Source organism: Myripristis murdjan, chromosome 8 (assembly GCF_902150065.1).
Source record: "Myripristis murdjan chromosome 8, fMyrMur1.1, whole genome shotgun sequence".
Classification (NCBI taxonomy): domain Eukaryota; kingdom Metazoa; phylum Chordata; class Actinopteri; order Holocentriformes; family Holocentridae; genus Myripristis; species Myripristis murdjan.
In genome coordinates, this window is record NC_043987.1 from 15,096,987 (window position 1) to 15,197,918 (window position 100,932).

The following is a 100,932-nucleotide window of genomic DNA, read 5'->3' on the forward strand; positions in this document are numbered from 1 at the left end:
AGTTCCTATAGATAGCATTTCTTGTTATCCTCATCCTCATCCTCAACCGCTTATCCGAAATCGGGTCGCAGACGAAGCAGTTTCAGCAGGGGACCCCAAACTTCCCTTTCCGTAGCAACATCAACCAGCTCTGACTGGGGGATACCGAGGCGCTCCCAGGCCAGTATGGAGATATAATCTCTCCACCTGGTCCTAGGCCTGCCCCGTGGCCTCCTCCCAGCTGGACGTGTCAGGAAAACCTCCTTTAGGAGGCACCCTGATGGCATCCTTACCAAATGCCCGAACCACTTCAACTGGCTCCTTTCCACACAAAGGAGCAGCGGCTATACTCCGAGTCTCTCACGGATGACTGAACTTCTCACCCTATCCCTAAGGGAGAGGCCAGCCACCCTCCTGAGAAAACCCATTTCGGCCGCTTGTATCCGCGACCTTGTTCTTTCGGTCATGACCAATCACTCATGACCACAGGAGAGGGTAGGAATGAAGATTGACCAGTAGATCAAGAGCTTTGCCTTCTGGCTCCGCTCTCCTTTCGTCACAACAATGCGAATGTTGTGAATGCAATACCAAACCATGACACCAAAGAAAAAGATAAAACCGATTCAATAAACGCACGGTAAAACATGGTTTGGTCAATATGAAAGCGTGAGAGATTCCTTAAACAGTGCAAACGCTGTTGACCCTTCTTGCACACAGCTTCACAATTGGCTTCAAAGTTCAATTTGTCATCAATGACTGTCCCCAAATATTTATAAGACTGCACCACCTCGATAGTCTGACCTTAATAAGAGTGTCTTCATGCATGTGGATGTTCCTCCTAAAGTCAATCACCACATCATTAGTTTTTGTTATGTTAATTTGGAGATAGGACTGCTCACACCAGTGCAAAAAATTCTCTAATACTGGACCATGGCTAGTTTCATGTTCCTGCAGTAGGCTGATAATGACAGAATCATCCGCATATTTAAACTCCTTCACTTGGGGTAAGAACTCATTCCCGACCTGCAGTGGGCATTCCACCAGTTTTCTGCTGAGAACCATGGCCTCAGATTTAGAGGTGCTGATTCTCATCCCAGCCACTTCACACTTGCCTGCGAACCGGTCCTGTAAGTGCTGAAGGTCACAGACCGATGATGCCATTAAGACCATATCATCTGCAAAAAGCAGCGACACGATCCTCAGCCCACCAAACTGCAACCCCTCTCCTCCATGACTACGCCTCGATATCCTGTCCATGAAATTCACGAACAGGATTGGTGACAAAGCGGAGCCCTGATGGAAGCCAACACCAACAGGAAACAGGTCCGACTTACAGCCGAGAATCCGGACACAGCTCTCGCTTTGAGCGTACAGGGATTGGATGGCCCTAAGAAGTGCCCCCCTCACCCCATACTCCCGCAGCACCTCCCACAGAATAACCCGGGGAACACGGTCATATGCCTTCTCCAGATCCACAAAACACATATAGACCAGATGAGCATACTCCCAGGCCCCTTCCAGGATACCTGCGAGAGAAAAGAGATGGTCTGTTGTTCCACGACCCAGACGAAAACCGCATTGCTCCTCTTCAATGTGAGGTTCGACTATCGGTCGAACCCTCCTCTCCAGCACCTTAGAGTAAACTTTCCCAGGGAGGCTGAGGAGTGTGATGCCTCTATAATTGGCACACACCCTCTGGTCCCCTTTTTTAAACAGGGGAACCACCACCCCGGTCCACAACTCCTTCGGCACTACCCCAGCCTTCCACACAATGTTGAAGAGGCATGTCATCTACGACAGCCCCTCAACACCCAGAGCCTTCAGCATTTCTGGACGGATCTCATCAATCCCCGGGGCCTTGCCACTGTGGAGTTGTTTAACTACCTCAGTGACTTCCTCCCTAGCGATTGACGCCAATCCTCCGTCATCCTCCAGCTCTGCCTCTACCCTAGAGGGTGGGTTAGTTGGGTTGAGGAGTTCCTCAAAGTGCTCCTTCCACCGCCCAACAACATCCTCAGTTGAGGTCAACTGCGTCCCATCCCTGCTGTATACAGCCTGGATGGTCCCCCGCTTGCCCCTCCTGAGGTGCCGGATGGTTTTCCAGAAGCACCTTAGTGCCGACCGAAAGTCCTTCTCCATATATTCTCCGAACCTCTCCCACATCCGCTGCTTTGCCTCCCCACCGCTGCGGCTGCTGCCCTTTTGGCCTGTCGGTACCTTGCAACTGCCTTGGGAGTCCCTCGGGACAACATATCCCGGAAGGCCTCCTTCTTTAGTCGGACGGCTTCCCTGACCATCGGTGTCCACCACAATGTTCGAGGGTTACCACCCCTTGAGGCACCCAAGACCTTCAGACCACAGCTCACAACTGCAGCTTCAGCAATGGAAGCTTTGAACATTGCCCACTCTGGTTCAATGTCCCCAGCCTCCACAGGGATGTGGGAAAAGCCCCACCGGAGGTGGCAGTTGAAGGTTTCTCTGACCGAGGCCTCCTCCAGACGTTCCCAATTCACCCTCACTATACGCTTGGGCTTACCAGGTCTGTCCAAAGGCTTCCCCTGCCATCGAACCCAACTCACCACCAGATGGTGATCAGTTGACAGCTCTGCCCCTCTCCTCACCCAAGTGTCCAGAAAATATGGCCACAGGTCAGATGATAGGATTACAAAATCGATCATAGACCTTTGGCCAAGGGTGCTCTGGTACCACATACGCTTATGAGCATCCCTATGTTCGAACACGGTGTTCATTATGGACAATCCATGACTAGCACAGAAGTCCAATAACAAACGACCACCAGAGAAGTGATGTTCCACGTCCCCAGAGCCAGCTTCTGCCACCTCCACTGCCACCTAACGAGCAGCGCACCCGACCCCAGCGGTTCTCCCTGCAGGTGGTGGGCCCACAGGGTGGAGAGGGTGCCATGTCGCTTCTTCGGGCTTCTTGTTAGCTTAGCGTAAATACTTGAAATGTATGGGAGTCATTAGCCTAGCTCCATCAAAGTGAAAAAATAAATCTTACAGCAACTCTAAAGCTGTCTGGTTTACACAAGACTTGAGTATAGATAGACAGGTATTCCAGATTGACTGACCTCAGTCTCCTGCTCCACCAGCATCTGCTTAAAGATGGGCAACACCCACTCCTCAAACAAAATGTAGTTGTCATTGGGCATCAGAAGGTTCCCTATCCTACACCCAGGATGATACACAAGACAAGGGAATGCTGTTTAAAAAAATGTGATGTGATGCTGATGGTCCCCCAGATCCCCAGATCTGAAGGGACTAATATGCTGATCAGTGTTAATGTGGAGGCCTGACCTGTTGTGGCCCTTTTCAAACAGGTCTTTGCCAGGCAGGGCAAAGTCTCCCATGTAGACAGGTGCTAAACACTTGATAAAATCCTCCTCTATACCTCCTGCCGTGGTCACCAGTACATCCACCTTCACAGGGAAAGGAAAGAGATTGCGATGATATTAGAGAATGGAATGGACTTTTATGCAGAGTAAAACGATATTTATGACCACACACCTCGGAGCTAAACATATGCAAAATGTTATGATATCATGGTAAGCAAATCTAACCGTAACCTTAACCCTAAACCAACATCTGCAAGAGTTTTTCTGAATATAGGGTTACCATCTAGACAGGATTGTTCTGGATCATGGGATCTACTTTCTCATTCAAACAGCTCTATTATGAAAATTCAGCAGTCAGCATTTAATAAAAAATTGACAATGGCTTGATTGAGTCATGTTTGTAACTTGTTCATATTTTACTTGAAACTATGTTTTCAAGAGTCGTTTTGTGAGCCTGACACACATGAATGAGGAGGTGAGACAACAGAAGATCTGTGACGCTAACCCTAACCCTAACACTCAGCTCAAGAACATATACAGCCAAATGTTTTACTAAACTTCCACATCACTTTAAAACTTCACATTTTCAAATCTAAAGTTAATCCAGGAGCGATGCTGCCTTTGAAATATAACCAGTCTCCAGTTATCACAGATCGTTTCAGTGTATTTTCCAACTGGAATCTATTCCTCCTCTACACAAAGAGGGCTGAGATATATACCATGCTGTGCTCTGCTAGGTAGCGGATACTCTCCCTGACTCCACAGCTGATCATGTTGGAGGTGTAACCCAGGTAGATGGTGCAGCCTTTGCGGCAGGGGCAGGTGGAAGGTGCTTCCTGATCACTGTCACTCACTGGCTCCAGACGCTTCTCTATCTGTGCAAGTGGAGGAAAGGTACAGAAAGATGTTACAAGACCAGACTGACCAACTCACTGGTAGAGATATTGAAAGCCGGGCAACCTTTATCTACAGAATATGGCCAAATTGTCATGACAAATTCATGCACTGAAATATGATTCAATAGCAGAGTCATTCGGCCTACTGTGCCTGCTAGATGAAATGTGACCCCAAGCTGTCTGCAGCATCTGCAGGGAAAACAAACTTGAAACATGGTGTGTCCCCCAACTTTCCCCGTTCGCCATCCATCTCACCATGCAGTTGATCTGCTCGATAGCCAAACCCACGTTGGTAGCCTGGAAGCCCATGCTGGTGTAGGACTGTAGCAGGGCTCGGTGATCCACCCCATTGTTGAAGTCATAGCCCCGTACCTGGAGTGTATTGTCTGGCATGGGCAAGCTCCTCTTATATAGCACCTTTTGCAATGGGTGGCAATGGTTTTCCATGTCTCTGAGGAATCTAAGAACACAAAGGTGTGCATTTGTATTTACACAGTGTTGTGTCACATAAAAAAGATCAGGTAGTGAAATCATTCAGCTGTGCATAAATCACAGGCTGCACTTAAGTGATAAGTTTGGACAAATGTGTCCAAGTTTAAAGATCCATTGGTGTTGCTTTCTCTTTGTGGTGCAAGGAGCCTGCGGATGGCTTCTTCTAACCCTCTAACATGTGAACTACCATATATTGCAGACCTGCTGATGAGGCTCTGAGGTGCTGTTAAAATACAAATGATTTGTTGGTTGGATTTAGGGAGGCTTACTTTGTCTCCATCATACGCCAACTCACTGTGTTACCTGCAGGAAACAGAGTTCTTCAGGAGAGCAGAGAGGAGAAAAAGCAGCAGTAGCTGTAGAGTCTCAGATAAAGTTTTTGGTGATAACTGGTCTAAGTCAGTCATAATATAAGCAGTCTCAACCCTTATGGATACACAAGGGTTGTGTTTGTCTGCCTCTCTAAGCAGTTTGAGTGATGAGGAGGAAACTTTGCTGCTGTCTGTCTGCTCTTTGGCTGCTCTTACTCCCTCAAGCTTTGAACAGGCCCAGGTGTATGGAGGAATATGTGCTGTGCTATCACAGAATATGTTTGTGAGGATTGGGAAGACACCATATTCACAAATCCAAATTCCAAAAGGCTAAACCACATTTTGCTTTCATGTGAATATAAATCACTGGCTGAGTTCCTTAAATGTGCATGTAATTATAATTATAACAACTGTGTCCACATACATGGTATTACGTTGATATATAATTTGTTTATGTAGTCTACTGTATGGTTTGTTTGTTTTATAACTAATTTTTACAGCACTGCCTACTAGCACCCTGCAACTCCATCAACACACAAAGGTGTTTTGTTTCAGCAGGTGAGTTCATACAACTAAAAATTAAAAAAAAAAAAAAAATGTTGAATCTAAGTATTAAACCTAAATCTAAATCTACATGTTAAATTATTATTAAACCAAAATAAGCTGATCAGCTGATCAGACTGTGTGACTGTTTTAAAATTAACATTTCGACTTTAACGCTGAACACTTAGATTTAGAAAACACCCTGTTCCCTGTCTGTCCTTGTGCACCAGCAGACTGTATAAGACAGCTGGTCGCAGCAACGAAACTGAATGGATGAAGACTGAAATGCTGCTCCATTAGGTTTTACAATTAAAGTTTTGGAGGCAAAGGTCAAAATGTTTGACTTATATGAGATGCAGATTGTAGCTTACGAATTATTGCTATAATCACTTTCTTTCTGTTTTCGTATAATTTATTTATTCTGCTCAGGATTGAGCAACTGCAACTGAACCCATTTCCCATTTGAATCAATAATTTCTGATTTCTGATTATTCTGAAAGGCTGTGTCAGGAACGTTTTAAGAATAGATTATATTATATTATAAATAGATGTTACATATGTTTTATATAGAATAAATTATATATATATATGACAACAACAAAACAAAAAAAGTCTAGCTAACATTGTAAAATTCCAATTTCAATTTCAATAGCCTCACTTGGCCCATAGTTTGGCTTTCCTCTCAGAACCAAAAAAAAAAGACTGTCAGTTATCTGCATGATAAAGAATGAATGAATGAAATGCAAGGCGTCAACTCTCTGCACTTTGTACTGAGTTTCATCTGGTCCCTTTCAGGTTTGACATTAACCTGGAGGATTAAACACTTTCTCTCCCATAACACGCCCCACGGACAAAAACAAGCCACCATGTGTCCTATTCGGTTTAAGTTGATAAATGTAAATTGCCATCATGTAACTTTACCTGTACAGTCTCTTCTCAAGTCCCCTGCGCCTGCAGCAGCTCACCTGTCAGGCTGCCTGCTGGTGTTCACTCAGCCTCCCGGACAGCCTGGGCCCCTGTTATCCCCCAGGTGTCCTCCCCCTGTGGGCGGGGCCTGTCCAGGTTGTGGCCCAAATTACACGCTGTATTTCATGTTGGCAAGACATGTGACCGGGGAGACCGCCTCTGGTTTTCACACTTTTTACTGCGGTGTATTTTTTTCAGCATCATCGCACCGTAAAATAATAAATTCACTGACTTGAAAGCTCCAATTCTTTAGGCGTAATTCAGTCAAACATAACAAAATATCAAGTGCACTCTGACACAGTGTGATTGTACTGATTGGTTATATATCTTTCAAATTTCAATCTTCCATAGCCGTAGTCAAAAAAAAGACTACACACATACACATACATGATGGTCCATATTCCCTCTACCAATTATTGCATGATTGGGAAAGCAACCTTGAACAAAATACTTTACTCAAAATGTGGTACAAATACTTTACACCAGGAGACGACTGGTGTGCAGCTGAGGATTTTGAAACGCAGTGATGACACACCAGTGTAAGTTCTGATTGTTACATCTCTGAAAGTATATATCACCATTTTGGTAACACTTTACAATACTGATGCACTGATATGCATTCAGTAATGCTTAATTAATGCACAGATCATGATGAGTTAATATATGAGTCATGTCCACTGCATCAGACACTAATAAAGAGTTTATCTTATTAACATGCACATAGGAACAGCTAATTATGTCTGCCATCATGGATAAAATCCCTATCAACATCTGCACTTATTAATACTGCAAACTCATGTGTTCATAACCACAGTGAGTCAAAGGCATGGCTTTCAACTTCCAGCTTTCTGCAACCAGACGAACTGGCACATCACTTTATTACCAGATGCCTTGTTGTTCCAGGACAGGAAAATTCCTGGTTGAAGCTTGCAGTCCAGGATTCAAAGCCGGGACACTGAGAGCATGCAGCCGGGTTTCAGTTTTAGTAAAAGCTGTAAATCATTCAGACCTCAAACATTCGTGTGGATGTGTGCCCTGCAAGTATCAACACCAATAACCATAACCTTATTTACTTTATGAGCTGATAGTGAGTTAATAGTCACGTGCCTCACAAACTAAAGTCATAACATGATGATCTATTCGCAAATCATTTGCTAATGAATCATTAAAAGAGATGCTGGTCATGATTTCAGGCCTCTAACTTGTGCATTGTTGGCTGTCCTGACTTTATTTGTTGCTACTAGCCGCTGTCTAAAAGTGAAATCATGATCAACTCTCAGTATCCCGTAGTTTCACAGTTATGGCTAAAAAAAAAAAAAAAAAAAAGGTCTAAAAAAAATCTAGATGTTACAAAACCTAAGCATGTGTTCCTATTGGTTCTTGGCCCATCTGGCCACAAAATGTCATGGAAATCTGTTCACGTTTCTCATCTACAAACGAGACATCATGCTTTTCTTGTTTGTTTTAGGTGCTTTACACAACAAACGCACATATATTCTCATGTGCATCACTTTATATTCCTCTTGAGGGGAGCTTTACAAGAAAGAATTCAGATATCAATAATCGTACATTAATACAACATTGAGATATGCTACGGATAGAGAAAATTTGCTATTGAAGGATAACTTAGGTACTTTTTAATCTTTTTTTTTTTTCTTTTAAAAAAAAGAAAAGAAAACTTTTTGTTTACTGGCCAAGTAGGTTATCACAATCTTCTGAGTATTGAGAAAGCTGGTTTCATCTTGAGATTCATCACATAATAAACAGCAATGGAGTATTTGGAGTTAATCACAGCCAGTCTGTTTAGCTTTGTTGTAATTACAGCATCAGAGGCATGTGCACAAAAAAAAATCTTGTTTTTGGTCCCAGAAAGCTCAGCCTGTTTGACATGAATATCTGCCTGCTGGGCTAAACAGAGAAGGAAACATCCTGCCAAACACCTTCTTCCCATGTAGTGGGGTCAGGTCATTTCTGACACTACAACACAACAGGTTTAGACTGTTTGTACGGGCTGAACAAGCTCTTTTAGTAGACATACTTTTGAGGCCATAAATTTCCCAAATGGTTACCGTGCAGCGCCAGCTTTTTCAGTAATGTACCAGTTCAAAAGATTTTGGTCCCTATCAGTCCACTATAGTCCCCACTGAAAAAATAGGGTTTACAGAAAAACACCAATGCTATCATTGCTATCAAGAGCTACAATGTGGATTTGTTGGGACAGGAATAAAATAAAAGTCTTCTTGAACATGTTCATTGGCATCTCTCGTGCATAGAAAACAGGCAGGCAGCAAAATCAAGCACACACTGCCTACTTGCCCAATGTTAAATCAGCATTCATGTTTTTGGAGAAGGGGGAACTGTACACACCAGTTTGCAACTAATGAACACGAAGGCAAGTTTTATGGATCAGACTACTAGACATTTTTGTCTTTCAGGATTGTCACCATGACAGACAAGGAAGTGATAGCGCTATAGTGACTGACTACATTATAAGTAGGCCTATGACCACCTGTCAATCATCCTTCATGTCCCTGCAAGAGCGAGCCGAGGTCGTCAGGGAGGAGGGTCAAGAAATTGTCAGTCATGGCTACCGAGGCACTGTGTGTGATGCTGGCAGTCTTGTGTTTTGAAAAGAAAAAGAAAAGAAAGAAAAAACAGCTGTGGACCTCCTCCTGGCTGTCACAAAGAGGACAGTGTGGGCTGCCAGTCCAGTCCAGCAGTGCTCTCCCTGCTATGAAGCAACGGAGTTTTCCGATGGAAGAAATCAGACTGTCTTTTCCAAAGAGAAATCAATGTTCCTGCCCAGGAGGTGAGGTCCGTGCAGGATATATACCATCCCATCCCATTAAGAGTATATACAATTAACTGAATTTATACTACACAAATACATCACCCTTTATGTCCCTCTTTTTCAATGCACTCATGTGTTCCATGTGTCATAATGGCGATATTTTGGAGGACAATCATTCACACGACTGCAAAGTTAACAGACTCTGCTCTGTAGTAAAACTTGTTTCCATGAAGATTCATAGTGTCTACACTTTATATAGATCATAAAGTTTCATCTGTATCAGACACGAAACGGGTTTCTTCTTACCTTACATGTTTCAGCGGTAAGCTTCCGCCTTCATCAGAGGTGTCACTAGGTGGTGTGTGACGTGTCTTTATCAGCCTCTAAGCGTAACATCAGCTGATAAAGACACGTCACACACCACCTAGTGACACCTCTGATGAAGGCGGAAGCTTACCGCCGAAACATGTAAGGTAAGAAGAAACCTGTTTCGTGTCTGATACAGATGAAACTTTATGATCTAAAACTTGTTTCCATCATTTTGTCAGCTGCCTGCTGCTTACATGATGCTATAAACTCACAGCTCCTCATAATCATTTTGACTAATCAGATCACTTCTTTCAATTTTGTGAGAACTGTGGAAACTAGAGTTTTCTTAAAAAACACACACACACAAACACACACTTGCTTCTTGTACACAATCAGATTTAATAGGCAACAAATTACAACAATGATTCTGTTCTGCTGCAAAGCGTTAATAGCTGCCATTGGCCTTTCTCTACTGGAGATAAAAACACAATGCTTCAGTCACTGGTACAGGAGAGGACACAGGCAGTTCCTCCCTGGTCCCTGTATAAACTGGTCAACGAGTTTGTAGTGCACGTCTCTGTACTTCTGTAGGGGCCAGCAGGTTTTATAAGGTGTGTCCATGTTGTGCAGAGCTCTTTGGAAATGTGCATCACTTCCATCAAACCACAGAGAAGCATACTGGCTCTGCTGCCCTCAGGTGGCTCTAGAAATTTACTCCATCATAAGAGAAGCCTGTCATACAAGCAGCTGTGGAGGACAGATAGAAACCCAGTTAATCCAACCCAGTACACACGCTTTGGTGTGTTGCCAGTACTGTAGTAGTTTTATTGTCTTTTAATCAATAAAAAAAATTATATTCTGATGTACAAGAGGAAGTCTCTACTGTTTGAAGATTTTATATCTGTGTGAAACAAGCACGCATAACATTAATGAAGGGGTTCATGTGATTTTGGAGAGACGTGTGTGCCAGCACTTGGTTATCATTTTAACTCTGTCCTGGATGTCCCTCGTGATGATCACAAGAAACCAGGTAACACTTGACAATAAGAGTACAACAATTAACGTTAGTTAATGCCGTAATAAACATTAAGTAACAGGTAATAAACATTAAGTAAGAGTTAACTAACCATTAACTAATGTGTCTAAGAATCATGTACTAAAGCTGTTCATGCTAAGGTATTGAATTATGATATTTAAGGGTTATTGTCAATATTAACATTAGTAAATGCCATAATAGTCAGTAACTAACAGTTAATTTACTATTACGGCACTAACTAACGTTAACTGTTGTACTGTTATTGTAAAGTGTTACCAAAAACCATTAAGGACTCTGATCACACTGCTGTTTTTGAGTTGTCCTGCAATATGAAACATTATGAAAAACATTTTCTCACATTGTTTTGTCTTAGCTTTCAAAAGTAATTTCTTTAGGATTATTTTAGATTAGCCTCTGTTTGTTTTTCTTTTGTACTCGGGCAATAAACAGACTACAAGAAAATAAATTAGATTTTGAAGAGAACTTCTGACTTTCTGGTTTTAGTCTAAGTGGAGTGAGTTTTGGGCTTTTCCTTATCAATTCATCAGAGGCTTGTGTAAACACCTTTTTGACCAGCTGGATTCCCATCATTTTTGTGAGTATGAAACCCTGGGCATCCATCAAGTTATCACCCTGATTCCAAGCACCACACCCTTCCCCATTCCTCACATTGTTCTCATTTAGTGTGCAGGTACAATTATAGTAGTTATATTATTAATTGTCCTGGCTGATTCAGCTAAAACACCAGAATGTAGAATCAGTTATAGTTCACTGAGTGGAACTGGACTGGAGCTTGTTTGGGGAACTCATTAAACACTAAACCACATTCATGAACACACTGAGACTGAGCGCTGTTACCTTTTTTGTGGTAAGATTTCTTTGGAGCATCACTCTGGGGTCCCTCGGCCCCACTGCAGTTCGCCTACCGCTCAAATAGGTCTGCAGATGATGCAGTGGCTCTCGCTTTTCGCTACGCCCCTAGAGCACCTGGACCAAACCCAACACCTGTGCACATGCTCTTTCTGAACAGCAGCTCGGCCTTCGATGCAGGGTGATGTACTGTTTGGTCCATGTCTGCGATGGATCCTCATGCTAGGAGCTCATCACCAGCCTGTCACTCTCTGAAGAGTAACAGGCCGGTGTGAGAGAGAGTGAAACTTCTTGTTTCAGTCTGGGTAAACTGGATAAACGGTATTTTGCCCAAAAGGTGGAGTACTCCTTTAAGAATCCAAAGTGTCACTCAAACTGCTTTGTGCATTCAAGACAACTAAAGAATCAATTCTTTTCAAATTTGTTGTGTAGGAACAGTGACTCAAGTTGACACTCAGGACACAGCCTTGTTGATATGGTGGAATACAGATTGTGCAAAGTACTACCTGGATATTCCACCAAGTATACAATATCCAACATAAAATTTACTTCACTTAATGTGCCAGGGCAAAGATAAAGCATGCTCATGAGGACAGGGAATGGTTTCCTCAGTGACATATTGGTGATTGTACAGTATGCACAATATTACATGGCCATTTCATTCTCCTTCTCAAAGAAATCACAACATTTTAGCTGATTCCCAGCTTGATAGAAAACTTTTTATTTTCCCCATTCACAAAAGTAAAATAGAAAGGGATACATTAGTTAACATCTCACCTGCACCACAGTTGAGCAAAAGAAATACTGGTACTACATCAAATTCAATTGCCAGACTGGTATCAGATTGAAACAAAATTATGAATGAGTTCTTCACATTCTTCCCTAATGTATGCACCAAGCTCCGTCTCTCCCTCTCAGTCCAACCACTTTACATTTAATTTGACAAAAATCAAATGGTCCGCTATAAAACAATGAAAACAAAAACTCTTTAAATAAAAAGAACATTGCAGGAAAAAAAACTTTTAAAGTTCAAAACATTTGTGCAGAGCATAAAAAAAATCTCAAACAAAAAAACGGAACATAAATTAAAAAAATAAATAAAACAAAAATAAACATCACGAGCAATAAAATAAAAAAGTAAAAAAAAAAAAAATACTTGTGGAAAATATTTCAGAATTGATTTACTTAAGCACTGAACTTATTGTATCACTACATTGCGAGGGGTGGTGAAGCCTAAACTTAATATCCAAACCTTTAACTCATTGTCAAGCATTTTTGCAGTGAATGGTTCCGCAGCTGGTTCTCCAAGCACATCTGTGCGACTCGCGATCTGAGAGTGGCCAGCTATCTGTCAACATTCGGCTACCAGTTAACCCCAGGAACTATACCATTAATATTCACCTTTTGGGGTGATGCAGCTTACAAAAGTGGTCAAGGATCCAAAGCACTGTTGCATCAACTTCACACTTGTCAGAATGTGCTACAAATCCATATTAAATGGATTTAAAAAAAAAAAAAAAAAAAAGCCACATCAATGCCTTCTCAGAGATGTGAGTAGGCAAAGCAGATTTTGGTATTTTCCGTTACTCCAAGCCTAACATCTCAGGAGCTCTGAGCAACCTATGGCTCGTCTGGTAGTTAAAATGAGATGGTAACTGGCAAGCAAATGTTGATACTCCAAGTGGCCACAGGGCTAAGCATAACGGGGCTATGCCTAGGACATTACCTTGGGCTAGAGCTGGTGCAAAATTAAGTCTAAGCAGCACTCGCATACACACCCTTACAGTAAAACACAGACAAGTAAACATCCAAACACACTTTCATGACAACATAACAGTCCACTGTGGACAATGACAAAAAGATAAAGCTGGATACAGAACACCACTCCCTCACATATGCTTAACCAGTGTCAGGGGACAACTATTAGGATTAAGAATCAGTGTATTCCCAGGCATATCCTGCACAGTATCAACGGGTGTAAATATGGCAAACGGCAGCAACAGGCACTGCTTTGATCGTAAGCTGGAAAGGTTCTCTATTTGTCCAGCAGCGAGCTGCATTGCCGTTGACAAAGCTCTTTAAAGGCAGATCCCACAAAGGGAATCTGTAAGATGATACTCAAAAAAACGAAGCAACACTCATTGAAAAGCATGCAATGTTGTTCATGACCATTAAAAAGGACCATCTAGGTGTTTTTGCTTGTTTTAGCCCATTTACTATGATGCATGTATACTTTACTACCAGCCATCTTCTACAGCCTGCTATACTTTAGATGTTTGCAGTATGAAAATCAGCTTGCAAAGACTTGGAACTTGCTACAGATAAGTAATCTATCACAGTGAACATCGTGCCCAGGTTTATTTTCGTCCAAGTTACTTTATGGTTGTGCAGTATTATGCAAAGGCTACATGTCTTTTGGTATGTTCACATGCTGCTGGGAAACTCAACAGCTGGAACGTCGGAGTCAGCTGCCAAATAATGCTGATTTGGTTTCTCCGCGTTTTTAAAATAACAAGATATGACGACTGTCTTCACTGTTCCAAGTTATCATATAGAATGTGAATGCACCAGTCCTCCCTGTTGGACACAGAAATGCCGTCCATGCAGAGATGCCCACACAAGAGAACATACAATTCTCCCAAGAAGCGGATATATGCACTAAATTCCATCTTTCATGACTTCTAAACCCAGGCATGAATGTTAACCGGAGCAGCAGAGAAATTCAAGGTAAGTCGATCACCTGAATGTTTGATGGTAAAAAAAAAAAAAAAAAATACAGGGAAACTGAAAATATTTTTAAAAAATCTAAAAGTTTGTTATGCATTGGGAAATGACCAGAGGTAACGTGAAGTATCCATACAGTGTAGTTAATGGGCCAGCACATAGAAAACACGGTCCCTTAAAAAGACACCTTGATAGCTGAAACAGTCAAGTTTTAATAGCCATCTCCACACCTCACAAAGCTGTCATTCTACAAACAGAAAGCATGGGACATTCCCTAGCACTGGATTGGCAGGTACACTGGGGCATGGATCCAAAATACTGAAATTCAGACGTCCCCCCCTCCCCTTGAATCCTATTAATCCATTTTAGGAGGAGCTACATTATAAAACTAACCCGATATACAGAGGCCTCTTACCTACTCATTTTACCATTGCTTAACAATATCATCATTACGCTTACTTTAGCAAGCCATTAACAGTCCTAAAATCACTTAATCGAAAAACACTATACCTCAAGATCGGTATATTATTATTACTGAGCGCCTTACGAGCGAGATTCTAAATTTCTTACAAAAAGGAAAGTGCATTTATATCGAAAAGAACCAATTCATATAACTTTAGGCTCTTACCGATGCCTTACCGCTCTCTTTACGTCCATTTCGTAAAGACTCTAAAACAACGAAGCAGCAGCAGCAAATGAATTCTCACCTCACCTACAGTATTTGAATTCTTGTTGTGGTGAGTGATTCTCCTAACAATCAGATATAAGCTGAACCCTGTATTAATCTACCTATAGTGGATCTTAACACACAACCTCCATTTTTTATCTATGGGGACAAATGGGGACTGATCGCACAATCTGTATTGAATGGGAGGGCAAAAGACCCAAGCATCTGACAGCTTCAAATTATGGCAGCCTCCTCCTGCCATCGTAGGTAATCAAGTTGTAAATAAATGAGCAACAGGACAGACATTCACTCAAACATGCGCCACTTAACAGGAGGTGATCATATGCCATGCAATAACTCTCTCATTCCCTTATTTCAGCAAGTAAAATGACAAATTGCAGATTCAGCATTACAAGGTAATGAGTCTTGAAAGAAAGGAGCAGGTACTGTGGTGGTAAAACTCGAGAAGGAACAACAGACCTAATGTGACTTTTTTTCCTGTGTACAGGACCACTCCGTCAGGGCAGAGAGCTGCCTTGTTTCAACAAGTCTATTTATGTGTGCCATTCTACTTACTATGTGCACTGCGGCATTGTTAACTGTGGCACCCTATGCTGGTTCAGATAATTTCTTTAAATGTACCTATCTGCCACCCCGCTCCCAGCTTTCATCTATCTCAATAGAATTATCAATCACAGGAGGGGGAGGCCAAAGCTAGCCCCTTTTGCCTACACCTAACCTAAGATCCCTGTGGTGTTGGCGAAAAGTCATTTTTTGAGTGTGTCGGATTTAGTGAGGCATTTAATCCAAGAGGTATATGTAATATCCCCAGTTTACCCTCCCAAACCCACCACCCTCCTCCCACCCACCCTCTCAGAGACACACAGGGCGCGGGGGAAAGGGGGCCAATCCACAGAGTGGAGGGTCAAGGCCAGTCGCGTCCCTTCCTCTCTTCTTTCTCCCCACGATCTGGGCAGTGCAATTACACAGATGGATGAGTTCCCCAGTAACCCTCCCCTAGATTAACCTGGGAAAGGAAACAAAGGAGGAAATGAAATCACACTCTATTAACTACTGGCAAATGCAGACTTGCTAATATTGACCAGGGATCAAGTGACGTGAAGGGGAAATTGTCTGAGATTTTAAGAGAGGGAGCTCTGGATTTGAAAACAAATCTGGGAACAAAATATAACATCGTTGATCAATAAGATGGGAGGTTCATCACTTCCAGAGGGTGGAATAATATTTTGTGAGTGATCGGTGCTGGTCATACCTAACAGGTCTGTGTCCTGTGTGGACCGTGGGGAGGTTGGGCTAAACCCCGTAGCAGGCCGATAGGCGCTCCTTCAACAGAGGAGGGAACTGCTCAGAGAACTGCTGCCAGTTCTCCTCTCCTACCTGGTCCTTGAAGCCGTGAAGGATCTTAGGAGAATAAACACACAAGAAAACTGTCATGGAGACAGAATGAGGTCTGCACAGTGATATTTCAAAACACAAATGGGTGAACTCGCAGGACTTGAGGAAGAAGTCTAGATCTCCATCCGTATAACTTGTACTAAATGAAGTACTAAATGAAATATAATCAGCCCCTTTCCTGACTGATCAACTTGGCTGATTAAAGCTGGAATTACTGATTAGACTGTCCTAAAAGTAAAAATTTACAACTGCTTTATATTTTCCAGATAGCACACCACACGGCTCAGACCCTGAAACATCGACATTGTGTGTTCTGATTTCGAATGTCTGATGAGTGATCATCACAGGGTGTGGAGGCCAAAGTAGCTGGCTGACTGGTAACATCTGGACTTCCTGACTGTGGCCTGATATGAACAGACATGCAGAAGTCTATAATTCAGAAAATTGTATCCCTTTACTGTAAAGAAGCCTTTAAATCCAGGAAAAAACAATTCTTATGCCATGTCACAGTATTACAATATCAACTAATAATATCTAGTATCATATCATGATGCATCACCCATTTGTGAAATAAACAGCTTGTGACATTTATTGAATCAACATGAAAAACAGAAATTTACACTTGAGCTGGTGGATCATGTCTGTCCAAGCTTTCAGCCTTGCCTGTTTTAACATTTGTAATTTAAGAATTCAGTTACACCATTTAGATACAATTCCAAACCCAATGAGGCTACTTCTTTGTGTTTTTTTAAAATCATATCCTGCTAAATGCTGCAAGCCACATCACTGTGTTTGACAGGGTAGGATCGTATTATAGAATTACCTTATAAAACATGTCTCTCAGATCATCCTTGGGGTTGACCCAGGAAGCAACAGCATCACAGAAGAAGATGAAGTCCTGAGCAGAGATTTGAGGAGACTTGTTACTTTACAGTACATTCCAGTGGGACCCTCTACATTTCTTGTCCCCAAAAAACTCAGAATTTGACAATATCCACACCATTTATTTAGATTTCAAATATCTGGTTCAGGACCATCATGGTAGAAATGGTGGGGAAAAATATATCTTTGACTGTAATTAAAAAAGGTCCTTGTTTAATTTAAAACAGTGGGTTGCAGTACCTGCACCACTCCTCCGGGGTTGACTCCGATCATCATGCAGATTCCCCGGAACGCTGAATCCTTTTCCTCATTATCTCGGATATTCCTCAATGATGTACACCTGGGGAGAGAGGTGACTAAGAACCATCAGAGCTATTCTGTGACCAAAAAAGCACAGAGGCTCAAGTGGAAGTTTCCTCCATCCATTGAACAATGGGCTGATAAACTTTATTAATAAACTGAGTCAATTAAATCTCAGAGGTCTAAAGTGCAACCATTTGGCCTGAAAAATGTAGAATGTATTTATATATAATAAATTTCAGTCTTTGAGGTGCTGTGTGTAGTTGAAATTGTGGAACCAATTTAAAAACATATGTGGTCTTGTTATATAGGAACCCCCTAGAAAAAAAAAAAGACTTAAGGAAGCTTGTGCCAAAACTATCTATGTTCATCTCCACTGCAAGAGGGAGGGCCTTTGGGATCTGGATCAGAAAAAAAACATGGGAACATAGTGTATCATTGTAAATCAATGAGCTGGGTGTTTCATCATATCCAGATGTTAACTGATTGGATGGGATTAGGCAAACAGAAATTTTTAGACCACATGCACACTGTGACTAACCATGGTCTGATGAACTGCTGCAGCTGTGGCGCCACCTCCTGGGGACAGACGTAACCCAGTCTGCCAATAGTAATGGCTGAAGATCATGAGGAGACAAGGGTTAGCCATGGCAATGTACTATACAACTTAGGCTGAATTTTATCTGCCTGCAACACAGATCAACAACCACAACATCTGCTAGGAATATTCACATTTCTTTAATAAACAATAATTGTTTTGGAGATACTGTAAGCACACACTGTGCGTGTACCTGTGTTTTCCAGCAGGGTTTTGGGGGTGTTGGGTCTGTTGATGATCTCCACCAGGTGGGGCAGAACCATGCTCACATAGGGCTGCATTTCTGCACCTAGAAACACCGAGCAGAAAGAGCATGCCGTCACCTGCCTGAGTACACAGTGACAACCCACAGTGTCACAATAACAGATTGTGATTCTGAAACAAACACTAAGTTCAAAACTCAAAATTAAAGTATGACTACAACTGAGGAAAAAAAGACAGCTTCCAGAAATAGGTACAATGCTTGACCTAAACAATATAAATTAATTCCATATTTCCCTCTGGGAAACCATTTGGACAACCAGAGTAAGAGTTCTAGATGTGAAGGACAGTTTGACACTGCCAGCGTGTTTTCAGCTAGAGTCAAATTTTGACTGCTGCCAAGAGCCAGACTGCTGCTCTGTCGAATTCAGTCTCCCTCCTGTTAACTACTCCATCGCTCTGCACAGATTTGCCCTCTGAGGGTGGAATCAAATTTCAGCTTGCAGAATTATTTTCTGAAGGCACCAAATTTAGCAAATTAAATACTGAATTCATCTTTTGCAACATAGCACTGATGTAGCACTGAAATTACAATTATGACAACACCATAACAAGCCACACTTGTAGATCACTTGTTATCGGTGATATTATCATATCATATCATGTCATTTTCAGGGTTCCCACTCAATTAAGGCAATCATTTTCTGGGATATTTTCAAGTCAACAGCTTCAAGACCAAAATATGTAGTCATATGTAGTGGCATTTGGGAGGCTGATATGATCACCATTACAGGGTGTAAGCAATGAAAGTTTTTAATGACTTGTGTGAAGGCTGTGTGGGTGGCTTTCCAACAGGATGCATAACATTTTGTTTTCCTGATGTTTTCTGTATTACTAGATAATATAAGTACCAGTGTTGTTCAGTATCAGTGGAAATCTTTCTGACAGTTGCCACTATAACTTGTTGTAAAGATTACTGCAACTGTGGCCATGTCCACACATCATTTCGCCCTTCCATCCACACTACACTGCACTTGCGTTTTCACACCGTTTCAGTTTTCCAAAAGCCCACCGTCCACATTGGCCCTATCACATGACGATGTTGCATTATAGTTATCAGTAAACTGCATTTTCTGTATCCACACAAAAATGCAAGCCCAGCATTGTCAAATTTGCCCCCTTTGAAGACCATTTTTGAAATACTCTGTCTTCATGAGTGGAAAAACACCTGCTTGGAGTGGATGGAAGATTAAAATGGACAAAAAAAAGAGGCATTTTCAAATTTACCCAGCTAAGTGTGGATGTGGCCTAGGGCTGAACGATTAATTGCATTTGCGATAATATCGCAATATGATAAAACTTGATTTCCTAACCGCAACTTGCGCGATTATAAGTTGGTCACAAGATGCGAGCTACAGCGAGTGGAGCTCTCAGCCGCACCAACTTTTCATCTTGCCCTTTAACCCGTTGCGCAATGGCCTCTGGCTCAACGGAGCAGAAACTAACACAAGTGAGACTTTAGTCTCGAAGACGAACAGCACGTTGGTGGTGTGGAATTGTTTTGGTTTCAAAAAAGATGTTGCGCAGCGGCAGGTGTTGTGCAGAACATGCCATCCTACCGTTGCTACTTCACGGGGTGACACTTTCAAACATTTCGGTCAGTGATCCCTGTCTTGAGGTATTTGGCTTGCCAGGCGCACTGGTGCTCGGCATTTTGGCCAGACAACTGTCATATATGGTTTTGTGGTATTTTTTTAAATGCTGGAACAAGTTCGTAGTGTTACCCCATGAAGTAGCAACGGTAGCACAGATAAAATAAAAATTCGCATATTAAATCGCAATCACAATATTGGGGGGGGAAAAAAAAAAATCGCAATTAGATTATTTTCCCAAATCGTTCAGCCCTAATGTGGCCTGTAAAAAAAAAAAAAACATCAATCAACACTGCCATTAGGGAAACAGATTAAGTGGAAGAAGTGTGAATCATTAATGATACAAATCATTTTCTCCCCTGTGACTGACTGTTAAGGTGTTTGGGATCTAGACAGTGGGGAAGTCTTCAGTTTTCTTCTGATATGACATCATTTTTTTCTAAAAGGTGGTGATTGGTTGGCTGGGCCCCCTAAGCTCACCTGGACAATCCCCTGCCTCCTGCTTCTCACTTCTGCCTGTAGGGATATCACACACACATACACTGTCACTGGGCTGACTGGATCACACACACAATGGCTGGCCTGGCATGCACAAACGCTCACACACTGTAAAAGTGTTAGTGGACTGGCTTTGAGTAACCTGCCATTTTCATGGCACAAGTGTCAGGTTAGACAAATTGACACATCATGCTCTGTCTATCAGATTTATACACTATAAACTACATCATTATTTTGGCTGATTGAAATTTATCAAACACTGCATGGCCCAAGTCCTATCTCCACACAACAATGCACATAATGGGACTGAAGCTACACTTAGTTGGTAGTTGCACTGTTCAAGTTTTTTCCCCCCAAGACAAAGAGTAAAAAAAAAAAAAAATCAAGAGCTACAAGTAAAAGGCAAGAGGGAAAAAAGGTCCTAGTTTCACTGACATGCAGATCTACTAGTATTTTTCAGAGTCACACACAAGCTGATGTCTGCAAGATCTGGATCAGAAAAGACATGGGAACAAAATGTATCACTATGTATCAATGAGCTGGGTGTTTCATCATTTCCAGATAGCAGCGTGATGTGCATGTGTTTTTAGCTTGAGTGAGACCAGCTTCCTCCTCACCCACTTACCCATCTGCATGGAGATCTCTCCTATGGCCCAGGTGGCATTGTTACACACCGAGATGAACTCTGGGTTCAGGTTGAGACCCAGGATGGGCATGAACTCAGCTGGAGGGAGAAGATACAAACACACTGCTTACTATACAGGCACACAGTGGCATCTTAACACCCTAACAGATAAACAGCTCCTTTTACAACCTCCTGCTTATACACACCCACGATAAAGAAATAGGATCTGAATGAGACAATATATAGGGAACAATAGCTATGACACTGATTCAATGCTGGATGTTCCCTGATGTTTATATAATAAAATAGACAAGGGATGAAATTCAATCCACTGATACCGAAACAGACTCACCGATACAGGGCTTAACATGAGGGAAGCAGGCCTTGGTTAGATCACCCAGCAGAGCAAAGGAACTTTGCCTCACCTCAGGCATACTATCCTGCAAGACAAATACAAAAGCAATTTGGTGTAATAATCACAAATGCTTATGCCAGGGCTTAAAAGTAAATATCTTCACACAAGTCTGACACCTTGAAAAATATATTCTGAGAAAGGAAACACCTGGAGGACACTGATCAGCTCTTAAATCTTTATTATGCAAGTCCTCTCCTTCAAGCTTTTGTCCTCCATCTGTGAGGCACCTGGTCATGCCACACCTTGGTGGATGATACACAGCAAACCCTTCAACCGGTTAAATATGTTTTGACTCTTAACTCATGTGGGAACAAACACGCTAACTAACAGTTAATCAGTTGTGTGTTTCATTGGATGACAGAAGGAATAGGACTCAAAGAGTCCTTCATAAAAGAAACACAAACACACAAGCCCTCAGTCCACTGTACCTGCATGCACTGGAAAAGCAGGGTCATGATGTTGGATCGAGCCACCAGCTGCTCCACATGGCCCCCCAAACCCTCAGCCAGTCCACTCAGTAGGTCCAGGGCCACAATCATAAAATCTTTGTCAGGGGCCTCATACTGGTCCGGGTGCTGGTTGTACATCTGCACATGCACAGAGAGGATAATAAACGTCATTTTGAACAAATACACGTCAAATGTATGAAGCACAGTCATTGTATTATAACATATTGGTATATGTAACATCATAAATGACTGTCACTTGTGTACAACTTGGCATCCAGCAATGTGAGTGTTCTTACCATAGCCTGAGCTAGTGTCTTCTGGACTAGGGTGACACAGCGCTGGTAGACAGGCTCACAATAAGGCAGGAACCCACTCTGCAGGGCTGTGGCGACTGACGACAGGCACTGGTTGATGTGTACACAAAGAGAAGTCTACTTAGACAGACAGCAAGATAAATTCGGTCTCTGATGATTTCATTCCACAAAATGAGCTCATCCCGACAAGGTAAATGCCATCACCGTATTTACATGCATTTTAGTAATCATTTTGTTCACATTGTGTGTGCAGTTTACCGGACTTTTAAAACGTCATGTACACAAGAAAGCCTATTTCCACAGTCAGTGTAAGGTTTTATGACAAACGGGCTGAGACTGCTAGATTTCTGCTGGAGAAATCCCATTATTGTACCATGTACACCCTTACTCAGATATCTGAATGAGTTTTTAGGAGTGTGCATGTGTAAGAAAAGAAAGAAGATAAGGAAACTTAAAACAATAAAACACACACTGTACAATGCACAGGAGTATAAAAAAAATTCTGTTCTACAAGTTCCCTGAAGAATGCTTAATAAATTAATGACATTACTAACATTATTAATAAAAAAAAAAAAAAGTCTGGCACCCCCTCAGGGACATCCCCACAAGATGCTGGCAGTGTGATGCATTGTTGGAGAGTGCATACTGAGGATATACTGAGGATTTTGAGAATCAGAATGAGGTAACACATGTAGACACGTTACCCAATTTCCTGCCATGCCTCGTTCCTGCCTCGTTAATCACAATATTCTGGTCTCTGAGGTGCATGTAAATGTAGTACATACGACATAATTTTGACAATGTTCAGGGCACACTGACTGAGTAGGTGTGAATGTTATACACCTTAGATGCATTGAAAAATCCACTGTCCATACCTCCAGCAATGGGAAGAGATCCTTGTCTTCATCCTTCAGCTCATTCCACTTGGCAATGAGTGGGGGCATCAACTTCTGAATGTACTCCTGGGGTGAGAAGACAAGCAAGTATCACACGAGTTGTTTTTCTACAGAATTAAATAAACAGAAAAAAATGTATGCTTCAGCACAGCCACTTCTATTCTTGTCTCCAACTATGCACAGGTCCCATCCTGTACTTGCATGCACTGAAATCTAATCTAGTGCACAGATTTGTTGCTGTCCTCTATATGGCTATGGGGTGGTATATGTGCAGGCACTCACAGGCTGGTTGAGGTGGTGCCCCACTGAGTCTGCCAGAGTTCCTATGGCATCATACAGGATGAGCAGATTCTTATGCTGGTACTTCCCAAAGGCAAAAACCAACGTGTCCAGGATGAAGCTCAAGTAGGGCACCAGCTCTGTACACGCCTCCTCCTCCAGGGTGGCAAACGCACTGAGAGAAAGAGGAGGAGAAGATGAGAAAATATCAACATGTGATGACTGATTCTACCAGCCTAGGAAAATTATCAGCAGGATGTGGATCAGAAAAAATATAAGGGAACAAAGTGTATCACTGTAAATCAATGAGCTGGGTGTTTCATCATATCCACATGACTGGAAGAGCAGGGAGAGAGCCTGAAAAACACAATTCATGAGAGACAAGGCTCCTGCATACAAAAGTACGCTGTCACTGCTCCCATTACATATATCTACCTGCAGGCAGCTTCCTGCACCCTCTTGTTGCTGTCCAGGATGCGTTTAAGAAGCTCGGTCATAAGAGGCTTGAGGTGGGAGTCGGGGGGCTGGGAGACCACCCAGTGTGCATAGCGACTCAGGGTCCAGCAGGCAATGGAGCGCACCAGGGCCTTCTTGTCACACAGACACTGGATGAGGTGGGGGATTAGCTCCGGCAGGTAGGGCACCATGCCCTGCATGCAGCCTGGGGAAAGGAAAGGAAAGAGCCAGTTAGGTGATTTTAGAGCAACACTCCTCTTGCTACTTTTCAAATGATGCAACTCTCACACTGGCTGACATGAGATTCAATCTATCAGAACAGCCCCCTCACCAGAGTGATTTGTTCATATGGGTGTGAAACCCAGACTGGGGGTAGTTCCACGTCGTTATGGACAAGAGCTGTGATGCAAATTCAGTATGTTGACAGCAGTGTTCCCCAGTTTGTTGCTTTGCATGGAGGAGGTTTGCCGATTTAACTATTAGTTAATGGCCTCTTCACTGCAATGTCAAAAACAAGCATCTGTGTATGTGTATCTGTTTTGGTGTTTCTGCTTTATTTGATAGTCACAGTCACAGCAGAGAGACAGGAAAGGTAGGGGGAGAGAGGGTTAGACATGCAGCAAAGGGCATGCGGTCGGATTCTAACCCAGGACGCTATGATCAGGACTCAGCCTTGGCACATGGTACGCGTGCTTAACTGGTGAGCCATCGAGGCGCCCCATGATGAACTTTTTTTTTTTAAGCGGCTACAAGGTTTTCATTCATGCAAAGAGTCGACAAAGGTACAGAGGACGTATCAAATTCAAGGTATCACAATTGATTGTGGAATTTAACATTTTCAAACAATACCCAGCTCAAATGTTTGTAAGAGCATGCATGCACAGGCTCTAATGAAACAACATCTGTAAATTTGCATCAATTAAGCTATATCCTCTAAATGTATTTTGAGGTCAGTGAAATATATAGAAGTGATCCTAGGTGACTTGTTGGGGCAGCACCACCCTGCTACAACATGTACACCGGACCAATCTCTGCACTGGAGTCATGTTTTGGGATGGGACACGCATTTCTCAGGTGGGGCTTGGGATGTGCTGAGGCTCTATTTAACTGCACAGTTGCTACAGAGGAATACCCACTGAGCAAACAGAAAAACCATCATTTCACAACTTTGATGCCAACTGAGAAGTGTTTGCATAAGCAGCGCTCTACATTTTTAGCATTTCACTTACTTAACAAAATTTGAGAGGACTCTCATGGATCTATTATAATTACCCTGGCGTTCCTGTAAACCCTGCTGCTATCACCATTACTGTTAATAGTCACCAAAAAAAGTCAAATTCACACCACAGAAGGAGCACCAATGCAAGATGTTTTAGTCTGAGCCGATGAGTCTGGTAGTGACAGAGCAAGAGGAAGCACAGCTCAAACTGAGGGTGGAAGATTTCAATGATCTCAACAACAAGTTTTATTTTGAGCAATGAAGACTGGTGTCATTTTCTAACTGTGAGGCAGTGTCCCCAACAGTCAGCTTGTAATGAGCTGGGAGTTTCAACAAATCTAGACCAGAATGCAAAAAAACAAGTTAAAAATAAAAGAAGAGAAAATGAGAGCTGTAGTCCTGCAAGGTCTTACCCTCAGCGATAGCTCCCAGGACCAGGATGCCAGACTCCTTGATAACCCAGTCAGGGTGGAAGAGCAGGCCTTTCAGCAGTGGCAGGAGGTGGGGCAGTAGCTCATCACGAAACACGTTGGCCAGGACATCCAATGCTGCCGCCGAACACTTTCCTAAATCAGAATGAAAGTCTTTTTACAATCATTCATCCAAACCCCGACCTGCCCCGCTCCTGCCACCCACCCTGACAAGAGAACACTAACTCTGTGGACAAACTGTGGACTTCATCCTCACATATTTACCTGAGACAGTGTGATAAAAAAAGAGTTAGGGGAACTAACAGAAACCTGTTCAACAAGTTAGATAAAAGCAACCGATGGTAAATGTATGATGGTATTCATTCCTTTATAACACTAAGTACAATCCATGAACAGAGGCCAGAATCATGGAAGATAACAAGAAAAAGAGAGATCCAGACTGATTCAGACCCATCATGTTGGTAAGAAAACAGGACATGCTTTAGTCTTCTAAGCCACCAGGACGTCCTTTTGCCAAATGCAGCACAGTGTGTCTCAGCAAAAGCCGTTTCCCACCACTTACGCAGATTCCAGTCAGACAGAGTGTCGTCATCATCATCGTCATCTTCTTCTATGTCCTCACCCTCCTCGCCCTCTCCACCCTCGTGTTGGAGGGTGACAGTGCGCGACTTATGGAACCGGGGCTTGATGTCCTGATCGCTGTCTGGCACTGCCTCGTCCTCCTCCACATCACCCTGGACAGACACACATACATTTTATGGTATGCCTTTCTTTGGGCATTACACCATCATTAAAGAGAGATTAATGATGGTAAATGTTATGTGAATTTGATGCAACAGGTTAAAAGTGACATGCAGGAATGCAGGGTTTGGCAACAGTTTCAACCGAGCTCAGGCAGAGAGCACAAACTACATGTCACAAATACTCCCACAGTTTGAGCTTTCAATAAATCAGTATTTTGTAGTTACACAACAAGAAATGTTTTCCTAGTGAAAATATTAAGACAAGTCATTCTGAGGGAGACAAGGAGACAAATGTTGGGTTCAGATAGTAAAAGTACAAGATGTTCCAGCCAGCGAGAAACAGGAAGGGAGAAGTGAAGAAGCACAGAGAGAGCTCACCTTCAGTAGTATGATGTCAATCTCTGAATACTTCATCCCATTTACCAGGATAGGAATCAGTCTAGATGGTGGGGAGAGAAGCAAAAGAATTCCTTGGTCAAACAGCAAACCAACCACTGTCTACATGCTAACACACTGAAGTATTGATCTGTATTACTCGGGAACAAAGTGTGTCAATGTGCTGGGTGTTTATGCTGTCTAGGGTAAACTCGTGTCTACCAAATCTATAATAACACAGGCTCCTATTCACTCTTTAAAAAGAACACTTTGCGCAAAAACTATATATTTTCTATCATTTAGTCACCTCCATTTAAATAAAAAAAAAAAACAACAAAAAAGTTTTCATAGACCTTTTCCACAACAGCCATTTTGAGATAAATAACAGAGTAAACACAAGTAAGTCTAACGACATTAATTAAGGTCCAACAGAGCCATGGTCCTGGTATTGTGCATACTGGCACACTGGAAACGCTCTAATATTTTTTCCAAACAGTCTGTGACTTCACTTGCAACTTGATACGTGACAGTGGCATCACATCTCGAGTGCCAGAAATGAAAAAACATAGAGCTGGTACAGCCGTAACCGCAGTGCAAAACACTGCTTTGTATATAAATCATCTTCATCGCTGATGTCTGCTGTGACAAAAAGGAATCTGGTAGCGCGACTTGATAAATAGATGGCAACAGGCCAAAGATGATGCATGTTGATTTTCTTTCTGCAGCCTTTTGTTTTGTTTCCACTATGAAAAACAGTTTATCAGTTACCACACATACAAACACCTATGTCGTTACCACAGCAGCAACCAAAACACATAGTTTAACACTGACTAAAGATCAAATCTGAGAGACAAATCAGATTAACCTGCAGTCTAAACAAAGCCAAAATGACTGCAAAAGGATCAGGTGAAAGATTTTTCAGGCTGTCTTTTTTTCTGTAACATATCTACTTTGTTGATAAGTTAATGTGTTACTTACTGCACCAGATGTCCGGACAGCACCTCCTTGCAAATGGGTTGCTCTGCCAGGGTCAACCAGAACTCGCAGGCCTCCAGAGCCACGTTCTCATCGGGGTCCTGAGTCCGCTGCAGCATGTACTGACAGAGACAAGAAAGGCACATGTCAGAGGCTAACACTGGGCAGGCTGATGTGACAATATCAGGGGTTCTGATATGGAAGAGGAGCAGGGAGAACCAGGAAGAGGATGTACGGGAGTAATCCGCTGAATGCTGAAAGTGCTACTCTCCTGAGCAGGGGTTTATCAAATCTGGATCAGAGACTTTAGGAACTACAGACATCATTGTGAATCAATGAGCTGGGTGTATCATCATGTCCAGATTAAAAAGGAAGGCGAGTTTAGGTGAAAAACTCAGAGAGGCTTACACAACCAAGTAACCTTAATTTAATTTATTTTTCCTAAACAACATAACACAGATGTGATATCCAACAGTACTGTATCCCTGTGACAGTAACACAGCTGACGGGGCATGTGTCTGCCTTTACCTGGATGATGCTGTGCATGTGGGGGATGAGGCGGTCAATGCGGACTTCCAGCAACATGACAAGAGCCCGGCACACGTTCTTCCTGACCTCGGAGTCGTCATCTGCTGCCAGCGCAAACAGACTCTGGGAGGAGAGAAAAGAATCAGGCAAAAGCAATTTGAGGGAATAAGACAAAAACTCAAGTTACCTCCACTTTTTCTCGTATGCCAATCAAACAACAGTACAATGACTGGTGGCTTGCTTTGCTTCAGGTTTGCTTCACAAACTCACCTCTATGAAGGTGTCAATGTTGTCCATCAGGGCCTGGGCTCTGCCAATGATGAACTGGTTCACACAAGCAATGGCATGGGACCTGCAGGGAGAGAGGTGGTCAGCCAAGCCAATGTATCATTCAGGTATTAGTCAAATAGTGTGGGGGATTAGATGTGAAAGAAAAGGGGGTGAGGTTAAAAGATGCTGTCACTCAGTTTAAGAATTCATACACAATATCTGGAGGTCTGCAAAGCTCATTTTTGTGCTACAAAATGTTTCAAAATTAAAGAAATCTAAATTTTTGTCCAAAAACTGGACAGAGTATGGCAGTGTTCTCTTATGCTGAAAGCAATCTATAAATGTATGTCTAGATGGAAAATTAAACATGCACTATGAAAAAATAAGTGACTTAATTCAAAGTTTGTAAAAAGTAAATAGCCTTCTCTAATATTGAGCTGAACAGTGACACAAGCAAATATTCATATATTAAATATGTTGTTTCATCCATTTTCAGGCTTTAGTTACAAGTCCTGATAAATGCAGGCATCTAAATGAATTTTAAGGCGTGGGATGGATTCTAATTCACAAAAAAGGCAGTTCCTCACATTTCAAGCATAATAAATAAAAAAAACATCTCTCTTCTAATGTAATGTGACACTGCATAGGTTGAACTCATGCTGAATCCGACTACAAATACTTACCATACCCGTTCAGCTGACTATTTCTCATTTCAAGTTCCACGAGTTCACTCCGAGTTTGGAAAAACTGCTTTTAGTTACTGTGCACCAACCTCTTGGAACATTTTGCAGAACACACTCCTGTTTGACTCTTCCATCCTTCCTGGCCATTTTAGGTCACTACTTGCAAACTACCTCGCTCCTGTATGCAATTGTTTTTAATGTTTTGTTTTATATATTTTAACACTGAATATATCTGATTGTGTATTTTTCATGTTGTATTGTGTATATACTTTTTTGCGGTGTATGTCGACCTCGACATCATTGTAAATGAGGGAAACCTCAATGATCTTCGAGGCTTTAAATAAAGGTTTGATTGATTGATTGATTGAACTCGAAGTGAGATTATTTGACTGTCCTTGAGACCATAAGAGTCTAATATGGACTCTTGAACTGAGTGCCTGCATGAGGGGTTAAGTGAGATCATGATATTCAGAGTATCTGGATCAGACAGTATGAATACAAACACCTTCACTGGCAGTCAGATGACATTATGCATCACATCCAGAGGCTAAGAAAAGACAATAAGCAGAGAACAAGCGCTTTCCCTTCCCCTGTACCTGATCTTGGGGCTGCAGTGCTTGAAGAACTGGAGGAACTTTGGGATCATGATGTTGAGTGGTCTGTTGAGAGCATCACTGTCCAGCAGCTCAGACGAGTCCTCACAGATCTTCTGCAGCGCTCCAAACGAGCCCTGAGACATGGACACACACAGAGAGGCTGTCAAATCACACGCAAACATAGAGACAGAGACAGAGGAGAGAGTGGGACTGGATCAGAAAACAACATGGGAACAAAATGTATCATTGTCAGTCAATGAGCTGGGTGTTTCATCATGTCCAGGTCATAGAGAGAGGGAGGTTCAGAGAGAGGGCAAAGACAGGGAAGGCTCCTACCACTCTGAAAGATCTGAGTGTTCAAAAAGTCATGTGACTTGTGGCAGTGCAGTATGCATGAACAACAATAACTCAATTATGTCACTAGTTTGTATTATAGCTCAGAACAAATTTAAATTTTAGTCAAACACCATAAAGTCCAAGAAAAATAAAAAAGAATCAGAAATGTGAGTGTCAACTTGCTTGTCAAATGTGTCAAAAACAGACGGTTTTATTGTTTTTATAAGTCAGCTGAACTGAATGCTTGACCAGCACAAGACTCTCATTCTGTTAGTCACACAACATCTGGTTCTCAAAAGGTGATGGCTACTGTCCAGTGCAGTCGGTCAGCGGTAAAGAGTTGTTTTAACTAGGACTGGGCGATACAGACAAAATCAAATATGACAATATTTTTGAATGAATATCGCAATATCAATATTATAGGGATTTGCGCTTTCACAAAATATTTACAGGAAATTTTTGCGAAACAATCATTGGTAATGTGGATGATGACGACCAAGCAGGTACAGTCACATGGTAAAACAGCTAAAACAGTCTAATACGATCAGCAAGCTGCATCCCTTTACTGTAATGCAGACTTTAAAACCACGAAAAGACAACACTTATGCCATATCACCATATTACAATACCAAGAACAGAAACAATGAGTCATGTTGCACTTATCCTTTAAATAATTTAATACAAAATATTTCTCCAAATGACCATTACCCACTGATTACTGGTATCAGCCGAAATGTTCAGCGCCACCTAATTTTGTGCTATTGTTTGCAACTTCACTTCACATTTTGCATCATATAAACATGTTGCATCAGAAAACACTAAATTGGAGTGCAGTGTCAAAATTCATAGCCACATGTAATTTTCAGGGATAACAAACAGCCCTATTCTTACAGCACACAAGAGGAGGGAGAGGAAGAAAAGGGGAAAAAAGGGGGTAGAGTGGGTCAGTTCAGACCTCGCAGGTGTTGTAGTCCTCTGAGTTGAGCAGGTTGCAGAGCTGGGGCAGCAGCTCGGGCCATGTCTGCAGCTCCCCCTTGGAGGCAATGGTTGTTATCAGGATTCCTGGGGGAGGAGGAAGGGTACAAATAGTACAAATAGATTCATATTAGGACTAATGCGACACTGAGCTGGAAGTGCTATGTTTGTGCTGTGTGTGTGTGTGTGTGGTGGGATCTCTGGATCAGACAGTATGAATACAAACACCTTCACGGACACTCAGCTGTTTTTATGCATCATCTCCAGAGGATAAAGGGGAGGGAGGGGCAGGAAATAGAAAAGACGTTGCGGTGGGTAGAAGGAAACTGGGCCACACCGACTAATCCCTTCCTGAGTATTAACACTACTGGACTTTGTAACATCCATTCACAAAACTTACAAACTCACCAATGGTGGCACGGATGAGGGGCGAGGGGTCGCCAATGTTGTTGAGACATTCCTGCTTGATAAAGTCGGCCACGGTCGGGGGAAAGTTCTGGTAGTGGGCCTTCACATTGTTCTTCAAGATCAGACCGCTCAGAGAACGAGTCGGCTCATCTGGACATGAGGGAGGGGAGGGCAAGGAAGGAAGAGAGACAGAAACAGATCAGAGAGGAGAAGGAAGCAGCTGATTAACATAAATATCAGCAGTTGAATGTGTGCGTATGTCCTCAGAAACATTGTAAAGCAAAAGTGAACAAAAGCAAAAAGGCAAATCAAGAGGGTTAAAATGAGAAGAATGTCAGCAATCTACTTTTTGAAATGTGGCTGACCAAACAGTGAATGACTGTCTAATGACAAGGGAGGCAATACTGGTATGTGGGTGTAAGGAATGTATACATGATTAAAACTGGTCACTCTAGTTTAAAAGAGGCTGTTTTGCTTTGTTAGTGACAATAAACACAAATGATGGCATTACATGCAATTTATCAGAACCAGGAAAGAAGAACCTGCAAATGCATGAACCAATGAAATTAAGATTTACATAAAAATGCATAGACCTCAAAAGCATTTTAATTTTACTTGTGGTTATGTTGTAATTTGGAAATCTAACTCTATAGGGCTGGGTGGAAAAAGCAATACACCAATATATCACAATCTATTCTTTTTAATTCAGTTTTTGGAGTCGGTACATCCTGATATCAATACTTGTAATAATTACATTATGTTATGTAACAGCAGATTAAGAAGGGAGTTAAAATGTATGCTGGGAATGGCTCCAGTCCCCTTGTGACCCTGATTAGGAATAATTGAGTATAGAAGTCAGATGGAGTGACATGATTTCAATAAATTTAAATGTCATCTGTAAGCTTCGCCCATTCTGCATCAAACTACTGTGAAAACAACACAAATTTACCCACCACCAATGACAGACTAGAGAGCAGTCAGCCACAGTCTGACACAACTGGGCCTTTTTCACTAGTGCGTGCATAAATTTCCACTCACTAAAGCATTATGGCGGCCTTTAGATCTGTTAGGAACATGTATCCCATACCTGTGCCTAGATCTAATGTATCAGGATTATATTGACGACTGCCATTAAAATATATCTACAAGACACACACTGAAACAGGATTTCTCTTTATCTTGCCAAAATGTGATTTTTTTAAATAGCACTAGTGATTTACATCCTCTAACACTGACAGTAAATACTATGTCTCACTTTGTATGGATTTTTTAAAACTACCCAATTTCAGTCCAATCACACAGGACATGTTAACATCAGGTATAAACAGGGCAAGAAAATTACCCAATTTCCCCTTGGGGATTAAGCATTTCTTGTTCTGAGACTAGTGTTTTTCAGTGTCTCTCCCACTTGCTGAAGACTCTGGTAAATATAAGGGTGGAAACATCACTGTGAACCAGTGTGCCTGGTGTGTCATATCTAGATGAAACGACATGTGCATAGGTGGTGACTCACCTTCAGTTTTCAGTCGTGTGAGGACAAATATGAGATAGTTGTTGAAGTCAGGGAATTGGTTGAGTTGTTCAAGTTTCTAGCATGGCAGTTAAGGTCCATTTCAGTCTGTGTATCCAAACTCAGCAGCTAAGTTTTAATCATTAATTTATACTAAACATCGTGTGAGACAAGTGCAGGATGTGACCAAAGAGTTCATAATGATGTTTTAGCTTGGAAAAAATCTACATGGAATTACTTTAACATCCTGAGGGCATTGGTATGCTGACATAATACTCTAAACAGGGGTGCCATCCACATATGTTGATGGTGTCGTGAGTCTAAATTGTGGACATGAAAATGCATATCATTTTGCACTGGGTGATACTCTAAAAAAGAAGACTATTGTAGATAGGGGTGAGCTAAATCACAGAGACACAATGTGCCCTTCTCAGTAATACTGAACACATCCACAATTGAAACTGTAGGAGGATACTTGTTGGACAGCTCTCTGTGTGGCTGTGTTGGGTGACTGTGAGTCCTTGAGGAGTTGGAGGACCTGCTGAAGTCCCTGCTCATCTGGCTGCCACTCCATCCTGAGGAAACACACACACACACACACACACAAATAAATTCACAGATTACAGACAAGTACATAATTTCTCATGCTTTCCTTACAAGTTAGCCCAACTCACAAGAATCAGTAAAGGAAAACTTTCCTGTAAGTGAGCTTTGGATCAGACAGTATGAATACAAACACCATCAGCAAAGTCAGATGTTTTTTTCTGCATCATCTCCAAAGTGAGGAATTGTTTTAAAAAAAAAAAAACAAAACAGCATGTAAAGGTCAACTATGTAAAATGTGTTTGTTGACACTTTCATCACCTACAATAACTCAAAGGCAACAACCAGATGTTTAAAAGATTTAAAGAGAAAACCATTAATGGTAACTTTCTCACCCATCACTTTCCTGTCTTTGCCAACTTGACTTAAAATCAAAGTAGTGTGTTTTAAGTCAGCGCATCATGAGATCCTACTCAAGTCCGTGGCAGGTCTACAGTTACAGCTAAAATAGGAAGTGCTGAACCTCGACCTGCTGTGTGCATGGAGCTAATTCACAAACTTGAGCAAAGAATACTAGTTCTTATTCCTAGGTGACCCATTATCTGATCATGCACCAAGTGATCAGAGGAAAAAACACTAACAAGAGGACAATGGCTATATGTTGGTTAATTTTAGTGGACAATACGAAGGTGAGCGGCGCACATGGTGCGGGCAGAAGGCAGGCCTGTGCTGCGTCGCGCCGGCTAGCACCAAGTCGACCTGGACAAAGACTTGGATACCTGCTAAAAACACCCACCAGCAGTTTGCCTCGGAGTGTCTGCATGCCAACACCTAAAATATAATTGGAAATCGGCTTGCAGCGCAGAAAACGAGGACATTGGATAACACAACAGGCAAAATCTCTCAGTGACCCGGCTTAACCGCTCTAATCCTCCCCTACCCCCACGACACCCGGCCACGACGCCGGTACGACACTTGTTTACCGCTGGAAATTTAATAATACTGTAAAGTAAACGTGGAGCCGGTTGTTGAGGTGTAACTTAGTGAAGTAACTGTGGGATCGCGATCAAAAGTGGCGGCTCAGACAGAAGTTATCAGGAAGGAGCTGGATATGTAACGTTCACGGGACAGCCTTGTGCAATTCTTGGCTAGCCGCCCATCAGCATGGCTATCCTCACATTACACCGAGATAACGTTAGTAGTCTTTCCCCACTCTCAAATCCAGGTTAGTTTGGCTCGCTGGTTGGATTGGAACCCGTTTACAATGGAGATACTGATTTAAAAAAAAGAAACCAGGCATGTGCAAATCACAGTTGAGCCATTTCTACGAAACATGCCCTTCTTGCGTAGGCCTGGTCGACAGGGCAGACCCCGCGGCTCACTGGTCAAAATGTGCCAAGCCAAAAGCACAAAAAGGTGATAATAACACCGAAACCTGCCGCAATTGAGTCGAAAACGACCAGATCCCATTAGAGAACTGCAACATCCGAGTCGTCGTCCACAATATTGTGGTTAGGGACACATTTGTGAGCTACGAGAAGCCACAAACTTGTACAACACGTTTTGCTAACAGGCGTTAGCCGCTAAGCCGTGTGGACGGCAGGCTGAAGTGGCCGTGCTGCTGCTACAGGCTAGGCTAAAGCTACACGGCTAGCGGCTAACGCATTCCAACGGCTAAAGTTCGCAGTAGAAAACTAGTTAGCTGACGAGGCCACCCGACCACTGCCAAGTTTGTCAAGCGTGTAACTTAAAAGAAAGCAAATGTGCGGTGATACGTTACGTACAATATTGATTTGTAGGTTGAAATATCAACACGGGGCCGCTCTTCTCTGGTGCTTCGTAGCGGATCCTCGCAAATCGTTCAAACCAAACGAACACGCCGACGGGAATTGGCCTATCTCGGCTTCCGTTAACTACGTAGTGTCGTACTGAGCTGTGTGAGGGGGAGATAGTCACACATGATTAGGCTGCAGCGAGCTGAGTGGGTCAAAGGGGTCATTTTTGATTTTGTGTGACTTATCCACAACACAAAACGTCCAAATTTTAAAACACAGGGCTGAACTTTGAATTTAAGACCAAATTAATTAAGGTAAGGTAATTAAGGTAATTTGGATATACCTACCAAAGGCATATCCTAGGTGTGCTTGAACAGCCCTTTAGTATTCTTGGCAGCTATTATGACCCAAAAACAAAAAGAAGAATTCACTTTACAGAAGAGAGATTAAATATAACAGCCTATGCTATGCCTATGCTAAAAAAAAAAAAAAAAAAAAAAAAAAAAAAAAACAGCAAAATACTTATCTAATGGTAGACGACGGGCACCACTCACCTGGTTATACTTTTCAAAATAAGACAATCTCAACAAAAAATGTTTTCAATATAAACCATAAGTACTATGATTCTGAGAAGCATAAATGAAAGTTTTGAGATACCTTTTGTTACACGTCAGCCTCCACATTGATGTACATGTACACACTTAGATCTACCACTGGCAGTGATAATGAAACATCTATGGTCAATGTGGAATATTACTGATATTCAGTCTATCTGCTGATAACATTTGAAACTCAAGAGATAAGTGGCTTGTAACATTAGCTGATTAATGCTTTCTAAGGGGCTTACTCCCAAGAGCATGAATGACCAGGCGTTATCCGTATCAGTGACAAATAATCCTGTCGCTGAACACTTGATGTCATCTGCTCTAATTAAGCGAGGAACACTGTGAGTACGTTCAGAAAATTATGATGCAGCCTACAGCAAAGTCAACAAATTGTCATTTTTGCCTAAATGTGAATTAACGTTTTCCTGTTTGAATGCTGCTTTTGATTGATTGAATGAATGTTAAAATGAAAAAAATAATCATAAATTTTTGTTGACTGAACCAAGGGAAAACACAAGGGATTGCCCATCTTTTTTACCTTTGACCTAATTTCAACCCTAGCACTCATTATGCTAAAAAGGCTACTAAAATGTGTCTTTTTCGATATAAAAAAATGTCAATAAAATGATATGACACACACGCATAAAAAAACACAACTCAAGAGAACATATTTTATCGACACAACTCAAGAGAACATATTTTATCGACACATTTTTAAAAAATATAAAGTATAGTTGAGATGAACATACACAGACAACAGGAGGAGTCATCATCAGCCTTCCATTACTTCCAAGGCGGTCGGCATGAAGTGCTTCTCATAACCTGAGATGAACTCATCTTCGTCCGATGAACTCAAGCAATCGTCCCTGCTCTGCTCCTCATCAGAGTCAATCATTTTGCTATAAGCCTCTCTTCCATATTGGTGCCTCCCCTCTGTATCCTCCTCTCTCTCATCTCCTCCTCTGTATGTCTGGGAGTGCTCCTCTCCCTCCAGCTGTCCATCAGAGTGGGAGGCTTCCTCCGGGCAGGGCTTCAACATCTCTGGCGGGATTTCCACAACCTCCAACTGAGAGATCTTGGGATGAGCCTCAAGAATAGGGGTCCAGATCCAAGCCAAGGAGCCGTTAAACTACAGGGACACAATGGTTATGGACATTAAATTGGGAAATTCAATATATATCAATATAAAACTGTGCTACTGTGGAGCAAAAAGAAGAATTGTGAATTTAGCTAGATTTTACTCTGTTGTAGAAATTATGCATGAGACAGCTTACCCATAATAATTTTAACAAGCTGCCTATTTAAAGTATATTATTTGATTCGTACATTGTAATGACAGCATTTTTTTTATTCCTTTACATTACATTAAATAATTCTGCACTGTCAAACCACAGACAATGTATGGAGGGAAATATTTCCTCCACATATAAAAATATGTGAGGCCTCCTGGGGGATGACATGGGATAGATAGATAGATAGATAGATAGATAGATAGATAGATAGATAGATAGATAGATAGATAACCACACACACACACCCTCTATTTGGAATCAAATACAGTGATCATTGTACTGTAAAACATTTAGCCCCATTAACATATTGTCGTGTACCTTGTTTAGGAAGTACTCAGCACTGCCACCAATGGCCAAAAGACTGTACTGCATTCATTTCTGTCTAACGTCAGAGATTGCCATTGGTTCATCTTTCTCTCTCTCTCTATAGGCTGTGATTATTCTTATATGTCATCCATTGTTTTTTATTCTGTCTAATCTATATGTTTTGAATCATGACTCCTATATGGTGGATTGACTTGTATCAAGGCATAAGCATTTTGTTCCATCCCTGATAATAAACCAGTGGCATTTTACACAGTAATCTCAGAAACTCACAACTAATTTCCTCATAGATTTCATTATGGTTATCTGTAAGGCTACATTAGTCAATATGTGATTGTAAATGGGACAAGATGTTGTCAGTGGAAAAGACTGCATTCACAATGGCAGAATAACAGCATTATTCAGGATCAACATTCAGGGAAAATCCTAATTCTGACATTACACACACAATGAATCCAGTGGAGACAAATGGCTCAAAGCGTTACTCAGTGTCTCACCTGGTGCTTCATGTGTCTGAAAATGTGACTGTTGCGTGGGTCTGGCACTTTCTCATTGAGGCACCAAGGCACCAGGGGACAGGCTTCACTCTCCGCCCTACAGGCAGACTCATTAGGGTCACAAAGATAAAGTGGCAGAGGCTCCACACTGGATAAGAATATCTTACAACAGTTTGAAAGAGATCAAGGTATTGACCCAAATATTGTACAGTATGGACTTAAGGTTTTTTCCAACAGTGTTCGTGTTCACATCAACATTTAATTAAACATCACTACTGATGTGGGAATCTTTCTTTCCTAAATGTAGTCAGTAAAAATGTTTTCTCACATTGTAAAAGTGCTTCTGCTGCTGTGAAAGAAGGGTTGACAAAGGACGATAAAGGCACCTGTGGTAGGAATAAGCTACGAACATGAAAAACTTTGTGACACATGATAGATTGATTGTCTGTAGATTGCAGAGAGTTAGGAGAGAAAAGCTTGAAAGACAAAACACAAGTGAAAAACATAACCTGCTAGAGTCTTGTGCAAGAGCGCTCTCTCACCTGAATGAATGAACAGCCACGCCCACCACGCACGCTATAACAACAAATATTACTGTTAGTAACGATGCCACGTAACCTGTGATAGAGAGAGAGGAAAAGAGGCAGATTTACCGTATGATCACGATCTCGTTAATGATTTCTCTAAACCATCATGCACCGTGAAATCCCTTACGTTGTCAGGCTTATCAAAATACACTCTTTATCATAAGCACTTAATATTAAAAAGGATTAGCAAATGGTAAAGACACGGCGCAGTACCAAAAGCCCACTGGACGGCTGTTTGGAACTTCAGAGTGGCGTTTGCTCCAGGCCCGGCCACAGTCACAGCCCTCAGCCACACCTCATACACCCGGCTTGGACTCAGATGCTTCAGCAGAAAAGTCAGATTTCCATGCCGAGGCAAGACACTCACATTGTACACTAGGAGAAAAAAAAGTAAGAGGTTGTGAGAACATTGGGGTTAAGTAATCTAAATATACATCAGCTGACACAGACGGACCAAAACACAGCTAACTATACTATTAATAACTGCTCTGTCCTGAACTGGCACATACAATTGATCTTCAAAAATGATATTTAGCCTATAATTACTAGTCACTGACAGATGTACATCTTTTTCCCTTTCTGTTAAATTTCTATCCTTTCTATTTTTATACATACATACATTCTGATTGACATCTTTGCTAAGTATGATACATTACTCATTTACCAAAAAGTGCCTGTAAAGCCTAAGACATTTTGTCATCTTCAATGTAAGAAAAGCCTTGTGTCTTAGGCCAATGAGAAAAACCTGACATTAGCTGAATATTTAGTCATAAAATGCTCTTTCTTACTAAATATTCTCTCTCCTAAATCTGTTGCAATTAACAACATTTCCTTTAACAATTATTCCACAGGTATTACTGTATATGTATATATTACTGTATATATATAGTACCTTGGCTGTCTATTCCTATTTGGTAGTACAAAATCACTCCTTTCCTCTGAAGCAGTGGAACTGGCTCCCAAAATAGGGTGACATGGGTAGCACCAAAGGTAGACACCTGAAATGAGCGCACTTTGGAAGGGACTGGAAAGTGAATAAAAAAAAAGGGTGACAAGTGAGAGTCAATTTAAACACCAAAAATAAACTAAATCCTTTGAGACGACTGCAAAAGAACAATGGATCCATGCAGAAATACATACCTCCTTGTTGGGAATATCCAATCACAGATGAAAGGTGACGGGGGTTATCGCCGTCGTGGGATAACGTAAACAGTGACACTTGGTAGGCGGTGTACTTCTCAAATTGGCCTGTAGATGGAGACACAGACAGGGGTTAGGGGGCAAAACTGCTGCTGTGCAGATTATAACCTGCACAGGAAAAAGTGCAACTCCTAAAAAGCAAAACTCACACAAAACATTCCTATGAAGCTGCAAAACCCAGTCACTTTTTGCGAACATGGAAAAGAGCATCACGGCTCTAAGCTGTAAACTTAAAAGTGATATTTTTTTGTGACTGTTCTTTAATACTTCCTGATGTTGCTGCATCAGGGGTTTTTCATTTTTACAGCTATTCCATAAAGGGTTAGCTTTACAACTGAAAAGGCACCACCCAAGTCAAACAAACCTTTTACAGTCGCTGTTGTCTGGCTGCTGTTCACTCTCACCCAATCAAATCCCTTGCCTGGAGGAAGTCCTGCCTGCTTGTATTGTACCACATATTCCTTCACATTGTCAGCGAGTTGAGGAGGTGGGTCCCAAGACACGTTGAGGCTCTCTGAATTCATCTCGAGACGAATAGCTTGCTCGTCATTCTCTATACCTTAGCAAGAGATAAATGGCCACGTTACTTCTGCCAAGCCACAAATCAAAGCAGCATCATTTTCCAGGGAGAGAAGAGTCAGTACACTTGATATTTCTCTATACCCTGCACAAATTCATAAAGTAATGAAATACAACAAATATTAAAGGTGCACTATGTAGTTCTGAGACAGAGTTTTTTAAATTATTCTAATAATTTAAATAAATAATTATTTTGGAGCACTGTAAATCAAACAGAAGCCTAGAGGATTATTTTTAATGTAGAAATGTGTGTGTAACCAAAGTTGCAGGCCCAGCTACTGTTAAGAAGAACAGTGAAGTGGTAATTTCGTAATAATGACTCCCAGGGACTCATGCAAGACCCATGTGAGAATAATTAGCTTACATATTTTCTAAACAATACAATGTTGTATTTTTAATATACTATAGATTCCTCCCACACAACTACATACTGCACCTTTAAAGTATTACTACTAAATGTCATGAGTAAATTCTCACCCTTCTCCCCAACTGGCACCACCCCTGTATGTTTAACAAAAACACTGCTGAATACATTTTCGTTGTTAATATATAATGCAAATCGAACCGATAAAGGCCATTTCCACTGCATGATACAAGCTCGACTTGACTCGGCTCTTCTCGCTTTTTTTGGTTTTACCTTCTGGCAAAAGTCGGGCTTAGTAACTGGTACCTAGCACTTTTTTTTTTGGTGCCACCTCCATCAAGGATCCAAGCCGATTCTAAGGTGACTTGAAAACACTGCAGATCAGTGAGAGACTTTGAACAACTCCGTTTCACCACCACCACCAACCGCAAAATACCAAAGAGACTCATGAAATTTGTATCGTAGTTGATGACCTTTCCATGAAAAAAAAAATTACAGTGAATCTCTTAGTTACGCTTATTTTGCTCATGTGAAGCAGCCATTTCGAGTCGGTCTTGCTGATTTTTTGAGAATAAAACAATTGTGTAGGAGGCTGATAGAGACGGGAGGAAAAACTAGTCAACACATCCACTAGCGACCGGCGAGGCTTCACCATGAGGCGGTACAATCTGCAGTGGAAAACAAAATCCAGAGAAGTAAAGAAAGTAGTGCTGAGTAGAGTCCAGTTGAGTCGAGCCGGTACAATGCAGCGGAAAAGGGCGATTAGGTCACCGATACCTGACGCTGGGATAGCTAGATGAGCAGGCGATGTGGCACAATGAGCGTTGTAGGCTGATACAGTCACTGCTGCTACACCCTTTAGAGAGGAGTTGAGGTGGCACTGCAGCTGACCACACACCAACTGGCCGCTTGGCTCAGCCGTGCTAATGTTCACCAGCTCTGATGAGGCATTGCTGTAAGACAGTTTGACTTCATATCCCAGAATGTGACCACGAGCCTGTTTTCTGGGCAGCTTCTACGTGAGACAAGGAGAGGCAGTGGGTAGAATTGGCTGTATCTGAGTAAAGTGGTGATATTCCAATCTGGGAAAAATAAAACTGGGTAATTACTGCATACCTTCCATATCAGGATACATGCATCGATTCCTGAGGACATTCCACAATCCCTCCATACATCAAGCTTCCCAACGGGGACTAGAATAGTGAGGAAAATGAGAGAGAAAAAGAAAAACAGTAAGGCAAAAGGAAACAGAACCAAGAGCAAGTTCATTATCTAGTAACAGCAATACACAGTATAAGAGACATTTATATGGGAGCTAGTTAATATTTAGATTTTTAAAATACTGTACATCTTTATAAAGATGTAGAAATTCCAGGATTACATTTATTTTTCTTTAAATAATATATCAGTAGGATCTCATGTTCAGTGTGTAGATCTTTTCTCCTATTTTTGAAACTTCTCCATGCCACTCCTGACTAAAACTTGGCTTGCTTTACTGTCTTTTTTCCCCTTACCCTCATTTTACAGCTCATAATTGGTTGGTATAACTTGACTGGTGTAACTTTTATTCTAAATGCTTTTTACTGTAATCTTATTTGCCTTGAACCAATGCTCCTAGGCCACTGGTTTTGTAGTTTTGACAGAGATATATGATCAAGCCTGTTCTCATTTAGTAGGGAGGAAAAGCTGCTGAGCACAGGAACAAACTGGTTTTTGCCCATACCCTTTTGTGTTTGATTTTTGCATGATTACATAAATGGTAAAAATGAGACCCTGGAGTGAGAAACATCTTTGTAATCAGGCAACATTTAGAGGCTTTTTTGGGCTCAACAGTCGAAAGCAGCTTGAAATATAGAGAAACTGCAATTACATAAAAATTGTAACCCATCCCCTCCAACCGCTTGCTAATAACAAACAAGGACTGTACCCAGCTCATAGTTTCCAGAGTCAACTCAGAATCAGCATTTCAATACAACAAATCAACGATTTGTTTCTCCAGCTTGCATCATATTTAGTACAACCTATGTTTTGGGAGAAGGCTGCCTTTAAGATAACAGATACAGGGGCTTGTAGTGTTAAAAGGTGGTAGTAAAGCACAGAAAGAGCCCCTCTACGATTAGGGTACACAGAAGTTATACACAGTGAGATGCGGACGCAGCAAACCGGTCAACAAGTTGCTCAAGTGGGGCGAAAATGTTATCTGCGTAGAAATCTTGGACAAAAGCAACACGATTATTGCACCATTTTCAAAAGCGTTGTCAGGTAGGGTAAGAGGGAACAGTGGATTGGCGTGGAGGTAGGGCTGGGTAATAAAATCAATTAAATCAAAAAACAGCTGAATGGAAAAATTGAGATTTTGGTTACGTATGTTAAAACATTATAAAAATAGCTGAGCACTTTGTCAAACAAGCCAAACAATTCACTGATTTACACACAACATGCACCTAAGATTCACATCAGTTAGTAGTTACAGGTAGTGAAAAATGAGAAAATCTAAATTGAAATCATAAATTGTGAGGTGAGTATTTATCTTTGTCGCCGAGCTCTACATGGATGGGGGCCACAGGAGATGTTGGGAACCTGTGATGTTGAAAAAACTGCCACTAATTTTAACACTGTTTAACACTGTTTAACACAGTAGAAATGATGTTCATGTTGCACCTGGGGAGGAGTGAGGCTCAGTGAACAACTATGAAGGTGCGGAGGAGAACAACTCAGTGGGAAACCAGGTCAGGATGTGGTCTGGGGATTCATGCTTGGTCCACAGTAATATCGAGCAGAGATTGTCCACCCAACAGTAAAACTGAAAATTGGGCATGGGGGCAGCCCTATACCAAACACACTGGCACCAGTATGTTTGGTGTAGGGTTGTATAGCAGGGCTGTACTGTATTACTGCCATCAGTGAGGACCCACCTGCCCCTGCAGTCTCCACTCTGTGAACCGCACTCCAGTCACTTATCAGGTGATCCTCACAGGCACAACGAACCTGGAACTCGTACACTGTGTAGGGCTCGGGACTCAAGAAAGTGTATACCCCATGAAATGTATCATTCTGTATAACACAAATAAAAAATAAAGAGATGCAACACATGAGGACACAACCAGTAACTGAAATTTAGGTCATCTGATATATGACAATAACAGGGAGGTATCAGCAATATAGTGTAATTTGCAATATTATCTTATCAAGTTTGTCATGCTCCAGGCAATTCTCCACTTCAGGCTTATTTATTTATTAATTAATTTAGAGCATGAATCTCGAGCGACAAAGCAGTTTGCACTACACTTTCCTTATTACAGAAAAGCTGAGGATCTCATTCCCTGTTTGAGGAGTTTCATTATTCATTATATGGAGGGCATGACAAAAATGACTGCTGGTAAAAATAGCTGTCTACTCAGATTAAAAGTCGTCATGTGCCACATTCCTTTGCATTTCCATGGCATTTATGAATGAATGAACAAATTAATTTATTGACTGATCGAATAGCTTGATTTTTCTAACATGCTGCAGAATTACATGACACCTCGGGGATACAAAATACTGCTTGTGGCAACCAACACTGAGACACATGGTCAGTGTTTTAGTGCCTTTAGATTACAATATGGAATAATTACACTGATATACATGTCAATATATCAACAGTGGCCTTCATGAATATTGGATATCAGGTAGCCAGCCAACCTACACTTTGATGGATGTGATGCAGCGTGTTCGATCATATATTTACAGTAAACTGATCAATATGACACTGGTCATGTATGGGAAATTGTTCAACTGACCTGATTGTAAGGCAACAGTGTGATCAGATTTCATACAATTATGCATGTATTACTATTATTATTGATATTAGTACTAGTAGTAGTTGTTGTATTACTAGAAGCAGTGGTGGTAGTAGAAGTCGTAGTCCAAGTAGTAGTTGTAGTGTTGGGATGCTAAAGTTTTAGCATTCCAGGGTCTAAATAATGCTTCAGATGCTTTTCTATCTTCTCAAGTATCATATTCTGTAGGAAACATGTGCCTCTTGTAGGTTTATTTATCCATACATTTATTTATTTATTTTAAATTTGGCATGAACATGGTGTCAGTTAATGGTCCTCAACACCCCATCTAATACCCCACCCAATACCGAAAACCCCATCCCATACCAATATTTTAGGTCCGTCTCTAAAATTTCGAAACCAAAGCCAAGATTCGTCTCCCACCTCAAGCTGGCTTTGGCCTTCCTCGGCCTGGTGTCGGACCTCACAGAACCCCTCAGAGGTCGCCAGCATTTCACACCGGGACTGCCAGTGAATCTCCAATGGCTCCTGCCCACCGTCTTCGACGATGGGGGTGGGCGAGTTCACTGCAAGGAGAGAGACAGATATTCGAATGAAAATGAGTTACAGAGAGAACATCATCCCAATGAAACTGGAGTTTGAGATAGTAGTAGTCGTGGTAGTAACAGCTAGGTTTGTACTGTACAGCTGTAATGTCAGTTTATTAAAGGTTATATGAAGGTTAAGTATAGCTGGTTCATGTACAAAAGGCCATGGGACCTTTCACTGCAGCATGTGTTGATGTGGCACATGCAGCACTAGCTTGGTAATATTGAGTTTCGTATTCACGTTTATGCCTTCCCGTGGAGTTTCGAGTGTGTGAGTGACTAGTTAAGTTAGGTTTTGTGTAGAGACCAACCATTAGATATCAACTTCCTTTCGGTGTCCATGTTTCCATGTTTGCAGTTCAGGTTTGAGTGTGTGCCCATATGATTGCATGGGTATTTGGTTTCTGTCGTCGGTGAGATAACCACAGGATTGTATACTGTTTGCACTGGCTTTTGGTTCACTGGCCATAAAGCCTGTTGGCTTCTGTGTCCATGAACAGCATACTGTTGTATGGAGCAGTTTAAACTCTTAAGAATATTTCTGTATTTGTGTCCAGTTTGTTAATCCTTATACTTATATAATGTAAGGCTATCACTGCTGTTAATGTGCTGAGGATGCTTGTCATTTATTTAGTTTTTTATTTCCTCTTATTTCAAACCACACTATATTGTTAGTAGTGGTCAGTTTTAAGTAGTGCAGTGTCCCTCACTGTGCTGTGCTGATCATCATCTCAAAGTAAAGAAACATTTCATTCAAACCACAGCCTCTTTACGCCCTGGCAGACACCACAGGACCAACACGCTCTTCTGACAAGCCCTATTGATACAGTCCACCCTAAGATTTCCTATATTAACTGTGAATGTGTGATATATATATAGGGGAATGTAGTGGGTGCAAATTGAGTAAGCTATGGTTGACACTGTTTGGGAAAGGGATGTCCAGGATTGACTCACTGATCTTTGCTGTGTTGAACACAGTTAGAGAAGAGTTGGCAGAGCCGTGCTGGTTCTTAGCCTGGACCCAGACATGAAGGTCAGTGAACCTGTAGAACAGGGGACGAGGGATAGACCCATTCACATTGGTCGCCTCGATCTGCTTTCTAGAGGAGAGGAGAGGAGAGGAGAGGAGAGGAGAGGAGAGGAGAGGAGAAGAAGAGAGAGAAGAGAAGAGAAGAGAAGAGAAGAGAAGAGAAGAGAAGAGAAGAGAAGAGAAGAGAAGAGAAGAGAAGAGAAGAGAAGAGAAGAGGGGTGGGGGGGGAGAAGAGAAGAGAAGAGAAGAGAAGAGAAGAGAAGAGAAGAGAAGAGAAGAGAAGAGAAGAGAAGAGAAGATTACTGTGGTCAGTTAAATAATAGCCCTACAAGAAACTATACGCACACTAAGCGTACTGTTTTTCCCTGGAGCCACACACAAGCAAGAAAACTACCAAAAATCACCCATAATTACTCATAATTATTGCGTTCATAACTGTTTCGTGACTTTTTTGATTAGTATCTGAATTTGTTTACTTGTTGCCCTCTGACTCCCAGTGCAGTGTGTAGGTGGTGGGGGTCTGAGGGTCAGGCCCTGGCTCCCATACACAGTTGATTGCTAGCCATCCATTGTGCTCATCATACGGGATATGGCATTGGGGGGGTGAGGGGGGAGGGGGAGGACCTGTAGAGATGAAGAGAGAGAGAGGGAGAATATGACAGACATTTGCCTATTTAGACTTTCAATAGTTTAAACAGGTAAGAAACAGTGTAAAATCAACTGCCTGCTCATAGAGTTTCAAAAAGCATATGACTCAGTCTGGCATGAAGAACGATTCTGCAGAATGAATCCACTCTTGGAAATAGAAGGGAAAGTAGATTATATTATAAGATTTGTGTAAACAAATAATAAAAATGGCTTTTTTCAGCCAAGACCATAGTATGTGGCAGGGCTGCAGTCTACATCCAGCACAGTTTGATATCAGCTGCCTGGGCTCACGTCAAAATAAAGCAATATTTAACTTATTTAACTTCTCCTTTTTGCAGATGATTTAGCTTTGAGAGCAGAGACAGATCTGCAAAACACGAGCACTGATGGTGACCACAGGAAGACACTAAGGGCTCTAGTTTCGCAGACCTGGCGAGGTGCGGGCGCAGCGCAGCTGCGCTGCGCCAACTGGGTGTGTCCAAGTGGATTTTGCAAGTTTGGCACGCCGTGCGCCTTGGCGCAACTACTGCGCCGTTCCTCCTACCGGCGCAAGGGAGGAGAGAAGGCGTGGTGTGGGTTTGACACAGCCGATTCACTTTAAACCAATCAAATGAGCCCCTGTCCTCGCCTTTAAAATGCGCTGCGCGAAGGCGTAGTGGTAGTCTACACATTTGACATGGATGAAGAGAGCAGCCGCATCACACACGCACTGAGGCCAGTCTTGGATGCTGCAATGTTGCTGGAGCTACCTGCCATCCATCTGTCCACCCATCCATCTAACCACCCATCCATCCATGCATCTATCCTTAAATTTGTCTTCCTGAGTCCCCTGTCTTTCCATTACCTACCTGCCTCGCATCTCTTTTTTCCAGCTCTGTCACCGTCTGTTAAAGTTATTGATTTTTACGAGCAAATATAAATTTTACTGTGAAGCCCCCATTTTTAATGAATGTTTTTACCTCAAAGGATAGTCCTCGCCATATTCATATAAATAGCCTACATGTTTGTTTTGCAACTTTCGACTCCATCACTTACTGATGCAACAACACACTAGAGATTAAAACAAAATCCGGTTCATGAAAGCTTTTACATTCGCTGTTCTAAATGCCCAGTGTCTGGCAAGGAACCGATGCATTTTACATTTTCGATATGTGTGGAATCAGGGTTTCCGTTAGAAAAAATTGGCACAGGACAACGTGACCGGCAGGTTTTCAATTTACCGGACAAATGTTTGAAATTCCGGTCAAATATTATCTGAATTTACTGAGCTTAAAATTATATGCAGGCTATATAAGAATGATATCGAGGCATGTCAATTTATAGCATTTATAGCATAATCTTTTTATTGAAAAGCAGGTTGTATCAAATAAAATTAGTGCCGTCAATTGACTCACGTGCGTAACGTCTAAAATAAATAAATAAATATTGCACAAGCCTGTGCTCTTTTAACATGAACGTTGCATACAATTGCAACTACAATTTGCAAACAAAAAAACTGGCTCATATCATTTTAATAACGCGGCGTGCTGCCAACTTGAAATCAAATAGATGCAATAAAAACTTAATTCATCAGCTGAATTAAAATCAAAAGTCTCAAGTGTCTCTCTGCAACTTGCAATGCGCATCAGTCTTGTGACCTTGTTCTCAGCGACTTCGCTGTGCTGTTTTGATCCGGTTCTGCAGAAAAAAACCCTCTCTCTCCCTCTGGTACACCGGAGACAGGGATCACGCAGTCTATTTTTTTTTTTTAATTATAAATAAAATTACGTGGAAATTGACTGTTTTAATAAAATTCAAATTGTGAATAATTTCACCGGACATTTAAAAATTACCGGACTTTGGCAGATTTTACCAGTCATAGTCCGGTGATTACCAGATAACAAAAACCCAGAGTGGAATATTTAAATATATATGGAAGAAAAACTGTGTAGTTAACAGGGGCAGCGCCAGACACCATGACTGGAAAAAACTCATCACGGTGCTGGATACATTGTTTGACTGACAGGTGATCAGGTTGGGTTTCCATTACGCTGCCAAACGGTGCCAATCTCCTTTGATCTGACATCAGATGTGACGGGACAGTCGATGTGGAGGTACGTTTATGTGCTGACTGAAATAGTAGCATTGAATAGTGGTTTCTGTGGGTATTTATTGCATTGTTACTGTGCCTGACATTCTGGAAACTTGCCTGTGAGGTTGTGGTGACTGTGCGCACTGCCCGCCTGTCAGCCAAACTTCCACTGCGCCAGCCTCGCTGCGCCTTGCGCCGAAAGTAGACGTGGTTTCAGGAGGCGAGCTTTTGGCGCATCTCGGCGAAGCCTTTTGGCACGAAACTGTCACTGCGCCAAGATGAATCTGTCGACACCTCCCCCTGCTGCGCCGCCACTCCCATCTCGGCGCAGATCCGTCTGCGAAACTTGGAAACAGTTCGCCTCGCGCGTTGCGCCTGTCGAAACTAGCTCTGCGCGGGGTGCGCCTCACTGCGCCCACCCTGCGCTGCGCCGGGAAACTAGAGCCCTAAATGAGCTGATGAGATTTTAAAAGAAACTGAAGACTGCAGAAAAAGCACAACCACTTCATCCTTGGAAACAATGTACTTGTGCACAATAAGGTCTCCTGTGCCATTCATAAAAGAACTTGGAAATGTGATCTACCCATAAAAATTTGACAAAAAAATACTGACAGTGACTCGTGGCCTATTGAGGGTGTTTCCCTACCTTCCATATGAAGGGAAAAGAATGAATGAATGAATAATTGGCAGTGTTGTTTTACAACTTTCACTCTGTAGCCATGAAATTTGGGGACAAGAACTATGGGCCTTCAAAAAACATCATTTGCATAAAGAGCTTTGTGTATTGTATGCCTCAGACAATATGAGCAAAGCTAAAGTTTGCTTTCCACTGGCTCTTAGTGACGAAGAAGCGCATTTAAGCTGTAGTCTGACTCAGAATGCAACCACCATGAAGCACAACAAGCTGACTGATCAGATCAGATTGGAGACGGAGGACAGGTTGCTGCGCGCGGGAGTTCCAGAGGAGAGACCCGGCAGGTGCGACGGAACAGAGCACGCGAGGAAAGGAGACGGCTGGCTGGACGCGGTGCTGCGTTTACGGCCCCAAGGAAACTAGAGATCAACTCAGCAATTATGAAACAACGGCACACTAAACTGTTCCAAACTGTGAACCATGCACAAGTGCTATGGAACCCTAAAACAAAGCCAAAGGGAATATTCGGTGGTCATTTAAATATTCGGAGCTTCGTCTCTAAGATCGAACAACTTGAACATTTATTAACAGACTCCAATCTCGATTACCTTTGTCTGAGCGAAAGCTGGCTTACTCCTAATATTCCAACAACTCTATGCAAATTCCCAGGTTATAATGTATACAGACGTGATAGAAGCAAAGGAAAAGGGGGCGGGGTCCTAATTTATGTTAAAGAAAGCATTCAAAGCAAACAAATTGATACAGTGGACAGCACACTGGAGTGTCTAGGGGTTACTATTACTTTATCCCCTGAGATGTCTTTTGATGTATTTGTGCTTTATCGACCACCCACTGTTACAAACTGTTTCTTTGACTCACTATCTGTATTACTGAAAAAACATGTTAGTAAAGAAACCCTCATTATGGGAGATTTTAATCTAAACTGGTTAGACAAAACAAAGAGAAAGAAACTTAAAGACATCACAAACTCCTTTCAGATGGAACAAATGGTGAATAAACCTACGAGAATCACTAAGACCTCCCAAACCCTACTAGACCTGATTTTCACCAATAAAGCAGACAGGATAACAAAGACATACAATTTAATCACTGGACTCTCCGATCACAACTTGACACTTATCGCTAGAAAGCTGACAAAGACATGCTACAGAGTTCAAAACGAGAAGGGAAAGTCTAAGATAATTTTTATCCCTAGGAGGAATCTAGATCTATTTGAGAATGAGATTAAGGAAAGAGACTGGAATGACACTGTGGTAAATAATCATGTGAATATGCATGCGCAGATCTAATATCTGAGATAAGGAATATTCTAAGTAAGTATAGCAAAACGATGACAAAGAGGCCCAACGCTAAACGCCGCCTGCCTTGGTTCAATAGTGAACTATGGGATCTAATGAAAAAACGAGACGCAGCTCTGAAAAAGTCCCTAAAATCTGGAATAGACAAAGTCACGTCAGAACTTAGAAAATCCAAAGCAACTTTTTTCCTTGATATGATTAAACAAGCAAAAGGAAACAGCAAAATGTTATGGAAAAACATAAACAAACTAACAGGAAAGGAAAACCCCAAGTGTGGCAGCATACAGCTAAAATCAAATGGTGTTGTAATAGAAAATAGCCTAGAAGTAGCATCACTTTTTAATAATTATTTCATAAATTCGGTTTCGGAATCTTGGGGGCTCACCCCCAAGACTCAGTGAATGACCAAACAGCTTTAACCCTGACACCCGTATATGAAGCAAAGGTTAACAAAATCCTATCTACCTTGTCAAGTAGCAAGGCAAAGGATATATATGGCCTAGATACAGCGCTACTAAAGAAACAAAAAGACCCTCTAACTCCACCGATGACCCAAATAGTAAACAAATCTATTAATGAGAGTATTTTCCCTAATGTCCTGAAACTTGCCACTATAACCCCTGTACATAAATCAGGAGATAAAAAGGAGATAGGCAACTATAGACCTATAAGCATATTGCCCGCCTTCTCTAAGGTAGTGGAAAAGGTTGTAGCTGAACAACTGATTGCCCATCTTGAGTCAAAGGACTTATTACATCCTATGCAGTTCGGGTTTAGGAAAAAACACTCTACCGAAACAGCTTGCTGCTACTTTATAGAAGTCATCAAAACAAAACTTGACAAAGGAGGGGTGGCTGGAGCAGTTTTCCTCGACCTACGTAAGGCCTTTGATACAGTACAACACAACATTTTACTAAATAAACTAGCAAACTACAACCTCTCTACAACCACACTTAATTGGATGAAGTCCTACCTGAATGGCCGCCAACAATGTGTGCGAATAGGAGACCAAATATCGCCCTTAAAAGCATGCTCAATGGGAGTTCCGCAAGGTTCGATACTAGGACCACTGTTTTTCAGCCTTTATATAAATGACCTCCCCTTAGTCTGTAGAAACACCGATATAATTATGTATGCCGACGATACAGTAATTTTCACACATGGAAAGAACGAAAGGGAAGTTGCAGAGACCCTATCTAAGAAAATGGATAATGTCGCTCAGTGGCTACACAACTCTTGTCTCACCCTTAATGTGAGCAAAACTGTAAGCATGTATTTCACAAACCGTTATGAGTTGAGAGATTGCCCAAATATTTATGTAAATGGGCAAACTATTAAGAATGTACGTGAAATTAAATATTTAGGAGTCACACTTGACCCGACCTTAAGCTTTAAAAAGCACGCAAAAAAACTAGCTAACTCGCTGAAGTTCAACATGGCTAACTACCGACACATAAGGAGTTCTCTGACACTTGAAGCATCAAATACATACCTGAATGTAATGATACTCTCTCACCTTTCTTACTGCATGTCAAGTTGGTCGCAAGCAGGCAAAACAACACAACGATCTCTTGAATCACTATACAAAAACGCCCTCAAAACCCATGATAAGAAATCCCGAAACTATCATCACTGTCATATCCTTGATAAGTATAATATGCTGACTTTTGAAAATTTGATCATGTACTCAAATGTTCGGCTATTGTTTAAGATCATCCATAATGATGCTCCTCCCCCTCTGAGACAGTTTGTGACTCTGAACTCTGAAATAATGACCCGAGCCACTAGATCAACTATTCAGGGGGCGTGCAGGATCCCACAACGTAAGACTGCTTTTGGTAAATCGTCTTTCATCTTCACTGCCATAAAACAGTGGAATAGCCTCCCAACCAAACTCACAACCACAACTTTTTCCCGCTTAACAAAGCAGTGGCTACTGTCACACCAGAGCTGCTCGCACCTGTAGTCGCACCTGCGGCTGTGTGCGTGTGTGTGTGTGTGTGTGTGTGTGGGCACATGCGGGGGGGGATTTTTGGGTTTTAAGGGTCTGAGCTTTGTATTAGCTTTGTAAGTAACTATGGCTGATGGTTTATTAGTTTACAATATTTTAATGATTGTACATTTGTTTGTTCAGGGACTAAGGGTGGAAATTAGCTCTAGGGCTATAGCCTTAGACTTAGACTTAGACTTCTTTTATTGTCATTGCACAAAAAAACACAGCCTTGTACAGTGCATCTCTCCCTTTCGGGTTAATGTCCCCTGTACCTTGTCCCTGTTTTCAAAAATAAATAAATCAAATCAAATCAAATCAAATACTGACCATGAGGAGTAAAGCACCATAGCAAAACTGTACAAGTCGAAGAAGTAAAGCCTAGACATACTTTAGACATGCTGCAGGTTTTATGTGTGTTTGAGGTACAAATAACAAAGATGACTACTGACCTTTCAAAGTACTGCTAAAAATCATCCAGAAAAGATATATTGTATGGTACTGTTTACTTTATTTTATTTTACTTTATTTTATTTGTTGTTGTTGTCTATGTCTGAGCCTACCCTCTCATGTCACTGAATATTAATTGCGCTTTTTAGATCAAGATTAAGACTTTTATTGTCACTGTGCTACCACAATGAGATATCATTTTGGAGCAAGCTTGGGATGCCTAATCACCAATAAGGGCTCAATAAACATATAAAAGTTAAAAAAAAAAAAAAAAGTATACCATTGGGAGTGTAAGATAGATAGATATAGATATAAATACAAAAATCTAAACAGATCATATAACGAATACATTATGTTTTGTTTTAATCCTCTTATGTACTTTGTACTTCTGTTTATGAAAGATGTCATTATAATAACAACAACAACAACAACAACAACAATAATAATTAGTAGTAGTAGTAGTAATGGTAATATTATTGTAGAGAACGGCATGTAAAAATTGTATGCATGTTTAAACTTGCCTTTTCTTGTATGCAGTACATTTAATATTAATTCTTATAATACAATACCTATGACTGTTTTAGAGAAACAGATACGTGCTAATAAAACCCCTGTGACTGTGAAGTGAGAGGAGGGACACAAAGACAGGAACATGAGGAGGAGTTCTGAGAAAGATAGACGCACACCAAGAGAGTGACAAGCCACAACAGACAGACCTACCAGCACACACACGCATGCACACACACACACACGCACGCACACACACACACACACACACACACACACACACGCGCGCGCGCGCACACACACACAGACCTAGGTCACTTTTGGGCACATTAGCCTACACAGACTTAGATTAATTTCCTGGAGACTTACCCTAACCTTAACCATAACCTTAACTGATTGGACAAGCTGTGCCTAATTTACTGGTTTTTAGGCTGAAATTTGTCCCTGAAAGTATGACTATGTCACACACACACACACTCACACACACACACAAACTCATTGCTCTCAGTACCCTTTTACAGCAAACGATCTACACTGCCTTCACCCATTACCGGAAACTTGACACAGTAACAGTCGATGTAATTATTTTAATGGATACACAACGCAAAGCAGTGCCCTGGCACTAACAGGATATGAGCATTTTTATCAGTATGTCTGCACCCTTCCTTTTAAAACTGAAAGGGGTCAGTCTTGCAGCCTGATGCTTTTAGTTTGACCCTTTGAACACAGATTTAACCTTGAATTTCAAGTCGGTTTAACTGGGAGTTAGAAAAAAAATCATATTGCACAAAATGGCACATAGGCTGCATATTTTGTTTCTGTTGCTTTCTGTCACTAAAACTACATCACACTTATGTTGACAGAAATATTCATACCCAACGTGCCATTGTTTTATGGCTACACCATCACATCAAACAGAAAATATCTAGTTGAGCTGTCTTGTGCATCATTTTATGCACATTCTGAGGAGGCTTAATGTGATTCTGCTGTTTTTCTGAATTAGAGAAACAATTAGCCTATCTCAGAATTTTGAGGTAATTACAACACACACACATCACCTATATGTATGTATGTACGTATGTATGTATGTATCTAAGTGAATGAAATATATTTCCTTGTAATTCAGCAGGACATGTCTGGTATATTTGAAAAGGTTGGGATCTGCAGTGGAGTTTAAAACAGTGTCTGGAGAGTGTGAACAAAGACAGCACAGAGATAAAAGAGGTGAGGGGAACATGATGACTCCTTCCTCAGAAGTGACCCAGCCCATGTCTCGAGCAGCCTACAGTTAGCTTTGCAAACACAACCTTCCTGCACAAAACCACAGCGAGAGCAGCTCTCTATCTGTGCATTGCTTCTCTTACCTGGTGGGTGGGCACATGTTGGCAGAACCAGCAAGATGGACAGAAGCCATCTGGTCCCAGGTCTGGCCATTACATTTGGGCCAAGGCATCTAGTACCTGTGGAACACACACACACACACACACACACACAAGTATAAGTTGACAGCCACGTACCGTTCACTGCGCAATATACGCAATAAACAGCATTCCTCGTTATTTCCACAAACACGTGGCAATTCATTTTGTCACCATAAACACTCAGTTATGTGTAATGTTATGTGTAAGTTGTAATTTGAGTCAACGATCCACCTTTCTGCACGCTGAACAGACGGTACACTAACCTGACTTGCTCTACATGTTTGTTTTTTGCTTGTTTGTTTGTTTGTTTGTATGAAAATGTGTAAGTGACTTACCTCATGACGAACTCTCGGAGTGCCTTCTACTGTCCTGTACTGTGCGACCACATCATCGCCCCAGTTTTCAGAGAAAGCCGTTTTCGTGAAGTTTTAAGGGCTGGCGGAGTCGAGCAGCCCGTTAACTTGGGTTTCCTGTCAGAGAATGAGTCCGCCCCTTTCAGGAATTTCCTATGACACACTGGAGGTGCTCCGAGTCCCCCCGCACGCCTGCTCACCGAGGCCGAGGCCGAGGAGCCCGGTCCAACGATGTGAGTGTGTGTCCATCTGAGACATGTGACAGTGTAGCGTTTAACTTTAAAACACACTGCGGAGGAGGCAGCCAGGAGGAGGAAACATGTCGCCGAACCAACGCAGCAAAACAATGCAAGTATTTCTTCAAACCGTACTCAAAACATCACGTGACGTCCTTGATGGGAAGCCAGGTGACAATAAAGCCAATAAACCATCATAGTTACCTCACTGAATAACCACCACACACACACACACACACACACACACACACACACACACACACACACACACACACACACACACACCTTTCCCCAGGGAAATAACGTCTATTTTCTTTTAAAATACATATAATTTGAATATCAATGTAATGTATACCCATGTATTCTTAAACAAACACATTTGGAGGGTAATTAGATAGATAGATAGATAGATAGATAGATAGATAGATAGATAGATAGATGTACTTTATTGATCACAAACTTGGGAAATTCTTGTGTTGCCGCAGCACAAAACTCAACACGAAATAGTAACACTAAGAGAAATATCAGAATCAGAATACTTTATTGATCCCCAGTGGGAAATTACTTTTGTTACAATAACAACTCCCACTCCAAGTGTACAAGTAAAAAGAGCAAATAGTCAAGAAAAATAAAGAAAGGAATATAAATATAAATATAAATATATATAGAATAAAAAATATGTACAAGTGCAAACATGGACAGGAGTTATTGCACTATAGGTTATTCCACATAAGTATGGTATTGAATATGGATTATTGCACAGAGGGAATTTGCACAAGAGTTCGTTTATGGGGCCAGCCCACTGACTCAGAGTGTCTGACACTCAGAGTGAGGAGTTGTACAGTTTGATGGCCACAGGCAGGAATGATTTCCTGTGTCGCTCTGTGATACATCATGGTGCGATCAGTCTGGTGCTGAAAGAACTCCTGTGTCTGACCAACACGTCATGGAGCGGGTTGGACACATTGTCCAGGATGGCTTTCGCCTTGTGAAGCATTCTCCTCTCTAGCACCACTGTCAGAGAGTCCGTCTTCACTCCCACAACGTCGCTGGCCTTGCGGATCAGTCTGTTGAGTCTGTTAGCATCCGCTACCCTCAGCTTGCTGCCCCAGCACACCACAGCATAGAGGATAGCACTGGCTACCACAGACTCATAAAACATCCTGAGCATAGTCCTGCAGATGTTGAAGGACCTCAGCCGCCTCAGAAAAAAGAGGCGGCTCTGGCCCTTCTTGTACAGGACATCAGTGTTCTTCCTCCAGTCCAGTTTATTATCAATGTGAACCCCCAGGTACTTGTAGTCCTCAACAATGTCCACATTGACCCCCTGGATGGAAACAGGGGTCACCAGCACCTTGGTGCTCCTCAGGTCCACCACCAGTTCCTTGGTCTTGGTCTTCAATATATAGCTTAAAAAAAATTAAACACAACAAGTAACAAATACAGTGGACTGGAGCAATTCAAAGAAGTATACTCAGGGGCCACTTTATTAGGTCCACCTGTACAATCTAATACAATACAATACAACTGTTCTGCCATAAAGTTTCTTTTTATGCTGCCTATAATGCTCAGGTTTTCTTTTTGTCACAGCAATAGAGGAGTTTATTCAGTTCTATGTTTAGCATTGAGCTCATAGTTAGTGCTGCTGTTGGACTGGACTGCAGTTTACTGACAGCTGTTTCCACTATTCTGCCCTCCTCATATATATAAATAAGAGGGACAAAAAAATTAGAAACACCTCTACATATAATGTAGTCCAGTACAAGATCTCTGCAAACTACAACCTCAGTAATAAACATATAATTAAACTGACACATTTTCCACAATGTCAACAAAAACTGAACATTATAAACTTTCTTAAAAAGTAGAATTTATGGCAGAGCTGTTGCACTGAACTGCATTAGACTGTTCATGTGGACCTGATAAAGTGGCCACTGAGTGCATATCTATAGAATATCTAATATCTATAGTAGTCTAGATGGAAAGGGGTGTCCACGCGCATAGGGTGGGTTTTTTATCGGGACCTGCTTTTTCTAAATCCTTGAAGGGTGTATTTTATTCTTGTATATCTTGATTCTGCCAGGTACCAGGCTGAAATAATGTCCCATGGGGTTCATTTTTAACCATTTCTTACAAAACCCTGGTACAAAATCCGAAAATGGAAAAATAGAAATAGCATAACTTTTGAACCATACATGCTACAGGGACAAACGAATAAATTTTTCCATTCAATTTGTACCCAAGGAATCCATTAAAATGATTATTATTAAGATTCACTCCATTTCAAGACAAAAATTACAACAAAAAAAATAGGCGACAATTGTCAGATCACATCTATATATCTCTGTTTACTAAATATTTTGAGTGGATTTTTCTTGCCAATTATTTTTTCTTAATTATCATACGCAACTTTGTGTTGTCACACTTTCCTTCCTCTTTGTCTTTATTAAATATGCCTTTAGGCTAAATGGTATCCTGTCTCTGTAGGGGAGAGTAGGGTAATTTGTGCCAAGGGGCAAGTAGTGCCACCCCTGTTATCTAGAAAACCACAGAGAAGTTGGTCATGTGACCACATATTTTTGAAGAGACATCCATTTCACTCATCCTGCAAAGAAGGGAGACACATGGCTTGAGAGGTAAGAACATTTAAGTTCAAAAAACTTTTTTTTGCCCTCCAAAGTAAAATTTCTATAATCAAGGTTTTTTTGATTGCTGTGTTTGAACAATTATAGAAAACTTTGAAAACAGTTCACACAGGTTTTAGTACTTTAGTAAGCTACACCATGAGTCTATACAGTTAGCATGATGTTAGCTCAAAACAGCTGGGGGATGCATTTTTTTAAAATGGTGGGCTTGGGGTAATCTGTGCCAAAGAGCCTGGGGTAAATTGTGCCAGTTGCACAACTTGTGATTATATACTATATATTACTTTATTGTATTTTATTGTTATGTACATTGTCTTCTTACCTTGATCATTAAAACTATTCAGATCAGATGAAGATGATTTGTAGGTGCTCATTTTGGAATTTTCATTTTGTTCTGGATATGTGTTCATGTGGCACTAGGCCTTGTTATAGAAAAGTAGCCTGTGATCTTGTTAAAATAATACATAAATGTTAAATAAATAATGTTGTATTGAATTGTTTTGCTTTTATATAGCATTATCATTTCTGAGGTTAAAATGATCTGTTTTACTTCAATTATCAATGGCACAATTTACCCCAGTGTATTCTCTCTAATGGCACAATTTACCCCACACCAGGGGCAAGTTGTGCCACAAAACCACTTTTTTTCAAAAGCTGTATTTCTCAAATAGTTTATATTAAATCCAGAGTGATTGTTCCCAGGGATGCACAACATCCTAAACTATATGTGCATATTTTAGTTGGAGGCATTACTGTAATCCCCTCGCTTTAAAGGCACTTCAAGTAAAAATTAGCACTACTTACCCCACTCTCTCCTACTGCTGTATAGTTCCACTTTGGCCATTGCCATAAACACACATGCATTTCATGGCATATCTGTCAACATCTTAGAAAACATGTACAGTATATTCTACCAAAATAGATATTTTGATGGTTTTTACTATTATTTAATTAACTGAATGCCAGGAATATGTAGTTAAGTTGTTGCTAGCATGTTGTATATAGTACCACTGTATTCCTCATCCTTGATTAGTAGGATTAGCCACCAGGATCAAGATCCTAGGTGGTCTAGAACCTGAGTTACAGGTAAAATCACAGCAGGTGGCAGCCATTTTGAAAAATGGTTGCCACGGTTACCATGGGACAAATCTGCGATGGCCCTATAGCCAGAAATTATCCTTAGGGCATGCTCTAACAGTGTGCCAAATTTCATGCTTGTATTGTAAAGTGCACAGTTCCATTGAAATATTGTGCGTAGCTGCTGGACTATCAGTCCACTTGTTGTTTTTGTGTGATTTTTGTCCAGAAATGGAGTCAAGATGTGCTTGAATCTTAATAATGACCATTATAATGGATTCCCTTGGTCCAAACTGTATGGAAAAATGTGTTCATTTGTCCCTGTAGCATGTATGGTTCAAAAGTTATGCTATTTTCTATTTTTCCATTTTCAGATTTTGTACCAGGGTTTTGTAAAAAGTGTTCAAAATGAACCCCATGGGACATTACTTCAGCCTGGTCCCTGGCAGAATCTTAAAGTGCACCCTTCAAGGATTGAGAAAAAAAACAATTGGCAAGAAAAATCCACTCAAAATATTGAGTAAACAGAGACATATAGATGTGATCTGACGATTTTCGCCTAGTTTTTTTTTTTTGTAATTTTTGTCCTGAAATGGAGTCAAAATGTGCTTGAATCTTAATAATAACCATTTTAATGGATTCCCTGGGTCCAAATTGAATGGAAAAATGTGTTCATTTGTCCCTGTAGCATGTATGGTTCAAAAGTTATGCTATTTTCTATTTTTTCCATTTTCGGATTTTGTATCAGGGTTTTGTAAGAAAGGGTTAAAAATGAACCCCATGGAACATTATTTCAACTTGGTTCCTGGCAGAATCTTAAATACACCCTTCAAGGATTTAGAAAAAAAAAAAAAACACCCTATGTGCATGGACCCCCCTTTCCAACTAGACTGCAGACCTTTTACTTTTGAACCTTTGCCTATTATATGTATAATGAACTATATCTGCATGAATATAGGTATATATAAACAGACTTATACTCATAAAGTATAATATATAATAATATAATATAATATATAATAATATATAATTCAGCATTTAATATAATATATAATTCAACTTATAAGTATACATAATTAAATGAAAGATACATATACCCACACATACATATACAGTGGTGGAAAAAAGTTTTCGGACACCCTTAAAATTTTACACAATCTCAAATACTACCATGAAATATTTGTGGAAAAATCTTTTTTTGTGTTTTCAAAAGGTTGTGGCTGCATTAGACAGATACAAACAAATACAAATTATATATTTTTGTTCAATGTTTACAAGACAAACTAACAAAACTAAATTCTTGACAAATTCTTCTGACCACAGAATCTTCTTCCAGTTCCTGGCTGTCCAGTTCTTGTGTGCCTGGGCCCAACGACGCCGGGCTAGCCTCTGTCTCTCATTGATCAGGGGCTTCTTGATAGCCTTGTAGGACCTTAAGCCATGATCTAAAAGTCAGCCACGTACAGTGCGGGTGGAACACTGGACACCAGTTTGGTTTGACCACTGCTGCTGAAGTTCCTGTGATGTCATTTGGCGGTTTTGCCTGCACATGCGGATCAGGATGCGGTCATTTCTTGCTGAAGAAACCCTTGGATGCCCAGATCTTGGTTTGTCTTCCAAGCTGTTGGTTCGTCTGTATTTCTGCAGAGTGGATCCAACTGCTGAAGGACTGTATCTGCACTTCCTGGTTATCTGGCAGCAGCTGTACCCTTCCTGGCTGAGAATCTTTATCTTCAGGCGTGATTCCTGCGTTAGGTTCCTTGTTTTGCCATTTTTTGTGTCTGAAGAACTTTCAAATGTGCTGGCTTTATATAGACACCAAGCTTTGCACACAAAATTGTGTCTTTAAATAAAAGAACGACCTTCATCACTGGTACCAAAATGACCCAATACTCAAAATTTCTTATGCATTTTTATGGAACCAATCAATTTTAAGTTTTTAATGGCTTTTTTAGGATTTGTTTAGCATTTTGGCTGTGACTGTACTAAAAGAAATTGCACTTGAAGACCTAAGACTGATTCTTAATGCAATATTTCACAAATACATGGGGTGTCCGAAAACTTTTTTCCACCACTGTTTATACACAAATACATGCATGTATATATGTAAATGGGTGTGTACATATGTAAAATCTGTATATATATGTATATAAATATAATCAATATACAGTCTCACACAGGAAAACATACTATATACAAATGCAATGAGGTAAGGTAGGAGTATAAATATGTGCAGTTCACCATGAACATATTTAAATAATTAAATCATAACAGACTACATCTCTGTCATTATAACAGTAAATGTATAAAAAAGTAAATGTAAAATCTTGCTCCCTGGGGGGGGGTATTTTGCCTCGGGAGTCATTTTGATCAATACACACTTGGTATTTATGCATAAGATTAACTTTATTCTCGAATTTTGACATTGCTCTTACGCTAAAAAAATGTTAGGCATAGGTATTTGTGACTGTTTTTTGAGGAGATTTATTATTGCCGGTTCATTTCTAGTTGATGGGCCGAGAACAGATCACAACTGGAGACTTGTTGAAAAACATTATAACTGTCATACGTCTTATCCCAGTTTCCCCTGCTATTTTGTCATAAAAGTGCATAACACTGGTGCATAAAGCAATCAAAGGCCGTCAATTTTATGTTTAAAATTTGAAGTATTTTTCTGATTTGTCTGCTTCATGTGACAAAGTGAGACAGGGTGTTTTAGATGAAGTGGGACAATCTTTTTGAAGGGAGAGAAGCGACACAAACCATTTTGATCTAGAGGACAATCAAGTCAGGCAGTGCAATTGTTCTGAGAGTTTTGTTATTTCAAAATTACCTTTTATATTTTTTTATTTTATTTTTTATTTATCCTTTATTTTACCAGGAAGGTCCCATTGAAACACAATGTCTCTTCTTCCAGGGAGTCCAGGTCAAAATGCCTTTAGGCCGTTGGTACTTAAAAGGGCTACGCAGAGTGTCCTGACAGTTTTATACTTGGCTACAGTTCATATCCTGTAACTGTAACTTCTGCTCAAGTCTGATCTGGGGCCTTTGTCACGTAGCACATCCTCCTTGTTTCCTGTCTCTTCAAACTTGGTACCTTTAATATCTACACCATGTCTCAATAATAACATGCAAAATACATAGTCTTCTTAAAAACCTATTTATAAGATAGGTAAACTAATACTTCCTGAGCCTTCAAGCATGCTTTTCTCTGAATCTGTGGTTGCTGTGACAGGCTGCTTTGGTCAGACCAAAAAATATATACAGTACACTGATCAAAAAAAAAAAAAAAGAGGATGTTCATTAGAGAGCATGCAGTTCAAAACACACAACAGCATCCAGGTTTCTCTTCAGCGTCTTTGATGTCACGTCAAATGATTTTGAACAAGGCTAGTGCTGCCACTGCCACTGGCAGTGGCCTGTTTGTGTGTTATGCTCTGCCTGAACCAGACCTTTTCAGCAACTGCTCTCTCTATGCCAGACATGTAAGTAAGGTTTTTCCCCCTGATTCTGCCATTCGGCTGGTAAGGGAATAATGAAATGTCACAGTGTGCAGTAAGTAATGCAACTTTTTTTTTTATTAAAGAGTGTGTGACAAAAGTAGAGAAGAACAAACTTTTTGGATTGAGAACAAGATGGTTAAAGGTTAGAATGCACTTAATAAATAAAATACATACATACATACATACATACAAACATATTTCAAGACTTGGCAGCCCTTTCTATACACATCATGGATACTGAAAACTGGACATTATCAGACACTCTAAACAATAGTCCAAGTTAAGACATTGGAGGAAAATTTATCGAAATCATGGAGGAAAGGAGAAACGGGGTTACCGAGAGATAAATGGGAGCAAAAAGCATGTGTGTGTGTATGTGTGCGCATGTGCACCTATGAGTGTAGAGGTTTATGGTGTGTGTCAGTTGGTATTTGTCTTCCTGTGTGTGTGTGTGTGTGTGTGTGTGTGTGTGTGTAGTGTGCGCTGGGGAAGGAGGAGGTGGTTTCTCAGCACAGGGAGCTGATCTCGCTCTTGCTGCAGCCCCACTTGCAGCAGGCGTTAGACAGACCCACCACCACGTCACGGCCCTTGCGGTCGGCCTTACGTAGAGCTTCCAGGATTTCCTCCGTGATAATGGAGCGGGTAGGCCGGCTGAACACCCCCTCCTGGCCATCTCTGTATGGGCTGCGGAGGCCCAGGTCGCTGGTCCTTTGGAAGAGAGCCTCCACCCTGGAGTCCTGACTCCAGCCCTTTGACGGCTCCTCCTCTCGGGGGCTGAATGGGTCCTCTGAAAGCTCTCCTGCATGGAAGATAGTGAAGCAGGGAGATGATTACTTTAAATCAGTTTAGGCAGTATTACTGCTCATGCTTGTCTCTTAGACATATATAAAAAGGACTCTGTCCCATGCTTTATGCTTCATGAGAACGAATCGAAAAAGATCTGAAGGAGCGTGAGAAGCCCAGGGGAGAGTTAAGGCGGATATGATACATTTTGTGGTTCAGAATCATTAACTATTATGAAATAATCTCATTTGGATGCAAATACTCAGTTAAACACTGCTTTAATACAAATGCTTCATTTTACCCCAGCACATATATAATCTTGGTATTCGTTCTCAAAATAGGTTGATGCTCTACATTCCGTCAGCCAGGACAGAATTATGAAAATTTCAATTATCAATCTGCAAAAGCCCTGAAAACAAAGACTCTTTACTGCAACTATGGCTGTTCAAATGCCTTATTTCAGATTTTATTTTATTTTATTGTAACTGCACATAAGATCACTCCAATTTAATCTGTTTTCTCACCCTTGTGTTTACTAATTTTAATTTATTCTGTTTTACAGATTTGTTGTATCAATTTATTTTCTTTCATGTTTTATTTACTGTCCTCCATAGCCTGTTTTTTTGCTCTGTCTTTAAACCTCTATTATCACACATTGCTTTTTATCTGTTTTTGCATTTTGACAACATTGTAAATGAAGATGCCTCTTCAATGGTCTTTGCAGATGAAATAAATGTTGAATTAATATTATTTTGTGTGGCTGGATGTGTTAATCTTGCCACAGTGCAAATTCGAGTCATCCATCAATCCATTCATAATTACTGACTGAAATGGCTGTGCTAAACTACACAAATAATCCATACAAATAAAATCAATATTCTTCTGACTTGTGAGCTCCTCTCCACTCCATTACTGTTTGACGAGAATACACATTTGTCTGGCTAAGACACAGAATTATGCACAATTACAAATGAACACTACAGCAAACTTAAGAAAGAAAAGACTAGTATGAATGAGCATAAGAGGTTAAAGAAAGCCATTTGTATGGGCACATTCCCATGTCTTTTATATATAGTACGAAGTCAAGAGTGTCAGTCAGTTGAGCCTATTTGTAGAGTAAAAGCAGCCAAAATGCAGTGTCTGTAGCCTTGCTCTCACCTGCACTTGGGAGTGACCGTTTCCAACGCGAGCCGCCACAAGTGAAGATGACCGCCCGGATGAACTCACGGCCACACAGCTTCACCCCGTATGTTGAGCCGTCCATGGTCTGAACCCCGGCCACCAGCAGACACACAGCCAATACTGCAGCTTTCCACATAGTGCCCCGGGAAAACAAGGCCAGAGAGATGTGGTTGAACTGATGAGAGATTCTTTCTTCCTCTTACTCCCTCTCTCTCTGTTTAGAAGAGTTGTGACTTTCTAGGTGACCTGAGCAGGGTTTATAAAGGGGTTTGGAGCCTTGCTGGGGAGATATTCATACTGCGCATGCAGGCCCTCCCCGAGAGAAGAGCAGATTGGAGAGATAGATAGAGTCAGAGACCTTTATGGAGACAAAACCCAGACTAAAAGGTGGCATAATTAACCAGTATGCCTGATGCCAGAGAGGCCTTTGTGATCTCATTGTGTTTCTGCATGTGAAGCACACTACTGATTTCAAATCCTGATTTTTAGTCACTTCAAATGTCCCCACCACACTATGACGTAGTTACAGCCTATTTAAAATGTAACTAAATATGTAAAATATGCAGTTACCATGAGTCATGCAGTACTGTGATTAGGAGGAGCAGCATATTGATATAATTACACCCATAAAGGCATGTGGTGTGACTATGTGATAATACACATAATTAACATACTGACCCACTGACTCTTATGTGTCTGGTTCTTAATTTTTTTTTCACCCATATGCTACTCCTAGGGCATGTTATTCACTGACACAATATCAGTTTTTATTGAAAAACAGGTGTACTTACCCATCAGTCCCCTCTAACATAAGGTTAACTGCTTTACTCAGTAACTACCTTGAGGATCTTCAAAACTGAATGTCCGGCCATTTTTACAGTTAAACTTTGACCAATCAGAGGTTGTTCTCATCAGTCCTGTCATTATAAATTACCAAACTGCTAGACATCTTGGTCCACAGGCAACCAACCAAAGTTTAGACAAGCATACTCAGTGTGTTGCTGCCAAACTTCTCACAAAGACCAAAACACAGAAAACATATCAATCCAATTTTACCTTGGCCTACAGTGAATTTATTATTACTGGTTTTATTAATAATTTTTAAGGCACATCTGTCAGTCTATCTATCTATCTATCTATCTATCTATCTATCTATCGATATATACACTTTAGTTAAGGATATTTTTGGGTGAAATTTCAGGATGAACCTAAAATGCATTATAACCTTTACAGGTGAACTTAATGTGACCTTCTGTAAACTTTTGAATGCACATGTCCAACTGTTCAATGTTTCAGTACTTTTTGCACAAGTTGCTGTTCTCTAACAAGGAGTTTAACGGCAAAATTCACATCAGGAGTTTGATGCTCCAGCTCATCGAGGTTGTATCATTAGGGAATGGCTGCTGGAGACTGGGATACCTCAAATGGAGTGGCCTGCACTTTCTCCGACCTGAATCCCATAGAAAACCTATGGGATCAGCTGAGCCGCGTGTAGAGGCTCGGAGCTCTGTAGCCCAGAACCTCAATGTCCTGAGGGCCGCCCTTCAAGAAGAGTGGGATGCCATTCCTCAGCAGACGATAAGTCGACTTGTGAACAGCATGAGACGTCGTTGTCAAGCTGTAATTGATGCTCAAGGGCACATGACAAGTTATTGACACTGACATTTTTTGTTGTGGTATATCCACCACTGTTGTTGGCTTTTGTTTCAAGAAATTGTTTGAGATGAGGAAATCACCAGTGTATGCTTCTACTTAAATGCCCTACTTTCATGATATAATATCACTGTAGCGTGAACATTTTAAATTTTACATGAATTTCACCCAAAAGCCAAATATCCCTAACTTTTTGTGAGTAGTGTATATAGATAGATATAGATAGATGTAGATATATGGATATATACACACTTCTTGCTACAGGTGGATAAAATCAAGCCCCTAGCCATGCAGTCTGTCTTTACCAACATTTGTGAAAGAGATGCCACTGATGCAACAAGTCAGTTTATGAAATGTCTTCCCTGTGAGACATGACACCATCAGCTGTACGTGGTATTACTACAAAGAGGAAGTGTTTATGAACCACAGCAACTCAGCCTGGAAACAGCAGACCACGTAAAGTTACAGAGCGGGGTCACCAAGTGCTGAGGTGCATAGTGCGTAAAAGTGGCCGCCGCTCTGCTGACTCAATAACTGCAGAGCTCCAAACTTCCTCTGGCATCAACATCAGCACAAAAATTGTGCGCCAGGAGCTTCATGGTATGGGTTTCCATGGCCGAGCAGCTGCATGCAAGCTTTACATCACCGAGCACAATGCCAAGCGCCAGATGGAGCGGTGCAAAACACACCACTGCTGGACTCTGGAATGGTGGAAACGTGTTCTGTGGAGTGATGAATCACGCTTCTCTATCTGGCGGTCTGATGGACGTGTCTGGGTTTGTTGAACACCAGGAGAATGTTACCTGCTTGACTGCACTGTGCCAACAGTAAAGTTTGCTGGAGGAGGGATAATGCTAGGGCATGTTTTTCTGGGGTTGGCCCTTAGTTCTGTTTAAAGAGAACTCTTAATGCTTCAGCTCACCAAGACATGTTGGACAATTCTGTGCTATCAACTTTGTGGGAGCAGTTTGGGGAAGGCCCTTTTCTGTTCCAGCATGACTGAGCGCCAGTGCACAAAGCAAGCTCCATCAAGTCATGGTTAGGTAAGTTTGGTGTGGAAGAACTTGACTGGCCCACACAGAGCCCTGACCTCAACCCCATCCAACACCTTTGGGATCAACTAGAACACTAGATTGCGAGCCAGGTCCTCTTGTCCAACACCAGTGTCTGACCTCACAAATGCTCTTCTGGATGAATGGGAAAAAATTCCCACAGACACACTCCAAAATCTTGAAGAAATCTTGTCCATATAGTTTATGTGTCTGTCTATCTATCTGTCTATAAAAAGATATAGGACACTTTTCAAAAATAAGGTTACAAAGTGCTCTATGAATAAAGTTACTATTATTGTTATTGTTATTAGTGTTCATTGTTGTTGTCATTCCTAACTATGCATTGTGTTATTCGTGTTGAGCCAAAATGTGTGCAGCTCTCATATGGAAAAAAAGGAAACCCCAAGGTTATCAGAGACCAGATGAAGTTGCATTTTCCACAAGTTAAAGTGAAGAGCAACACTCGGAATTTGATATAATCATGATATTCAATGAGGGCTGGCAGTTAACGTGTTCTCAATGAAAAAAACTACCTCTGCCCCCTTAAATAGTTGTAACATGAAGGCAGAAATAAAGGTAAAAACGACTTTAAAAATATGATGAACAGACATTAACTGCTCTAGTGAAGTGAACCTTCAGAAATAATCAGATATGTTTCCATGAATTCTGGTCCACTGATAAAATCAGACCTTCACTGCATCTCTCAGGCTTATAATAGGTAGGCTTGTATAACCACTGTGACCACATATCAAAATGATTTACACCAGATTTGCTAGCTTGAATATCCCAAAGCTGAACATTCAGGTGACCTCAACCTATATATAAATTTGTGCAGAAACCTTGTTCTCTTGTTTCTTTGCAGAACGATGAGCCAGGAACGACTGTGACGGGACCAGTGACATTTTCCTAGTCAGATAACATAGAAGTCATGAATCAGGCGAAAAAAAAAAAACACACAACAACAACAACAAAAAAAACCCTCACAGTTCTATCTGTGCATCCATGTAGTCAAAGGTCACTCATTTGGGAAATGACAATGGGGATGATGAATTTGCAATTAATGCGATGATAACAACCAAAAAGCATGGCATTTTAGGGGGGTGTCCACCCTGGCATTCATTTAAAAAGTGTCACAGGGGTGAACTGGGGACGTCAAAGAGTGTGATGGCAGAGCAGTATGGACTGCACTATTTGTAAATGTGTTGTTTAGGGACAATTTACATAAAGATGGCACCATTTTGTGTCTTACAAATTATTCCATGGTGCCTGTAGCACAATATTAGGACAGAAATGGTAACAACACATGTGGACACTGAGGAAATTGCATCAACTTGCATGGCTCCATCCTTTCTGTATGTATCACACTGTGTTTAACTGTGTCTGTGGGTTTATAATTGCCCTCCCTATTGAACAAATGAGGTAAACATTCAGTTAAACCTAAACATGAATTACCAAAAAGATTGATTTTTTTTTTTCAAGGGTGAGTCCACATGCAGGAACCATAAGATCCATGACTACATTTTAGCCTTTCACATGATGCGCTCAGTATCATTCAGTGCATTGGCTTATAATGTGTAGACACTATTATTATTAGCCTATTATTATTAAAGGTGTGACATATGGAGCAAGCAGAATTGTACTAGCCACTGTCTTATCAATAAAACATTACATTCAGTACTGACTGCAGAATTTTGATAAGCACTGGGGTAAGCCAATTACTTTTCCTCGCATGGTATCAGCCTTTTATGTAAAAATCATCTCTGTGATAGACGGGGAGTCTCTACAAATGGGCGTGGAAGTCTTTGTACTGACAAATTTGAGGGTCCTATGACTTTAAGACGATTCGGGACAGCTCAGCCAATCAGAACAATGAAGGGGGAGGGAAGGGAACGGGTGGGTAGCAACAGTTGCCCTGGTGAGGACGAAGCGCCATAGCCACGGTAGCCCTGGCGACAAGAACCCAGCAACGAGAATCAACAACAACAACTGAATCCGTGTGGAAAAAAGAAAAAGATATTTAAAAAAAGAATTTTAGCGGTGGGAAATTCACTCGAAAACAGAGGTAAAATCTCTAAACATATTGCACATGTTTTCTGTCCAGCAGCGGTTCAAAAGATATTTGTGCTGTTTTTTTCCTTGTTGTTTCAGTAGCCATAACGTTAACTGCAACCTGGCTTCTAGTGTTAGCTTACGTTAGCCTGCTAGCTTCTCACGCCGAAAATCATTCAAGTCTTATTTCTTGCACGGAGTACTAGCTGGTGTTAGTTACTCATAGACGTATCATTGGAGTATGCTTTCCCTGACGACGCAGCCACAGATGCATGTCCAAGCAGGCCGTTGTTATGGCGATGTCAAATGCAATGGGTACAAAATGGCGGTTGTTGTAGAGACCAGTTAGCTTGCTACCAGCGTTGACTTGCTAGCTGGCTAGCATCAGTGTTGTCACGACAGGTTTGTAAACGTTACTGCTCATAGCTAAGGGACGAGCTAATGTTACTCGGACCGGCAACGGACACGCTGCATCATTTAAAAATGATTTTTACATGGTGTGTGCTTTTATGGAAGCTAACGTTAGCGCATTGTAAAGCCCCACTGCTGAATGTGTTAATGTTAAGTACCCATGAAAAGGAAGGGCACATGCAGTGCTAGGCAAGTTCAAAGTGCAGTTTTGGCTTTCTTTTCGTCAGTGTTACTTTGTTGCTAACGTTGAGGCAGGGGCGGAGCCGGCCTGGCATCACAGACAGGTACTGCCGTCGAATAATGGAAAGTGGAGAAAGCCACGACAGCACAAACGTCAGGTGGCAGACACTTAAAATGGAAGGGGCGTGGCAGGGAAGTGCGTTTTTACAGGTGCCTCTTTTCTGAATCCAGTCTAGAACTATGTTGTTAAACGAGTAGTTTTACAGCTCTGTAATGTTCATTGTTGCCAATTGACTCATTTTATTCGTTTAGATATCGGTCATAATATAGAGAGACACCTGATCCTCTGTCTCGGGTACGAAGTGAGTGAGAGAGTGTGTGTTAGAGACAAAGAGGAATGTTTGTCAAGGGTGTCAAGTCTATATTATTGAGGGTGTCTTAGTAAACGACTGCTGGCCTTAGTTTTGACTAATTAAAGCTTCCCTTTGTCATATATTACATGAGGGTAAAACAACAGAATTTGAGGGCTTTAAAAATGCTACAGGTTTTATAATGTGGTTAAGGGGTTTTCCCAACCTCAGTTACAGGCTGTATATGAGTGAAAGCAAATAGGCCATGTGATCACATTACAGGTAATGGGACACCGAAAGCTTTTTCCCGTTAGTGCTCCTCCCCCACATCGCCTCACTAGCACTAACTCCAAGAACAGGTTACTTTGAGGAGTGCTGTCAGATACAGTCCCTTTGTGAATTAATTTGGGCCCACACTATTTATATGAGTAGCGTGGCTCAGCATGCAGAGCTGCTGTCTAGTTATAGCAGAATAGGAGGATTCCTGGTTTTATCCCCAGAGTACAAGTCAAAGTGTTGCCGAGCAAGACACTGAGCCACAGACCGCTCCTGATGAGCAGGTTGGCACCTTGCATGGCAGCCTCCGCCGTCAGGGTGTGAATGTGGCTGTCACTTTGTGAATCAATGTGAGCCATATTTTGTAAAGCACTTTGACGAGCTGGTAGACTGTTTATATGAGGGAGAAGAATTATTCATCTTGTCTCCAGGATATAAATTGTTAACCTGTCCAGGCAAGTCAAATTAAATAAGTTTATCATGAGCTCAGCAAAGTGATACAAAGTGATGCACTTAATTCAGTTAAATTCAAAGACCTTTATTTATCCCCAAGGAGCAATTTTGAGTAAAACAAACATACAAACATATAGACGTATTATATAACGTAACACTAAAAGAGACAAGGCAATAAAAATCACTGATGTCCAGGGACCCAAGTGATCAAACTATCAAAGTAAACACACTTTGATAGTTTTGATATTTTCAGTTAAATATGTTTTTGTGTAGCTGGTAAAACTCTCTGCATCACACGGGTGACATTTTGTATGTTTAACTTGTCACATACTTCTTTTTCCTGTCATCAGTGGTGATTCCCAGTTCTTGTGATGGCCACCTCAGGCTACGTAGGTGAGATTCAGCCGACAACACAACCCCAGGGGGCCGGTGTTAGTGTCACAGCTGGCCAAGCTGTTGTCAGCACCACCCCAGCCACCGCCCCTCAGTTTCTGGCTGAGATTCAGACCACTGTGGCCACGCCCACTGCTGTCACACCCACAGGCCAAACCACTCCTGCTGAGCAAGCCACATCTGTGGCTGCACAGAAGCCTGCAGCAGGTAGCCAAACCCAGCCCACAGCACCAGCCCAACCAGCTCCGACACAGTATGTGACTGCAGAGATCCAGGGCTCCCCCACACAGGCTGGGAATGCTCAAAGCACACCTCAGTACATTGTAGTTACTGTCACAGGTAAGAGCTAAGCATTGAATACCATTTTAAATCAATGGGATTAAAATAGACTTTCGATTATTGTTTTGCTCCATGTGAATTCAGGAACTTCATCAGATACTCTTTATTCTGACCTGATGAAATGGGTTTTTGAAAACAAGGGTTTTCCATAGACTAGTTTTACATAAACACACTCACTAGGTGGTTGGGACAACTACCATGTAGTGGTAGTTGTCCCATGATTGGATACCAATTGTTGGAGCTTTTCTGAGACGGACCGAGTCATGTCAGTACTACTGACAGGCAAATGCAAAATGTTTAATCCCTATTAAAGTTTACACTAAAGGAAGAGTTTGCTTTTTGGTGCTGGCTTCATATTCAAGATATTGGTATTAGTACATATACATATATCAAAAAAATCGAAAAATGATACCTAGGCCTAATAACCAGTTAACATTTGGTTATTGCTTGGGGTCATACGCTGTGGTGTTTTAGAGCTGTTACAAATCATATAAGATATGATTTCTGTTTATTGCTGCCCTACCTTTTTTTGAAAGCCTTCATGACAATTTCAACCAAATGAGACTGTTTTTGGCCATTCATGGCTTTCCACATCAACAAACAGCTACTACACATGACTCCATCAGTTCAACATTAGGGTTACTTCTCACATTTTCTGCTACTGAACCTCCCCAAAAGGACTGAGTTGTGAAGTTCATTTCTGTTAAATTACAGTTGTTTATATTATACACAAAATTACTAGTATTTAATATTTCACTTATATTTTGGTTCAAAACTGTCAGATCTGTCGATAACAAATTTACAATCATTGCCATAAATCACTGTTCATAAAGGGTAATAAATTGAGATACTTAAGTCATCCATTAGCAGTGGAACAGTATTCAACTGGACTGTGTGTTATGGGCTAGCTAAGATTGTTCAGATAGATAATGACAATTTCATGTGTTCAAAAAAACAAAACAAACAGTTGTATGAATGAAGAGGTGTTTCTGTTCACCATTTCCTGTTCATGGTTTGATAATAAGGAACTGTAAATGCAATGACTCATACAGAGTACGTGAAAGAGGAATAGTGCACTGAATAAGCGGTAGTCTGCTTATCAGTAAGTCTATAAGGTAAATGACATATGTGACTAGTAACAGTACTGTAATCACTCATTGTCTATCCTTCAGAGGGCTCCCTCCATTCTAGTGACAGTGTATCAGACTCCAGTCCACCTCCGGCTGTTGTACAGACCGGAGTTCCCACACAAGTGGTTCAGCAGGTGCAGACGGCTCAGCAGGTAAACCATATGCACACCAGGAAATTTTTCCCCCTACAATTGTTAATGCACCAAAACTTATGCTTCAGTCTGCCTTGTGTTTTGTTGATTTTCATGTCACCAGAGGTCCGTGGTGCAGGCCACTGCTCAGATAGCCAAAACTGAGCCAGGCACCCAGCTTAGTGTCACCAGCCTACAACCTGTCCATATCAGCCAGGAGGTAAATCAAATGTTAATAGTTTTGGAGATAGAAATATGGATGTGTGAAAACAGATATGTATGTGTTTGTGTTTATATGTTCATGTGTATGTTTGAATTTGTTAAATGAAAGTAAAAAAAACAAACACATAGTTTATCACTGCTAATATTTCAGTTGCGGTCAGGCAGCATCTTCCCACATACTCACACACACACACACACACATTATCACAATTGCTGCCACAAAAGGCATCACGTTTGACAGCTGCCACATCAAAAATTTGCTAACTTTATCACTTAGCAGCATGTCAGTAGTAATCAGCTCACAACCTCTATGGCTGAACCTCACCGCTGCGGGCTTCCAGCTCTCCCCTAGTGCCAGGTTGTCGGTGTCAGGCAGAAACAGAAAGCTAGAGGAGTTTCAGCAGCAGCAGGAGATCAGACATACAGGGTACCTGGCCTGCACATCAGCAGACTACAGTATGGACAGCCCTTCCCTGTGTGCCCCACATGCTCGCCTCAGATGTCCCACCATATTTCCTCTCAATATATCTGCTCTCTGTTGGTGCAAAGACAGAGATTGAAGCTGCTACCTTGGGCAGCAGTCAGTCATCATCAATGGCCACCGCTACACCTCCTCAAGTAGGTCAGGAGCACAAGTTAGACTGCTGTTATAGAGTATAGGGAGAGAGAATCTTTGTTGTAAATGGTAAGGAAGCTTGCCTGAATAGGCTAAGGATTTGTAGGTGGCATAGTGGTTCATGTGGGTTAATTGGGCAAATGGAGTTTCATTGGTTTCATTCAGTTGTGTGCATGTGTGTGTTCATCAGGTACAGCAGCAGCTGACACAGGTGCCAGTGCAACATGTGTACACCAATCAAGTGCAGTATGTGGAAGGAGGAGACACCAATTACACTGCCAGTACCATGTAAGAATACAACTGTAGCCATCAATTACTTATATATACATTCAAACACACACAGACAACATTTTTTTCTAAGAGTTTGATATCTCCATGTTTCCTTCCTCCCCGTTTCCCATCCAGTCGTTCCAGCAACTTTCCATACACAGACACACCATTGTACACCCAGACTACAGCTGCACAGTACTATGAAGCTCCACCCACCTCAGGCTCACAGGCCTCCACCCCTGGCACACCCCTCACCGTCTCTGTGACTACTGGCACAACAGGGGGCGTGTCCATGTTTGTGGCCCAGCCCACAAGTGCAGCAGGGGGAGGGGCCACAGTGGTGACAACGGGGGGCACCACCAACGGGGCAGGGGATGGGGCGGGCACCAACGGTGGTGCAGCAGGCAGCTATGTGATCCAGGGGGGGTACATGCTGGGAAGCAACAGCGGAGGGGCAGGTGGCAACAGTCAGAGCTACTCACACACCGCCCGTGCCTCCCCAGCCACTGTGAGTATTACAGAGGGCGAGGAGAGTAGCGTGCCGTCGGCAGACAAGAAGGTATGCAGAGGCGCCAAGCGCAGGAATCTCTTCTCGTTTTGTTCTCATCCACACAACCCCTCTGGTGGCACACATTGATGACGTCATGCCTGAGGTTGGTCTTGTGGGAAACACAATTAAAAACCTTGGTGATTCTTATCAGGGCCTGAAAGGGTTAGCTTAATAAAATAAATTTTATTTTAATAAAATATTTATTTTAATAAAATAAATTTTATTTTAATAAATATTTATTTTAATAAAATAAATTTTATTCTTACAGTGACCCTTAAAACTGTTGTAACACAGTATTTTTAAATGTGATTTCCGTCAGACAACAAAACCATGACCTCATCATGTTTCATGTCATTACAGTGCATGTGATTGGGGGCATTTTTAATTTTGCCTGAAATGCCACAACACTGTATTTTTCATTCCAAATGCATCATATTGAGCCCCACATGACAATGGTAACCAATTTTTGTTTGGCAAACATCCCATCAATATTCCAGGTCATTAATTCATTGCATACCAAAGTTGTATGCCACGGCACGCAAACAAATGTATTTGTGTTTTCATTTTTGAATGAGCAACAAACTATAAATGTGAATGTGCTTGTTTGTTCGTGACTTTGTGCTTGTATGTCCATTTACGTGAACTGCAAAATAGTGTATGTGCACGTATATTTAAGTGAAAATGTGTGTGTGTGTGTGTGTGTGTGTGTGTGTGCGCGCGCCTGTGTGTGTGTGTGTGTGTGTGTGTGTGTGTGATTGCTTGCAAGTGAATGCAGTTGATGTGTGCACTTGAACATACTGAGGTTTGTTTACCTACTAGCGACTACAGGCTTTGCTAACTGCTCCAGCCTCTGTCTTGTTCACTACCTGTGTGTCAGGTACAGTGGTTGCTGGACAACTATGAGACAGCTGAAGGAGTGAGTTTGCCACGCTCCACCCTTTACTGTCATTACCTGCTGCACTGCCAGGAGCAGAAACTAGAGCCTGTCAATGCTGCCTCCTTTGGAAAACTCATCAGATCTGTCTTCATGGGGCTACGCACACGACGCCTGGGCACTCGGTAAGACACAGTAACAGGGAACATGATGGAATGTGTGTTGAGATGGTGGTAGACCAATGTTTCCCACAGGTTGGTAATTTACTTGGAAGGTGAGGGGGGTGCATCCATCTATTCATCTGTCTATCTATCTCTGTTTATTTTGTGGCTGCTGTGGTATATATATATACATATGAGTCAGAGTTAGATTCCCTTTTCTCTGTTCCCTACAGAGGTAACTCTAAATACCACTACTATGGGCTGAGGATCAAGGCCAGCTCTTCTCTCATTCGTCTGATGGAGGACCAGCAGCACCTGGCCATGAGGCAGCAGCCCTTCTCACAGAAACAGAGGTACACACACACACACACCTCTTGTCTATCATTAGAACACTGGAACTTTTCCCCCGTCAGTCTGTTTCCACAGTTCTTTCATCTGACTCCATTTCCTCTAAGTTAGTATGTCTCTGTTGCTGACTACTTTGCTCTCTGTCTCTCACCTCATGTTATCTTGAAGCCTCTGTTCTTCCAGGTAGTGAAAGACATTACTGTACTTCTCCCTCATCCTTTTGCCATGTGTCACACTATGCCTGTTCACTCTGACTTTCTTTTTCACATTCATTTTTTTTTTCTGAGTGTTGCTTTTCCCAAAAAGCAAGGCAACCTTCTGGAAGCACTCGCAATGGGGGACTAGCACAAAACACAAAAGGCATAGCACCTTGGGTTCACACACTAAAATTGTTACATTTCATTTAGCAAGCCCAGTAACTCACATTTGGCTCTTGACTCACTGGCTCTTAAGTCTCTCAGTCTAGTATTTTGGCATTCCAATATTAGCTGACTGTTATACTGTTATTACAGAGGCTACATATCTCCGCGTACTGTTTCATGGCTCAATCTTTTGTCATACATGAGGATACATGAGTGGAATGAACTGTGGTAATTGTAGTTTACTAAAACAGTTGGCAACATTAAATCATGATTGTTTGCAATGTACTTCTGCAGGAACTGCTAGTTTCATGCATCACCCCACCCAAAATGAATAGAAGAATTCACTGTCTGCAGGGGTGGCCCAATTATTAACATTGTATGGAAAACAACTGAATAGCCATCATAGACATTTTTTTAATGTAACCTTTATTTAAACAGGGAATCATACTGAGACCAAGGTCTCTTTCATAGATGACCCCTGTATATCGCATTTTGTCAAAAGATCCACTTATATTGTTAAATATCAGTAAAAGTAATGGATAAGAAAAAAGGTAAAAATTTGATTTTATTGGCTATATCATTATGAAATGTGATTTTAATAATAGTTGATAATAGTGATAATAATATCACATATCATAATTTAATAACCAGTCACATCCTACCCAACCTGTATGTTGTGAAGTGAAGGGAAAAGGGAACACCAGTAATTTAGAATTTTTGGCCCATTTACTAAAATTTACTCACATTGTACATTGCAACAAAGCATTTTGCAAATTATGCAGGGGTACTAAAGATTTCACAACCTATAATCGAAATCCCTCGATTTTCTAATTAGAACTGGATTGGCAGAAATGTGACGTATATACATGTTGTACATATTACACTTAATTTCATGATTTGATGAAGTAAATAGCCAGTCCCCAATCTGGCACCAGTATTCTACCTACAAGACCAGTGGTGCTGCTTCACCCACAGTTGTTTTCAAGAAACTTGATTGATTGTTCCCCACTGTGCGGACCTGAATGTTGAATATACTTTGTCCCTGCTCCTATCAGGTTGAAGCCAGTTCATAAAGTGGAAGGAATGACCAATGGCACAGCATCAGGAGGCGGACAGCAGCAGCAACAGCAGCAGGGGGCTGGTCTTGTGGACATCAGCACCCAGGTTCAGCAGTACCAGCAATTCCTGGGTGAGTTTTTAGCTTTAGATCACCATTTTACAGTGGACGCATACCTACAGGTTATGAATGCGCTTGTATGGCACACATAGGTAGAATTTAAACAAAACATCACAGAGTCATAGACATATAATTGCCTTTATGGAATGGCTGCCATTGACCAGATATAGCCAACTCTTATTTGTTATGGTAGGTATTATGAGGAGTTATACACATAATACAATGTTTTTCAGTTTTTCAGAGTAATTACTGCACATGCTGTGATTTTAATGCACATCATTTGTGAGTAAACAGTGTTCCTGTGCTCTGACTTTAGATGCATCTCGAGCCCTCCCAGAGTTCCCAGACATTGATCTCCAGGGGAAGGCTCTGCCAGAGGGCATTGAGCTGGAGCACATCAAGAGCTTTCAGCTGCTTTACAGAGAGCACTGTGAGGTAACTGACTGACTGAAAGGTATACTACTTAATTTAGCTGGCTAGCAACAAGGGATGTAAGCAGTTGTCTCGGTGCTTGGTTATCCTGAAATTGAGGGTGTTTTCACACAGGCAGTGTTTAGGTTGGCCCAGTTGAACTCTGGGCCCGAGTGCGGTTTGTTTGGGCCAGTGTGAACACAACAATCACACTCAGGTGTGCACCAAAACGGCCATACTGAGAATGCCCTAAAGAGGTGGTCTCGGCTACAGTCGAACTCTGTTGCGCTCTGTTTGTGATGTGAACACGGCCAGAACTGGATCCACCCCAACTGCCTGGTGTACTCCACAAGTTGGAGCTAAAAGGCATAACGTACCCAGTTGTTTGTCAGTATCTGTGTCTAATGAAGACTTCATTGTTCAGGAGGACTAATCTGGCCTCCTCCTGAATTGTGCTGATATTTGACTTTGGTGTCTCCAGTGCATCAACATATTTTTTTCAAGCTGCAGCCACGATTCATTTCCAAACTTTAACATTTGCTGAGAGTGATAAATACAAACAATCTAGAATGAAATGCACTTGATGTGTCTCCATTGTTCAAGTTAACTTCTATTACTTTTCAGCGCTTTCTTTTTCCAGTCAGTAGTCATGGAAACATGACACATATTGGTGCACACCAGTATGTGTGAAAACACCCTTAAACAACCACGCCAGTCATATTTGACTTCTTGTCAACAGTTGTGATTGTTAGTATTTGTATTTGTATTTAGTATTTGTCCATCAGAAGCATCAGATGAGTAAGTGCACAGAATATGCTTAGGTAACTTGGGAATAAAGTTTAACTTACCCCAGTTAAAAAAAAAATGATCAAAACCTCTCAATGAAAGTTGAAAGTTGCTAAGCAAAGGTAATTCCATATTATCAGTACTTGGCTGGCATGTGTGCTCGCTAAGATCACTGTTCTGATCTGTTAAAGCTGTGAGCCATTGATGCTCTCATTCTCTCAGAATAAACACTGTAACACCAGAAAAATAGCAACTGAACACTGTTCAGTTAGTGGAAAATAGTACTTAGTTGTTACTTGTTATTTATATCCCTTTTGCCAACCTTTGCCTATAGATTTGATTTTCTTGATCTAAATATCTGTCTAGCTCTCTGTGGTTCATACAGTAGCAGTGCTGTACTCAAAAACGAATCAAATATAGTTAGCTGTGTCTGAGGTTAGGCAAAATTGTTAAGTACATATATTGCATACAGTCAGGTGAAACTCATTTCAGGGAACTTAAGGCTGTGGTTGTATGAAGGTATTTGGTCAAATTTTAAAGTAAATTAGGTTTATATGAGGAACAGCAGAAAAGTGTATATTTTACACAAAAAAAAAAAACAACTACAAATATGCCCTTTCCCTCTTGATTTTTTTTTTCTTTTTACTTTTTTGATCATCTGTCTGTCCTTGTCTTCTGCCAGGCCATACTGGATGTGATGGTTAACCTACAGTTTACTCTGGTGGAAACCCTGTGGAAAACCTTCTGGAGGTTCAGCCAGAGTCAGGCTGGAGACGCCACGCTGGCTGTGTGAGTAACCAGGACATGCACTGTATGCATATTTAAAAATCAGTTTTTGTTATGAACATACTCTATTTCTATGTATTGGTAAGAAAATGTTTGCTTTGTACTAGGACTGATCCTGTGCAAAAATGAAAATGTACATACCGAAATATCACAGCATACCATGCTTCTCAAAAATCATTGTTTCTTGTTGCTATGTCTTTATGTCAGTAGCCTGAAAACTAATCCCGCCAATAGCAAAGTAATACAAAAAACATTGTTTTCTTCATCTGGCCTTTTAGCATATAAATTTCGGACAAAAATCTGTGTCTCAAGAATGGTTGACAAAAAATAAGGCATTCTTTTAAAAAATTAAGTTATGAAAGCACTCATTCTAAATTGCTGTAAATAAGAACATCTGCTAAATGTATAATGCAGCGTAAACATTAAGAAGATCCAGGGAGAAAAGGTAGAAGAGTGTTTCTTTTGACTGTAAAAAAATGCCTGCATTTTGCCAGCCACGACGAGTCAGAGAAGCGTCTGCCCAAGTCCTGCCTGGTGTTGCTGTGTAAATACGAGCCAGTGCTGCGTTGGAGTCGTGACTGTGACAACAGCCTGTACCAGGGCCTGGTGGAGATCCTCATCCCTGATGTCCTCAGGCCCATCCCCAGTAAGGCTGCATAATGAGCATGATATGCATTTATATTTAAATCAGTATACTGTTCAACCCTAATACACACAATAAGTATCACATAATAACAACATGGTGTTACATAAAACTGAATTTGTCTGTAGAGCCATAGTTGGAAACTGGCACCAAACTTAAATTTACAAAATCTTTCTTCATTTGGCCTTTTTCCATTTAAATTTTAGCCATTTTGTTGATGCTCTTTTCCAGTGTGACCTACAGCCCCAAAGTAATAACATTTGCAATTACTTTACTTTTGTGCATTGTGGTATAAGTGCTCAAATAAGAGCTATTGCTAAAATGCAACAGTTATTCACACTGATCCTGGAACAACAACAGCAACGCAGTGCTGAAAAATTGCAGTAGCAGTGATCATAGTTGCACCAGTGAAGACGATTGCTAGGTGTACTACTAGATGACAAATTCAGCCATGTACAGGGGAGATTGCTTTTATCTTTAGATCGTTATGAAAGGATCAAGTGTTTTCAAATTTTTCATGAGAGCCCTTTAAGGAGAACCTAATTTTCTCAAGCCTAAGAAAATGTAGGTTATCCTTGACCCACCTATTGTGGGATAGGTGAAAGGCATGCTTCCACTTAAATAGTTCACTAAAAATGAAGAAAAATTTTCAGCATGCTCAGGCAGCACTTCAAAGATGACATTAAATGAGTCTGGATCAGATGGTAGGCAATAGACCGCTCCATAAGTATTGAAAATGGCTTTACAAAACTCATTTAGACAAGGACATGAACAAAATATGTGAAGCAGATCTGCAGGGTCTATTACAGAAGGCACTTGTGCCCAAGAATATTTTAGCAAGTCTAGCATTTGTCTAATGAATGCGGTGTAAGATTTTGAATTGGATCATGGAACAGTCTGTGTACCCACTCCAGAACATCAGCCCACTGCTCCCCGTTTATGGGTTTTCCTAGGACCTGTTCAACACTTATCCTTAAGATTGTCAAGAGGAGTGTGGTTAATATCACTGATTATTTCACATATCACTGTAATCTGGCCCTTGTTACCTGTTACCTACCAGAAACCTTCAACTGAAACAACAAAGGCCAGATTGGAAATTGCATTGCCAGATTGTGAAAGTTCTTTGACAGTTTGGTACATAATAGAGAACCTGTGCAAACCAAAGTGCTTCCTAAGCTGGACTTAAATCTTCAGTGTATTCTTGATCCTCAGCTCTTGGGGGACAAAAAGGACAAAGACAACTTACGCTAAAATAAGCACCATAATATTCGAGTTGTCCTGATGCTGGTATCTCCTTGTGTCCCCAGGTGCCTTAACCCAAGCCATCCGCAACTTTGCCAAGAGCCTGGAGAGCTGGCTGACCAATGCCATGATGAACATACCTGAGGAGATGGTCCGCATCAAGGTAATCCTTATATATTAGCTTTACCTTTCCCAGTCATAGTGCCACACTTTTTTTAGACACTGTTACAGTCAGGAGGTTTTATGTAGTTGTGTGCTTGCATGTGTGCATTTGTGTGAGTCTGTTTGTGCATGATTCTGTGTGTGAAAGTATTTATATTTTTCCACACATGCACTCTTATATCCACCTTGTCCTCTCCGTGTCCTCGGTCAGGTAACGTCAGCGAGTGCATTCGCCCAGACGCTGCGCCGCTACACCAGTCTGAACCACCTCGCTCAGGCAGCCCGCGCCGTCCTCCAGAACACAGCCCAGATCAACCAGATGCTCTCTGACCTCAACCGGGTCGACTTTGCTAACGTCCAGGTTGGTCCAGATTCACTAGCATGGAGGTTGAGGTGTCTGACATTGTCAGAGTTGCTAGGAGGAAAATACCTGGGAAAATAGACTCAACCCTCTAGCTGCTTCTGAAAATGTACTTCCTTCACACTGGCACACATGCATATAAGGTAATGAGATACTTTACTAATCCCTGTATGGGATTCTTGTCTCACTTTGCCCAATCTTAGCGGGCAAGCGCAGATTGCAGGGTCAGCTAGAGATCCCAGGATCTGGTAGGGATTCAGCGTCTTGCTTACAGACACTTCAGCAGAGCAGATACGTTGTGACTCAGGGGCTTGACAAACAGTCTCTCTAAATATTATGTCGCCCTGTTGCCCCAGTATATTGTCACACGTTCAGCAACTTCAGTGAGATGTGATGGCTTCTCACTAATGCCCTGCCCACCCCCTCCCTCCAGGAGCAGGCTTCGTGGGTGTGCCGGTGTGAAGACCGTGTGGTCCAGCGGCTAGAGCAGGACTTCAAGCTGACCCTCCAGCAGCAGAACTCCCTGGAGCAGTGGGCTGCCTGGCTGGATGGTGTGGTCTCCCAGGTCCTAAAACCCTACCAACAAAGCCCTGCCTTCCCTAAAGCTGCTAAGCTCTTCTTGCTCAAGTGGTCCTTCTACAGGTGAGAGTGGACAACAGTTAGAGGCTCAGTTGTCTGTGGAAAGTTACACGAATGGGAATGAAAGGGCCAACTCTTTTAACTCTTTTAACTTTTAACCTTCTGAAGAGTAGTGACTTAATAGATGAACTATGGGTGCCGCACAAATCTATGGGAAACGGACAGAATTTTTGATAGATTTCTTTGTTGGTTGTTGTGAATGTGAGCATGCCATGACCTCGAACATATGAAATGACTCGCTGATCCACTGACTGAGCTAAATTCTGTTCCTGACTAATATATCTTGTGCTGAGGAGAAATTAAGTTCATGCATGTTATTTGCAGTTCCATTATTAGTTTTACACTGTGACAATCTGAGTCATAAAGGAAAGTTCCTGCTTTTTACAGTTTGGCTCAGCACCAAAAAAGAGGGAGGTGTGTGAAATCTTTCTCACATTTTGAACATTGTGACAATTTCACAATTGGGAGGGAATAAATGGCAAATCCTTTTTGTATCAGTGATATAAAACACTGTCACTGAGGTATGTAAGGAGTTTCCCAAGTCATTCAATTTCTGTTGCTACTGTTAAGGAATCGTTAAAGAATCAGCAGTTAAGCTCTTATCAACTGTATTGTCCTTACTGTAAGTGTCTGCTAAATGACATAATCATACAATGTCTTATAATGTGATCTCTGGATAAGGTAAAATGAAACTGAAGTTAAGGTGCTGAGAATGTGCATTCTAGTGCAGTCAGTGCAGTCCTGGAGAGTGTGTGGTCTACTGGGAGCACTGGTTGTTATAGAGTCTGACGGCTGCAGGAAGAAAGGACCTGCGATAGCGTTCCTTCACACACTTGGGGTAAAGCAGTCTGTCACTGAAGGAGCTCTCCAGTGTAGTTAAAGTGTCCTGCAGGGGATGGGAGTCGTTCACAATCATGGATGACAGCTTAGCCATCATCCTCCTCTCACCTACCACCTCCACTGAGTCGAGGGGGCATCCCAGGACAGAGCCCCCTCAACTTTGTCACAGTGAACTACAAAGACCTGTTTCCTGAAAGTCGTGTACAGGTTGGAAACCATCCAATACACATTGTGTATTGGATCATTGTGTATTACACAATGATTTAGTCACCCCCCACCCTCTCCTACTTCTCACTTTCAGTTCCATGGTGATCAGGGACCTCACCCTGCGCAGTGCAGCCAGTTTTGGCTCCTTTCACCTCATCCGGCTGCTATATGATGAGTACATGTACTACCTGATAGAGCACAGAGTGGCCCAGGCTAAGGGAGAGACCCCCATCGCTGTCATGGGAGAGGTACACATACATACACTCACACACAAATCAAAATGAAATGCTAATTTTCACTATATTTACATTATTAACACGTCCTGTTCCCTCCAGTTTGCCAGTTTGGGGCGGAGTTTAAACCCACTGGATCCTGACAAAGGTAACTGGATGCCTTGCCTGTACCACACTGTGCCAACCGTGCGCTGTTACAAAGCTGCACTGTCACATCTCATTATAACTACTGCTGTGAACTGCAGGGTTGGTCCCACCGTTGTTGTGTCACTAACTTCCTTCCCCTAATGGTTGTTGCAGAAGAGGAGGAGGAGGAGGAAGAGGAGAGCGACGAGGAAGGTCAAGAGCTGTCCCTCCCCCCAGACGGGCCGGTGCTGGGGGAGGAGTCTCTTGAGCCCCCCGCCAAGCTGGCCAGAACTGACCAGAGAGTGCTCTTCACCACCAGTTCAGCTGACAACTGAACAGGTTAACACTTGCAGACATGGTTGATTATATGAGTAAACACACTCACACACCCGCACCCACCCACCCACACACACACACACACACACACACAGATGTACAAAGTACACTAATTTATACACTTGATATTACATGTAGATCTTGTAAATGTGAGTGTGTGCACACAACTGCTGCAGTCTAACACGCATATTAACTGGCCTACATGTCTACTCATCCTCAGTCCAAACACACAGCCATGCAGCACCACTACAGCCTGGATGGCACAAATGCCCACCTGTGTGCCACACTGCTCTAAGCACAGACTCTGCCTGGCACAAACGGTTAAATACACAATTACCGGCATGGCAACAGGGTGTGGCTCCACCGGTGACCTGACTCTCCCAATGCAAAGACAGATGCAGAGCACTTTGACTTCTCTGCGCTACCCTAAGTTATACGGATCTGTAAAAAAAAAAAAAAAATCAACTAGGGCCTGGCATTGGTATGTCTCATTGCGTCACAGCCTCCCTCACTCTCTCTCTTTGCTGAAAAGCTTTTCTCACCTCGGGTCGTCCTTCCATAACCGTCACTGCCGTATCAAAGTGGTCTTGAAAATACTGTGATCTGTGTTTAAAGGAGACTTCTGCGGGAGGGGAGACGGGCACAAAACAGGCCTTCTGGCATTTCTTACTTGTCAAAGCCTGCGGACGGCTCAGAAGGAGAGACGCTCGCGGAAGACAGCAGATCATTGGGATTTATGGGGTGTGTTTATCTCGTGCAGGTGTGTTTTGCAAACCCCTGTTGTGTGGTTTCTGTATGCTTTTATCAGCGCTGGGGTCACACTGCTCTGCTGTTACTTCTAGAGTGTGACTGAATGTGATTTTTGTGATAGTGTGTGTGTAATGTGTGAGTGTGTGTTGCATGTGTGTGCGTTTGGTTGTGTGGTTGTAAGTCATGCCAAGTGTTGACTGTTTTTTTTTTTTTTTCAGTGGATATTTTCTGAGGCATTTGAATATTGATTTGGGAAAAAGTGTGTAGATATCCTGTTTGATCTGATTTGCTTGTAAAGAAAAGGTGTTGTGGTTTTGGGGTGCCTGTCACAGCTACTACACACATTTGTAAAAAGAAACCTGTGGCTGTGGAAAAGGTGCTCCCGTTAGTTGCTGCAAAAAATCCTCCCTCTTTTTTTTAATGAAAATCTGGTTCCATGAGAGAGGTATGTGTCATACATTTGTCTTCTAAGTGCTACATTACATTTCATTGATTCCTTTATGGCCTCCATATCCTTTGACATATCATTTTTCTTGCCTTATTTCAATGCATTTTTCCATTTCTGTGCCAAACCTGTCTCTTTTTTTATCCCAGATTTCATTGTTTTGTTTTGTTCTTAATTCTCTTTATATGTTTGCAAGAGGACTGTGCCTGAGTAAGAACAGTAGTATATATACAAAACACTGTATATTTATCCACTATTTTGAATTTTCTTGTGTCACTAAGTGAACCTTTTGTGCAGTGTACAGTGCTGTGTTATCACACATTGTAAGCAACCTTCGTGTGCATTTATTGGTGTGTGTGCGTGTGTGTGTGTGTGTGTGTGTGTGTGTGTGTGTGTGTGTTGAGTGTACCTTCAGTTATCAATCCTTATCATCTGATGAAATTTTTCACATATAGGCTAAGGCCCTGCCTCTTTGCACATACTGACTACTGTCTTTTAAAATGCAGATACAGATATCTGAAATGTTATCTTCTCTGGAGTTGGCTGATGTGTTTTCAGTGGGAAGATACAGATGTCAGATTTCATGTGAAAGTCTCCTGACGGGCACTTGTGTCAGTGCTGCTCAGAGAGCTTGGTGAGAGGTGAGACACACCCGATGGCTCTTTCTGCACAGTCCTCCACCGACGTTCATCTCCCTCCATTGTACTTTCATCTCACTACATCTTGTTTTTCCACATCTGCCAATGATTTGTTTTGTTTTGCACCTCTGTGTTCTTTAACACAGTCATTTTTTTTACATTCCCTGTCTTAATCTTTTTTTATCTTTTAACATCTGCAATGCACACGTCTTCAACTAGCATTGCGTGCTTCAAACCAGCATGTTATCCTTTCTAGGATTCTACTGCTACCACAGCTGAGTACATATCACTCCAGTCTTTTAATGATCTACAGCATATAGAATGGCCATTCTTTACCCAGTAAGAAAAAAAATGTTTTGTCATTTTTATAGTGCTTGGTTTCTTATGTACAAAAGCAAAAGAAATAGGAAAAAAGATGTCCAGTGGCAGTGTTTTATGAATTTGGTCAGCTGTAAGTATGACTGTGCCTTTGGAGGTGGTAGAATGCAATTCAGATGTTTTTAATTTTAAAGATATAAATTAAAGAATTTTTAAAATTGCACCCTCAGTCCCCTTGTTGATTTATTTTCTCTGAATTTCAAAAATATTTCAAAAGTTCTGAACAGTACAGTCACACTAAAGGTGTCAATGCACATCACACACACATCAGTATTCATGATCTTTTTGTCTGTGGCCGACTGAGCATTGCAGCCACGGATGTGGCACTGCTGCATCTTTTTGATGCTCAGTACATCTGGCTTCCTGGGGGCTTGCAGGCGCACATTATGTCAACAAGTGTGATGCACTAGAATTTAGCAAATACGGGCGTGAGACACAGGCACAGAAAAACCACCACAACCACTAAAACAAAATATGCCTAGACCGTTTTTTAAAACAGTTTTAGTGTAGTACTTTAGAGTGAATACCAAAATACCAATATGCCTAAGAGGCAGTGCGCTTTGAGTAACAGTGCAACTGAAAAACTGAAAAGTCAGTCCATAAAAGCCAATTCACACAACAATTTTACATTTGGAGTATGCTAGTGATTTAAAATCGTGATATTTTTGCACAAAATTTTAAAAATCTCATTTTCATTATTTTATCAGTTGTATATAAGCATCAACAAGGTCAAAGCAAAGGAAAAGTAAAAGCCACACTGATGCTAAGTATATGAAGCAGAATGTGCATCAACTTTAATAAACTGTAATTTTTACTCTTGATTGATCTTTACTTTCCACTGGAGATCAACTGTAAATTTATGCTCGTTTTAGCCTTCTCAGTCTTTTTGTTAAATATTGACATCTAGTGGTGAACTAATAAGACTGCTCTGTTCTGTGCACTTGTTTGTACTCACTTTGAAAAAGGACAGGAAACAAAATAGAACACACTTAAAACTAAATTGATATTTGCCCCTTTTTAATTCAACAGTTTTGCTGCTGGTGGTCATTTATTAACAATATCAACACTGTGCTGCCAAAGGCAAGCTGAAAGCTGCCATTCAGAATACAAGAATCATACCTGATACGTCTCTGAAAGTCATAACCAACAGCCATATATTGCTGATAATACATATATATGTGTGTGTGTGTGTGTGTGTGTGTGTGTGTGTGTGTATACACACATATATATCTCCTCCAAAAGTGGAACACATTGGAAGACTCAGTTTTACCATGTTTACTTCTTTTGTACATGAACAATGACCTTGAATTAGTGAAAGATCAGGACAAATTCTTGTGATGTTCATAAAAAACAGGCACAAAAAAATTAAAACAGATGCATGCAAAGCTGAAACAAAAGCACGGCATGATTCAGCTATGACCTCAAACTACACAAGCAGTGTGTATAGTTTTAGCTGTAAAGGCTTGCATGACAAACACAGGAGGCTCCTTCCCATTGTAGATGTGGCTGTATGAACTACAGGGGGTGGACAAAACACCAAACTCCAAGTAAATCACAGTTACAAAGGTATTACACAGTCAACTCATTATGTTAAATACCAAGTATCAGTATACCAGTTTTTAAAGAAACCTGACAAATACCACTTTAGTTAGTTTTCACAGGAACTTGGGGCACTGGTTCAAAACCAAATGCGGGTCACCAATGCATTGAGGCAAAAAAAAAAAAAATGTAAATTTATTCAATGAGGCATTAAAGTCTTAGAACTCATAAACCAAAACAAAACTAAGAGTGCCTTCAGTAGAGCGCAGCTCTCCACCAGGCATATCTCCTCTTCTGCGGTGCTTGGACTGAGGTGCAAAAAACAGCTGTGGTGTTTGCACTCAATTAAGTTTTTCCAAAGGTGTTGAATCAGAGGTCCTTGATCATACTGTCATAATTGTGCACAAAAAATATTACACTGCTAGGCCCAGTTGTATGCCAGATTAGCTGCAGACTCTGAGAAATAACCCTTTCACTGCAACCACGAGAGGTCCTTGATCATAGTCTTGATCCACTGTGCACGAGAAAAATATTAGGCTGAGAGGCCCAGTGGTATGTCAGACAGGCTGCAGACAGATACACTCGACCAAACACATGATCCCCCCCAGGCTACCGCCTAGCAGAGACAGCCAACATCTGCAGGGCAACAGAGGTCAACGCTTCAAAACCACAGCTTCAAAAGTTACTACAGCGATTAATCATGGGCACTGTGAGCCAGTCTCAACAAAAACTGTACATGATGAGCTTCACAAACCTGGTGTTCATGGCAGGAGTGCTCCTTGGAAACCAAATGTATCGTAGGCCATCACACAAAGATGCATCACCTGGTGAAAGCAGTATTAAAACCTGGAAATCCCGAGAAACTGAAACAATAGTCTGGAGTCATCTTCCACTTAAACAAACTCATGGGTATTCTTCTTGAGCACCAGGACGATGTTGTAACACCTTCCCCTGCCACCTCAGTCGCGCATCTTAAAAAGTGGAGGCTTTCCTTCCTGAAGATCCCACGACACACAGTTCTTAGAAGACTTGTATGGCAGCTGGATCAAAACCTTTCTGAAGGTCCAGTGGGGCCATAAACCTTATTCGATGCTTGATATTCGTTTATTGTTACATGTTTGTCCACCTACTGTAGCTTTCCAGTTAGGGAAGTCCTCCCACATGCATGAATCAACACTGTAGAATTTCAGCCGTACGCAATATAAAACTCTCACTCATACAATGAAGGCAAACACATTTGTAAGGAAAAGGGAAAAAAAATTAAAACTCAGCTGAAGCAGCCGAACAGCAAGCAAACTTAGGCAGAGGGAATGCTTCAAATTGATCACAAAATCAAAAGGTCGACGGCAAACGTCATCTTTTTAAGTAATTTCTCTGATTCGTACCATTACCAGATATGCAGTATAACGGTAATCTTCACAGTTCTATGTGCAACTCAGTAAATACAATGCTAGGAATTGAAGTTAAGTACTTTAAAAAGGGGGCTTGTATGTAAGTAGTTAACAAAAGGAAGATGAAATTAGATGTATCAGCAGGTCAGTCCCCTGGATTATGAGGTTAGCGTCCCAAGGCTTCTGTGTTCATAATGACATACATGTAGAAGGGAGGAGATGGAAGCTTTCAGATAGTGACAAAGTGGAGTCGCTGTTACGACCGGACCATCAGTCTTGTCCCTCCTCAGCAGCAAAGCACTAGAAATGTCTTTGTTCAGTTCACATTTTTATTAAAAAGTGTCCAGATGATGGATGGATGGTAGAGAGGGGTTTAAGCTCCTCACAGCTAAAAAACAAACAACAAAAAATCAAATAAAACAAACAAACAAAAAAGAAACTTAAAGTTAATTTAAAAAATAAACAGCCTAGATCCTGGTGGAGAGGTCAGGGTTACAAGATACTTGTTCTTCATCTTTTGTCTTCCTGATTCTCTCTGACATCCGTGACCCTGCTGCCGTGGCTTCTCACTGCGTCTAAAACACAAACGGTAAAGGTAAGCACTTGCCTGGCAACTACTGAGGACCTGCCATTTACTTACACATTGAACAACCTATTACTGTCAGACAGAGACAACACAGAAACCTTCACATTCTCATCGAGAACAAAACTCAGATACAATGACAATGATCCACCTAACTACTGTGAACCATAACAACCCAGCCAGAGCCTCAGTAATGAGCCTGCAACTAATGGTTATTTTCAATGTCAATTAAACAGTTTTAATTAACTGATTCATCATTTTGTTGTCAAAATATTAAGAAAAATGACAAATGCTTATCACAAGTGACCAGAACCCAAAGTGGCATCTTGCTTAGTCTTCCTATCAGTCAAAAAAAAGTATTAATTTTTTTATATGACATAGTAATTACCATGGCCGAAGCCTATAAACAGTTGAAACTATTAATTGGTTATTGAAACTCAATTAAGTTTAACTAACTGATTAATCAATTCATCATTTCAGCGCTACTCGGCACCAACCTGTCCTTGTTGGGGAGCGGCTGGCTGTCCAGGGGCCTGTCCCGTCTGTCCGTAGTATGCAGCCTGCTGCCTGTAGTACTCTGCCCAGGCTGCGCTGTAGTCCGGCTGTCCTCCTGCAGTGGCTGCTGCCCCGCCAGCTGCTCCAGGGGCTCCAGCTGCTGCTCCAGGGACTGACGCTCCTGCCTGGGCTGGGGGACAGGGACACAGGAAGCAGGGGCTTACCAAAAACCTTCTATTATCTGTACCCCTCCCAACCATGATGGTCAAAACTTCAAGTAGACTCCTCTGATTTGGGCTCCCCCCAAAATGCAAAGCTAAAACTGACCTACAATACTTGCCTGCCTGAGGGGTCTGCAATATTTACAAAAAATAATATCTCGTTTTTTTTTTTTTTTGTTTTTTTTTTTTTTTTGGGGGGGGGGGTTGCTGTTAGAGATAATTTACTATATTCTGCATCCCACAAAAATATGTAACAAAAAAAAAAAAAAAACTCAAACGTGTGTTTCTAAGAGTCTTGTATTGTACTAGTTTGCTCTTGTTAATAGTATATTAGATGCTGTTAATGCTATTATCATATCTGTTGTGGCAAAATATGAAACCCTCCGCAGTTTATGCTCCAGCGTTTGGCGACAACTTAGGCAGAGCTGTATGACTGAAATACTTCCAGCTTGGCAGGGTGTCCAAAGCAGTCAAAGATGTTTGAAACCATCTCTCTCAGCCACTTGAATTGGCACCAGATCCTGGTGACAGGCAAGAAATAATAAACGCTGTCATGCTGGTGACAATGTTTATTATTTCTTGCCATCTGTTGCCCATCTTGTCATAAGGCGCTCTTTTGCAGATTGACTCTGCCAACTTTGCTGAGTGTTTTTGTTTTGCTGGTACCTCAGCTGGTCGGTCGTGGTTGACCGCTGCCTCCTGAAGCTTTTCATATTCCTCATATTCGTGTGGTGGTTTGTTAAAACAATAATTAAGATATTACGATATATGTCGCACACACTTAACTTGTTCTGAGGGAAAAACTCTTTCATGTTCTCAGTCTGCTCTGTCAGAAAAGATCAGCTGAATGTGAAACTTGGGAGTTATTTTTCATTTCATATGCTGAAGTAAAACTATAAGCTGCTCCCTCACTTCATTGACTGTCTAGCTCACTTGTTTTTTTTATCCTATTATGGTCATGTTCACTCTGATTGTGGGTGAAAAAATCCAGAACGTGTGTTGCATGTTTTGGGAGAGCTTACAAACTGCTAATAGTCAATGGGACACAGTGCAGACATAATTGTAAAAAAAAGCAAAACACTGTAAAAAGTATCAGAGGTGTGGGTTAAAGTAGGTTGCGTGGCCTTAACAAGTAAAGCAGCCATCATTGTTTCACAGTCAGCAGACTGTTTGCCTAATCTTGACGGGTTGTAAACATTTTAAATTTAAATTGATTAAAACACCCTGTTTAGCACATGTGATATTATCGCCTAAAGGTGTAAGAAGGTGTGTGAAAAACCAAGTTTGCCCAGTGGCACATGCAGTAAGTCACCTTCTCTAGGGATACAAAGGTCAAAGGCTTGAAACCCCACATGGCCTCTGGAGGTCATGTTAAGTTGAAGATTGCCTATTGGACCCTGTGCATTTCTGTTTGCAGCTATATTTAATCGTGTGTTCACTTATTTGTACTTCTTCCAGTTATGCTTCCCTAAATCATTTAAGTCTGTCTGCACATAAAGATGCTCTCTGTCTGCACACATAAAGAGCATACTGGCTTCCCTTCTTGATAAAAACATTTTTGAGATGTTTGTGCATGTGAACGTATGGTGGGAAAGTTGCTTGCAAGGATACTAGAGGGCGAAAACCTCTTTACTCAAGTTTAACATTATGCAGTATGTATAAATTTAAATAGAGAACAGAGGAATCGAGCGAAGAAAAGTGAGGAAAAAAGCAGGTGCTCCTTGGTCATCTCACCCATCTTCTTATAGTACTCCTCCCAGGCCTTGGTGTAGTCCGGCTGGCCCCCATGGGTTTGGGCCGGCTGGGTCTGGTCACCTGAGGCTGGGGCACCTCCAGCTGGATTTGCAGGGTGCTGGGCTGGCACAGACCCCGACGGCTGCTGGTAGTACTGGGCGTAGTAGGCTGCCCAGGCTGCATTGGGGTCAGTGGCTGCTGCCTTGCCTAGAAAAGATGTAGGGTGGAGGGGGTGAGGTCCTCATAGGGTGAGGGTGAGCCCCTGCTACTGGCCTGGAGACCGGGCTTGGAGACCAGGGGGGAAACAGAGACAGGATTAGCCATACCTGCTCATGGTTAAGATACTACATCTCATCACAGCATTTCCACCAGTTTTCCTGCTGACAATCCCAAATTTATAGGAATTTATTCTTTTCACTAATCTGAAATGACTGAACGGAGCATATAAATGTACAGCCAAGAGTGAAAATTTTGCGAGGTTATGAAGGACACCAAGGCGCTAAGATAAGCAAGAATAAACAACAATATTCGAATAAGATCATGCCAAGCAGCAGAGGCAGTGAAATTAAAAGTGACTCACTGGGGTCATGGGGTGCCTGGGGCTGCCACTGCTGGTAGGTGTTGCTCCAGCCCTGAGGGGGATACTGGTGAGGGCCTGGAGGACCACCACTGAGAAGCACATAGGAGTGATTATTATGAATAATTTGTATGCCCAGGATCTTCCTATATTTTCTACAGGTTTATTTATAAGAGATTCTGACTGTACTTGTAGATTAGTTGCTAGTTGCTACTCACTGTGGTGGTCCAGGAGCTCCAGGGGGTCCAGGGTTGTAAGGGTTAGGGTTGTAGGGGCCCATTGGGCCAGCAGGGCCCGGCCCCCCAGGCCCACCTGGGCCCGGACCCACAGGACACAGAGGACCCTGGAACACACAACATAACAATGTAAAAAAAAGCATGTTCTTATGTAAAAGTCAGAGTGGCTCCTTATTTGACAAGTACAAGTGCACAAGGAATATAACCTGGCTGACTGGCTCCAATACATGACAAGATGGCTACATGATAACAAAAGAGTATCCTATATATAATGTAAATAAGATGCACTGCTTGACAATATATAAAACACTGGCTTTGACTGTATACTTGAAGCTGTCAAAGAATTGGTTAATATAGTTAATGATAGCACCAAGTTACAGAGGCAGCCTAGCAAGTGCCATCTTGGAGAGAATATACAGGAAACAATGTGAAACTTACACACATTTGTGTAAAAAAGTATGTATTAGCGTTGTAAAGACCATGGAGCTATAATTCTCAATATACTATATTCAGTTTTGTTATTTCATGTATATCCTGTTCTTGCAATGCTGCAATGACCCAACTTCCCCTCATGGATCAATTAAGTTCTTTGTGGAAAAAAAAATATAAAAAGCAATAACAACATGCCACACAATATTACAAAAGTCAAACACTCAAGGGAGGATCAGAAACAATAATAAAAGGTCATTACATACTAGCAATTCTGTAAAAATGAGTTCTAAGATGGGATTTACAATATGATAAAATTTCAGCCAGTCTGAGCTCCTAAAATTATTACAAAATCTAGGAGCCCTGGTGGTAAAGGTCCAATTTTTAGGTCTTATTTTTAGGCCTATTTTGGGACATCCAAAGGGAACCTGGCCAAGGACCTTAGGCTACGATCCAGATCCAAGATCTGTCTAATGGTTGATGCCAGACCCAACTGCAGCTTAAATGTGTACAATATAATCTTAGAAGTAGTCCTGAAAAAAGGTCAATGTACAGAAAGTTAGGATAACATGATCTTCATTTTGTTCCAGTGAGAACTGTAGCCACTGCATTTTTGGATACTGACTTAAATACTAGTACTTCAGTATCCAAGAAAAAGAATGCAAAGTACCTCAATCTTCTCTTCAATGAGCTGCTTGGCGTGGTCAATCTGCTGCGGTGAGCCCCGGATGACAAAGAGTTTGAAGTTGGGGTCTCCGTTGGGGGGCGGCTGTCGGGAGATTTCCACAAAGGCTCCCGTCTGCTGGTTGATGGACTTGACATTTTCTCCCCCACGGCCAATCACCAGGCCACACTTGTGGGCGGGGATGGAGAAGGTCATCTCCCCCCCAGGGTGCCCCCAGCCACCCTGTCCCCTGCCCCGACCCCTGTTGCCTGGTGGCATGCCTGGTGGCCCTGGGGGCCCCTGCGGATCAGGCAGGAGAGGTACAGCATAGTACTTAGTTACATAGTTCTTACACATAATGAATATACAGTAGTTGCTGTTTGTTCTGCTTTAGCCTTCAGGCTGAGGATATTTATATTTCTCAGGGGTGTAGTTCTGCTGATTCAGACATTCTGGAGATTAAAAAGAGGCCTGAGCTGCAAATTGTTAAGTACAGTAATGGCCCCAAGGTTGCTACCATACACTTATTGTCAGCTGCAACTAAGGTGATATCTCAGAGGATGTGCTATATGCATGCTTAAGAATGCGTCAGTGCATATGTATGAGTAAGAAAGTGAAAGTGAGCACAGTAAAGTGGTCCATACCCCCTGTCCCTCCTCTCTGACTCTGATGCTCTGAAGCAGGTCGTTGATGATCTGGGCAGCGTGCTCACAGCGGTCAGGAGGACCACTGATGTGGGCGATCTTGTCAGGACCAGTCCCATCATCTGATAGGAAGAGCAAAACCACCCATACTGAGAACATCATGTCACATAATGTCAAAATGAAAAATGAGATACTGTGAGCCCATTTTTTTTTTAAAGGAACACTGTTACCCTTCATTTTTTTCCAATGATACATGCATGTTGAATCAAAGGAAAGATGCAAAGTTAAGTTAAAGATTTTAAGTTGAAATCTTTCAACCTCAGCGTCACCAATTCACCTGATACAGTAAAGCAAGAGCCAAACAGCTTCAGGCAGGACTTTATCCAGCTGCCTGTAAATTTCTTTCCAACATGTTTGACCATCTTACTACAGTGTGGGTGGCTGGTGGGTTCACTGAGCTCTACAACATCATTCATGTACAGAGACAGAAACAAATAAGGGTATTTAACCTTGCAGCTACTTTTAATGGTGCAATATGTAGTTTTGAGAGATATACTTTCAAATCAGAGTTGTGGAAAAACTCTATGGTATATTAAAATATACTGTACATGACATAACATATACATGACATCTATTCTCAGGGAAAAGCTTGGCGCCCGGGACACTGAAAAGTTACAATTTCATTGTTGTTGTTTACAATTTTAGAGCCAAAAATTTTGTTGACGAATTTATTTACTATTCAAAGAAGCATCTTCTAGGCTTCTGTTTGATTTATGGAGCTTCAAAATGATTTTTCATTGACTTAATGATAACATGAGAAAGACTAATTCAAAGAATTACATTATAGTAGCAGGCTCTGTAAATGTGAACATTATCTTTCAGAACTACATAGTGTACATTTTATCAATATTATGATATGTCAAGTGTTGCCATCAAACAAATGCTTGCATGTCGTCACACCTCTAGATCAAGTCTGACTGGAATCTTCAAGTCAGTGAATGAACTCATGCAATATTGTGAGGCAAAATGATACATAAATACATGTAGATAATCTGCATGTAACCGTAAGAATAACAACAAGAGGGTCCTACCTTGTTTGAATTGTATCCTAACTCCAGCGTCATTCTGGATTTTCTTGATCATCTCCCCACTGCGGCCGATGACCACACCCACTGAGTGTCGTGGCACTGGGATCTGACAGGAAAACACATTCCAGAGTTTTGAATTCAGTTTGGGTCACAGATCACTGACCACACTCCCTGACCTCGTGCTCTCACACACAAACACACTTACATCCATGCCTCCCCCCATGCGGGAGCCGTATTCATTCCTTTCACCATAGCCACCATGGTCTCTCTCCCTCAGAATCTCCTGCACCATTTCCTGGGCTTGCTGAATCATGGATTATATGATAACAGAGAGTCACACATAATTACTGATATTATGTTACAGTGGACTGTAAATAATCATTCATTTTTTAATGAAGATAAGGACGTGACATGAGCTCTTTGCTGTACCTGGACTTTGTACGGGTCTCCGATGATGCGTAAGGGCTTATCCATGTTGGGTCCCTGAGAGGCATCCTGGATCAGGATCATCTTCACCCCAGCACGTTCCTGGAATATCGTGCAACCAAGAATTAGTTATGTATAACTTTAATAATACTGGTGGTTGGGCATCGTACAGCATCGGCAGCTAAACTAAACTAAATGATTCAATCGCCAGTCAGCCCAAGCCTACTCCATAACTGGCAGATCTGACCACTCAACATTCTCTGAGTACATGCACGTCAGGATATTAACAGTAAAAATGAAAAGGGAATAGCCAGACATGCACGCAAAAATATACCTGTAGCTGTTTGATGGTCTCTCCTCCTTTGCCAATGACAAGGCCAGCTTTGCCCGCAGGGATCATCATCTCCTGCACCGTGCCATTCTGGCCATTAGTCGACTCGTGGTAAGAAGGGGGCGTGCCACGCCCTCGCGACACTATCTCATCCAGTAGCCGCTTGGCTTTCCTGGTTAGGGAGGAGCAAAGACAGGGATTAGTTACATTTATACTATTAACATGTGGACTCACATTCCTTTATGCTCTGATGACTTTTTTAAATTTAACCAGAGTACTGGTTTGTCTTTTACAAATGGATGCTGGCCAAGAAAGGCAGTAAACACACAGTACAAAAAACACAAAGATTAATACATCAAACAATTAAAAATTCTCATTCGATATCATATAATGCCATGAGGCATTGAATGGCACCTCCAATATGTTTGATTAGGGAATGCCAGCAGTTTTAGAAAAACAGATTATTTTGATCCCCTGATCCTGGCTTTTGCCAATCATTGCACAAGTATAGTTTTTATAATTGGTGTATTATCGAAAGTTGTGGAATTTGGGCTATGAGAAATGAGTTTGGAAGGACAACAATATTTAGAGAGAGGAAATATATTGCAGACATATACTTTTTATAAAAACATGCACCCGCTTTTGTGTATCTTATTTTTTATATCTTGTAACCCAGATACGGGGAGCAAAGGGAATGTAATCCCTTTTTGGTGAGGGAGATACCGTAATCACTTTTCACCAAATGCTGTCTCTCTGTCATGCCACAGACAGCGCAAATGACAACCTACTCCACCATTAGCCACCATCAGTCTACTTCCAGCATTCAGAATAGATTTTCTGATGTTCTTCACATTAAAACTCACTAATAATCAACCTAATAATCAACCAATGGCACTGGCACTTACTGTATGGAGTCATGGGACCCTGTCAAAGAGACACTCCTCTCTGGAAGACCGCCACTGTCTGGACACACACACACACACACACACACACACACACACACAGGAGAATGTGTAAGATTTTACCAGCTTTCTATACAACAATAGAGATGGTGAAAATCAAACTGTGTGGAGTTAAATCCTGCAGTAGTGAGGAGCTGCTGCTCCATGAAAGGACAGAGAGTACCTGGAGCTATCTGAACCTTGCAGCCCGAATCCTGTTGTATCTTATTGATCTGTTCACCTCCACGGCCAATAACTAGGAACAAAGGAGAGAGAGAAGGAGTACTGATGATGGGTCACACTCTAAAAAGTGGCATTTATTAAGGCAATTAATTGCAGTAAGGAATCAATATCTGCTGTGGGAAAAGAGAGCTGCACTTACTGAGTCCCACCATGCTGTCTGGAACACTGTACTCCTCTGAGGTGGAGGCGGGCCTGGCAACAGGAAGGGCAAGGCAGGATTGAACACAGAGAAAGAAAAAGAGGGAGCAAGAAACAATCTAAGTCCCGGTCCAAGGATAACGTTTCTAGAAGCATTACTCCTATATTATTGTCGATCACATCTGTCATAATGCAAAATCATATTGTGAAAAGAATGAAAATCAAGTAGATCTCACCTCTGTTGTGCAAGAGCAGCTAACTGTGCTCCAATAGCTGAGATGGGAGGGAGATACACACGCAAACACACAGAGAGAGAGAGTGAGAGAGGGGTTTTGGATTACTGATGGACTGTGAAGTGAGAATGGCAAACAGAGAGTACAGGGGAAGTGTGCATAGACAAGGGTAAAGGGGCAAACTACTGACATAGGAGTACAGCCAGAAGTCTGTATCAAGTGCTGTTGACTGAGTTAAAACACCACAAAGCAAGAGGTAAACAACCATAAAGCAGCGGGAAGACACTCACACAGTGCTGTGGCTGAATCCATGTCACTCTGTGTGGCCAGCTTTTTACTCTCTGGCTGATCTGTCAAGTGAGCAGATGACACTGAGTGTGAGCAACTGCACAAAGAAGACTTTCACCCTCTGGATCGAGCCGATGTGTGACTCAAATCCTCAAATGCAGCAATGGTTAATACTGTAGTCTGATCATGCATGGCTACCTGCATCCTCGAGCTGTCGTTTCTGCGCAGCGAATGGAAAAACATCCGATGCATTGCTGTTGTTCATGGGAGGAGGACCAGCATCACCCCCTATCTTTGCTGCGATCTGGAGAAGACAAGTGCAAAGTCACCTGAGGGGGCAACACCACTTAACCCTCCAATTCAGCATCAGAACCAGAAACACCCCAGATCCCCAAGGGGAAATTGGGTCCAAATTCTCAAGAGAAGAGTTCAATTATAAGAAGTTGAAAAAGAAATAAATTCAAAAATGAGAACCTGAGCATGTGTAAAAAAGAATACCTATTGACACCATATTTATACATGGATATTGCAATGTTTAATTGCAAACACGCATGACATTGAACTAAGCAAAACGACACTGCTTTCTACCACTAAAATGCAAGCACACACATGCAAGTAGGCCCGTCGTCCACAACACTGAACTTGGGTCGCCGAGGGAAACAAACACACATACAGACACTCCACTGCGTGTGACATGTCAGACTGGTTGGGGATATTTACATAAACTGGAAACCATTAACTATCTGTGGATACATAACTGAATGAATTATGTTTCATGGTTAACTTGGAGAAAAGCAACGCCACCGCTACCCCACATTATGTGCGGTGACATCTGACGTTAGTTGTGACAGCAGCGTTAGCCGTCAAGCTAACAGGCTAGCTAGCCGACTGGCTCTCCCTCCATCCCGGAGTTGCGGCTCCGCTTCCCTCACCTGCCGGGCCCGCTGCACCGCGTCCGCGAAGGCGTCCTTCTTGATGCCACCTCCATTCCCGATAGCTGCCTGTCCGCCGAGCGCAGCCCCGGGAGCTCCGGGTGGTGGTACCGCAGTATACTCCGACATGTTGACAAAAAGAGAGGCGGCTAGAGGGAGGCACAGGACCGGGGTGAGAGCTGCGCAGGAGCGGGAAGAGCGGGGCGGGGAGCCCGGGGGAGGACGGTGGCCGGGAAGGCAAGAGCCACAGTTACAGCTTTGCCACAGGTTTTTATTTTTCATGAGGTTTGGAGGTTTTATTGCGTTTTAAAGTTTTGTTTTCAATGCAGTTTAGGTAGGTTCACTTAGTTTCCAGAATGGGTTTCAGTTTAGTTTTTATTTGTTTCTTTATTTTTTCTTTTTCTTTTCTTTTTTTTTTTTTTTTTATTATTTTTTAAATTACAGTATGGGTGTTTGTCAGTGTCAAGAGATAAGAAATTTAGTGCAGGTGTTACAATACAAACCCATCACTTTGTGAATGCAGTTGACTCCCAGTCATATAACCATGCCAGTCTCAAACACTTGCACCTCATGCCTGTATGTTGTTCAATTTGATCAAACTGACAGACTAAAACTAAAGACGTTTTCTGTATATTTTTTATTTAATTGTACTAGGTTTGTAAGTACATAATATTGTTCCAGTTTTTTTCTTTAGCATAGTATTTATTTTTATTTCAGTTAAGTAAACTTTTTTTCACACCTACTTTTAGTTTTAGTTTAGTTTTAGTAAACTACGATTACCCTGGCAAGAACACGGGTGAGTTTCCATCAAAGACAGACTTTAACAGTGCAACAGTGGCTTTAGCTTCCTCATTAACTAACATTAG

At 41.5% G+C, this 100,932-nt stretch overlaps 6 protein-coding genes and 1 non-coding gene across 12 annotated transcripts in view; 1 reads left to right on the forward strand and 6 right to left on the reverse strand.

Moving 5' to 3' along the window:
* Positions 1 to 5,002, reverse strand: part of LOC115363116 (deoxyhypusine synthase-like) — a 7,810-nt gene extending 2,808 nt beyond the window's left edge. Inside the window, exons 1-5 of the mRNA XM_030057200.1 lie at positions 4,992 to 5,002; positions 4,486 to 4,690; positions 4,054 to 4,209; positions 3,297 to 3,418; positions 3,071 to 3,167 (exon numbers count right to left, since the gene is read on the reverse strand). Of these exons, the coding sequence (XP_029913060.1) occupies positions 3,071 to 3,167; positions 3,297 to 3,418; positions 4,054 to 4,209; positions 4,486 to 4,690; positions 4,992 to 5,002 (591 nt within the window). The remainder of the gene's footprint in view (positions 1 to 3,070; positions 3,168 to 3,296; positions 3,419 to 4,053; positions 4,210 to 4,485; positions 4,691 to 4,991) is intronic.
* Positions 5,003 to 13,058: 8,056 nt separating this feature from the next.
* On the reverse strand, positions 13,059 to 35,415 carry LOC115363032 (transportin-2). Its single transcript, XM_030057104.1, has 25 exons — positions 35,297 to 35,415; positions 33,445 to 33,544; positions 32,973 to 33,048; positions 31,460 to 31,609; positions 31,032 to 31,138; positions 29,741 to 29,874; positions 28,462 to 28,543; positions 28,192 to 28,314; positions 27,667 to 27,785; positions 26,692 to 26,752; positions 26,133 to 26,304; positions 25,553 to 25,705; positions 23,900 to 24,125; positions 23,468 to 23,639; positions 23,165 to 23,251; positions 22,272 to 22,379; positions 21,955 to 22,113; positions 21,464 to 21,551; positions 21,112 to 21,210; positions 18,329 to 18,424; positions 18,079 to 18,154; positions 17,478 to 17,577; positions 17,179 to 17,253; positions 16,213 to 16,361; positions 13,059 to 15,966 (listed from the first exon to the last, which is right to left on the reverse strand). Exons 2-24 carry the CDS (start codon positions 33,541 to 33,543, stop codon positions 16,254 to 16,256), a joined length of 2,670 nt encoding a protein of 889 aa, XP_029912964.1. The 5' UTR covers position 33,544; positions 35,297 to 35,415; the 3' UTR covers positions 13,059 to 15,966; positions 16,213 to 16,253.
* LOC115364518 (small nucleolar RNA SNORD41) lies at positions 33,681 to 33,748 on the reverse strand. The gene has a single exon (XR_003928694.1). It is a non-coding gene; the product is annotated as a small nucleolar RNA SNORD41 (small nucleolar RNA).
* A 1,134-nt stretch (positions 35,416 to 36,549) lies between the features above and the next one.
* On the reverse strand, positions 36,550 to 55,759 carry il12rb2l (interleukin 12 receptor, beta 2a, like). 3 transcript variants are annotated; one of them, XM_030057108.1, is made up of 15 exons: positions 55,510 to 55,759; positions 55,118 to 55,213; positions 46,611 to 46,758; positions 46,059 to 46,204; positions 44,941 to 45,083; positions 43,651 to 43,789; positions 41,852 to 41,928; positions 41,513 to 41,750; positions 40,157 to 40,351; positions 39,733 to 39,840; positions 39,485 to 39,616; positions 38,806 to 38,967; positions 38,548 to 38,581; positions 38,006 to 38,102; positions 36,550 to 37,021 (listed from the first exon to the last, which is right to left on the reverse strand). In XM_030057108.1, exons 2-15 carry the CDS (start codon positions 55,185 to 55,187, stop codon positions 36,665 to 36,667), a joined length of 2,046 nt encoding a protein of 681 aa, XP_029912968.1. In that variant the 5' UTR covers positions 55,188 to 55,213; positions 55,510 to 55,759; the 3' UTR covers positions 36,550 to 36,664. The 3 variants fall into 3 exon arrangements, with proteins under 3 accessions (XP_029912968.1, XP_029912967.1, XP_029912966.1); XM_030057107.1 differs by having other exon boundaries at positions 38,548 to 38,623; positions 40,157 to 40,345; positions 55,510 to 55,757; XM_030057106.1 differs by having other exon boundaries at positions 38,548 to 38,623; positions 55,510 to 55,754.
* Positions 55,760 to 63,475: 7,716 nt separating this feature from the next.
* On the reverse strand, positions 63,476 to 65,588 carry rln3a (relaxin 3a). Its single transcript, XM_030058453.1, has 2 exons — positions 64,930 to 65,588; positions 63,476 to 63,787 (listed from the first exon to the last, which is right to left on the reverse strand). The coding sequence occupies exons 1-2, from the start codon at positions 65,087 to 65,089 to the stop codon at positions 63,495 to 63,497; spliced, it is 453 nt and encodes a 150-aa protein (XP_029914313.1). The 5' UTR covers positions 65,090 to 65,588; the 3' UTR covers positions 63,476 to 63,494.
* A 3,874-nt stretch (positions 65,589 to 69,462) lies between these two features.
* rfx1a (regulatory factor X, 1a (influences HLA class II expression)) lies at positions 69,463 to 87,094 on the forward strand. Of its 3 annotated transcripts, none has more exons than XM_030057163.1 (18): positions 69,463 to 69,720; positions 71,728 to 72,109; positions 73,282 to 73,391; positions 73,495 to 73,590; positions 74,399 to 74,496; positions 74,614 to 75,037; positions 75,906 to 76,087; positions 76,297 to 76,416; positions 77,829 to 77,962; positions 78,267 to 78,385; positions 79,830 to 79,936; positions 80,428 to 80,579; positions 81,884 to 81,981; positions 82,192 to 82,341; positions 82,775 to 82,983; positions 84,122 to 84,275; positions 84,363 to 84,408; positions 84,561 to 87,094. In XM_030057163.1, the coding sequence occupies exons 2-18, from the start codon at positions 71,749 to 71,751 to the stop codon at positions 84,719 to 84,721; spliced, it is 2,721 nt and encodes a 906-aa protein (XP_029913023.1). In that variant the 5' UTR covers positions 69,463 to 69,720; positions 71,728 to 71,748; the 3' UTR covers positions 84,722 to 87,094. The 3 variants fall into 3 exon arrangements, with proteins under 3 accessions (XP_029913023.1, XP_029913024.1, XP_029913025.1); XM_030057164.1 differs by having other exon boundaries at positions 69,464 to 69,720; positions 74,614 to 74,986; XM_030057165.1 differs by having other exon boundaries at positions 69,464 to 69,720; positions 74,614 to 74,986; positions 75,912 to 76,087.
* Positions 87,095 to 90,303: 3,209 nt separating this feature from the next.
* LOC115363092 (far upstream element-binding protein 2-like) lies at positions 90,304 to 100,268 on the reverse strand. 2 transcript variants are annotated; one of them, XM_030057167.1, is made up of 18 exons: positions 100,067 to 100,268; positions 99,333 to 99,438; positions 99,137 to 99,196; positions 98,850 to 98,886; positions 98,615 to 98,667; positions 98,417 to 98,488; positions 98,197 to 98,254; positions 97,295 to 97,463; positions 96,964 to 97,062; positions 96,740 to 96,838; positions 96,538 to 96,640; positions 95,447 to 95,568; positions 94,809 to 95,102; positions 93,692 to 93,816; positions 93,477 to 93,565; positions 92,897 to 93,103; positions 90,944 to 91,131; positions 90,304 to 90,438 (listed from the first exon to the last, which is right to left on the reverse strand). In XM_030057167.1, the coding sequence occupies exons 1-18, from the start codon at positions 100,193 to 100,195 to the stop codon at positions 90,430 to 90,432; spliced, it is 2,019 nt and encodes a 672-aa protein (XP_029913027.1). In that variant the 5' UTR covers positions 100,196 to 100,268; the 3' UTR covers positions 90,304 to 90,429. The 2 variants fall into 2 exon arrangements, with proteins under 2 accessions (XP_029913027.1, XP_029913028.1); XM_030057168.1 differs by lacking the exons at positions 90,304 to 90,438; positions 90,944 to 91,131 and having other exon boundaries at positions 93,040 to 93,181.
* Between the last annotated feature and the right edge of the window lie 664 nt (positions 100,269 to 100,932).

Coding starts and splice junctions, on each gene's coding strand:
- LOC115363032 (XM_030057104.1), bottom strand. CDS start 33,543: ATGGAGTGGCAGCCAGATGAGCAGGGACTTCAGCAGGTCCTCCAACTC. Junction 33,049..33,444: donor CACAGAGAGCTGTCCAACAA/GTATCCTCCTAC, acceptor CTGCCATGCTAG/AAACTTGAACAACTCAACCA. Junction 28,315..28,461: donor ACATTGACACCTTCATAGAG/GTGAGTTTGTGA, acceptor CTCTCCTCCCAG/AGTCTGTTTGCGCTGGCAGC.
- LOC115363092 (XM_030057167.1), bottom strand. CDS start 100,195: ATGTCGGAGTATACTGCGGTACCACCACCCGGAGCTCCCGGGGCTGCG. Junction 99,197..99,332: donor ACGACAGCTCGAGGATGCAG/GTAGCCATGCAT, acceptor CTCACTTGACAG/ATCAGCCAGAGAGTAAAAAG. Junction 95,103..95,446: donor TCAGAGAGGAGGGACAGGGG/GTATGGACCACT, acceptor CCTGATCCGCAG/GGGCCCCCAGGGCCACCAGG.
- rfx1a (XM_030057163.1), top strand. CDS start 71,749: ATGGCCACCTCAGGCTACGTAGGTGAGATTCAGCCGACAACACAACCC. Junction 75,038..75,905: donor TGCCGTCGGCAGACAAGAAG/GTATGCAGAGGC, acceptor CCTGTGTGTCAG/GTACAGTGGTTGCTGGACAA. Junction 84,409..84,560: donor CCCACTGGATCCTGACAAAG/GTAACTGGATGC, acceptor TGGTTGTTGCAG/AAGAGGAGGAGGAGGAGGAA.
- rln3a (XM_030058453.1), bottom strand. CDS start 65,089: ATGTGGAAAGCTGCAGTATTGGCTGTGTGTCTGCTGGTGGCCGGGGTT. Junction 63,788..64,929: donor ACGGTCACTCCCAAGTGCAG/GTGAGAGCAAGG, acceptor TCTTCCATGCAG/GAGAGCTTTCAGAGGACCCA.
- il12rb2l (XM_030057106.1), bottom strand. CDS start 55,187: ATGGCCAGACCTGGGACCAGATGGCTTCTGTCCATCTTGCTGGTTCTG. Junction 45,084..46,058: donor GTTCAACACAGCAAAGATCA/GTGAGTCAATCC, acceptor CTCTCCTTGCAG/TGAACTCGCCCACCCCCATC. Junction 39,617..39,732: donor TGGATATTCCCAACAAGGAG/GTATGTATTTCT, acceptor TTCACTTTCCAG/TCCCTTCCAAAGTGCGCTCA.